Source organism: Mustela erminea, chromosome 5, assembly GCF_009829155.1.
Source record: "Mustela erminea isolate mMusErm1 chromosome 5, mMusErm1.Pri, whole genome shotgun sequence".
NCBI lineage: Eukaryota > Metazoa > Chordata > Mammalia > Carnivora > Mustelidae > Mustela > Mustela erminea.
Genome location: NC_045618.1, coordinates 10,983,661 through 11,126,123, shown reverse-complemented (window position 1 = coordinate 11,126,123; position 142,463 = coordinate 10,983,661). Strand labels below are relative to the sequence as shown.

General features: G+C 49.3%; 1 protein-coding gene, 1 long non-coding RNA gene and 1 pseudogene across 2 annotated transcripts; all 3 read left to right on the top strand.

Moving 5' to 3' along the window:
* The first annotated feature begins 48,350 nt into the window (after positions 1-48,350).
* Positions 48,351-74,922, top strand: FAM174B (family with sequence similarity 174 member B). Its single transcript, XM_032342115.1, has 3 exons — positions 48,351-48,891; positions 65,910-66,041; positions 74,371-74,922. Exons 1-3 carry the CDS (start codon positions 48,545-48,547, stop codon positions 74,372-74,374), a joined length of 483 nt encoding a protein of 160 aa, XP_032198006.1. The 5' UTR covers positions 48,351-48,544; the 3' UTR covers positions 74,375-74,922.
* On the top strand, positions 52,289-52,408 carry LOC116592098 (annotated as a pseudogene).
* A 12,743-nt stretch (positions 74,923-87,665) lies between the features above and the next one.
* On the top strand, positions 87,666-91,177 carry LOC116590397. The gene is made up of 2 exons (XR_004285581.1): positions 87,666-90,263; positions 90,539-91,177. It is a non-coding gene; the product is annotated as an uncharacterized LOC116590397 (long non-coding RNA).
* The last annotated feature ends 51,286 nt before the right edge of the window (positions 91,178-142,463 follow it).

Below are 142,463 nucleotides of genomic sequence, written 5' to 3'. Positions count from 1 at the left end.
AGATGAAGACCAAAAATAAAACAAAACAAACCAAAAAAAAACCACCCCAAAACAAAACCCAAAAAAACCCCAAAACCCTTTGTGGCTATTTAAGAAGTCACACAAGATGGCGCCAGAGAGCCAGAGAGGAGATGGGTTTGTGTCCAGGGGAAGAGAAAGGCCCAAGTGAAAAGGGCAGCCAGTGGGTGACAGAGACTATTTCTCAGAGATGGCATCTGTCGCCTCTGCACATCCTCACGGCCCGATCTGTCGTCACAAAGCCTTTTCACGAGCTTTTCGGCCCAGGTACCACCTTCTGGCTGAAATGTATGGAAGAGGCAGGTTGGCCTTGAGCGGTGGAGGGAGAAAAACAGAAAAGGCGGAAGGAGCAGAGCCGCTTCCTGTGGCTTTGGCGTGAGCTCGTGCCCCGCAGTGCCTCTGCGATGCATGGCCCTTGCCAGAGAGGGAGAGCACAAACAGGCACAAGGGAAGGCGGACGGAAAGGCAGCTTCTCCTCTCTGGGCCACCCACAGTTTTGAAGAAACTGTGGCCAGCGGGTCGGGGTTGGGGCCCTGTGGCAAAACAGGGTGCCTGGCTGGCTCGGTCAGTGGACCAGGCAACTCTTGACATGAGTTTGAGCCCCACGGTGGGTGTAGAGATTACTCAAAAGATGAATAAAAAACTTAAAAAAAAAAAAAAGAAATTGTGGCAAAATATACATGACATGACAGTCAGCATTTTAACTTTTTTTTTTTGACTTTTCCATTATGGTCAAATACATAACACTTACCATCCTCACTGTTTGAAGGGTACAGTTCTGTGAGATTAGCTGTGTGGACATTGCTGTGGGGCCAGCACCACCGTCCACTTCCGAGACTTTTCGTCTTGCAGAAATTAAAATTCTGCACCCATGTGACACGAACTCCCCCCTCCCTCAGCCCCGGCAGCTGCCCGTCTACCTTCTGTCTCCGTGAGCTTGCCTGCTTGGATGTACCCAGAGGTCTTTGAGTCTCTGCTTTCCATTCTTTGGGGTAGATGCCCGGAAGTGGCATTGTTGGATCAAACGGTAATGCTGTGTTTGCTTTTCTGAGGAGCTGCCTTAAGGTTCACCACAAGGGTTCCCAATTCTCTGCATCCTCACAACACCTGTCAATTTCTCTTCTTCTTTTTTTTTTTTTATCTTTGACGATAGCCATTCTAATGGGTGTGATGTGGTTTTGATTAGCATTTCTGAATTAGAATTAGAAATTCCGAAACGAATTAGAAATTCGTTTTAATTCATTATGTGTTCAAGCCACAGACTTTCTGCAGTCCACAGCTTGTGTGGTATGCTGTGCATGGTGGGGGAGGGCACGGATCTGGTGTGGGACAGCCTGACGGAGAGTCCCAGTGCTCTCCGCTTTCCCCTACAGGCTGTGCGATGCTGGTGAGTCACAGCCACGCTGAGCCCCAGTGTCTTTACCTGCTGGCTGGAGTTCATCATAATTCCTGCCGCGGAGGCCGGCTGGAGGAATACAGCAGGTGAGACGGGAAAAGCTCTTGGTATGCAGAAAGTGCTCAGAAACGGTGACCGTGTATACAGAAGCCCAGTGCCTGAAACCGCCAACCAGGGCTGATGTAGCTTTCCAGTCCCTTTCCTGAACACCTGCTCTCCCCAACATAGCCGACATCCCGCTCCCATGTGCCACATCTCTAGCAGAGAGGAGCCCACTTTGAACCCTTTGCCGAGTAGTTCCCAGGGTCCCTCTCTGTGCTGGAGCTCACTGAGCTGCTTCCCAAGTCTTGTTTAGAAAAAATAATGTCACTAGCATCACTGTCGGCCCTTGGGAGCCAGGGGCCTCGCCCTGCAGGCTCAGTTAGGAACAGAGCAGGACACCTGGGTGGGCTCTGAGCTCCCATCTGCCCAGCTAGCTTCTTCTGGGAGAGACTCGGCCGGGGTGTAGGAAGGTCTGCTCCTTCTGCGAGTTCGAGCCAGTGAGCTTCATGCAAAGGCAAAGTGTCGTCATTACTGAGAACATGGAAGGATGTTTGGAGGAAAGGAGGTGTCTTGTACTTCATTAAACGTGCCTGCCCTTTGCAATGTGAACAGAGCAAGAAGTATTTTGCAGTAGAGTGCAACAGGTTCTCCAATAGGTCCGGAAGCTTGGGAGAAGAGAGAGAGAGGCTGGGGCAGGACAGGGGTCGCCTTTTTTTTTTTTTTTTTTTTTAAGATTTTATTTATTTATTTGACAGACAGAGATCACAAGTAGGCAGAGAAGCAGGCAGAGAGAGAGGAGGAAGCAGGCTCCCTGCTGAGCAGAGAGCCCGATGCGGGGCTCCATCCCAGGACCCTGGGATCATGACCTGAGCGGAAGGCAGAGGCTTTAATCCACTGAGCCACCCAGGCGCCCCCAGGGATTTCCTTTATTTCCAAGGAGCTGGTGGCAACTTTGCAGGATGACTGGGTTTTGGCTCCCCACCAGGAGTTTCTGTTTGGGTGCAGGAACCAGCCTTATAGAAGAGATGGTATCTGAACAGGGCAGCTGTGGGGCTGCAGAAACAGGCACGCTCGCTGAGGAAGCTTGAGCTGGGGCGGCCAAGCTATGGGGTAGGAGCAGAGAGGCAAAGGGGAATCTGGCTCAGAAGGAAGGGCAGAGCCTAGCCTGAGCTGGTGAGATTTCCAGAGCATACCAGAAGTGCCCGAGGTGGTGACACTGCAGAGAAATAATTCTTCGGGGAAGAGTTGCAGCAGAAAGTTCCTCAGTTATCTGCTGAGTAGTGGGCCTTGGGAGACCCTTTCTGGCATGCAACAGCTATTTACAGAGCATAGCTTTTAGTTCTAAAACGCCCAGTAGTGAAGCAGTCAACCTAGACTCAAGTCGGGGTCATGGGGACTCATGCCAGGCTGGTCAGGGAGTACAGCCTGGAGGAGGTGATGTGGGAACTGGGCCTTCAGGGTTGCCTGGAAGGTCAGTAAAGCATGTGTAAAGCTTTAACAGTGAGCCGTGGTGTGGGAGAACCTCTAATGGTGAGTGGTGCCTGCAGCAGGTTTCCTGTGGTGGTTGTGTAGGTTGAAGTTCAAAAAGGAAGCAGGGCCGGGTTGTGCTAGGCCTTTTAGTCTCGTAAGCCTGGTGAGGGAGTTTGCATTTTGTCTTACGGAGAGTGGGGAGTCAACAGAGGGTGTGAGGCAGGGGGTGATGTGACAGGACATGCCTTTTTGATAAAGGACTCCATGGAGGCTGGATGGGTGGGGGCAAGTCGTGTCAGGTAGCCCTGGTGTCTTCCTCTACTCCAGGCTGTCTCTATTCCAGAAATGCGGGTCCGAGCTAAGGTGATGGGAGCAGAAAGGAGAGGAATGTAAAGTGCTTTTTGCCACTGCACAACTCCAGGGGGCACCGTTCTTGAGGGGGCCACAGGGTGACCAATACACCTTAAATTGGACAGTGCGCACCCTGTACAGCCCTCTGCACTCGGCATCCCTGAGTGAACAGAGGGAAAACTGAAGAGGATCCAGAAGATAAATGATGTTGGTTGATTGAATACGTGGGAAGGAAGAGAGGAGTCAGAGATGACTCCCAGGCTTCTGACTTCCTTGGGGGACCGGGGGATGTGGGTGCCATTCAGTGAGTCAGAGGACAGGGAAAGGGACTGGGAGAAACTGGGAAAGCAGTGGGAAGTAAGGGACTTTCCAGGGCACAAAGCCCTGGAATGCAGGGAGTTTTTCCCCCCTTGTGGCTCCTGGCTCCTAGCTGGGCACATGGTGGCCTCTCCTGACTCCCCCAAGGCCTGATCCACGCTCCCAAGGAGAGTAAGTGTTAGTTTTCGACATGGTGGGTAGCTTTGGGGTCAAGAACCAAAAGCCAGGGGAATAAATGCAGCACCAGAGCCCTCAAGGGATGCCCTGCATTGTCTCCATGGTGACCCCAAACAAACAGAGAACCCACGAGGGTATCAGGTCTTTATAAGGTCACTTGCACCATTGCCAGGACAGATGTTGAAAAGGAAAACCCAAAAAACCTGGTGGTAGAACTGCACTCAACCCCTTTCTCTTCTTTTCTTTTTTAACCCAATGCCACCAATCTCGTTTTGTGTGTAGCCAGGCATCTTGAGGTGACTCCAGGAGGAGTCCCCTTGTGAGCCGGGGTTTGGTTCCCCAGCCTGGGCGTGGGTCCCTGACTGAGGCACGGCATTCCCACCTCTTATTTTTATTCAGGAAGTTGCTCAACCCCCGACTTCTGCCGGGGTCGCCCACTTACTGCTCTGCGGAGAACATGAAAAGCATCCATGACAGAGACATTGCAGATTTTGTGGGTCATGAACTTCAAAGATGAATTTTCCTATCACATTTTATGAGTATGGGTTTTAAAGCCTCCATAATGCAGGGTTGTCCCTCTCCAGTGCCTGTGAACTTCCCCCTAAGGGGATGATTTGTGTTAATTCAGCCAGGAGAGGCCTTGGACCATACTGGATCACTTAGCGTATGGAACCGATAGACCTGATTATCTCCCCCTCCCCCCCATGGTAGGCAAAGGGGAGAGTTTGCTGTCGTCTTTGAACTTCTTAGCTCGATGATGGGATCCTCTTTGGGGAACGTGGGTGGGGATCCCAGGCAAGTGGGAGATGCTGTGGTCCCTTGCAGTATCCAAAGACCCTGGGGGTTTTAAAGGGACCTCTAAGAGGGGTAGGTGGCAAGATGAACAAAACCATAGATTGATGGGGCTTACAAAGCCTTTGGGACCGTTTGCCCCAGTTTGTTAAATTTGCAGACTGAGCACCAACGCCTGAGGTTTTACTCAAGGTTATCCAGCGGCCTCTAACACTTAAAAATAATTCTTTAATTTGCAAAACGGAAGGCTTTTTTTGGTTAAGTGGGGCAGTGAAATGAAACACAAGCCTCCATTTGTGGCCTAATAATAACCTAAAAGTTTTTTCCTGCCCTAAATTAAGAATCCTCATTAACGAAGAGGGCTTTTGTTTGCAAGAAGCCACAAAGCATGGCCCGTTTCCCCCTGCTGACAGGGACAGCAGCGATTACAGCCCTGGTCAGCCAGCGATGTTTTTGTGCCTTCTCTGTGCTTGCAGGAGATTAGAGTCACTAATGAGACACTAATGATCCTGCTCCCAGACTTAACTAGAGCTCGCTCTTGCCTTTCTTGGGAGAGGTGCAGAGACCTTTTCCCTTCCTTCCCCTAACCTGTGGTGGTGCGAGGAGCAGGTTTACAAAAGCCAGGCAGACTAAAGCCCAACCACGAGAGCGCAATGACGTCTCCGAGCAAGGCTGCACAACACAGACCGTGGGTATGCGTTTGACAGGCTTGGCAAACCTGGTTCTCCCTCCTTTGGCTGTGTGTTATTTTTCTGTTGGAGGATGCACTACCTGAAAGAGTTCTGGCCTGTCATTCTGTTCACTTGGCTTGGCCTCAGAGTAAGAGCACTCTTCCCCGCGTCCTCATGGACACTTGCTTTGGAACAGAGGCCTGGTCTTCCCTTGATGCTTGGACTGTTTTCCCTTCTCGGCAGAAACTGCTCCAGATCTGCGCAGCATATAAAATCTCTAGCTCGGTGTTTGGCGCACAGCAGGTGCCCAACTGCTTTAGTGTGGGTTGCCCCAGAGCAGATCCCGAGATGCACCATAGGGAGCTGGGGGAAATGAGACGGAGGGGGAGCAGGCAGCCAGGAAAGGGGTGTTTTGAAGCCAGCTCCCACGACAGGCAGCTGGAGCTCCGTCCTGTGGAAAAGGTGGGATGTAGTGGGGGATTATCCCTTCCGGGGGGCGAGGGAGCTGGGGTGTTTAGACTCCAGCTTGTCAGAGGTTGGCCAAGGGCTGGGGGGTGTTAGTTCCTTGAGCCCCTGCCAGTCTTCTGCGCTGGCATTGGCAGTCAGCCAGAGCCCTGACCCACGGCAGACGGGCAGGGAGTGGACGGGAGCCGTCACATCATTCATTATTCTATTAGCTATTTATCTCTCTATTTCTACCTATTATTTCCTTCCCACTTCTTTCTTATTTTTTGCCTTGCTGTTAATTTTTGTTCTACAAACTTCGACTCATTTCCAGCCACTGTTATCAGCTGAGATTCTGCTCCAAGCTCTGTATCTATCTTCCCTTAATTTGCCAGGGATGCCGTGACACCCTGGCTATGACTTTTGGTTTTCTTTAAGTTTCTTGCAGGAACGAGCTAGAATGTAGAAGTGGGTTGCTGTGGGTCTCACACATGCCCCCTGCCACCAGGATGGACGCTGGGAGTGGATCCCATTGATACTTTAAAAAATGGTCTTCTGGCTGCTCCTCCTGCACCCCGAGGATCTTCACGGTCCTCCAGCTGCCTCAGTGGCTTGGAAGAGGAAGTGAGAACACACAGCTGGGGTGTCCTCTGGACTTCCAGTATCCTAAGCCAGTTATAGAACCTTCTGGAAAACACTCTGGGACTTGCTGCCCACCTCAAGTGTGTCTTTAGGAGGTTGGTGGGCTTCAACTTGGAGAGTTGAGTCCTGCCCCACCCAGGGTGGGTGCTCAGGGGAGAGAGGGCTCTCGCAGTGGCTTTCTGTGAGCAGGCATTACCTTAGGCCTACTGAACACTCATGATCAACGTGTGAGAAGATGCTGTTCTGGAGCCCGAGAGCCACAAAATCTGGTCTGCATGGTGCTGCCTCATCGCCACCTCACAGTGCTGACTGCTGCTCCCTCCTCACATGTCTGTCCAGCCTCTGCTCAGTGATAATGGTGGTCTTAGATTGGGCTTCCTCAGAAGTGGACTCTGAGAAGGAATTTGAGTGCAGGTGGTTTATTTTTTTGGCAGCAGGGAGTCTTGGGAAGTGTGTGAGATGGAAGGAAAGTGAGTCCCTTCAGGACGCTGAAGAGCCACCATTGCCGTGGGCGCTTGGGGTGTGGTCCTCCCTGACAGTCTCTGGGAGATGGTGCCAAACACACTACAGAGTTCCCAGCACCCCCCAAAGGGCAGAGAAGCTGGGGTCTCTGTCCCCAGCTCCTGTCCCACATTGGTTGAGGGCTGTCCTACCTTCAAGGGTGAAGTGGGTTCCTCACTCTAGGCAGAGAGCCCTGGTAGTCACAGGCGAGAATTTTGGAATGCTGGCTGCCAGGCACTTGTGTCTGCCCCCGGGACCATGATGGGGGTTTGAGCTCTGCCGTGTGCCAGGTGCACTTCACGGACTCACCTGTCTGACTCTTCTCTCAAAGGAGGCAGGAAGAGAGTTAGCAGCTTGCTCAAGGTCATGAAGCTGGTGTCTCTTGCTGGTGTCCTGTCTGGCCTCTGGCTTGGGGCAGTTGGCCCTCTTTACATTGGCCTTGGGGCCATCTCTTGCAAGCTGCTTTCCTGGGGGAGCTGCAGGACTTGTCACCTTGCCTCCGATAGGCTTGTGTTAGACACAAGGCAAGGTCACTACTAAGCCCACTCTTCTGATGAGGTCTTTGCGGTTGAGGGGTTGAGGTTCTGCCCAAAGCCCATGGTTGGCAAGGCAGGGAATGTTGGGCTGTTGGGTCACTTGATTCTGTTGCATGTCTTCACTGTCTTGGGGTGTGGCCAGATAGATGCTCCATCTGCCGCCGGGTGAGTGTAAATTGGGGACATCTCGATGGTGGACAATATGGCTAATGTCTATCAAAATGACACACACACATGGCCATAGACCCAGTAATTCCACTTCTGGGAGCTTATCATGCAGAGACACCCGCCTGCGTGTGAAATGGTTTATAGATTTAGTGGGTCCCAGCAGCACTGTTTGTGCTTGTAAAAGATTGGAAATCGCCTAAATGACCACCAGTAGGAGCCTGGCCAAAGCAGGTGTGGGACATCCCCGCGATGAAATCGCAGGCAGCCGTGAGCAAATGAGGACGCGGGCTGTGTATTTGTTTGCTAGAGAAAAAACCCGAGGGGCACAACAGTGTGTGCAGTGTGCTGTAACTTGTGTCAAGAAAGTAAGTGTGTGTGTATTTGATTGTTGGTGTGTGTCTCCGTTAGGAGACCCATGATACAGGAGACCCAGCATCGATTAATTCTGGCAGGGGAACTGGGAGTCTGGAGTCAGGCAGGAATTCCCTTTTAGTACCTTTTGAATGCTAGATGGTGTGGATATTGGATACCTACTGAGAAATAAATAAAATTAAAAAAAAATCAGTGTGTTCTTTCTCTTGTATCGCATTTCACTGTGAAATCCCAGGTTCCCTATCTGTTCAATGAGGAAAGTGGTATTTGTTTTGGAGAACGAGGACTCCTGTGTCTGTTCCTATAGCACTTCCCATCACCCTTAGATATAATTTTGGGAGCGGTTGACTTGATCTGTCTCCTCTGCTCAAGGAGAAGAACCAGAAGGGCAGGAACTGGATATCTCTTGTCCACCATTCTGTCTCTGGGACCTGCATTTGGTGGGGACTAGACAAAAAGATTTTTTGGAATAATGAGTGAATGAAAGCACTCAGTTCAAGAGAGCATACTCTTTGTCTTTGTATTTGTAGTCTCAAAGTGCAAGAGGCAGCTGTGCCCAGAGGCTCTGATGGTCTAGGTTCAAATCCCAGCTCTGCCACTTACTAGCTGTGTGACCATGGGCAAGTCACTTAACCTCTGTGTGCTTCAGGTTCCGCATTAGCTAACGGAGCTATGGAAATACCAACTGCTGTGCGATTACAAAGAGTTCATACGTGTAAGCATTTAAAACAGCAGCGGGTAATTTGTAAATGTGAGATATTCTAATTTGCCACAGTTTTGACTCTTTCCTCTTTATAAATCCTCATCTCTGTGATTCTGGCAAGACCTTGTAGAATTTGGGAAGACCTTTAGATGAGTAGGAATACTTCTTTGTTTGTTCCTCCTCTCAATTCTTTCTTTCCTGCTACGTTAGAGTGGCTCATTCTCTGAGTGGTCTCTCTTAATTTTCCAGAGAAGACCATCAGGGAGCAAAGGCTCCCTAATTTAGAGGATGGTTGGCCTCCAGACTGTTCAGGGATTGTGTGTGTGGGATGGCTCTTTTGTTATTTTCTTTCTCAACACCTGAGTCGGCACACAGTCGGGGAGAAACCCCTGGGCTCCCTACTGGCCTTTCCTGTGAAACCATGGCCTTCTCGTTTCCTCCAGGGGCAGCTGGGCCGGGCTTCTGAAAGCCCAGCTCCCGATCCGTCTATCCCTCCATGGACCTGGGCTTGGGGGAGATGAAGTCAGCCCAGGATGCCCGGAGAGCTGCAGGGCGCCCAGGAAACCCTCTGCTTTCTGTTTGAGCCCATGGGAAAAGGAACACTTTGGCTGTCAGCTTGTTACTGGGGAAAATTGTGGCTTGAGTGGCCTTGATGGAGGTGCACAAAGGGACGTGGACAATTGGGGCCTGAACTGCCCAGGACCTCTCCGTGGGGAGCTGGGCCAAGCTGATCAAAGAGCAATGGGAGAGTGGCTCTGAGAACATGTTCATAGCAGCCGTCTGCATTCTAATGGGCTCCCTCGGTGCCTGGGCTGCTTCTCGTTTCTGAGTTCACCTCTTCTCCGACAGCCCGAAGGATGTAGGGATGGCCGGCTGCCCTCGCCCTCCTGAGCCCCTTTCATCCCATGGCTTGCACGGTGGCCACCGTGCTCAGAGTGTTGGGGAAAGTTCTTTTGCCACCGGGAGGCCCTGTGCTGGGGCAAGATGGCTCATTAGTGCTAGGCGTTCTCCATCCAGTCATCTGCCTGTTTGAAATGTCTCCTTGAGACGGTGCTGCTACCTTGGGTTGGCTCATTGGAACTTGAACAGGTGGTCATGACAGCCTAACTTGGAAGACTCCAGGAGCTTGCACTCCAGTGCCTGGGCTTGGAGGCTACAATTCATCTTCTTCTCAGGAGTCTCCTGAGCATACTCCTGTGCATTTCATCTTGTTTCCTGACCCGCGATAGCATCTTATCACAGTAAAATGCGCCCTCAGTGTTCACCCAACCCCCGTGGTGCTCAGCCATATGGAAATGGCAGAAACTGCAGAAACTCAGCCATATGGAAATTTCAGAAACTGAGGACAGGGACAGTAGGTTGACAGTAGCCTGAAGGGGAGAGAAGAAACCCAACCTCTTCGAGTCTCAGGTTTTAGCTCCTTATCTGCTGGATCCTGGGGTTGGGGGGGCGTGGGGAAGAGCCAGAATGTCGGATGGTGGCTGTTTCCCTTTGTTTTGAAGTTCCCTGTACTGCAGGGGTCATAAAAAAGAAAGAGAGAAAATTTCCAGAACTAGATCTTCCAGCTTTTAAAAATAGGAAACAAAACAAGCAAAAACCCCTCCCAAACCCTCCTCCCTGCTCCTGACCTCTGAATAGCAAACCAGAAGTGAAGGCCATGCACTCCTAGACTGTAGGCTGTACCTGGCTTGCTGATGTGTTATATTTGGCCCACATAGTATATATGTTAATATTAGTATTAATTTGAGTCCACATTTAAACACTGGGGGATTTCAAATAATATCTAGAAAATGAAAATCTGGAGTCCCTGACCACACTCAAGTTGCAAAACCAGATGGAGCCGTGAAGTTGTAAGGGGCTCATCAGCCTCTTACCATCCCATTCCCTGTTGCCTTGGCTGGTCTCTGACCCCTGTGGGTATCTGAGTTTGCCATTTCTGATGTAAAAGTCCTGGCAACCAGCCATCGTCACAGAATTTTTCTGGATTAAGCTTTCTGGAGCGGGGGAAGCATGGTGCTAAGTATTCTTAGATTCTTCTCCTCCAGATTTGTCTTACCCATTCAACTCTTCTTGAATGGCTTTATTAACCCTTTTTCTATATTCATGTTAAGTCTCGAAGGCGAGCTTCTACTTCAGTCTCCCTGGCCTATAGAGGTTTGCTATTTGATTTTAATTTATGAGTCTTTATGAACTTAGGACTGTTCTGATTTGAATGCTTCTGAGTAAGTGGGAAACTCAGAGTTTCAGATTTATTCTACAACCTTGGGCCATGCTGACTTAGAAATTTTTTCCAGGAACATGTCTGTTGCATCCAAGTTGTATTTATTGACTAATTATTGCCCTAACATTTCCTTATTATCTCTCACTGTCTGCAGGATCTGTAGTGATGTCCCATCTCTCATTTCTGATACTAGAATTTGTACTTTTTCTCTTTTTCAATGTTCAAATTAACTTAGTGGTTCTTAGTATAGCTATGCTTTGACAATGTCTATGTATTCTATGCCTATCTGTACCATCTTAGGTTCCCTCAATTGCCTCCTTTTTTTCTGAAGGCACGAACCACCTCCTGGACCATATTGCAGACAACACCAGGGCCAACCAGTTACCTGCCCTGAGAGTGCTGCCCCCCACATTCCTTGTGCTGCACAGCTGGGCCAACCAGCCATACACCTGAGTCTTCTGGTTCTTCTTGCCATTTTGAATTTAGAAAAACAGAAGTACCACTATAGTAATGGAATCTAGCACCTGCAAGTTTAGGGTCACCCTGTGGGGTAAACATTGACTAGTGCGAAACAGGAGACAGGTGTGAGCTTGCCAGGGCCAGAACTCGGGAAGGCGAGTGAGGCTTTGAAGGTACAAGGTAAAGAGGCACCTGCTCTCAGGGTCATCCTTGTACATCAGGTGTTTTCCTTGCTTTACCCTTTTCTCTTCCCCAGAATTGGCAGATAAACTTCCATCCTTCTTTTCTCCCACAGAGTGCTCTCTGAGGGTCAGTTTTTCCTTCTAGCACACCTGTGTCTCCATGTGTGGAGTGAATCTACCTGCCTGGTGTCCTGTTGCGTCTCTGTGGTTTGTAGTAGACAGAGGCAACACTGTAATGCTCCTCCTCTTTCCTTTGGTCCTTTCCACTTTTCCTTACTCTTAAATTCTAGGGATAATACCCCCCCCCCCCCAACAAAGTATAAATGTTTTTATCCTTGCCTCAGGCTCCATTTCTTAGAGGATATGGGTTAAGATGGTACCAAAGTCTAAAGACAAAACACTAGATGAATTTGACTTTTATTTTGAATTTTCACCTGTAATGAAATATTACAATAAAAAAGTACTTAATTCTGGTTTGTTTGTTTGTTTTTTTTTTTAGAAAAAAGTATAGGCCATTAATTGATGTTCATAGGCTGAATTTGTTATGTTTTCTTTGATTGATTTATCTATTTTTAAAAAGTTGAGTGGCCATTTAAAAATGAGGCAATTTTTACATAAAATTCCAGGTTTTTTACTTCTTTTGGGCAGGGGAAGATGTGTAGTATAGGCCACCCATCAGCTGGTTTGGGCAATGACTGCCCGCTTCAAATGGAATGGGTACGCACACACCAGCTGGATGTGGTCCCAGCACTCTGCAGTGACGAATATGTTCCTGTGCTTGGCCCCTCTCTCCTTATTAATGGAATGTGCCTACCTCCTTATGGACATTTGAGTTTAAAATCTCCAGGGTAAAGGGAAATTCAGCTAGAAGTCTTGTTGGGATAGGAATTGCTTCTCAGAAGGCTTCTATACACTGTGGCTAATGGCTGATAGATTGCTGAATCATCTGGCTCAGTTAGAAGTGTTCTTTGATCGGCGGTGGGAGTCAGATCAAATAATTTGGAACACGTGCCAAGATCCCTTTTGCATATGCTGGGAGGGCTGTCTCTAACAAAATGACAGTGTTGTTGAGAGCTCCTGAAGCAGAGAGGGGGAACTGTCAGCACCAGTAATGCTATGAAGAAATTTGGCAACAAAGCCTCTGAGAATCAGAGAATATGTGTGTGTGTGTGTGTGTGTGTCTGCGCACACGCGCGTGCATGCACACAAGTGCATATATGTATATACACGTTATATGCTAGCATATATATAATATTGTCCTACATATTATATAGTGTTTACTAGTATTACATATGCACTATATATCATGTATGGTGTCATATATGTCTGTGTGTATATAAATAGTATTGTATGAATTTCGTGGTGGCTCTTGGAGTAAGGCGCTGAGCCACTGATTCTCAGTTGGTGAGTGTAAATTGCTGGCCAAAGAAATGATTCTTGTTTCAGGATGTGCTACAGCCGCCTCATTGTCCGTCTCCTTCACTTTCTTCCTCTTCTTGGTTTTGCTCCCTGGGTTCTGGCTATCTTCCACCTCTACCCGATCTCCAAGCAACCCAGCTGGGTTGTAGAGAAGCAGCGTGTAGAAACTCATAGGTTATTATGTCCCTTCTTCCTTCTCAGTGACTGACACTACCTCCTTGGAGCTGAGTGGTACTTCAATATTTTCAAAGCGCTTACATGTCTTTCATCTCATTAGACCCCTCTAACAGACCCGTGAGGATAGAGCTGGCAGAACCTCCATTTAAGATGGACAGTGAGTCACAGCGAGACTAAGTGATCTGTCCTCTCCCATCAGCAAGGAAGGAGAAGGGCAGGGACTTGGCTCAGGCCTCCAGGGGTTCCCCACTTGACTCCCAGCCTGCCAACTGGTGACATTATCTGACTTTAATTCCTCAGCTGGACTGATGGAAGCAGTATTTTTACAAGCTGGGGGATGCAATCCAAGTGTAAAATCAATTAAATGGGGGAAACCAGTTTTTATAAGTGAAATGGAATAGAACAGTAATCGGAGCACATCGCATAGAGAGATAAGGATTGTTTAATGAGACTTTGGGTGTATGTCTGCTGCCATTTTGATTACCTGGGCTCTGGCTGTTGCTTGGTCAAGAGCAGATTCATATTCCTTTCCATGTGGATTTTGCAATCAGATGCTTCTGCTTGAGTTTCAAGGAGGTTCGATTTTAGTGACAGGTTGTTGGGACATGGCTGCTGTTGCACATCTGATAATCCAGGGCAGGAATGCACCTTACAGATGACAGGACTTCCGATATATGTATAATATTGGATTGAAACAAAACAATACAAAACATGCCGAACAACCCAAACCCAAAACCAGGAGACTGTATTCCTGCTTGGAAAGGCTAGAACCAAAAAGATCATAAACTACTACCTACTAGTACCATGATAATGTATGGTTTTAGAGAAAGAGTAACTGTAATATTCTGCTGTGAACACTGGAGAAATACATGCGTGGACTTCCGAGCAGACGGGTAGAAGACACTGTGTTGGGTAGAAGCTCAGGGCAGGAAGGGGGCAGGAGCAGATATAATTCAGGGAGTAAATGTGACTTACAGCTGGGAAGGAGGTCAGTCCTGAGAGGGCTGTCTCATGACCAGGGGAATTGGGAAGGGGTGGAGGAGTGGAGCACAGGTCAGGACACAGAGACCACGAAGGGGGGAGGGTATTAAGGAGCCGTTACTCACAGGTGTTGCCCAGAAGGCTTACAGGCAGTTTCTGTGGAATGTCTGGACCAGTGATTACTAGTGTGAATGATTGAAGTAGTCTGTTTACATTGGGTCACTGAGAAAAACCAATAAAACAGAAGCCAATCAATCAAGAATGGTGGTTAATAAATAATAAATACACTTTTAACATGGAGTGCTCTAATTGATTGCCTCTTTGCCTAACTTTTCTTGCAGATGTCCAGGGGGAGAATCACATAGTCCTAAATCATACTCAGCAGAAGGCAGAATATTCCATTAAGATTATAGTAGCTTCTGTCTGTGGTTTTTACTACGTATGCCCAAGTATTTTCCTCTGTGGGATCATAGTTCTGAAATGACAGTAGGAAGTCAATGGGAAAATGTGATGATTTACAAACACTTGTTTTACGTAAAGAATTTTCAACTGGCAACCTAAGAAGCCAGTGATGATGAAGTCGGTCACAATGGCGGTATGGCGATGGATTGCTTGTGTGAGTGAATGGAAGGCAACAGTAGAGGAAGGGACAGAATGGCTGGGACCCATAGAGAAGGAGGGGCTGAGGGTGTGGAGGCAGGGGCAGAGAGAGACAGCCTCCTACAGACCAGAGAAGGGGCATACTTTCCTAGCAACCTCAACTTTCTTCAGTCCTCCTGGTAACTTTCCAGCCTCCAGCATTGAAATCCCCTACTTGAAACCCCAGGGCTCCCCACCAAAAAACTCAATTTCTTCCTCCAGTTTGACTTATTAAACTCAGGTTCACATCAATAACACTTCAGTATTCCTATATCCATAAAATATATTAAAATATATACCTAAATATGTAAATAATTATAAATATATAAAATATGACCCCAAGCCAGCCTAGGTCTCTTACTGAGTGGCCAGACCCCAAGCCAGCCTAGGTCTCTTACTGAGTGGACAGTAGTTGCTGGCCACGAATGCACACATGGCCGGTGATACCTTCCTCTTCTGCTTTCAGTTGTATTTTCCTTCCCCTGTTGACCCTCTGGCTGGCTTCACTTCCTCTGGCTGTACCAAGGCCTCAAGATGATGATGGTAGAGCTGACCGGGAGAAGGCCATGGTCATGTTTGGACCGAGGAGAGGGTTGGGGGATGGTGGGGATGTGAGGGTTGAGTCCAAAACAGCAGCAATGCCAACTCGTACAGCGGTTATCCCAAGTCGTGGATTTTTTAATCAGAGATCTTTGATGCTTGGGTTGTGCTTCATCACGGTGTTCAAAGACAAGGTAGCTGAGCACAGAGACAGCCAGATTCATGGTCTTTGTCATGCATGCATGCTAGGTGTCCCAAATTCCCTCAGCATTCACTGTCTCTAAAGACAATGCCCTGAACAAGATTCCAAGCCTTTTTAGCTAACAGAGAGCCCCTGATGCTTAAAAAAAAATGCCTAAGTTAATTTTCATAACATCGACCTCTGGCTTTCTCATACTGAAAAGTCATTCTCTGCTGTACAATTCCTTTGGCTAAACTCAAATTTTAGCTTTTATTTTGTTTGCTTCCACCCTTTTCTGGTCAGTTTGGTTAGGTAACTCAATCACTTATGGCTGAAAGCCCTCATTTGCTTGCTCAGAAGGCTTGGAACGAGGGGAGAGAAGAATGAGTCCAGGAACCGTTTGTGACAGGTATTAGACCTCTGAGCTCTGCGATTCTGACATTGTACGCAACAATACAAATGTGGCTCAGTGGTCCAGACACAGCACAGTCTAATCCTGACCTGTCAGTGGGGGGATTAATGACTCGGGATGTCATCTGTGTCCAGTGGTAGAAGGGAAAGCTTCTTGCCTGTGCTGCTGGATGATTTTGTCCCATCAGTGCTCCTGATAATGGACACAGGGGATCTGCTCAAAATAACACTGGATTCCAGAAATAAGGAGGTGGTGAGAGGGACTCATCCAGTTCCCACCCCAGTGTGGAGACACGGACAGAAGATACCTTGAGTCCTCCTCCATCTTCCTCTCTTAAACATGAGGGATTGGCTGAGATAGGGCTGGTTCCTGCTGCTGAGCTCCAAAGGGCAGCTCCAAAGGGAGCTCCTGTGTATCTGGGGCTCCCAGGCTGCTACCTCAGAGGGTAGTGTCAGAAAAGTGACTGCCACGATAAGCTACCAGAGGAGGATTCTGTGTGGGCAGTGGCATTGGGAACTTGTAGAATTCAGGCCTACCAATAAAGGTGGGAAAAGTAATTCCAAGGATGGATGCCTGGTAGTCATATGGTGGTACTATCTCACGTTATTCTGTCTAATGTTCTATATTGAATCTCTCACAAGATTATTACAATTTTGAAAGCAGAGGTCTCTTCGAGTGAGTGACTCTTTCTGTGTTTTAGTGTGGTGATGGACACATGGAATGTGCTAGTTAGAGATGTGTGCACTGATTGGCGAGGCTTTACTCAGACTGTGAAATGTCCTTCCTTCCGATTATATCTGACCTTAGTTTTGAACTTTTGGGGCCACGCTGCAGCCAGGAACACTGCTAATGGATTGCTTTTCACTCCAACAGCTCTGTGAGATGGACCAGGAGCATTTGTCTATTATAAACCAATGCAGAATTCTGCTGTTTTTCACCTTCTGCTGCTGAGCAGTTGTCAGGCGCCACTGACTCCAAGTCACTTGCTGGGCCTCAAATTTATTGGCTGAGTCATTGGCAACCTCTGGATGATTCCCAGTAAGCCAGTCACCCAGAACAGGATTTTGAATTAAAAGTTTATATATTGCTTGGAAGGAACATGGGAGTCATGGCCATTGAGGCAGAGAGGGAGAAATGGTAGAGGTTGGCTTCTGGTGATGGGGCATGCGATAGAAATCTTTCCAGCTAGATGCAAGAGCAAAGCTCAGCACATAAATATTTCACTTTGATGCTCATCTAAGATGAAGCTGAGTTCTTGGATTCCTGGGATGAACTAGCAGGTGGTGTGCTTTTTAGTGTTGATATGTTCGATTTAGAAGATGTGGGATGGCAACTAACCCAGAATGCCACTCTGAAGCGTTATGGGTTTAGTTAGGCAGACCTGAGCCCTCCTGAAATCACCCTCGCAATGGACACTGTTGGCCCTCTAGTTTTAGGGCTTGGAACTAAGTAAATATAAATTTCTGTGGTATGCAGGAATTCCACTTAGTGGAGATTAATATTTTAAGTATTGCCTGATCTGGAAAGCCTCTGCTGAGGATACATGAAGCTGTTACCAGGGCTTAGTAGCTCAAAGAGAATTAACTTACATGACCCCTTTTATTTGTTGGCAGGACAAGGAGATGATGGGAGGTAGAGGGAACAGAGGGAAATTAATATTTATTATGTACGTCTGGTGTGCCAAGCACTGTGCCAGCAATAATGACCACATACTCATTGAATCCTTAAAAATGTGTGAAAGAACTTTCTTTGACCTCAGAGACAGAGGGTTAAGTTAATGACACCTTAGTGTTGGTCAGTGCAATGTCACTTTCCGGTTCAGTTATTTTTATACCCTTTTATCTTATCCTCTATGTCCATTCCCCAATTCTTCTAATGGCAGACATTTTAATATTTTTGACATATGTTCTTTTATTTGTATTATTTTTTGGTGTTTATATTTTACTTTATTTATTTTTTGTTTTTATTTCTAAGTTTTTATTTATTTATTTCAGAGAGAGAGAGAGTGAGAGATCATGAGCAGAGAGAGGGGCAAAGGGAGAGGGACAAGCTGACTCCCTGTTGAGTGGGGAGCCCAAGATCATGACCTGAGCTGAAGACAGATGCTTAACCTATTGAGCCACCTAGGCACCTAGTGTTTATATTTCATTTTTAAAAATATTTTATTTTTTTATTTAACAGAGGTCAGAAGTAGGCAGAGAGGCAGGCAGAGAGAGAGGAGAAAGCAGGCTCCCCGTGGAGCAAAAAGCCTGATGTGGGGCTCGATCCCAGGACCCTGGGATCATGACATGAGCCCAAGGAGGAAGCTTTAACCCACTGAGCCACCCAGGTGCCCCTGGTGTTTATATTTTAGTTTTACATTAGTGAGGTAGATAACCCGTTTCATTCTTTTTCTCACCATTATTTAAAAAACCTTTTATTGTGCAAACATTTCAAACAGTGTCAAAAGTAGAAGAGTGTGATGAACTTCACGGCACCCATCACTCAAAGTGAAGTATACAACTTGTGCACAGAGTCAGGTTCAAGTTGTGGCCAGTTTTCTCTCATTTGTACCAGCATCCCTTCCCACTGTTCACAGATATCTTTGAAGGAAGTCCCAACCTCGTACTATTACATTGTTAAATATTTTGTATGTACCTCTAACATATAATCGTTAAATTATATAATCAATATATCATACCTAAAATTAGAAATAATCACTTAATATCATCAACTATTCAGTCATTGTTCAAATTTTCCCAGTTGTCTCATAATTTTTTAAAAATCACAACAATTGTGATTGGTTGATATGTCCCTTGTCTCTTTTAATCTATGGTTCTTTTTATTTTAAAGATTTTATTTATTTATTTGTCAGAGAAAGAGAGAGAGAGGGAGCACAAGCAAGGGGAGCAGCAGGCAGAGGGGGAAGCTCAACTGACTGAGTCACACAGGTGTCCCTTAATCTATGGTTCTGTTTTCTGTCCCTAAATAATTATTTAGAAGATCAGAGTGTTTATCTTCATGAAGTTTTCCAAAGTCTGTTGACTGTATCCCTGTGGTGTTTTTTTCATATGTTCCTCTGCCCTCTGTATTTCCTGTAAATTGGTAGTGAGATCTAGAAACTTGATCAGATTCAGGATCTATTTTTTTTTTTTTGACAAGAAATACTTCATAGGTGAAGTTATGGACTTCTATCAAGAGGCACCCAGTGTCTGGCTTTCTCTGTAATGTTAGTGGTACCAGTAGGCAGTGCCTAGGTCCATGATTCCTTAGGGGTTTCAACATAATGATAACTTAATTCCATCATTCCTTCTTTATTTGTTTGCTGGACTATTTCTATAAAGAGAAACTTAGCTACCTTGAGATACAGTTTGTATAGGAAAAGCAAGACACTGCTTGATTGTTTCCTTTATCAATTTTCAAAATAATGAGCTAGTTCCCCTAAAGATAAATCAGTAAAATTAAAAAAATAAGATTATAAACTCATGTATTTAAGCATATTTGCTTATTTCGTTGTTTGCAGTTATTCACACTGATGTTCAAATTATCTCATCTTTGGCAGATGGGAGCCTCTACAAGGTTTTATTTTGTAGTCATTATTGGCACTACCTCATTAGTCTTGGATAGCTGCCGTGCTGCCTGTTATGATAAGCTATTCCTGGATCAACTTATAAATTTATTGACCCAGACCTGGAGTCAGCTATTTCTTCAAGGAGCCCTGGTTCTGATAAGTGGGAGATTATAATTAGAGTCCACAGCCCGGGTGCGAGGCACACTGTTTCTACACTTTGTCCATATTGCTGTGCATGTCCGGTCTGTTTTTTCCAAGTATTGGACAATATTCCGTAGTGTGTAATCTCTGCATGGCACAAACCCATTTCTCCACTGTTGGATGGCTGCCAACTTCCAGCTACCACTAAACAACACTACGGTGAGCATCTTTGAACTTGTCCCCTCATTGATCTGTATCAGAATCTTTTTTTTTTTAAGGCCAATGTTATGATCCCTATGTAATTGGGGAGGTCACCAAGCAATGAGGAGTGAGAAAGAAGGTGGGGAAAGAGGGAGGGTTCCCCTGTGTGCCTCTTGAGTGGAAGCTTCTCATTCTCCCATGGTCCTGGCATCATGGGATCTGGAGGAAGGACAGGGCAGGGATGGATCAGCCTTCTCCTGGCTTCTCACAGCTGCTCTCCCACCTCCCTTCAGGAGTGTCAAACTCTCAGTGCTCTAAGGCTCATGTTGCTGGAATATCTCGCAGCTCTATGGTTGTGTTGTTGTCTACGCTTCGGGGTTTCTTCTGCACATCTACTGATGAGGCCTTGGGCAGGTGACCTGAGTCTTCTCCATTCCACTTCTTGCCATCATGCTGGTCAATTTCATTATCCATATGGATGGTTCACTCTGCATGATAGCCTCTCAGCAACTTGGTTTCCTCTCTCCCAACTCTCTTCACTCTATTCCACTTCAGGGGTTTATTTTCACTGCCAGCTCAGGGGCAGAGAGAACAGGAAAGGCTTGGTAACTAGAAAGAAGGCTCTTATGGCTACAGCATGGAATATAGAGCCCACAGTGCTAGATGAGGCCCCAGAGTTAGGCATGACTCTGTCACTCAGCTTTGGAGGTTATATCACAGATTCTGGCCTCTGTCCTAAGAGAAATAAGCTACTGAAAGATTTTAAATGCAGCAGACAGGGTGTTAATGAGTTGGTCAGGGTAATGTGATCAAATTTGTCGATTGAAAAGATCCCCATGGCTACTGTTGACCTTAAAAGCAAAACAACCAGTATTTTACCAGCAAATGGGTTTATGCAGAAAAAGCAGAGGAATGCAGTTCAGGACAAGCAAGCTATTGCCAAAGCCACAGGCAAGTCTGGAGATCAAAAGAGAGGAATGTTACTTTTTATAGAAAAGGAAGAAGCTGGAGGGGCTACTTTGAATAAAAGTCCATTGGAGGAACGCAAGCGTTCCAGGTGGTGCCTCTTTCTCATTGGCTGAATTTGTCGCTGGGCAAGGAGAGATTCTTCCTTCTGCCTGCTGCCGTGGTGAAGTTGGCTTCTTCCTGCTGGGTCTGCCGTTGAGTGGTGGGGCACGAGAGCTCCCCTTTCTAGCCTCCTGACTCCATGTTATTTATTTTTAAAAAATATTTATTTATTTATTTAAAACTATTTATTTATTTATTTGAGGGGGCAGATGGGCGAGGGAGAGGTAGGGGGCAGGGAGCCTGACTCAGGGCTTCATCTCAGGACCCTGAGATGATGCCTTGAGTCAAAATCAAGAGTTGGATGCTTAACCCGAGCCATCTAGGTGCCCCTTTTTAATTATTTTTAAAATATTTTAATTCTGGCATAATTAACTAACCTGCAGTGTTATATTAATTTCAGGTGATTGGTCATTGACTCCCATGTTTAGCCCCTCTCCCTTCTCAAGAGAATGAACATTCCAAGCTTCTAATCATAGCTGGGTCTTTCCAGGGACCCCCACCCAGGTGATATCCAGGAGCCCACCCAAAGTTACCTCAGGAGAACAAAAGACACTCCAGTCCCTAGGCAATCACAAGGGTTTTAGGAGCTCTGTGCCAGGAACCAGGGGCAGAGAGCAATATGTCTCACAAGATATTTTCTCACAAGAGCATTAATGATAGAATAATGCTGAATCCCCTTTCGGTGTGGTAGGCATGCAGTAGGTACTTAATATAAGCTTTAATACCTAACAGTCCTTTGTCTACCTCACTGCCTCCATGTTTTGTGGAGATGGTGTAGGTGGGAGGGATATAGATGGTTGATATGAAAGGTAATTTCTAGAACTGTAATTCTACAGTTCCATTTGAAATGTACTGTGTTGGTTCATATACAAAAAAATTTTCCAGCTTAGGATCGCAGGGGAAAAGTGCTGAGATCGGAGAATCCTAACAGTCAGTGTAGGGGAATCAAACTCCATTTCCACAGCTGTAACCACCCGTCAGCCGCAGTGAGGAATGAGCACTCTGGGAGCGAATTGTATTTATTGCTGTTCTGTTCAGCATGATGTCACTAAGGGGGATTGCGAAATCACCCAGTTTCAAGCAGAATAGAAAATCTGTCCAAGTTGTGCAAATGTTATTTAAAATCCTTGCCGTCAGCAATGAGAAAAGTCCCTGCAGTCACATCAAAGAAAAGAATAGTTTTCAAAGATGGTTTTTATTGCTAAGTTGTTACTACAAACATGCTTTCACCCAAATAGAGCAAAAAAATATGCAGTTTTCTGAAAATCAGAGCTTTGGAAACACATCCCCAGAATATTTATAATTACTGTTAGCAATCCCTTTATCAGCATTTTGGTACACATCTTCAGGGGGGAAGACCAACGCCACAAGTACAAGGATATATCCTCAATTAGTGGAGCTACTACTCTTTCTTAATTTAATTAAAAAATCTAATTTAATAAAGAAAATTGCCTGATGGATTGTACCATTTTTAAAGGATTGACTAAAACTTAGAATTTATTTCTGTACTTATTATATCCTATTTTAAGCACTGATCTACTATATAAAATTTAAAACTTTACCTATCATAAATAACAGATAATTGCATTTTCCTCACCAAAGTATTAGTGTTAAATAAAAAAAATTAACACTTACACTGCTACTCTTTTTTTAAAATCATTGCCTTTCAGTTTAGAACACAGGAAATTCAGTTTATTCCAGGGTCTCACCCACCATCACTGATCGTGAGAGCTTATTTTAAAATAATGTGTTGATAATGAGTTTGCTGACACATACATTATGAAATCTGAATGAAAAGTCGGGGTGATCTTCCCTCTGGTGCTGCTGTTGCTAATTTACTCCATTATACTTGGTTAATATGTTCAGTGAACAACTTTGCAGTGGGTAGGGGACTGAAATCCTTTCCATCAGTTTTATAAAACTTTCATTTTTTTAAAAGATTTTATTTATTTATTTGACAGACAGAGATCACAAGTAGGCAGAGGGGCAGGCAGAGAGAGAGAGAGAGAGGGAAGCAGGCTCCCTGCGGAGCAGAGAGCCCGAGGCGGGGCTCAATCCCAGGACCCTGAGATCAGGACCCGAGCCGAAAGCAGAGGCTTTAACCCATTGAGCCACCCAGGCGCCCCTAAAACTTTCATTTTAGATGCAAATAAAAATGACCACCTCTCTACTTTAGAGATCCTATGTATTTTATTTATTTTTTATTTCTTTATTTTAAAAAAGATTTTATTTATTTGAGAGAGACAGAGCGAGCACAGAAGGGTGGAGGGGTGGAGGGAGAGGGACAAGCAGACTCCCCGCTGAGCACAGAGCCCATTGCAGGGCTCTATCCCCAGGCTCGATCCCTGGGCTCCCAGGACCCTGAGATCGTGACCTGCCCCAAGTTCGACGCTTAACTGACTGAGCCACCCAGGTGCCCCTAGATAGCCTATGTATTTTAAATGGTACAACTCCCTGTATCGATTGGAACGGCATACAAAGGAGTGGATGTCTCATGTCTTTTCGGGGGTTTAGTAAAGCAACACTCTATGCTTTCTACATTCTATGCTTTAGCTTATTTGGGGTCCTATGAACTTCCGGTTTATTATCCTGTTTGTCACAAGTCCATGAGGAAAGTTTATTGGCTGGGGAAACTGAGAAGTCAGGATGGATGAGAAAATTTGCTTAAGATTTCACCAGTACAGTAGTCAGAGACATTACTGTAAGATACTCCAACTCTGCTGCTGTTTAACACAGAATGGAGGGGCGCCTGGGTGGTTCAGTTGGTGAAGCATAATCGGCTCAGGTCATAATCTCAGGGTCCTGGGATCGAGCCCTGCATCAGGCTCCCTGCTCAACTGGGAGTCTGCTTCCCTCTCCATCTTCCCCTCCCTCTGCCCTCACTCTCTCTGTCTCCAAAAAAAAAAAAAATCTTAAAAAAAGAACACAGAATGGAGCTACTGGTCAAGGTGATAAGAAAATAAGAGAAGAAAGGATTGTAAAGGAAGAAAAAAAAACTCTTTAGGTATGATCTGAATAGCTACTTAGATAATCCAGCAGGATCAACCAGTAGAACTAATAAGTGGACTCAGCAAGATTTTACTGGATAGGAGATCACTTAAAAAATGGTATTTCTCTACACCAGTCATATCCCATTAGAAGTTTTAGTAGGAATAAGGTATCATTCACAACATTAACGAGTATCTAGGTACTAGAATATCTGAAAAACACACATGATGTTTCTGGAAAAAGAACTTAACTCTGAAGATCATAGAGGTTCACCTAGGGAGACACAGTCTGTGCTCTTGATGCCATAATTCAGTATTATAGAGATGTTGAATTTCTCTTAATTAACCTGTAAACTCAGTGCAACCCCAATAAAATTCCAGTTGGATGTTTCCATGAATTCAATAATCTATAAATATAAGCTATTGAAACTAATATAAACTATAAAAATATAAGGAAGAATAAGGGTCCACAAAAAAGCGAACAGTCTGAAAAAGAGCAAAGAATGAGGAGAAGACATGCCCATTGTATGTGGGGACAACTTCAGAGCCATAGTGATAAAGACAGTATGGAAGAACGGATAGTCCACTGGAACAGAGAGGAAAGCTCTAGACGGATTCAGCTGTATCTGGGAACTGAATCCACAGAATCAAGGGGAAAAGGATGGGCTGTCTGATAGAAGGTGTTGGGAAAACTTGCTCATTACATAAAAAGAAAATTGGTGGGTCCCACATCACATCACATACAAAGGTAGACTCCAGATGAATGAAATATATCCAGATAAAAGGTAAAATGACGGGGTGCCTGTGTGGCTCAGTGGGTTAAAGCCTCTGCCTTCAGCTCAGGTCATGATCCCAGGGTCCTGGGATCGAGCCCCGCATCGGGCTTTCTGCTCAGCAGGGAGCCTGCTTCCTCCTCTCTCTCTCTTTCTCTGCCTGCCTCTCTGCCTACTTGGGATCTCTGTCTGTCAAATAAATAAATAAAATCTTAGAAAAAAAAAGGTAAAATGACAGTTTAAAAAATATTTTATTTATTTATTTGAGAGAGAGAGCAAGCATGATTTGGGGGCAGAGTCAGAGAGAGAAGGAGAAGCAGACTCCTTGCTAAGCAGGGAGCCTGCTGTAGGGCTTGATCCCAGGATCCTGGGGTCATGACCTGAGCCAAAGGCAGACACTTAACCAACTTAGCCACCTAGGTGTCCCATAAAATAACAAAGTTAATAGAAATTGATGTTGGAGAATATTTTTGTGACTTAGGGATTGAGAAGGACCTTTTAATTCAAACTTTCCAGCTTAAAACACAGCTGATCATAGCAGAATAAAAGACATCACTGTATAGTTAATAGGTATTAGGACAGAGGGAGATATTTGCAATGCCTAAGGGTGACAAGGAATTAATATCTAAAATATCCAAGGAATTCCCACAAAACAATAAGAAAAGTATAGGAATTCTATAGAAAAATGGGCAAAGGATCCAAATGGGCAATTTATAGAAGTGAAAGTTAAAAACAGCAACTAGGAAAAGATGCTCCCAATCATTAGTTATAAGAGAAATGTAAACTAAAATGAGAGAGAGCTGAAAGTGGGAGAAAGGGGAACCCTCTTACATGGTGCATGAGAATGCAAACTGCTGGTGGGAAAACAACCCAGGAACTGCACTACTAAGTATTTATCCAAAGGATACAAACAAAACGATCCAAAGGGGCACCTGCCCCCCAGTGTTCATAGCAGCAATGTCCACAATAGCCAAACTATGGAAAAAGCCCAGATGTCCATCGACAGATGTGAAACACACACACACGCACACACACACACACACACACACACACACACACACACACACGGGTATGCACAGACACATGCACACACACAATGGAATATTACTCAGCCATCTAAGGGAGTGAAATCTTGCCATTTGCATCGATGTGGATGGAACTAGAGGGTATTATGCTAAGTGAAATAAGTCAGTCAGAGAAAGGCAAATATCATACGATTTCACCCATATATGGAATTTAAGAAACAAGAGAGACAGACATAGGGGAAGGAAAGGAAAAATAAGATGAAAACAGAGAGGGAGACAAACCATAAGAGATGCTGAACTCTAGGAAACAAAGAGAGGGTTGCCGGAGGGGAGGTGGGTGGTGGGATTGGGTCACTGGGGGATGGGCATTAAGGAGGGCCCTTGATGGAATGAACACAGATTTATCGCATAAACAGTGAATGATCCCATGAACATTACTACTCGTACTAAAACTTATTTCTTGTTTGTTTGAAACTCGAATTTAACTGGATGTTCTGTATTTTATTTGGCAGTCCAAAGTTTACAAAAAGAAACTTATTGAGGGATTCACATAAAAAAGGCATTGGCATGGTTAAGAGCGGTGGAGGTGTGTGTAAGTAGGGAAAGGGATAAAAAGAAAAAGCAAAACAAGAAAGGGTTTTTGCAGTAATCCATGATGATAGTGCATCCTAACAGAGGGGTGTGATTAATTCAACACCAACACCTGAGGTCCAACTTCTTTAAAAAGTTGCACAAGAAACTAGGGGGCGTTCCTCTAGCTATGGGCTTGTATCTCTGAGACCAGAGGGAGAAGGTTCTTAACGCAGAGGAGTAGAGAACTACTCTGGAAAGGAGAAGCGTATGCGTATAATTTCTGAGATGAGGAAGGTCCCACAAAGCAATCAATTAATCAGTTAAAGAATGCTTAGAATTTAAAAGAGCCAGAGAGACTGGCCAGAGGAAATGAAACCAAAGTTTCTTTTCTTTCTTTCTTTTTTTTTTTTTTTTTTGTGCAAGATTTAATGAAACCAAAGTTTCTTGATTTTTTTCTGTGTGTCAGACCCTGGGAGACATTATTCCATTTGATGCTCCTACTAGCGCCGCACAAGGTGCCAGTGATTGCCCTGGTTTTATAGATGAGAAAGTTGAGTTTGGGAGTGTCTTATTTAGTTAGGGTTGATTTTAGTTACATGTACCTGTAGCTTGGACCCATAGGGCATTTTGTATTTCACTAGCAAGAATTCTAGAAGTAGGTGGTCACAAGATTGTTCAGAGGCCCAGCAGTATCATAGAAGACACTATCTCTGTCTTTCCAGTACTGTCCTCACTGTAAGGCCTTGTGTCCCACACTAGTTTCCTGTTACAGCTTCATGTGTCCATTCTCACCCAAGAGCCTGCAAAGCCAGAAGGCAGAGAAGGGATCAAAACCTTTTTTTCTCACAAGCCTGTCTCTTATCGTGGAGAGAGAAAAGTCTTTCTCAGAAATCCTCAGAGACCTTTCCAAAACCAGCCCACAGGCCCACATTTAAACCCATCGCTGGCTGTGATTGTTTTAGGAATGGGCTTATGACCAAAGTTTATCTAATGAGATCCAGTTTGGGGACTTATATAAGAGCTCTTGGAGACTAAAGAATTCCTCTTTCCAGTATGGTTGCTGAGAGTTTGGGGGTAGGGCTTTGGCCCGCCATCTTGCCAGCATGAGGGGGAATGCCTCCAGTGTGGAGAAAAGCAGAGGTAGAGACAGAGTGGGATCTCAGTGGTGACACATTTTGACCTCCTGGATCCACAAGTGCCTGATGCTTTATTTCCCCCTGGATTTTCCTGTTGTTTGAGCTAAAATCCTTTTGTGCTTGGGCCTGAGTGAGGGAACAGCTATGGGAACTCTCTACTGGAAGGTGCTGACTGTTGCTCTGAGCACCAAGGATGAAGACCAAGGATATAAAAACAGGACTTGGTGTTCTTATAAAAGGAAGCTTACTGCAAAATTAACCCCATGCTAATGTAATCATAATTATTATAATATAAGAGTACTAGAATTGGATGTCTATTATTAGGTTTCTTCAGAGAAGTAGAATAAAGAGGACTTACATATATATCTCCTGCTGAATAGGGTGAAAGGCAGATTTGTTGTAAGGAATTGGCTCATGAGATTGTGGTGGCTGTAAAGTCTGAAATTTGCAGAGAGGGCAAGCTGGAAGGCTGGAAATTGAGGCAGGAGGAGATGTTGCAATCTTGAGTGCAAGGCAGAATTTTTGTGTTACAGCCTGGAGGTAGAATTCCTTTTTCTTTGGGGGCACCTCATTCTGTGCTTAAAGTCTTGAGCTGATTGGATGAGGCCTACATGATGAAGGGTAATCTACTTTACTCAAAATCTACTGATTTAAATGTTAATTACATCTAATACCTTCCTGGCATCATCTGCACTGATGTATGACAGAACAACTGGGCACCAGAGCCTAGCTGAGTTGATGCATAAAATAAACCTTCATGATATAGACTGTTCTAGGCTGAATTGTCTCCCTGCCCCCTGACCTCCCAATTCCTATGTTGAAGTCCTAACCTCCCATACCTCATTGTCTCCAATCATACTTGGAACTAATGTCTTTAAAGAGGTAATTAAATTAAAATGAGGTCTTTAAGGAGGGTCATCATCCAATATGATGGTGGTCTTATAAGAGCATTTGGACTTGACATGTGCACTCACAGAGAAGGACCACGCGGTGAACGCACAGTTAAGGGGAGAGGCCTCAGGAGAAACCAAACATGCTGACACCTTGATCTTGAACCTCCAGCCTCCAGACTGAGAGACTATAAATTCTGTTGTTTAAGCCACTGCTCCATGGTACTGGGTTACGGCAGTGCTGGTGAATGAATATAATAGCTTATAGAATGGGACAGAACTGATCTTTTATGTAGGATTTCTGGGAACAGCCAGGTAAAGGTGGGAAGAACAGGAAATGGGATTTGGGTATTGCAGACCCACTGGGTCCTGTCAGGAGTCCAGGTGGCAGGAACTCTCTGCCAGGGAGGAGGGCTCACATTGTGGGGGTTCTGTCAACCCTGGCTGAATGGGAAATCCCTTATTACCCAACCACCAGGTGCTGGGAACCTGGGCTCAGAAAAATCTGGGATTTCTGGGCTTAGGGCTGGGGCAGCCTCTGGCTCTTCAGAATAGTAGGTGTTGCCTCTCTTCCTTGAGAGAGTAGGAGCAAGGTGCTTCTCCCCATCCCAAGGCTGACCTTATTTGGGGAGGGACCCAGTAAATAGTGCTCTCCCTGCCCATGTTTCCTGGGAGAACTTGAAGTCAGTGAATCAGTTTCATACGGGTGAACAAGCATGGCAGGTGTGTGTATTTGATCAGTCATTTACATCTTAAAATGCAAATCTGGTTTGCTTAGTTACAAGTAGCTGAAAGGGGTCACCAGGGTGGCTCAGTCGGTGAAGCGTCTGGCTCTTGATTTTGGCTCGGGTCATGATCTCAGGGTGTGAGATGTAGTTTTGCATTGGGCTCCACGCTCTGTGTGGAGTCTGCTTGAGATTCTCTCTTTCTCTATCTATCCCTCTTCCCACTCATGCCCTCTCTCAAAAAAATATATAAATGAATCTTAAAAAAAAAAAACACACCAAAAAAACAAGTGGCTGAAAAGTACACAGGAAAGAAGGGCCTCACTTCCATTGGCCTTGTGATGGGACAAGTCCAAACCTTCCCTATTCCTGAAGGGGGCTTGTGGTCTCCCACTCTGTGCAGCAATTACAGGGCCAGCCCTGGGCTCCATCACTCCCCACCTTCAGTCTGACCACTCTCCTCCCATTCCCCAAGATTTCCCATCTCCCTTTGTGCGTCCTGTGGCTAAATACTCAGAAATCTAGAGAAGTTTCAGGACGACCTCATTTGGATGAAAGGAGGTTATGAGCTGAGGTTAAAAACCAAAAAAACATTCTTCTTCCTGGCAGGCCCAGAGCCCCCCGGAGATTGGTGGGAGCCCTACTGGCAGCATGGAAAGTTCCTGAGCACCCCTCGGGAAGGGGGTTCTTTGTGCATCCCAGATATTACTCATCTCATTCAATCTACACACCACCTTACAACAATAGCATTCTTCTCTCTGTTTTACATGAAGGAACCTGAGCCTCAGAGTGGTTGTGTTCCACGTTGGACAATGTCTGGATCAGAATTCTCACCCAGGGCCCTAGAGTTGCTGTCACACGAAGTGAGAGAATCACAGAGCCACTGAAAGGTGGAGTTAGAAGGATGGTAGACCTTAGGGAGATGGGGAAACTGAGGTTTGATGGAGTGGGGTGGGCTGGGGTGAGGGTGGGAGGGAAGGGTATGGGTGGTGGTGAAATGACTTGGCCATTAAGTGACAAAGTAACTTCCATTAAGTGACAAAGCAGTCCGGGTGCCCAGGGAGCTGTCCTGCACTGCAAATTGCTGTCTCAGACCTCTGCTTGACTGGGCCAGGACCTGACCATGCCCCAGATAATTCCAATCTATAGCCAGGACAGGTGTCAAAACCAGAAGACTAAAGATTGTTGAGGACTGACAACAAAGACTAGAATTATTTTTGTCAACTCTTAATTAGGCATAAAATAAAACCAGATATAAACTGTTTCTGTTTATAGCTCTTAGGCACCTATAAAACCAAAAAATATGTAAATTAAAAGCAAAAGAAAAAGCTTAGGCACAACATCTAAATAAACAGCATTATTTTGATGGGATAAGGCTCTACGAAAAACAAATCACGGTTGCTGCTTAATAATAGAAAGATGCAGCCTTGGGTCTAGTTTTGTAATCTGTTTCTGTATTTTCGCTTTAATAGTACCAATGCAAAGACTCTTGTCTCATAAAAGTAAGTTACAGATGGTATCAACCAAATTGAGGCTGTATTTGCTGATGCTGGACCATCAGATACTATATAACCACCCATGAGGCCATGAGCAATTCCCAGTTGCTGATTTTAATGAGGTGTTGCTTGGTCAATCTATAGATCCCTCACATTCACTAAAAGGTATGGCCAGCCTTAATAAAATCTACTTTAATTTTTTAAAATTTACTTCACAGACAAAGATCACAAGTAGGCAGAGAGGCAGGCAGAGAGAGAGAGAGAGAGGGAGAGAGAGAAGCAGGCTCCCTGCTGAGCAGAGAGCCTGATGTGGGGCTCGATCCCAGGACCCTGAGATCATGACCTGAGCTGAAGGCAGAGGCTTAACCCACTGAGCCACCCAGGTGCCCCTTAAAATCTACTTTAAATGGGATTTTTCTGCCTATTGTTTTTGGAATGGGAAAAAGAAATCCCAACTGTATGTTTAGTGCTAATTAGTTGCTATAGACAGTAACAAACACAAACTGCTCATGTTTCTACAGCTGGTTCTACACTAGGGCTACTTGCTAGTCCCTTCTACTGCCTGGTGTCTCAGTTTCCCACCTTGGTCCCCCTGTTGGGACTACTTCCAAATCTGTCTGTGTGCACTGCCTTTGTGTTCCCCCCAAAACCCCCAGGCATTCAGTTCTTGCAGGAGGTCTCTTATAAAGGGGCAACCAGAGAATGTACGTTAGTTACATTTTATATTATCTATAGATGGATAAAGCAAACAAAACTCTTCTCATGCAGAACTGGCTGGTCCCTGACAAGACATCTGTGGAGCCCAGTTTGAGAAACACCAGCTAGAAAATAAAACCATCTGTACCCTCAGGGTAGACACAGATAAAGCGACCTCTTTTTCACTTCTCTAAATTCCTGAGAGATTGAGAGGTGGTGCGGGGCTTTAAGAACTAGGGTACCAGCCTGGGCTGGGTAACAGGAAAAGTGATTGTCTGCTCCCTTCAGGTCAGCCCAGAATTCTCCAGGTCTTGCCCTGAGGACAACAGAGGGGGACAAAGGGAATGGGAGAACTTTTGACTGCAGACCACAGCTGTGTTAGGGATAACTATTTGGAAAGACCTAGCACTGCAATTAAGTTTGAAAGAGTGATGAACTCAGTGCCCTAAGGCAGAGGATCTCCGACCTGGCTGCCTATTAGATTCTCCAGGGGGGCCCTCCAGAGGGGCTGATGTGTGGAGTCATCACTGGAGATTTGAATTAACTGGTCAAGGGTTGGGCATCAGTCTCCATAAAAGTTCCCTAGGGGGTTCTAATGTGCAGCCCAGGTGGCTGACCTCTGTTTTAAGGGCTGCTTTTTCCATGTTATAATTACATTTAAGGCCACCTGTATTAATTTATTTAATGGGGACTAGGGAAGGGGAAGGGGTCAACCTTTGTTGAATGCACTGTGTTAACTCTTCACGTGATAATAAATAGAATAATAGAGCAGCTAGGTTTTCCTGAAAGCTGTGTGTGTGCCAGGAGCTATGCTAACCGCTTTATATCCATTTCATCTTTTCAGCTTCTCTATGAAATGGATCTTATCTTCATGGTACAAACGAGCAAATGAGGCTTAGTGAGACCAAGGAAGTTGCCCTAAATCATCCAGGGACAAACAAATAAGTACATAAGTAGAAGTAATAACTTGCCCAAGGTCATGCAGAAAAGGGGACAGGATTTGAGCTACGGCCGGTGGCTCTTCTGCTGTTCCAGTTGACTGTTATCTCAGTGAACACATTCAGCAAATATTTATTGAATATGAACCATATAACGTGCCTGACACTGGGTTAGATGCTGGGGATAAGGAGATAAACAAGACAAAATTTGTGCTCTGCAGTCTTATCAGAAAGACAGCTAATTCCCAAACAAGGTGACTGATGCTGGGAGAGTGGCCAAAGGCCTCTGCTGGCCCAGGACACTCTGGTTTCAGCACTGGAAGTCCTGCATTCCTGGCAACTCGTCGGTCCTGGGCGGACTAGGACAGCTGGTCCCCGTAGCTGTCATAGAGGGATGTAAATGGGCTGTAGTGAGTTTGCATGGGATTGTGGGGGGTGTGGATGAGAGATCAGGAAAAGCTTTACAAGAGTTTGTGTCTTCTTTGTAGCATGATTAGGAGGGGAGCATAGCAGAGAAGAGCATCCTGGTAGGACCAGGGAACGGCTGAAGCAATAGCTTGGGGGGGAAGGGACAGCAAGCAGATTAGTAGAGATTTGGGTGCATCGGGTTGAGGGTAGATGAAACTGGAGGTGGGGAAGCTGAGGCCAGACTAAGGAATTTGGGCTTCAGAGGCGGAGATCATCTACCAGGTTACTCAGAAAAGGGAGAATTATGCTCAATTTCACATTTGTAAGGATCACTCTGGTTCCGAGAGTAGAATGGGGATTCACCAGAGGGGAGGAGTCTGGAGTGTGAGGGGCCCGTTGGGAGGACGTTCCGACACAGGTGGGATCCAGAGACAGGAAAGATGAGGACAGCAGTCGTATCTAAACGCCTACCGATGCCTCGGCGTGGACCAGGCACTGCGAGGAACTCTTTACATGTGTTCCCTCGTTTAGCCCTGACAGCGAGCTCTTGTCATCTGCTATTTTTATGCCCATATAATAGATCAGGAAGTTCAGACTCAGGTTAAGTTAATTGAGTATAAAAAGTCACACAAAGAATAAAGGCAGAACCCAGGTTGAAACTCTTGCCTTCTGACTTTAAATAGGTAAGTTAAAAAAAAATATATATATATTTTTAAAGGATTTTTTTTTTATTCATTTGACAGAGAGAGCACAAGCAGGGGAAATGGCAGGCAGAGGGAGAGGGCAAAGTAGACTCCCTCCTGAGCAGGGAGCCAGATGTGGGGCTCGATCCTTCCAGGACCCTGGAATCCTGAACCAAGCAGAAGGCAGAGGCTTAACCAACTTGAGCCACTCAGGCATCCCTAGACAGGTCTGCTTAACGATGATGTTCCCGGACAGAAACAAAGTCTGTGCGTATTTGCTCATTCAGTTGAGTGACATTTACTGAGCCCTCACTATGTGCCAGGGCTGGCTGGCGGGATATAGCTATATATAAACAAAACAGACACAATTCCTGATTTAATGGATATTGCACTCACGTGTGTGCACGCGTGTGTTAGGGAGGCAGGTAAACAGATGACTGAGCGGCTTTGGACGTCATTTTGAAGGAGAAGAGAAAGGCCGTGGCGATGTGGCAGTGACGAGGGGGAAGAGCCTGGGAGACCCCCAGGTTTCAGGCTCCAGGGAATCTGCAGAGACAGGGAGCTCAGGGACAGGTGTGGGGGGAAGGGGAGAGTCCAGTTTTGGACATGTTTGAGGTCTTTGGATTCAGAAGTTCTTAAGAGCAGTCATAGGGCAAATTGAGAGAGTCGTTAATCGTGGGGCCATGGTTGAGGACTCAGGGAGACGGCGGAGAGTGGGAGGAGGTCTGGGGTGGAACTGCAGTCAGGGGAGCCGGCTCCAGAGAGGGAGAGGAAGGTCACAGGGAAGATGGGAAAACTGGAGAGAAAGAGGTCCAGCCCCCCCCGGGAGGGGGACAGATTTCCAAGATAGGAAGCTCCAGTATCTTCATGTGCCACCTAGAGGTTCAGGAAAGGAGCAGAAAGAGATATGGAAGAGAAAGGAGGGAGTCATCCAGAATTCAGGGATTTATTTTATTTTATTTTTATTTTTGGAAGCAGGGGTCTCTAGCAGGGGACTGACGATCCTGGAGAAAGTGGAGGCAGTTGGGGGAACAAAGCTTTTGAGGACATGGGGGAGACTGGATCCAGAGCTAAGGAGGAGGGGCCTTGAATGGGAGGGCACAGCCCTGAGACCCAGGGGGAGCCAGGAAAGGTGGGTAGGGATGCAGAGTAGCGTTTCCTGGGAAGCATGTGGCAAGGTGGTTTTGGAGATAGAAGGGTCCAGGGTGGGGCTAGGAGGCATCCACAGAAGACTGAAGGTTTGGCATTCGCCGCCGTGTGGGGGATGGGAGGGATTTCACCGGGGACCATCGCAAAACGTATCATTTCCCTCTCCCAGTCTTTCAAAGAACTCTGCCTGGGAATTAAAACATGAACTTTTGCAAACATGAAACCTAATTCAGGTCTTCACTGTGAAGTCACTGATGCCAGTTGTGGGAATCACAGCAGGGCAGGCATGGAGGGGCGTCTCTGGGGAAATGGAGGGTGACCCCCCATTTGCAGACCCTGAAACACACAGAGACAATGGCTGGTTTGTTTCATCAAGCACGTCTGCCCCACAGTGGCTATTTATTTTACAAACAGCCACCCGGAGGGTGAGCTGCCCTTCTCCTCACCCTCTGCTTTGCTGCAGAAAGAAATCTGTAGCTGGTTTTGTTCTGCCCAGCTGGTCTTCGCCTCTCAAAATCTTCATTTTGAGAAGAAAATGCACGAATGTGACCTTGATGTGTATGAGACAAATACCGTACTGCGAGAGGAGCTGGGGACAGATGGTCCAGCCCCGGCTTGGAGGTTGGGGCCCTCCCCACATCATGTACCTCAAGACTCTGTCCTACTGAAGTCCCATATAAAGTTTCTCGGTGGGTGGCACTTCCTGGGGCCGCTCGATGGGCCGGGAGGGCTCCCTCAGCCAATATTCTGTCATCACTGGTGTTGGCGGGCTCTCCTAGGGGACACTCGAGAAACTTCGATAGAACTATTTCTCTCTGGCAGGGGACCACTGTTTCCACGGTTTGACAATACTAACCAGATGTTGGCCGGCAAAGGCCAGGCCTGCCCCAGGGAGAGAAGGCCCGCACACACTTGTGTCCAACCTGGGCAAGTTAGATGGCCTCGCTAGGCCTCTGTTCTCTAATCTTTGAAATGGAATAACCCTGTGAGCCCCACTTACCTTCCGGTGTTGTGAGAATGAATATTTATAGAACTTCGCAAAATTTTGAGTTTTCTTTTTTTTTTTTTAAAAGATTTTATTTATTTATCTGAGAGAGAGAGCACAGGGAGGAGAGGGAGAGGCAGGCTCTCTGCTGAGCAGGGAGCCCAATGCAGGGCTTGATCATGAGGCTTGAGGAGCCCAGATCATGACCTGAGCCGAAGGCAGATGCCTAACCAACTGAGCCACCCAGGTGCCCCTAAAGTTTGGTGAATAATATTAAGGTGAATAATAGTAAAGTCCGTTGGCGTATATATTTTAGGAACTGATGAAATCATAAGCAAAGCAGAGCTTCAAATGTAATGATGTTAATTTTGCCTGAGTCTCTTACACTCTCGTTTGCCATTCTTGGAGATCTGCTCGTTTAAGTAAACAGCCCTCACACCTGATTATTAACAGAACATTTTAAAAAATACTACAACACATTTTTTTTTTTTACACATGTCATGATAGCTCAGACTGCTGTGTGGGAAAATTGGACACAAAATAACCATTGGTTCATTAATTTATTTCCATAATATTTATTTATTTATATACATATATGTTTTTAAAAGATTTTATTTATTTATTTGACGGAGATCACAAGCAGGCAGAGTAGCAGGCAGAGAGAGAGGAAGGGAAGCAGCCTCCCTGCTGAGCAGAGAGCCCGATGCGAGGCTCGATCTCAGGACCCTGAGATCATGACCTGAGCCAAAGGCAGAAGCTTTAACCCACTGAACCAACCCAGGCGCCCCTCCATAATATTTAATATATCCAGGTTCTCTGGTTTTCTTAACAAAAGTGGGGTCAAAACATACATGTTTTATAATCTGCTTTTAGCATATTTATTATTTAATGTATCAGGAACATATTTCAGGATAAAAGATTCTTCTATAGCTTCACCTCAGGCTTCCGGCTGGCCCAGTCAGTTGAGCATGCAACTCTTAATCTCTGGGTTGTGAGTTTGAGCCCCACATTGGGGGTATAGATTACTGAAAATATAAAAATCTTTAAAATTATTACATATTAGGGGCGCCTGGCTGGCTCAGTTGCTTAAGGGTCAGACTCTTGATTTTGGCTCAGGTCATGATCTCAGGTCATGAGATGGAGTCCCACGTCGGGTTCCACACTGGGAGCGGAGCCTGCTTAAGATTCTCTCTCTCCCTTGCACTCTGTCCTCCCCTCCTGCTCATGCACCAGGCTTTCTCTAGCTCTTAAAAAAACCAAAGCAATTGTTACATAGTATTCTACTGTCTGGGTATACTATTATTTGTCTTAGCAACCTGCTGCTGTCAGATATTTATGAGGTTTCTGTCTGTTCACAATCACTAACAACATTTCCCTGGATGTTTGGGTTGCTAAATGTCTGTGCTCGTTCTTATTTCCTTATCACAAATTCCAAGAGGTCAAATGATGTAACGTGTGAATGTTTTACCTGGGGTCGGATTAGAAATGATGGCTTTGGTAGGTGTCTCCCAGCTCAGCTGCTTTTTGTGGCATTGGGTTTTAGTCCTACCTAGCTGTGTAGATTAAAGTTGATCAAATGGGCATGTACCATGGTCGGCCGCTCAGTGGTTTCCACTCCTGTGTCCAGGTGAGGTATCATCTTGACCTTGTTGTACAACATAGCATGGTGGATTAGTTCTCGACAGAGAACTTAACTTACCTTTTTTGAACAGGTAATAAACTCACACGGGTTGGTATTCCAAACTCATGGAAGGGTATAGTCACCATTTTCTCCCCGCCCCTGTCCCAGTAATCCAGAGTCCCTCGGTGTAGGTAGGGTGACAAGGTGGTTCTGCTTTGCCTGGGGCTTTCTGGTTTAGGACTGAGAGTCCCTAGCAAGCTGGTTGGTCGTCCTATGTCACAGGCAGCCAGCATCATGAGTCTTTGTGTGTTCTTCTGGAGATAATAGGGCAAGAGTGATCTTAGTATTTTATTCTATTTTAAAAAATTTATTCATTTGAGGGAGAGAGAGTGAGAGAGAGGGCGGGGGGAGAGGGAGAAAGAATCCGAAGCAGACTCCGCACTGAGCACAGAGCCTGATGTGGGGCTCGATCCCACAACCCCAAGATCATGACCTGAGCTAAAACCAAGAGTCAGACGCTTAACCGACAGCCACACAGGCATCCTGCATTTGTATTTTGAAGATCATCACAGATGACAAAAGAAAGACCTTGTAAAAAATGATCACATGACTTCCAGGGGAAGGGAGGACCCATTACAACCTAGAGGCCCAAATCTTACTGTCTCGCAGTTGTTTCTAAGTGGTTTTCCAGCTCTGGAATTGCTGTTCTGCAAAAAAATCTCCCTGTGCGCCTTGGGAAAAAGACTCACGTAAACATAACTGTCTGTGGCCCCATTTTCCATAGCTGTGGTTGACCTAGACTCCATTATCCTTTTGTTTATAATTTTGTTTTTTTTTGTGGAGTTAAAAAAAGCATGTGTGTACTAGGGGTTTGGGTTTTTATAAATATGCCATTTGCCAAGTTATCTTTTAGATTTCCCTCTGTGAATGTAACTGATTCGGGAAAGCCCACATTCAGAGAAAGCGTAACACTGTCCTTATCAAGTGTGAACTGAGAAAGGCATCGGAAGGCCTTTTCCAGGCTAAAAATAGACCCAGAACTCGGTGTATTTTAGCTTCAGGACTTTTCACAAACTGTCTGGCAAACTAGCACATGATTATTTTATGAATAAGGCACCAACGTTCCTTTTAAATGTTCTAGCTTCAGGCTGTTTTACTTTTCATGCAAAAAAAAAAAAGATGAATTATTTATCAAAATAGGCATGAATATCATGCAATGATACTCTCATTTCTAGCGGGGAGTCCAACGAGCTGCAGCTGGTGCTGTGTCAGCTTCCCAGGAGAGGGGGTGGGCAGCAAGAGAAGGACGGGGCTGCAGCCCTCGGGAGGGACGTCCCACGTTCTGTGGGGCGATGGTCAGGTCTCCCCCGTCACGCACGTTCTCTCCTCTCCTTCCCTCTCTCCCTCTTCTGTCCCTTCTCCCTGCTTCCCTCCCTCTCTTCTTCCTTCCCTTCCTTCTGTCCTAACTTCCTTCTTTCCTCTTTGACCTCCTCCCGCCCTCCCTCTGTCACTCTGGCAAACTTCAGAAAGCAGAGGGTGGAGCCCCTTTCTGAACTTGAACGTGGCCAGAAGCTGTTTTCTGGAGCTGTTTGTATTCACGCCATCTACCTGACTAAGCCTCAGTCTCTCCATCAGGGACGGGAGGCCATCACCGTAGCTCCTCCCTAGGCCTGTGGCTGGGATGAGATGAGACAACTGGCAAGTGCCCGACACCGAGGACGCAGTGATGACAGTGCTAGCTGTTACCAAAGGCTTCCCGCAGGGGACCACGCGGAGTGAGGTGGGCACGTGGCTGCGGAGGACAGGAGCAGCGCGGAAGCTGAGCGTGCAGAGGTTGGGTCAGGTGACCAACTTCCCTTGCTTTGTCTGGGACTCACTGGACTTAATTTTTTAAAATTTTAATTCCTTCCTTCCTTTCCTCCCTATCTCCCTCCCTTTTTTCCTTCTTTCACTCTTTCTTTCTTTCTCCTTCCTTCTGTGAGAGAGAGAAGCAGGGGAAGGGCAGAGGGAGAGGAAGGGAGAGAATCGAGCAGATTCCATGCCCAGCACGGAGCCCAATGAGGGGCTCGGTCTCAGCCCCTTGAGCCCTCTTGAGCCAAAATCAAGAGTCGGATACTCAACGGACTGAGCCACCCAGGCACCCCTAGATTGACTTTAAAATGCAAAGTCCTGCGTGCTGGGAGCCCTCTCAGAGGCAGGCGCATGGGAGAGCCGCTTGCCCTCCTGAGTTAGGTTGGGTGCCCACTTTTATTCTCCTGTCTTCTCTCCTGGGGACTGTGACCAGGCCAGAGCTGCAGCACACATGCGTTATCTGTTCTCCTGGTGACCTGCCCTCCCAGTTTCGAGGACACTAGCTGACTTGCCCTACAGAAGGGAAGGGGAGTGCCACCTTATGGCCACTTGGTGGTGGGGTACTGTGACAGGGTGGCTGTGAAGCCAGTCCCCTCCCCCCCGGCCCCCAGCGGGGTTACTGCAAACTTCCAGTCCACCCAGGAGAAGGGGGAGGAACTGAGGCGAGGGTGTCACAGCGAGAGAAGTACGATTCCTTTGATTACATGGTTGACAGAAACGTGTATACAAGAGCCCATTGTCAAATATGATTGGAACATGACATCTACATGACATCTACATCTACACGACATCTACATGACATCTAGCTTTCCAGGAGCATGTTTGATACCAGTGACTGAGGCCTGTGCAGAAGGCATTTCGAACAGGGTTCTAGAAGCTTCTCCCACTAAGCCAGCATTGCTCTCTTTAGACATTCAGATATTCACGGTGCCAGGGAGGCTCACGGGACATTTCTAAACGAGTAGCAGACAACCTGAAGAGAGTGTCAGCTGTGATTAGGAGTGGGACAGCCTGAGGGTGGGGGTCGGGCTCTGCCCCTTGGTGCCAGCTGGCGTGGCTTCAGTGTCCAGACCTCTCAGGGCTTTGCGCCCCAGGGAGACCGCAGACCACAGAGGGGGAGGACTGAAAGAGACTGTGTGAGACGAGTCTGGAACACAGTGGGCGCTCAATAAATATTAGTTTCCTGTCCAAGCTTCTCTAGCCACGATTGTCTAGTATGCTTGAAGCCCATTATCCTCTCTCCCTGACCCCTTTCTCTTAGGTCTGGAAACTTTATTCACTAGTGATTAGATTAGTGGCCAATAGGTCTTGTCTGCAAATCAGAAAGGCTTTCATTGAGGCCAAAGGCCACGAGTCACAGGCTTCCTCCCTCCCTGCAGTGCCCAGCTCCTTGCAGGAGCACGCATGCGGAGTCGGTGGCTGTGGAAAGAAGCCTTCCAGATGACATGAGCTCTGCCGACAGAATGGGGAGAAATGGAAAACTGGCTGAGCCGGCGTGGGTGGCTCCTCTGGGTTTCTGGTGAATTGCCTTGGGCCTCCTGCAGTCTTTTGCTGTGCGCGCCCTTTGGGAAGACAGCTGGCCAGCTGCTGCTCCAAAGGGGAGCAGACCTCTCTCCCCAAGGCCTGCAGGGGACCCCTCCCCAGGCCAGACCTTCCTCCCACTGCCCAGACACACGGGTTCCTCTCAAGTCCCTAAATTGAGAAACTGAGCTGAGCCCCAGCTTCACCATCTACAAAACAGGACAACGGATGCTTATTTACCCCGGGGGTTGGGAAAGTGAGGAGTGGTTATGCATGTAAAGCTCAATGAACAGTGGCCATCATCTTGAACTACTTTCCCCTTGTTAAGTCTTTCCTTAAAAATTATTTTCAGGGGTGCCTGGGTGGCTCAGTAGGTTGAAGCCTCTGCTTTCGGCTCAGGTCGTGATCTCGGGGTCCTGGGATTGAGCCCTGCATCGGGCTCTCTGCTCAGCGGTGAGCTTGCTTCCTCCTCTCTCTCTGCCTGCCTCTCTGCCTACTTGTGATCTCTATCAAATAAATAAATAAAATCTTTAAAAAAAATTATTTTTACTAAAGAGCCTTGGTGGGTGGGGTGTGAGGTAGAGCTGGTAGGGGCTCAGCTGCGAGGTTCCGGAGCCCGATTTTCACATTTTCCTTACCCACGCTCTGAGGTTCCATCTCTTGTCACCTGTGTAAGCAGTTTCCCAAAGTTACATGGAAAAGAAGGATTGTCGTTACCAGTTTTAGGCAACAAATGAGTTAAAATACATACTATGTATTTTATATGTGATAAGTAATCTACATTTACATATGTATATATGTACATATATTATATATACACATACATATTCATAATGATATCTTACTACATGTAAAAGAACAAAATTAATACGTATTTTTTTTAGAGACCAGAATATTCTGATAAGGAGAAGAAGAAAACAGAAATGCCCCATGAGCACACACGTAGGGGTCGTTACTGTTAATATGTTGGGATATTTTCCTTCCAGTCTTTTTTCTCTCCTGCTCTTAGAAGAAGAAGTTAGCCATTCGCAGCCAGAGAGCAGAGACTGTCTGGCTTCTGAAGGGCTAGGTGACTTGCCTGAGACCCACTTGCTCTGGGCTGACAGGTAAAAAGGGGAGACATGTTCAAAGGTTGTTTCTGCTCTGAATTCAAAGGTGGTAGACACGTTTACTAATTAAGGTAACTAGTTGTTACTTCCCAGCTCCTGCCCCTGGAGGTGTCCCCAGGAGGGAATCAGAAACTCTCCCCTTTGGCCTTCGGTGTGCCTTGAAGGTTGGGAAAAAAATTTACAGTTAAATATTTTCTACCACGTCAATGTTCCTTCTTCATTGCTGTAATATTAATAATTAACATTTCTCAGATACTATGCTAAACATGAATACTTTAGTCCTTGCAATACGCTCATGAGGTAGGTTTTCTTATTATCCCTGTAGTACAGGTAGCAAACGGAGGCATGGCAGTTTTAAGCAAGGTCACACAGCTAGTAAACGGTGTACTGGAATAAAATGACTTCTCTTGGGTTGATATGAATAAATAAATAAGTATAGGCATGCATATATATATATTATATGTACATAAAAGTCTCTATCATCTATCTTTGATCTGAATATATTTTTTTAAGATTTTATTTATTCGAGAGAGAAAGAATGTGAGCGTATGAGCAGAGAGCCTGATGCGGGACTCGATCCCAGGACCCTGGGGTCATGACCTGAGCCAAAGATAGATGCTTAACAAACTGAGCCACCCAGGCGCCCCTGATCTGAGTGGTTTCTGAAGAATTTCCACGTCCTAAGGGAGCACTTGTCATTTTTGGCTGCCCTGCAACCAGATGTCCTTATTTTGGAGGGAGGGCGCCCCCAGCGTTTGTGAGTCATGGTGGGAGAGGACCCCACCTCTCCCGTGGAAGCTGAAGGGGGTGAGGCTATGCCCTCTCCAGCTCCGGGCACAGCTAGAACAATGATGTGCGGCTTAGGTAAATCAGTCAGATGTTCCAGCCCACGGCTTGGAACGTCCAAGACAGTGATACAACTCGAGGGCAGTTTCGAAGTTACTTTTGCAGCAGTGGTAATGGCAGTGGCATCTCCGGTCCAGGGACAAAGGAGACAGCAGTTGCGGTGGGGCTGGCAGAGCGTCTGGTGCTGGGTAGCTTGCTACCTGGATCCTTCCTGGGGTCTGACTTTGACTTCTGCATTAGCAGCCCCGCCGGACTCACTTCTCTCTTTCCTGCCCAGTTGGAATTAGAGTCGCAGCCTCTGCAGCATCCACTTCGTCCCTTGCTCCTTTCTTAAGAACCTTCCCTCTTCTTTAATTTTTCTTGGGGGGCTCGCCCCATCCTTAGCTCCAAGGGACCTCTTGTCCAGCCAGTGCACGGCATTCCCCCGGTGGGTGCTAAGTCAGGATGGACTAGTCAGACTGAGAGGATGGTTTGTATGGCATGGGTGCAAGAAGGTTTTCTCATTCTTCTTTCTTGTCTGCTGGATGTGGACAAGTGAAATGCCACCTGGATCGCCATTGGAGCGATCTTGTGACCAGAAGATCCCCTTCCTGGGGTTGAAGCTGAAGCTGTGGGCAGCAGAGCAGGTGGGATAGGAAGATCCAGGGTCCTTGAGGTCATGCAGCTGCTGAATCCATGAACCCTGGAGCATCCCCTCCTGGGACTTCCTTTATGTGAGAGAAGAGACTTCCTTTTCATTTAAATCAGTTCACACGGAGTTTTCTGTTTCACCCAGCGGAAAGTATCCTAACTCGTTTGGTGCGGCTGCTTTTTTTTTCCAGATGTGATTCCCTAGCTTAGCCTTTCTCAAACAACTTCTTAGTGTAATAATGTTTTGGTTTCTTCTTGATTTCCAGCCTTAATAAAATTGAAGGACCTCAAAGAGCTTTTGTTATGTAGGTTATACTTACTGATATTTACTGCATTGGAAATAAAAAAAATTGTTTTAAATTTATTTGATGTTAAGTAGTCTTACCCCCCAAGGTGGGGCTCAAACTCATGACTCTGAGATCAAGAGTCATCTGCTCTACTGACTGAGCCAGCCGGGTGCTGCATTAGAACTTTAAAATGGAGAGAACTGGGGTGTCTGGGTGGCTTAGTCAGTGAAGCATCTGATCTTGACTTTGGCTCAGGTCATGATCTCAGTGTCATGATATCGAGCCCCGCGCCGGGCTGTGGGCTCATCCAGGAGTCGGCTTGATATTTTCTCCCTCTCCCTCTGTCCCTCCCCTCCTAAAATAAGTGAATCTTACAAAAATTAAATGAAGAAGACTTAAAAATACTTATTAATTCATTTAAAAACAAAATTACAAATACATTAACATGTTAATGTCAGTAACATTGTTATGAAAAATAACTTTTTTTCATATGGCATAGTTTAACTTTTTATTTGCAAATCTCTTTAATGTCTGTCTTAATAGAAGATAGCTGGATTTTCATATTTGCTTTTGCTTTCAATATGTTGCAATTTGTTGTTTTGGTTGAAGAATCTGAAGAAAATCCAGCCTCACTCAGATATGTGGACAGAAAAGGGTGGAGAATTTTAACAGCCTTTTCATTGAGTAGGGACATTCTTTGATACTACAGCAAAACTTGCAACTAGTAGTTTATTTTTTTGAGAGACAGAGAGAGAACAAGTGAGCAGGGGGAAGGGGCAGAGGGAGAGGGAGAGACTTTTAAACAGGCTCCATGCTGAGCGTGGAGCCCAACATGGGGCTGATCTCATGACCTTAAGATCAGGACCTAAGCCCAGCCTGAGTCAGATGCTTAACTGACTGAGTCACCCAGGCAACCGACAACTAGTAGCTTCTTCAGCTGCAACTGTGAAATCTAAAACCATGACAATGAACTTCACTTTGTTTCATCCAAATTCATTTGTTTACCTTGCACTTTGAATGGATTTGTTACCCCAACATGATTTTGTAACATCGCACATTGGCCATTTATTTATTTACTTATTTAATTTTTTTAAAAAGATTTTTAAATTTATTTGACACAGAGAGACACAACGAGAGAGGGAACATAAGCAGTGGGAGAGGGAGAGGGAGAAGCTGGCTTCCCGCTGAGCAGGGAGCCTGACGTGGGGCTCGATCCCAGGACCCTGTGATCATGGCCTGAGCCGCAGGCAGACGCTTAACAGGACTGAGCCACCCAAGCGCCCCTTACACATTGGCCATTTAGAAAAACTGGTGTGTTGATTTATGCAGATCTTCTAAAGGCTGACATATTTCATTATGTAATACCTAAATCAGAAAGCTAATCAGAAAAGTCTTGAAGGATTGGGAAGCAGTCTAGCTCGCTGCAGAAGGCATCCTAATTGATAAGCTTTCTTGGAATTCAAATTTTCACTGGAAGGTTTGAATTTTATTGTTGGCTATAATACTGTCGGTTGTTATCCCTGAAGTGACAGGTTCATCTTATTCCTTTTTGAGAAAATACCTGCCCGAGATCGGGTCTGAAGTTTGTCAAGCCCTCTGTTGATTGAAAATGGTATTCTGTGAAAAAAAAAAAAAAAAAGTGACTTTTTCAGTTTGCAACTCTCAGAACTGCACGTGTGCTTTTTCTTAAGATAATCATCATGATTCAGTGTGAAGTGATTTATGCATACTTCCCATTTCCCCACATGGAATATTAAAATGTTCTGTCCTCAAGGGTCAAGATTTAATACCATCATGGCTATATCAAGGATATTCTAAAATGAAACTGACTATTTTTTTTTTTAAGTGCTTGGGCAGGTGGTGAAGAATGCAATTACTGTGAGTATAGTTTGTCATGGTACACGATGAGACACCATCAGTTTTCTCTGAAGCATTTATTTTGATTTCAGTTAGATGACACAGTGGTATAGGAAGTTCAGGTGTACAATACAGTGTGTCAGCACTTCCCTGCATCACCTTTGCTCATCACCACAAGTGCCCTCCTTCATCCCCATCATCCGTTCTACCCCTCCCCACCCCTCTCCCTCTGGTCACCATCAGTTTGTTCTCTAGAGTTAAGGGTCTCTTGACTTGTTTCTCTCTCTTTCTCTTCCCTTTGTTTTGTTTCTTCAATTTCACATGAGTGAAGTCACATAGTATTTGTATTTCTTGCCTGGCTTATTTTGGTTAGCACAATACACCCTAGCTCCACCCATGTCCCTGAAAATGGCAAGATTTCACTCTTCTTTATGGCCAAATAATATTCCATTATCTATCTACCTATAAATACCATATTATTTTTATCCATTCATCAGTTGATGGACACTTGGATTGCTTCCGTGTCTTGGCTATTATAGATAATGCTGCTGTAAGTATTGGGGTGCATGTATCCCTTTGAATTAGTGTTTCTGTATTCTTTGGGTAAATATGCAACAGAATGACTGTTGGAATATAAGATGGTTCTATTGTTAACTTTCTAAGGGACTTCCACACTGTTTTCCACGGGCTGCACCTGTTTGATTCCCACCAACGGTGCCCGAGGGTTCCTTTTTCTCCACATCCTCACCGACACCTGTCATTTCTCGTGTTGTTGATTTTAGGCATTCTGACAGGTGTGAGGTGATCTTTTTTGTAGTTTTGATCTGCATTTCCCTGATAAGTGATGATGAGCATCTTTTCATGTGTCTGTTGGCCATCTGGATGTCCTCTTTGGAGAAAAAAGATGTCCTCAGTTTCCATCATCATTGCTTTGCACTATTAGTGCAAATGTTCACTCAGTGAAAAAGTCAAATAACATTTCAGTATTATAATGGCATTAGTTTTCATTTCAAAAATTCCTTGGAAGGGTCTCAGAGACACCAGAAGTCCATAGACCACACTTCTAGAACTTCTGTAGCTTACAGTTGATTCAAGAAGCAACCCGGCATGCTTCCAATAGACTCCCTTTCTCTGAAATCAGCCAGACTTGGTTTCTGTTGATGTCACAAGTATTCCATGTTAAAAGCGTCACTGTTTATGGATAGTTCAATCTAAATGTGTAAGGAACTCTAATTTAGGGCAATTTATAAATAAGTCCTTCATTATGATTGCACAGCAAATAATCAGGAAGAATGAAAGATTCTAAAGTTTCACTCTACTAAAAAAACCTAACGTTTGTGCTTTTTTGCATTCTTGGTGTTGAGTCAGTGTTGAATTATCAAGTCTACGTAGGCCCAGGAATTGTGGCAGAAGAAGGATAAGGGTATTAATACTCTCTCCTTTCATATAAGTGTTTCAAATGACCTTATTAAGCTAAGTATTATTGTTCTTATTTTAGACATTAAGAAGAACTAGGATTTAATGGTTAAGTACCTTGCCCAAGGCCACTCAGTGGTCAAACCTCTCATCCCGGCTGAGAGACTCCAAAGCCCAGAACCTCTTTGCTCTACCACACAGGAATTTCTGATAAGGATGCAAATATGAGCCTGTGACGTCTGAGGTTTATGCCTTGGAAGGCAGTGTTGCAAAGTCATGGGTGTACGAGGTAGTTCTTTAGGGAACTTCTTTTATAAGTTCTATCGTGGTGATATGATAATACTGGCTTTCTACCAAAGCAACATTTCTGACATACCATAAAGTGACATTTTAGAGTCAGAAGAGACTCTGTCCAAATTTATCACCACTGGGGCATGCCGGAATACTCAACACACATTTTAAAATACCATTCCCTGGGTGATAACCTGATTATTGTTCATCCCACTGAATCAAAATGAATCACATACAGTGGCAGGCATCTTCTTGGATGGCCTGAATAGTCTCTGCTTCCTCATATTCATACCCTTGTGTATGTAATCCTCCACCCATCCCCCTCCCCTGAGTGTGGACAAGATCTGTAACTTGCCTCTAACCAATAGAATATAGCAGAGGTGTTGGGATGTCACTTCTATGATAAGTTTCTTAAGATAGTGACTTCTGTCCCGCTAGTGGACTCTCTGTATGTTTCCATGCTTGTACATTTTAACGAAGAAAGCTGCCATATTGGAAGGGTCTCTGTGGTAGGGAACTGAGGGCAGCCTCTGGCCATCAGTCAGTGTGGAACTGAGGCTGTCAGTCCAACAGCCTGTGAAGAGTTGAATCTGGCCAACAACCATGACTGAACTTGGAAGCAGGTCCTTCCCCAGTTGAACCTTCAGACAAGCCTCCAGCACCTGCTAACACCTGAGTATACACGTGTGAGAGATCCTAAAACAGCAGACTCAGCTAAGCTATGCCTGATTCCTGACCCACACAAACTGGGAGATAATATATGTGTGCGGTTTTGAGGTAATTTATTAGGCAGCAACAGCGAACGGTTACACGGTTAGTCTTTATCTGTCTCTTTCTCTAGCACCATCAGGAGAGAGCTGTTTAAGGTCAGTGAGTTCTTGTCATGTGTTCAACCTATTCAACCACCACTGGAGAGTTTCCTGCCAGGATATTCTTCAAAGTGAAAGGAGGAGGGTCCTCAGGGTAGTTCCTAATGCTCCAGGAAAGCCCTCTGTGCTCTCCATCAGTTCCCACCTTTGGGCCTCCCACTGGAACTCTCCACAATTGTGTTTCTCCACTTAAGCATCATTTAGCTTACAAACCAGAGGCAGCAAGTCAATTACTTCTGGAGTCTGCAAGTTCAGCCTGGGAGGGAGTTTATTAATCCCTCCATTGACTCGTTCTATGGCAAAGATATGAATGCAGAAACGCACTTCCCAATCCAGTTCATAAGCAGAGGTGCAAAATGTCTGGAAATTGACCTCATGAGATAAAGAGCTCCTTTGAGAGAAAGAGGGGAATTGGGGAGATGCTAAAATAGAATGCAATGCATAGGCACGAGGCAGACTCTTTACTCTGGAGGCTTGTTTCCTCATCTGTAAAGTGGGGGATGACCTCCAGGTCCTATAGACTTTGGTTCTTAGTCTGTCATAATCTGGGTTGCTGTGGGCTGGCTCTCTGGGTCCTAAAAAGAATGTTTCAGAGAGAATGAAGACGTACCTGTCTCCTAAAGGGGTTTTAGGATTAAACGAAATAAAGAAAACGTCAACCCCAAAGCACAGAGCTTGCACAATAGTGAGCCTGACCGTGACTGCTTCCACGCAGGGATTCCAGGCCCCGGTGGGGGGAGGGGGGTTGGGGCAGCCGGGGAGCGGGGCACTGCCCGCACCCGGGCCGGGTGGCCTGCCCCGCCCACGTGGGGCCGCGGCCCGTCGAATGACTCCGTGCAACGTGTTGGTGGCAGCGGCGGCGGCTGCGGCTCTTCCGGGCGCCGCAGCTTCCTGCCGAGCACCGCGCAGCCGCCTCCGCTGCGGAAGCCCCGGGTGCAGGCCTCGGCGCCGGTGCGGGACCCGGGCTCAGCCGCGCGCGCCCCGCGGGGCCCCGGCCGCCCGACCGCACGATGCGCGCCGCGCCGCCGCCCGCGCCGCTCCTGCCGCTGCTGCTGCTGCTCGCGCTCCTGGCCGCGCCCGCCGCCCGCGCCCGCACAGCCGAGTCCGCCCCGGCGCCACCGCCCGAGCCCGAGCGCCGACCGCGGCCGTCGCCCGGCCCGGGGCCCGGGAACGCCACCCGGACGGGGTCCGGGGCGCCGGCGGGCGGTGGCGGCGGCGGCTCCAACAGCAGCGGCGACGCCCTGGTGACCCGCATCTCCAGCCTGCTCCGCGACCTGCCCACCCTGAAGGCGGCCGTGATAGTGGCTTGCGCCTTCACCGCGCTGCTCATCGCCTGCCTGCTGCTGCGCGTCTTCAGGTGGGTCCGGCCGCCCCCGTCCTTGCCCCGCCAGCCTGCTGTCGCCGCGCGCCCGCCACACCTGTGCGCACAGACGCTGCGGGCCCTGCCCTGCAGGAGCGCGCTCTGTCCGGTTTCTCCCCGGACACGGTTCAGAAATGCTCGCCTCCTTCAGCGGCGGCTGTCACGGATACTGGCTGCCTTTGAACTCTTGGCGAATGTTTAACGCTAAAAGGAGCACTAAGGATTCTGATAATTTCGCATTTGTTTTTTACACGGAATTAATTTTTGTACCCATTCCACAGATGGGGGAAAAGTCTCCAGAGAGGCAGTGTGGTTTGTTCAAGTAGACTCAGTGGTGGCGGTAGAATTTGAACCCAGGTCCCGTCTGCCTTTAACCTTACCCACCGTTATCCTTCCCTCCTTTGCTTCCCCGGCTCCGTAATGCCCCACCTGCCTTTTCCCTTTTCCTTCATTGTGCTACCCAAAAAAGCAGTGTCTAGGGCTCAGGGATGTGCCCAGGACATGTGCTGGAGGTGTGCTTTTCACCGGGGATTGGAGCTGGACTCTAGGGTGCATGGCGACCTTGGTGGTCTCAGGGACTTTCTGTTGGGGCATGTAAATGTCTCTCTTATGCTCCTGTTGACAGAGCTTATCCCAGTGAGGACTCACAGGGCCATGAGGGGTCCTGAAGAGGCTTTTATCGGCTGCTCAAGTTCAGGTAGAAAGTGTCTGGGAAATGAGGAAGGGGGTTGTGGGTCCCTGGAGTAGAGATGGAAAAAGCTACCTGGAATGCAAGGAGGTCATTTCCCTCAAATGCCTGGAAAATCCTGTTTTTGCAGGAAATGAACCAAATAAATGTGTCCTGTTGCTCAGGCAGGCCGCTGGGAAATCTGGGTGTGTGTGTCCGTTATTCACTGCCCACCGGCCCGTTCCAAGTGTACACAGTGTGCTTTACTGTTTGATCAGCTGTTGGAGGTTTGGGGCCAGGGTCTGGCTCTCCCTGGGGGTGCATTTTCAGCACAGGAGCGGAAACTGGACCTGGAAATGCAGGGTCGGGAGTTATCTGTTGAGGTTTGCTGTTGCCGTGTGACTCTGAGTCAAGGTGTTTCCTTGTGGCTCTGTAGGATTAAATGCCAGAGATCCTGAGAAAATGGAGTAGAGGGGGGCATGTTTTAACATCCACCTCCCCCATCCTCTGCCCTGGCACAGCCCACATTGTTCTTCACCATGCTGATGCCCTTGATGTACTGGGGCATTGACTTCCTGCCCCCCCCATCCTTTCCACTGCCCTCACTCCTCTGCTTCCAAAGTTCAGTGGTTCCCTGTGTAGCTCTTACCTGGGTGTGGCATTCAAGGCTCTTACAAACTGGTCCCAGCCCATTTGGTGGCCATCAGCCAGCCATTCTGAGCCTCCTCTCTGTCACTTGCTTGTTTCCTTATGCTCCATGGTGTTGGTCTGTGCTTTCCCAGCCCTGGGCCAGTTTCTGCTGCATACCTGCTGTGACGGCCCCAAGGCCCAGCTCCCAGGCTTCCTCCTCTGTGTGGTTTTCTGGACATCCGAGTGAGGCCCTCACTTCCTTTTCTGGCCCACCACAGCCCTAGCCTTGCCCATCTTCTGTACAACCCTTCTCACGCCATGTTGGGTGGCTGGGTTTAGTGCCAAGCTCCTATACTCAGTGCACAGGCCTGGCAGCAGGGATGTTCAGTCCCTCCTAGGGTCTCAATGTCCCCCGCCGGCCTGGCATTCAATGGAGGCACCTTCGTCCTTTACTGACTTCCCGATGTTCAGCTGGAGTGAGCCTTGATGCCTAGAGCAGCTCTGAGCATGGAGGTTTGAAACATTTTGCTCAAAATAGGCCCCCAAGCCTACAAGGCAGTGTACTTTTTAAGAAGGCATTTGAACTATTTTGCTGGTCTGCTCCTTATTACCCAGGGGTGGGGAAGAAAAGCAAGCAGCATGGGGCCAGATGTGAGCTGCGTGTTGGGGCGGGAGGAGAGCGGATACTCAGGCCTCGTTGGACGGTTTGCGCAGTGTCGGAAGAAGGTTCTGGTTTCATAGAAGCTGGTCATGTGTGTGATCTGCTGCTTCTTCCAGGGCCGGTGTCCTCGCTGGGGTGAGTTTGCAGGTGGGCCGTGGCCACCCTGGTCTCTGAGGCAGACGGGAACTTAAAGCATTTGACAGCTGGGAAGGGCTTGATGGTACGCAGTCCCCATGGGCTCCTTTGCAGAGGAGAAAGTTACATTCCAGGGAGCAGAGTGAGTTACCCACCAGATTCTCCAACATGCTGTAAATCCGTGGCTGAGGCGGGCGGGTGGCCCATCTTGCTGGTGGTCTGTACCGTGGCCTTTCCCCCCTCCACAGTCCTCAGAAGGCTCAGCCCATCAGGCCTCCCAACCACCTGCTGCTCTGGCTGGGTGTCCTGCTTCTGTGTAGTCACTGAGTCCTGGCCATTCCACCCTGTGCCCACGTCCCTCCCCCATGGAAGGCCCCCTCACCTGCCGGAGCTTCTGTTCGGCTGACTCCCTACTAAGTCTTAGCAATGTCCTTCATGTCCACTGCTGTTCCTGCTGCCAGTCTCGTCCCTGCCCCTGTCCATCCTCTGTCTCTGGTCTTGTCCTTCCTCTGCCCACCTGTGTCCCCATGCACAAGCTCATCAGTGTGCGGATGATGCTGGCTCTTCCTAAAGGGGCCCAGCCCCCCTCTTGAACCCGTGTGTCAGCTTCTGCCTATTGCTCCCTCCTCGCTGGGGTTCCGGGGGTTCTCCAGGTCCTGGGGGCCTGGGACCTGCATGCTCTGCCCCAGTCTGACCCTCTGCCTGGAGTCCCCTCTGCCATCATGACCCCACGGCTGCCTCCTTGCTCTCTGCTCTCCTCTGCTCCCTCTGAGAAGCCTCCCCAGCCGGGGCCCTCCAGGGCTCCCAGAGCACACTGGGACTTTCAAGTTCCTGCATGGGCTCGAGACAGGAGACAGTCACTGAACGTGTCCCTCTGCTTTTCAGCCCAGGGGGCTCCCAAGAGCAGAGCTGGACCTTGGTCATGTGTGTCTCTCTAGCACCGGTTAGCCTCCAAGCCCATGCTGGCATCTAATGAAGATATTTTTTAACAAAGGAGTATGGAATGCCTAAGTATTTTATGCTACTGATATTCCTCAAAAAGCCCTCTGTGACTCGATACACGGCTGTTGCCGGAAGCCTGCGAAGTAGGAATTCATTTGGATGGTGACCCTCCGTGGTGACCCTTAGCAACAAAGACCAGGGAGAAAGAACTTAGGTTACTGCTTATAAAGCAGCAACCCTAGCCCAATTGTCTATTTTCCCTAGAGCCACCTCGCCAGACAACAGAAAAAAGTATGGATCCAAGGAAACTGTTAAAACTAAAAACACACACACACACACAAAAACACTAAAAACATGGAAACTTTGTGCAGTGGCAGCATCGTAGCCAATGAGGGTTATCCAAGGGTGATCATTGCTAATTGAAAGCTAAAAACAATGAATACATGCAGTTGTGAAAAATATGCGTACCTTTAATGAAGCAATTCCATCCCCAAGGTACACACATTTTTCACTGGGATATATCTTCCTTCTTCCAGTTTTATTAATTAGAAGAGGAAGCAAAGGGGTGTGGGCAGCAAAGTTCAGAGCAGTTCTGTTTGGTAGTGAAAATATTTAAATAACCTAAGTATCTAACAATTGGGTCTTGGTTAATACTTTATGGGAAGTATGGAATACTGTTTAACTGTTAAAATGATGACCCTGGGGGCGCCTGGGTGGCTCAGTCCGTTGGATGTCTGCCTCTTGATCTCAGCTCAGGTCTTGATCTCAGGTTGGGAATTCAAGCCCTGCACTGGGCTCCATGCTCAGCGTGGAGTCGGCTTAAAAAAAAAATTAGATCAATGACGATATTGATCTAATACTGTATATTATTGAGTGGAATGGGTTACACAGCAGCATGCTTGGTATGATTTCATTTAAATAACAAATTATACATATAACGAATATGCAAAGAAATCCATGCCTGTATGCTGTGTGCATGGGTGAGGGTGGTTATTTTTCAGATGATGTTTTTACATGATCTGAATTTCTTGACAGTGGACTCGACTGCTCTCCCTGTCTGTACAGTCAGCCCCTGGCTGTGTCTTTGGCTCTGTCTTCCTAAGGACCTGAGAGTCTGGGGCATACATCTACAAATGGGAATTTTGGATCCCAGAGCGACTCATACTTGAGTTTGTACCAGTTCATCCTCCCGCTTGTAGTGCCTGAGGATCCCTCCCTCACAGATGGGGGATCCTTAGTACCACCTGACTTTCTCACTGTTTCGGGCAGATCGGTGTAATTTGGTCACTCATTGTTTTTTTCTTTTTTTTTTTTTTTTTGGGCATTTTCCCAGTTTCTGCTGAGATGGAGCATCCCCCCCACCCAATACTTACTAATCAAGTAGATCCCTCCATCTGCAGAATCACTGATACCTTTTTCGTGTATCTGAATCATTAAGGAACACTGTTTTGGGACTGGAGACAAATCTGGGAGGAGGGAAAGGCGGCTTGCGCGCCGGCACCGTCCAGGTGCTCATGCGCATATGCGCGCGTGCACGTGTTCGTGCGTGTGCATGTGCGCGGGCGCTCATGCGATTCTGGGCGCGTTCCCGCACAGCTAACAGTGGGGCTGTTCCCCCGGGTCTGTTACCTGGTATGTTTCTGAAAGCTGGAAGGGAATCGACGCTGTGTCTAGGAAGCAGAAAACTGCGACTCCTCCAATTTTTTGCTGTTCAGAACTATCTGGTGGGTTGTGTGGCATCAGAGACTCTGAGGTTTCACCTTGCTCTTCGGGCTCTGGGAGAGTGACCTCACTCTCCAGGGTCCTCTGAACAGGGTGGAGACCAGGCAGGGAACCCATCCCCTCCACCATGACACTCCTTCCGCCTTGGATTCTCCACTGCGGAGTCCACATTTCTCAGGTCTCTGCTGGCTGCTTTCTCAGCCACTTCTTATTTCAAAAGCTTGTACAGTCCTCTTATGTGGAAGGAGGGTTGGTGCTTCCTGGGGCATGGGGAGGAAGATGAGCTCTAGGTGGTCTGACACTGCGCAGCCGTCACACTTGCATCCACGGCAGAGGTGCACACCCCGGTGACTTGAGGACGTTGGGACCCCAGCAGCTCAGTTACCTTCCTAAGCCAGCTCTTGGCAGAGGAACACATACTTTCCTGCTTATCCTGGATTCCCCAAATTTCCCATCGTCTGTGTGTTTACATTTATAATAAGAACAAATGTTACTTAAGAGAAAACATAGAAGCTTGATACTTTCGGGATTTGGGGAGACTTACCGTTCTGATGTGGTTTTTAGTTATTGCTCGTTAGTAGGAGAATATTATTGTAATAAACCAGAGCCTTAAGCAGAGCGAGGTTAGCAAGGGAAGTCCCTTTTTATGAGTTTGAGAGAGACTGGGGAGCTTGTTAGTGTCAGGTCATTTTTTCATGGTCTGACCAAGGTTTTGAATTGGGGGAAAAGGTATGGAAGTGAAACATATTTATCCTAATTTTTAATTTTTTAGTGGATTTTCTGTTTTGTTTTTTTTCTTTCTTTTTTTTTTTTTCTTTTTCGGTTTCATTGAGTTAAAGCAGGCATAGAGCACAGTGCATGTGGAGGGCAGACAGCTTCATGGTTCGACTTACCTTTGTTGTGAAATGATGAGCACCATAAGTTTAGCGAACTTGTCACCTCACAGACATACCCAACAGAAAAAGGGAAAAAAAATTTTTTTTTCTTTATGATGAGAACTTTTGGGATCTACTGGTTTAAGCAGCTCCTGGGTACACCGTCCAGCAGTGTTCGCTGTGGTCCTCATGTTTATGACACACTCCCCATATGTCTTTGTCTTACAAGGGCAGGTTTGTACCTTTTGGCCACTTTGATACGGTCAACCCCCCGCCAGCCTTTAATTTTATATATGACATTGAAGAAAGAGTGTTAAATAAATCTAAGACAGTAAAAACGCAGATTTTTTTTTTTTTTAACGAGGGTAGAGTTTATGTTTCATTCTGTTTTCCATAAAGTTAAAAAAACAGTCACAGCACATGGGAAACATAAGTTCCCTCAAGTTGTTCTCCTCCAGGGAGGAGTTTTGCTCCCTTGGGGTCATTTGGCAAGTGCCTGGATATTTAATTTTTTAAAAAAAGATTTTATTCTTATTAGAGAGGGAGAGCGAGAACAAGTGGGGATGGGGAGGGGCAGAGGGAGAGGGAGAAGCAGGCTCCCCGCTGAGCAGGGAGCCCCATGTGGGGTTCGATCCCAGGACCCTGGGATCATGACCTGAGTGGAAGGCAGATGCCACCCAGGCACCCCCGGAGATATTTTTGATTGTCATGCCTTGAGGAGAGGGATGCTGTTGGCATCCAGAATTTAGAGCCCAAGGATGCTGTGGCCCACCCTACAGTACAGGGACAGCCCCTTAACAGAGAACAGTGAGCCCGAGACGTCAGGAGTGCTGGTGCCTCCTGGGAGCCTGGGCTGCAAGGCTGTTGGTCATCCTAAGTGAGCAGTTTACTGAGCCTTTCTGGGCCTTCAGTGTCCAGCACTAATTGCTGTATACACCACCTGTGGGGGTGTTTAGGATGACATGGAGTCAACTGAGCCCCTGGTTCCCCTTTAAACAGCTAAGCATCTTACTGTATTTCAAAATATGGTTCTGAAAACAGATGTAATTTATACCCAACGTTTTGGCCTTGCTTTTGCCTGTAAATGAGCATATAGCCATATGGCCAAAATAATCAGGCAGGTGCATCTGCTTCTGGGCTGCTCTCAAAGGTAATTGGTGACTTTTTAACCTATGTGAGCCTCCCTGGACACACAGGACACCGAGTGGAGGAGGTGCCTCATGGCTGCACTTATTAATGTGCCCGGGAGGACCCAGCACACCGGCCACTGATTTCTTCTATCAGATTGGGAAGGGAGAAAAATGCTTCTTTAATTGAACCCTGAGCCCTCTGCCTTAGATGGCTTTACCTGTAAACTCTCATGCCTGTGAATGCCTCGGTTTTGGGGGCTTTACAAACGCAGATCCTTCTTGGCACACAGGGGTGGGGGTCCCCAGTGTTAGTGTCTACACAGCATGCTCCCAGACTTAAGCAGAGAAGGCTTCAGGGGTTGTGCTGGTATTTTAGTCTTATGGCTGATGCTTTGGTTCTAACTCTTTGCAGAGGGAATTTCTGGGACTGTGAATTTAGACGCATGTTGTCATGGTTTCACTTAAAAAAAATGTGTGCTTAATCTAAGGGTGATCTGCCAGGAACCCAGATTTGGTATTTATTTTCCCAGAGGGTGCAGGAGGGGAGGAAATCCATGCTCTCTGGCAAGTTTGGAGCAGAGGAGAGGCCATGGCACGGAGAGCTCCCCGGACCTCCCTCCCTCTACGCCATTGTACAGATGAAGAAACTGAGGCCCAGGACAAGGGAGGGTTTATTGAGGTCATCCAGTGAGTTTGTAGGAAAAGCAGAACTTAAGCACAGTTGTCTTTAAAAAAAAAAAAAAAGATTTTTATTTATTTATTATTTGACAGAGAGACAGCAAGAGAGGAAGCATAAGCAGGGGGAGTGGGAGAGGGAGAAGCAGGCCCCCTGCCATTAGGGAGACAGACCCACGTGAGGCTCAATCCCAGGACCCTGGAATCATGACTGAGCCACCCAGGCGCCCCAAGCACAGGTGTTCTGATGCTCAGCTCGGTCCTTTCTGGGCCTCCAAGTGGGCTGGGTTTTGGTCTGTTCCCGCTGGGTCTCCCCAGCAGAGGTCAAGGACCCATGAGAAAACATGGTTGACAGGATCAAGCTTTCTTCCCAGTGTATATTCTGAGACCCACTGTGAGCCTAGGGGGAACTGTGCTGTGGGGAACACACACCAGAGCCTGTTCAATCTGGGAGACGGGATAGTGCCCTTGGATGACTCTACTGGGTAGAGAAGAAAGACTCAGCTGGGGAATGATGGATCAAAAGGAACACTTGCACACAAAAGCGTAAATTGCAAAAGGATGGCCCGGGGGCTTTGGTGGGGGACAGAACAGTCTGGCAAGGAAAATGGGGAGGACCAAATGGCCGAGCAGGGTTTGCCGTGGGGAGGGTTGGAGCAAGGGATCGCTTGGAAATCGTGATGATGATAACAGCAGCCACTGATAGTAATTAAGCCTTTATTGTGCGCCATGCGCTGTACTAAACGATTTCTGTGTGTTTCCTCATTCCTATGATCGGTGTGCTGCCGGAGTCCCCACTTTACAGATGAGTAAATCAAGGCACGTGCAGCCGGGGAAAGGCCGGAGTCTGACTTCGGAGCCAGCATTCCCCTTCCTTCCGTTGTCGCAGGTGGATTTCGGAAGACACGGGTCTAGCTGGAGGACACGGGGGGTTGTGATGGGTCAGAGGAGTGGAGGAGGGAATCACAGTGCTGCTTAGGACCGCCGGCCCTGCTAGGGGCTTGATATGTGTTTGCTGAGTGAGTGGGTGAGTCATGATGGGGCTATCGTGGGGACTCAGGATGGTTGTGGAGACCTGTGGAAGGTGCTGGAAGGACTGGAGGCCTGAGTGGATGAAGAGGAGGAGAGAGCTGGGGGCACTGAAGGGCCTGGAGAAGGGCGGCAGAGAGACGGGAGCAGTCAGCCAGGGGAGAATGGGAGGAAGAAGGTGGTGTCCAGTGAAACTTGCTCACAGAAACTCCAGCCACACATCTGGACATCTGGGCTTGGGGTGGAGAGGTTGGGAGCCTCTGAGGGAAGTGACTGTCCCTGAGTTGGGGATGTTGGCAGTGAGCAGTGACATTCCCAGGCCTCCTCTATCATGTGGCAGGGACAGGTGGATGCCGAAAAGGCTATTCATGACATGTGTCCCAAGGCACGGTGACCTCAGAGGTTCTAAGCTATAGTAGGGTCCGATGGGTCCATCAGAAGTGTCCCTCTTGGTCATCTTGCCCCTGCCCTTGAACCAACAGAGCAGCCCCTGGAGGCCGCCTCCCTTGCCTTATGCCCCGCTTGCCTCACCCGGCGCGTCATAGGAAAATGAGGAGGACCCAGCCCTTGGCAAACACAGCTCTGGAGCTGGAGGAACGGGTCTTGGTGTATTTGCCATTGCCATACTGTGCGCCACTCCTCCGACAGGTTAAAGCCGGGGTGTGCTTATGTTGTCTCGGAAGAGTGAAAGTCAGATCTGACCCTCAGGGATTGACAGAGGGGGAGAGAAACAAGTGTGGGGAGAAGGTGCAGGCCAGAAGCTGCAGCATGCACGGGAGCCCTAAGGCTTGTAACTGAGCTCCCGGGGGTTATGCGTATTCAGATGAAGTGAGCGCCCCCAGGGTACGGTGTGCCCGTTGTGTGCTGGATGTGGGCATTGGGCTCGGTCAGAGATGATGGCACTCTCTTAACCCCACGGGGAGAGTGCCCAAGAAGGGGGGGACGCAGCCAGGTTGTCCAGTAGTGACCAGTACCCTCCATCAGATGAGCTGCTGGCGAGCAGGTGTGAGGAAGTGTACTGGTTGAACATGTCCATCACTCCGTCCGTCTGGGCTCCTGCATTTTGGTTGGGTCGTTTGCTGTCCCTCAGGCTAAGCATCACATTCATAGCCACGGCCAGGAGACGTGGTCGTCCCTGGATGCGTGTTTTGTTTTGTGTTGCTCGGATGTGCTCAGTGTTTTTAACAACGGAGAGGGTCGAGAACACTTAAAAATCGAAGTCTCCGCATCGAAAATGTAGGTCTGCTTTTCTGGACGGATGGGGCTATCTGGAGACCCACGGGCTGGCATCTGCCTCGGGCGGGGCGGCGAGCACTGGTCCTCGTGTCTCTGGCTGGGAGACAGAGCATTGGTCACCATCTGCCATCCTGTTTGTTCTTATGTTTCTGTCATCCCAGACCTGCTTCTCTGGTTTCCACTGCCTGGGCCGGGGGCTCAGGGGCATTGGAGTTTAATACCTGGTGCCTTGAGTCACGGTGCTTGACTGGGAGCTGGGTGCTGGGATGACGGAGGAGCCCCACATGGTGGGGAGGGTGTGGCACGAGGACAGGGGTGAGGTGTGGAGGGGCTTCCGGTGCTTCTGGAAGGCTCTCGCTGTGCTCAGGAGGGCTGGACGGGAGCTGCGTTGGAGTGGGGTCCCTGGAGACCTTGAAGCTCATGCTGCACGGGAGGAAAAGCTGTGTCTCCAGGAGCCCGTTGGGAGCAGCGCGAGGTCAGATTCATAAGGTTGTTTCCCTCTTTCGGGGGCTTGTTTGAACTGCTGTGAAAGGAAGGTGTTGGGTGGAGCCTGCAGCAGGACCCGAGGCAGGGCAGGAAGGAAGGCTGTCCTGGTGGGAGGCAGTGGTGGCCTCGCTGCTCGAGCTCGGGCTTAAGTCCAAGTCGTTGCCCATTCTCCAGAGTCCGCCCCGTCGTCCCTGCCTCTCCCGTTCCTGCTCCCCTGCAGAAACACGGGGAGGTGGGTTTTGGGATTGACTTCCTTCTTTCTCCAAGTTTACTTAGTTTTCTAGGGAAGGCTCACTTACGTTTTATGCTCTGAGAACGCAGGTGCAGCAGGTTCAAGGTCAGAGTGAGAAGGGCCTCTGACCCCAGAGCAGAAGCCCCACCAGGCATTGAGGCTGCCAGGCGTCTCAGCCACCTGCTGGCAGCTGCTTGATTTGGTCATTTGCTTTATGAATTTTTCTAAATGTCAAAGGTGATGATAAATAATTAAAATGAAAACAACAACAACAACAACAACAAAAACCCCAAAAAAGCCAAGTAGTGTGGTTTTGGCAGCATGCGGGTCCTTGAGCTATGGAACTACTTTATTTTTTTATTATTTTACTTTTTTACAAATAGACACATATTTTTAATTTTTATTTATTTTTTAAAGACTATTTGACAGAGACAGAGAGCAGGAGCGCATAAGCAGAGGGAGTGGGAGACGCAGACTCCCCACAGAGCAGGGAGCCGGATGCACGGCTCGATTCCAGGACCCCAGGATCATGACCTGAGCCGAAGGCAGATGCTTCACCGATGAGCCACCCAGGCGCCCCCTAAGGAACTACTTTAAAGGGATTAAAAATGAAATCAGCTCAGCTGGGGAGAAAGTCCGGCTGCTTCCCAAAGACACCGGATGCCTGCGGGGGCGACAGGGCTGGCTCCGGGCCGGGCAGAGGGGCCCCTGGGCCAGCTCCAGGAAAGAGCCGGCCTGACACGCGCCTGCTGCATTTAAAAATGTTATCTTAATTACTGACTTCGAATCTTACTTCCTTGTTTGTTCGTTTTAAAAATAGGTTGTATATTCACATGGTTCGGAATTCCTGAGGAACCAAAGGGTATGCTGAGAATAATATTGCCTCTTGTCCCCCTGGCCACTGCGCCTCCTTTTCTGGGTGCTGTCGGCTTCCTGTGACTCTGTGCAGAGATTTTAACAGTGCAGAAATGAACATAACGTATGCACATACACATTTAAATATATACATAGCTTTCCCTATTTTTATTTTATTTTATTTTTTTATTTTTATTTTTATTTTTTTTTAAGATTTTATTTATTTATTTGACAGAGAGAAATCACAAGTAGGCAGAGAGGCAGGCAGAGAGAGAGAGAGAGAGAGAGGAGGAAGCAGGCTCCCTGCCGAGCAGAGAGCCCTATGCGGGACTCGATCCCAGGACCCTGAGATCATGACCCGAGCTGAAGGCAGCGGCTTAACCACTGAGCCACCCAGGCGCCCTATTTTATTTTTTTTAAAGATTTTATTTACCTATCTGACAGAGATCACAAGCAGGTGGAGAGGCAGGCAGAGAGAGGAGGAGGAAGCAGGCTCCCCGCTAAGCAGAGAGCCTGATGTGGGGCTCGATCCCAGGACCCTGGGATCATGACGTGAGCCGAAGGCAGAGGCCCTAACCCACCGAGCCATCCAGGCACCCCAGCTTTCCCTCTTTTTAATATCAACTTTGTAAGATAGAATTCCCATGTCATACAATTCACCCATTTAAAGTGTCTGATTCATGGTTTTTAGTGTTTGTGGAGTTGTGCACAATCACTTCATTCCATTTTATTTTATTTTATTATTTAGAAATTTTTTTAAAAAAGATTTTTACTTATTTGACAGAGGGAGAGAGCACACAAGCAGGGGGAGCAGCATGCAAAGGGAGAAGCAGGTTCCTCACTGAGCAAGGAACCCAACCCGGAACTCGATCCCAGGACCCCGGGATCTTGACCTGAGCTGAAGGTAGCTGCTTAACTGACTGAGCCACTCGGGCATCCCCTCCCCAGTCAATTTTAGAAGGTTTTCATCACCTCAGAAAGAAACTCGAAGCCCATCAGCAGAACCCCATTTCCCTCCCGACCCCCAGGCTTGGGTAAACACTCAGTTGGGATCCATTTCCCTTCCTACTCCTCTTTTCCAGAATTTTCCTGGCTCTTCTTTTTACCCTTTAAAAAATTTTTCCTTCTCTGAGCTTTGGGATCAGCTTGTCTAGCTTCCCCCCCACAAAATCTGCCAGTATTTTATTGGATTTAATTAAACTGGTAGATTCATTTGGGAGCCTTGACATCCGTATGGAGGTTGAAGCTTTCTTGTCAGAAGCAGGGAGTGCCTTCTTTTCGTTGACACAGTCTTCCGTTGGTTGCTTTTGGTGGTGGCAGGAGACAGCTGGCCACCAGGAGCTGTCGCAGTTGGACTTCTAGCTGCCTGAGAGTGCCCACTCTGCGGGTGTGGGGACACCGGGTGTCCCAGCCGAGTCTCCTGCTCTCTTGTTGGAGGTTCTGGAATGTGCTGGACCTAGATTTGCGGGTCAGGTCACTCAGTGCTTCTGGCTTTCGTTTCTTTGACTCCGTGACGCCTTGCTGGCTGGAGGCTCCAGTAAGACCATGGGTGTGATGCCTGGCACTGAGCGTTCCCATCGTGGTGGCTGCCATCACCGTCACCCCAGTGGAGCAATGATGTAAGAGGGCCACACGGCTTTGAGAGTCACATGTAGATGGTGCCCCATGGTGGGGGCAGTGCCCATGAACGGAGACTGCAGGAGAAGAAAGGGGGACACCTGACTTGGGTATCCTGGGAAGGCTCATTGGGGAAATGGGAAAGCTGTGGCCCCATGGGGTGGTTGGGGCAGGGAGGCACCCTGGGGATCCGTCACTGGCACCCCAACTGCACCAGGCAAGTGGTAGAAATGGATATGCCTAGAGGCACGTAATGAAGGAATTGCAGAGCTGAGGTCCAAACCCCATGTCTGGACGTCTGGACGCCACCTCAGTTTGTGGATCTGAGCGCTGCACCCCCCGACCCTTAAGGGTTTGTTTGGTTGTGTTCCTTTTGGTGGGGGAGGCGTAGGGCGGAAGGCTCCCGCCCCTCCCCCCGTTCCCCCCGCAAAGCTGGCCTGCTTAGCTCCATAGCTCTGCTCCTGTCCCTTGTGTTTGCACGGGCGGGCGGAGCTCATTGGGAAACCCGCTTCTGACCAGCTGCTGAAAGGGCCTTTGAGTAAACAAATCCTCTGGCTTTAGGATTACATTTCAGAGTACAAGAATCTTGAACGTCTCCTCTGTCCTGTTAGAAATGTGTGTTTTGGCTCCCGTGGAAGGATCCTTTGTCTTTCAGAACTTCTCTGGTCTTGCCTGTTCCCGTGAAGCACAATGCAAACTTTTACTTAAAACCCGCATTTGCCGTCCCTTCGTTGAGGCCACCTGCTTTAAAGGGACCTTGTTCCAGGAAGGAGAAACCATGTCAGGGGCCATGCTGGGGGCCAGGCTTCTTTCATTCCTGAATCTCCTTCTTTAGACGGAAGCTCTGTGCCCACAGTTTTGGGGAGCTGCTCTCCTGCCCAGTCCCCTGCCCCACTTCACCCCACTTGCAGCCCTGCATATGTCTGGGTTATGAACTCGGGTCTGACTCTACACCTGGGCTCCTAGAACCGTAGATTCGCCTTCTCAACTACGGAGAAGCTGCGTGTCCTCTGTGTAAATAGCTTCGTTGGCACCAGCAAGAGCTCAAACTGTTAAGAACTAGTATTAATTTAAAAAGACAGGTTAGAGTGTCCACACGCAGAGAGGAGAGAGCAGGACTGGGCGAAGTGATTTAGACTAGAGAGATGTCCATTTTCTGTTCTCTGGGGCAGGGCGGCCCTGTTCCCCAGCCCCAGGACCGTTCGCGTCTGCAGGAAAGGCTCGTGGGCTGTTCAGAGGTTCCCCCACTGCCGAGCTGTACGCGGCTGCAGAAGGAGGGGTCGCCTTCTTCTCTGCTGAGGACGGCGCCTTGTCCCATGTCAGGCAGTGATCGCTCACCCTCCTGCCCGCCTGGGAGGGCGCTCGTCCGGGGAGGCCCTGCCGAGGAGTCTGAGTCTCTTTACCTTCTCTCAGGTCCCCGTTTCCCTGTTAACACGTCCGACAGTGCACAGGGACATGGCTCCTGTTTGGGAAGTTTTTGTGTCTCAGAGAGTCGGTCATTTGAAATGTAATTTCTTAGCTCATTAGGTCAAAACTGATATTTAAAGCATGTAGGAGACCTTGCTAATGGCCTTTCCCACTAGTCAGGGTTCTCTAGTGAAACAGGACCAAGAAGATAGAAAGATAGATGGAGACACACACACACACACACACACACACACACACACGGAATGTATGTCGATATATAACCCATGAATTATGTTATTACTACATTAATTAAATTAATCATTTCCCTTTAATACAATCGATAGATTAAAACATATTTTTTGAGTAATTGGCTCATGAGATGATGAAGTCTGACAGGTTCCAGGATCTGCCGGGTGAATGTGCAGAGTAGAGGCCCAAGAGCTTACGATGGCGTAAGTTCCCATCCCAAGGCTGGCAGGCCTGAGACCCAAGAACAGCTAATGTTTCGGTTTAAGTCTGAAGGTAGGGAAGAAACAAAGAACAACGTCCCAGCTCAAAGGCAGTCGGGCAGGAGGAAGTCTCTTACTTGTGGGAGGATCCGTCTTTATTTTCTGGGCAGGACTTCAGCTGATTGGACGAGGCCCACCACACCGAGGAGGGCAGTCTGCTTTACTTAGTCTGCCAATTTGAATGTTAGTCTCATCCAGAATTACCCTCACAGACAGACCCAGAAATAACGTTGATGAAATGTCTAGACACCCCATGGCCCAGTCAAGTTGACATATTATTACATACATACAATTGACCGTCATACCTCTGATGTAATCTTGGGGTATAAAATTCTTTTCTGAGATCATGTGGTTGGAATGGTTAGCATCAAAGCAAGTAGGCACGACATTCTAGAGGCTGGCGGTGTCTCCCAGCTTCTCCCTTGGGTAACTGTTTAGGGGACTTATTTTAAATTAAACAGGTTAATTTTCTCTGTCAATACTCTAAACAATGAGGAAGAAGGAAGGTGATTTTATGGGTAATAATGATCCACTCCCATGAAGGAGAGCTAAATTCAGAGCCTCCAGAACTTTCTTCCAGGGCTGTACTCCAGGGCCAATGACTAACCTGGGTTTTAAGTTCCAAGGGCACGACAAGGTTTTCAAATCAGATTTTGCATTTTCTAGGCTTCACGATACCTGAGAAACAGTTACCAGCAGCCCTGCAACTCCTTAGCCTGAAACCATTTCGGGGTGTCTTTTTGGGCGTCCACATGGGGCTTCCTCAAGCCCTCAGGTCACGGGACGGTCCTTTTCTACCAGAGAACCCTGAGGAACAGGTGTTATGGATTACTGAAGGTGCTTTGTGCCGAAGATACAGATACACATGCAGATAAATATATGTATTTTCTCGTGTAAATGACACTTTTCATGCTTTTGGTAGAGCACACTAGGTAAGACAACAACAATTTGCTATAGTAGAGAAATTACGAGAAACCTGAAAGTGAGCCGCTCCTTTCATCATTGTACAAACTGACTGAAGAGTTTCTGTGCGCTGGGGACCGAGAGATCCTGTGTGTGTCTCGGACGTGGTCCCCACCTGGGAGCAGCTTACCGTCTGCAGGAGCATAAGATCCTTCAGGGCCCATTGATGATTTTTTTGTGGGGGGCGTTGAGGGGCTTGGTTTCTCATAGTATCAGCTCTACTCAAAAAGGAGGAGGGACAGCATAGACTACGAGGCATCTGGGAAAACGTTCAAGATCGTGGAGAAATAAATGCAAAGAGCGTCGGTAGTCACGATAATGGTATTATTCCCAGCGGCGTCATAAACTTTCAGCCAGGCCCAGATGAATATTGTATCCTTCGTGCAGTGTGACTAATGCTGGAGACTGAAGGCCTTGTCTTAGCACTTTCCCTGTGGCCCACAGTGACCCTTTACCATCCCGGAGGTAGACGCTTAGTGTTATAACTCACTGTCCTCATAAATCCTCATGGTGGAAACAGTATCGACTTGTTTTTACAAGTCCTTGTCGTCTGAGAGAGGCTGTGGCACTTCTCTTTATTATTATCACTAACAGTAATTTCTGCTGAGAGCCTCCCGTGTGTAGGTTCCTTATACACACTGTCTCATTTAATCCTCTCTTGCCTGGGAGGGACAAATACGGTCCTTAGACTGTTGTATTTAGGAGGACGTGAAGACTTTGGGATCGCTGGCTTGCCTGTGATCACACAGGTTGAGGGTGCCCGAGCCCTACCCCAATCCAAGTTGGTGGCCCATGGGTGCTGCTCTCGATGCCACCTGTGCTGGGAGCAGTGATGTGCAGATACAGTGGGGGCAGGTTGGGGGTGAGGGAGCAAGGGGGCGAGGGGACAGGTGTGTCACACCCGTGCAGATGCTGCGCTGGATCCTGTCTTCCGTGAGCGTTTCGATCTTCTGCTTATCGCAGATGTTCTTTGCATTCGTTTTACCCTTTAAAAAAAATACTGCACTGGGGTCTCATTTATCTCGATGACGGGGCTTTGCAGTGCTCAGGGCAGGCACGATTCTCCCCCTTTTGTGGCTGAGGACCTAGAGGGCTAGCGTTGTCAGGAGTCCGTAGAGGCCCCATGGCTGAAAGGGACGGGGTGGGGATGTTCGCCGGGGCTTCTGGGAGCCGGGCGGGAGGTGGCAGCGTGACTTACCTGTGGGGGTCCTAGCGTTCTCAGCAACGTGCCTGTCTTCTTCCAGGTCGGGAAAGAGGTTGAAGAAGACCCGCAAGTATGACATCATCACTACTCCCGCCGAGCGCGTGGAGATGGCCCCGCTGAACGAGGAGGACGACGAGGACGAGGACTCCACAGTATTCGACATCAAATACAGGTATGGGGTGGGGACACAGCTCCCTCCGGGGCTCTCGGGGGTCGGGGTGGCAGGGCGGTTCACCTTGGAAAACAACGTGAGGCCAGGTGTGGCGTCCACGTGTCCTTGTTCTTTGGTGGCGTGTCTTGACTTCGGGACGTTCTGCTTACGGAGGGAACTGCTTGGATCCCTTCCGAGAACGCACGGCCCCCAGAAAGCCAGCACAGAGAGGACTCTGGAGCAGCGGTTACTCCCACATTCCCCCGATGCGGGCGCAGGAGAAGTGTGGTCTGCCTGAAGGGCTGAATGTCAAGACAGCGGGATTGTCCCGCACTGCCGGGGCGGGGGCCGGGGGGGCCGGGTCCGAGCAGCCGCAGACGCCGCACAGGGTGCACACAAAAGGACATTTCTCTTTCAGCCTCACCGACACTCCTGACTGAGAGCATGGGGTGGGGTGGGGGTCACTCCTTGGGTGGAATTTGCCGATGAGCTCGAGAGGCCGGGGTGTGACCTGAAGGCGGCCCCGTTGGAAACTCAGAAGGCCTTTGTGACTTCAGGGCTTTAGTCTGGTTTTTGGATCCTTTTGGAGGGTCCTTCGGATCACTGTAAGGCTGTGGGGAGCGTAGTTTAGAGATGAGGACTCAAAGCCCCAGAGAAGAGAAAGCTGTTTGCCCAAAGTTCCAGTTATTACCAGCAAAAGGGAACCACAGGTCTGGGCTGGACCCTACCCCGAGCCCTCCCTGCCAGAGTTCTCCAGAGTGACAGAACCAACAGAAAGATTTATTTTCAAGGTCTAAGTCTGATGGTCTAAGAACCAGGAGAGTCAGTGGTGTACGTCCCAGTCCAGGTGTAGGAGAAGACCAGCGTCCCAGCTTGAAAAGTCAGTGAGGAGAGTGAATTCCCTCCTACCCCACCCCCATCAGAGAGGGCAATCGGCTTCACTCGGCCTCCTGCTAAAATTGTCACCCTCCCCCAGAAACGCCTTCCCAGACACACCCAGGGCAGCGTTTGACCAAATATCTGGGCACGCTGTGACTCGGTCAAGGTGACGCGTAAGCTTCTCCATCCTTGAGAAGGCAAGTCTCCCCCGCCTCTCCTGACTAGTTCTTTATCAGCACAACCCTGGCCATTCTTGGCCTGTCTGTATAAATCATTTGTCAGAATCAACAAAACCAAGTTTGGGGTTTTGACTCCGTGTATCAGCTTAAGGGGAATCAACCTCTTTATGAGAACCCTTCCAATCTATGAATGTGGGTCGACTTTCCATTTATTTAGCTATTTAAAAACATGTCTTTCAGTACTTTCAAAAATTTCCTCCATAGATGTTCTGTAAATTTTTGTTATATTCCCAGATATATTAGATATATCCCCCAATATGTATACACTTTACACTTGCGTCTGCAAGTGTAAATTTATATGTGTATATTTTTAACCTAAAAATACTGTTTTAGCATCATGTCTGAAAAAATGGCTGCGTGATCATGTTTATACACATATTACTATTAGAGTTTGTTAATGAATCACACTTCAATCTTATTAAGAACATGTAAGTGTTAAAACATAGATTGCTTATTGTAGATAGCTGAGCAAACCATTAGCTATAATTTGCATGTTAGGTAGGTAGCCCCCTTGGAGTAGAATCAGAACAATCGGTGATATTCATCCATATGACGGCATAACACACACACGAGAAAGTGATTGTGCTGGTTTTATTGCTTAGCCATTTTATGTCTCACATCAAATGCACAGAAATAAAACATAATGTGAAGAAAACTATGTCCTCATTTTGAGTCACCATGAAAAGTGTCTGCTGCGTCCTACAGGCTGGGGAGGGTTATACCATGGGGAGCCCTCGAGAATCTTACGTGGGTCAATGTACTGTTTTGATTCCGAGACACTAAATAAAATCCCATCCGTATTTAGTGACTGAACCCACAGACCTCACGAGACAGGAAAAGACTGTACCAGAGAAATACTACAGTCAGCCTGTCCAGATGTCCTATCTTTAGACTTGTACTTTGGCGTGAGGTGGAGAAGGGGCCCTTTCGGGGTACGCGGATACGCGTGGTATTGTGGTCCGAAGACTGCTGGGTTACCATAGTGTCTGGTGTTGTTGGAAAGAAGGTACATATTGAAACCACCGTCAGATTAAGAAAACTCCACAGCTCGTCTTAGTTCTTCAGACACTGGAGCAGGCGCCTTTCCTGGGCAGACAGTTTGTGCTGTATGGACGCTGGTACTCTGGTAGACATTTTCAGCTACACTGTGTAAGGCGGCGGAAGCTGTCTCACCATCATTCGGTCTCCAGTACAAATTTATTTCTTAACTGGAAGTTTGTACCTTTGGGCCGTCTTCACCCAAGTCCCCCACCCCCAGCTCTCTGCCTTGGGTGGCTACCAATCTGACCTTTTTCTGTGAGTTTTGTTTTGTTTTGTTTTTGAGATTCCACACATGAGTAAGGTCATGTGGTACTTAGTCTCTCACTGTCCGGCTTATTTCACTTAGTGTAATGGCCTCAGGGTCCATCCCTATTGTTGAAAACGTCAGGATTTCCTTCTGTTTTATGCCCAATAATATTCCATTGTGTGTGTATACCACATTTTCTTGCTCTGTTCATCTGCCGACGGACACTTTGGTGGTTGCCACATCTTGGCCACGGTCGAGCCATAATGCCGTGGTGAAGGCAGGGAGGCGGTGATCTCTTTTTTTGTTTCTAGAAGCAAATGATTACGTTGAACCACCTGTCAGAGTTCCCCAGGTGAGTGGGCGCTCCTCCTCCGTCTCGCACAGCGGTAGCACGGAGCCCCTCAATGCACGGTAGTTTTTATTTTTATTTATTTGTTTATTTATTGTAAAGATTTTATTTATCCATTTGAGAGAGGGAGCATGAGCAGGGGCAGAGGCAGAGGGAGAAGCAGATGCCCCACCGAGCAGGGAGCCCAACGCGGGGCTCCATCTCAGGACCCCAGGATCATGACCCGAGCGGAAGACAGATGCTTAACCGGCTGAGCCACCCAGGGACCCCGCATGGTAGTTTTTCATACAGGCATTGCCTTAAGCCCCTCAGGCACGCTGATGTCTCCAGAGGTTTTAGCAGCAGTGCAGACAGCGATGGGCTCAACAGCTGAGAACTGTTCGCGAACCAGGAAGGGCGGTGGGAGACGAACTTGGCGACGTGTCCCTTTCCAGGGCTGAGGGAAGGCAGGAGAGCTGCTCCCCGTGCAGAGAAGGCAGAGGGGCCTGGGGGCTCTGCCTCCCTTCCTTAAGCTTCCTTTGGGTGTGTTTCCAGTGTCTTCCATGGAGTATTTTAGAAAATCGAGTATTTAGCTCTTATTTTCAGCGTACTTTTCTGGTATCAGCCTTTCGGCTGCCCGCCACAGGCTTTCCTTACCGCCGGGCGCCCCCGGCCTCCCTGTCCAACTTCAAGGAGCTCCTGGCAGACTTTTCCGTTGTTTGTGGGTTGAAAGGCTATCAGGATGTGAATGAATTTGGAGTCGGGTCACGAGATACAAGATTGCTCCAGTCCTCAGGCCCAAAGGCGACGGACTATTTAGGAAGATGGAACAACAGCTCTCTTGAGTACAAGTGTAATATATGCTGTGGACAGTACAGCTAAGAGAAAGGAAAAATAAAATTGCCTGTAATCTCACTGCTTAACGGCAACCACTAGAGTGTGTATGAGTACAAATCTGTGAATATTCTTTTCTTTCTTGCTTTTTTTTTCTCAATAGAAGTAGGACTGTGTAACACATGCTGTTTTAGAATAGTTTTCCACCTGAACGACGCAGTACGAACTTTGTAGGTCAACAAGTTTGAAAGAACGAGAGTCTTAAGACCCGTTTTATGTTCGGTTTAGTGTTTTGGGGAACTTCCTTGTCCACACCTGACAATCCGCTCCTGGGCACTTGTCTTTCCTCTTTAGACGTCGCTCAGCTAAATATCGGGGTTCCCTCTGGGGAACGATGCGGCTGAATTGGGACCTTGGGTTGCGTTTTGAGTGAACGCAGAGAGGAAAGCTGTGTTCTGGGCGCCAGGGCAGTGAGGCGAGGCGGTAACTCGCTCGGTTCCTACTGTCGCGGGGGCATTTCTTTGATAACACGTTGTGACTTAGAGCCTGGACGCATCAGCCAGGCAGGAGATGGGGGGAAGGTGGGCAGGGGGAGGCGTCTGTGCAGAGTCCCCTTTTTAGGGCTCTGATGCAGCTGAGGTGCTCTAATCCGTGAGAGAAGACCTCCGCGCTTTAGGGCCCAGTGTGCTGGGGGCTGGGGAGGGGGGAGGACGACAGAGTCTATAGAAATGAATTTCTAGCTCTGTCCTTAAAAAGGCTAATTAGAGAAAAGCAATGATGGCTTCGCAGATTACAGGGAACCCCGGGGTCTCGGAACAATTCCGTATTTCACAAAGCTTTTTGAGTCCCGGGTGTTTGTGCTTTGAGCTCGGCTGGCCCAGTGTGTGGCTGTGGCTGGTGCTTGGGTCTCTTTGCACACCCACTTTATTACGGGAGACTTCCGTGATCCCCTCTAGGCGTTTCCCCCAACATGAGGCCCGTGTCCGTCCGTGGGCAGTACCGGGGGCTGTCACACCTGCAGCCTGAAGGTAGGCTGCTGGGAGCCCGGGAGCCACGGTGCTCCTCCCCACCGTGCGTCCCGGCCCTGTCCCTCTGACTCTCAGGTTCAGACAGGGTGTGGCCTGTGTCACTCATTCTAGAAATGCCTGCCTCCCACCCTCTCCGGGGTAGAGCTTCCTGTGGGACTCTCATGAGAGATGCCTGGCCTCTTGTCTTTGGAACAAGGGCATTGGGTGGCTGTTTGCAGCAGGAGGTGAGGAAACAGATTGACACGCTTGTCCTAGATGTGGCTCCGGGGCCCAGAGTCCCCAGGGACACCCTGTGGCGGCTGCTGAGTGCACTGGGCACAGCGACTTCTGAGAGGCTGGGCTCAGACGGCCCTTCTGCCTGTCCCTTGCTTCCTTGTCTTCTGGAACGAAGGTTCTAGAGTGAGGAATGAAGCTGTTAGGAGCACCAACCCATGGACGGCTGTGGAGGTGATGGGTATTATGAGCTTCTGAGGCCCGGAAGGAATTGTTGACCTGCAGGGCCCCTCTCGCTGGAGATGCTCGAGTAGCCCATGTGCCCCTGAAACAGCAGCAGGTTCCTCCCCGGAGCCCTGGAGATGAAGCTCTGCCCACCCTCCTCCTTACAGGGTGCTGAGCTTGTGTGTGTGAAATGGCACGTGAAATAGGCATGTCGTGAGACCTTTTTATTTCCCTGAGAAGCATGGGCCATGCAGGGTCCATTCTTGGCAAGGTATCGTGCACCTTAAAACTCTCTGAGTTTCATGTCCCTGAGGGGAGAACCTACACAGACGGGAATTTGCGTGGGAATGAAAATTTGCCACTGAGTGAATGCGACTTACTCAGTTTCCCACCTACACACACACACACACACACACAGAGTTTATAGAGCTACAGAAGAATCAGGCAAAAAGGAAAGAAAACCCAAAAAACAAAACCCAGCACACATAATCATAGCAGCGCTTTTGTAAAAGCTAGCCGTGGTATCCCGTGCGTCCTTTGCGTTCCGCGCCCTGGGATGAAGGCCGCAGGAGTGCCAGCGGTGGCCATCCTCACGTCCGTCTGTCTCACGCGCACTCCCAGGCGGGGCCTCGCTTCCTCCCTCCCTCGGCTTCTGTGTTCTTTATTCCTGGGGCCCGCACGCCCTTTTCCCCAGGCATCCTTCACCACTGCACGGAGAGGTCAGCTGCCAGGGCGCTGGACAGGCGCGGAGACAGGTGCTTCTCTGGCTTTGTGCTGACAGACAAAGCATGGGGCCGCGACAGGGTGGGACACGACCCTCTTCTTCCCTGCGATGGTTATGACTCAGTGTCGCTGGACAGGACATTTGGAGATTTGAAAGGAATAAGCACGGAGCGCGGCGCCTAAATGTGTCGCCTCCTCTCAGGGAACTTCCAGCGCGGGAGACGGGGAAGGCTCAGCATGGAGACAGTTTCAGGTTTATCTTCATGACAACAGGAGTGTCCTTAGCAGTTTGGCTATTCTGGGGGCGTGGGGTGGGGTTGGGAGAACGAGGCTCGAGAGTCCTTTCAGAAATCGCTGCCCAGGCTCCGCTCTGTGGCCAGCTCTCACCGAGGGTGGAAGGCTGAGCCTGGCCCGCCTCCCGGAGCTCGTGCGGAGACGGGGAGACCCCCAGGAGCACGGACACTTACCCGGCAGCCTGAGAACCGCAGGGGAGGAAAGTGGGGTGCTGTGGACAGCCAGGAGAGGTGCCTCTCCTGGGCAGGAAGCTCTTCCCAAAGGAGGTGAAGCCCATGACTGGTTTGAAAGGAAGCGCCCCAAAGCCGGTAAAGGGGCGGGGAGGGGGAGGGCGTTGTAGGGGGAGTTGATGGCTTGTGCGAGTTTGAGTGATTAGAGGGAGAACCAAGTGGGCTGTGGCTGTGAGCCTCTGCCCACCCCCCAGAGCCCTTCTGAGGAGAACCCCAAAGCTGCATGAGCTTGGGGAGGCAGCAAGAGGAAACAAGGAGACCTAGGGTTCATGTCCGTGGTCCCCTGAAACTTCCTGAGTCGTAGTGTCACCAGAGGGTCTGAAGCCAGCCCCACTGCTCAGACTTGCCATGGGGCTCCCCTCCTCTAGAGAGGCGGAAGGAGCTGGTGCCCCCTGGGGGTGACTGCACGAGCCCAGATTGTGCGGAAGCTCTGTTTTCCCTGTTCTGGCAGCTGCCCTGCAGGTTTAGCTCTTCTCTGGAGGAACCGAGGAATTGTGCAGAGCATGGGGATGCATGGGGGTCCGCTGAGTCCGCCCTGTTCCACGCCACCCTTTGTGTTTATTCTGTAGAAGCACAGGGGTGTGCACAGCTGCCCAGGAGGATGGGCGCCATTGGGGTCCCGGCGGAGGACCCTGGGACGTGTTCCTGTAGCATCGCCAAGTGGTGTTGCCACCAGATCAGCAACGTCAACATGCCCGTTCTTGGTTTGGTCTTTGAGAGCTTTGAAAGCTTCCTGTCCCCAGGTCCCCTAGTCGCCGTCCTCAACATGGAGCCTGCGGTGGATGCAGCTGGACCGGTGGGGGGTTGGGGAGGGCAGGCCAGGTCTGAACACTTGAGGTCTAGCAGTCTGCATCTGTAGAGTGGGGGGAGTGCCCGGGCTCCGTGGATGTCAGTCGGCAGGGGTGAGCCCCCCACTCCCCAGCCCGGGGGAAGGGACACAAGGGAAAGCTACCCCACACAGGACACACAGCGGGGGTGGTTGTCTTTCTCGTCCTCTAGTCTTTTGAGGAGGACACCCTAGCGGCCAGTAGGAGGATGCCCCTATCTATTTGGGTTTTTTCCTTGAAAGGAATTTGTATTTGGATGTCATTTCAAACTTTAAAAAAAGTGGCAAAAACAAAAATAGTATACTCTTCCCCCAGATTTTCCTGGTTTAACATTTTGTCTCATTTGCCTGATGGCCCTGTGTTTGTGCCTACGGGTTGTTTTTTTGTTTTTGTTTTTGTTTTCTGAACTCTTTGAGGGTAAGCTACATATATCATGTCCCTTTCCAGCAAATACTGTGGTGTATATTTCCTAAAAGTAGAATGTTCGTGTCTTTTAGAAAGTAGTTGCCCAATAATGATAATATTTGTATTTGGGGATCATGTAACATTTTGAAAAGAAGTTCATTATTTTATGACTCTGTTAAATCCCCACTGTTTTTGCACGTGTGATTTTGTGATGCCCGTGATCAAAGATGAAGAGAGGGCAGTGGTGGCTCTGACCTCGCAGATTTTCTCTCCTTTCCTGAGTCTCTTTGGATGATGTCTTGAATGGATTTAGTTTTCAAACTTTCTTGCACTCACTGCACAAATGTTCCTTGTACCCCCTACGTAGCCCGGTAGCATGTGCTTGGTGCTGGGGATTTAAAGATGAGTGAGCACAGACAAGGGTTTTGCCTTCAAGGAGCTCCCAGACTAAGCAAGAGCCAGACGTGAATCAGATAATGACATAAACCAGGGATCTGCAGATTCTGGTCCGTGGGTCAAATCTGGCTGTCGGCTTGCTTTTGTATGGCCAAGAATGATTTTCACATTTTTAGTGGTTGCCCTGGTGTGGGAAGCAGGGATACAAGTAGGCCAAAATTTTGAAGCTGTGTACTAGGGAGTCTGCCTGGGGACCTGGGATCCTGAGATCCTGAGATCCTGAGATCCTGGGACCTGAAAGGAAAGGAGGAGTTACTTTCCAGACAGTATGTTCAAAGGTCCTGTGGTTGGCGAATGTGGCCTGCAGGATGGAGGCTGTTAGGATCAGAATCGATGCAGGGTTCTGCTGAGGGCACTGACTGGTTCTTCCTTTTCTTTCAGGTAAAATCTGTTTGCAGCATGTTGGCATCCTGTGGAACAGTCAGCTGCGGCCTGGGGTGTGAAGGATCTGGGAACTGTCTCTTCTGAGGTGTTGAGACCGAAACAAACATTGTTGATGAAACTCTGGCACCGCTGCGTGTGTCCAGCGTCAGTTCAGAATGTCACCACAGGAGAGTCGCCTCTACCACCCTCTGGACGCCCCTTTAAAATGTCACCCTTTCCTCCTCAAGAGGGCTTTTGCCTTGCTAAGGGGCAGGCGTAGAAACATTTTGACTTTAAAAAAATAATTTTAAGGTAACTGTTGACAAAAGTAAAGAGTAAAGATCAGAAGTTAACAGGAACCCAAAAACACAAAAGCCTGAAGGATATTCAGCTTATAATCTCTGACATTCTGCTCTCCTGGATCTACAACATTCTAGACGTCTGCCCTTTTGGTGGTCTTTTGGGCTTGGTCAGATTCTGGCCTGCTTTTGGTGATGGCTGTGCGAAAATTCAGAGTTGAAATGTTGAGAGCTAGGCAGCCCTAGCAGAAGTACAACTGGTGTTTCTGGCTCCTTTTCTTCCGTTTTTTGTTTGTTTTTTAAAGGGGTTCAGCGGAATCAGGCATACCTAATTCGCAAAGAATTTTGAGTATCGGGAAAAACCTGCCCATATGCGTGTATACAGGTGTGCGTGTGTGCGTGTGTGTGTGTGTGTGTGCACGTAGAATCATTTCTCCTTTTCTGGCGGTGGTGGGGGAAGACACAGTACAAGGCAGCCTTCGGTTAGGAACGTCCTCTGTGTGTTTCTCTGCCCTGTTCTACACTGTTGCTCTTGGAAATGGAATTTTAAAAAAATCACTGTGCTGATTCAGATGAATGGGGATCGGATTGGCTCGAAAAGGCACAGCATCCGGGATGGGTTTGGGGTCCGGGCCAGATGGAGTGGGAAGCCTGCGGGACCCAGCAGGTTGCCTCAGCAGGGGACCTGCCGAAGATGTGGGTTGGGAGTTGTGCGGGGCAGGGGGTGGGACATTGCAGTGGGGTGGGGGTGGCTTGTTTCTGAGCTTGCGTGCCCAGATGTCTGCTGGCTTCCAGAAGCGGGACTGACTTCTTGGGCTGGGGGTGGAGATGATCTGCTACAATCAGGCAGCTTCTGCTAAACCTGTTGGCAGTGACCTTCAAGCCCTGGGGCTCTGTTCTTTCTGGAGATGGGTTTTGCTTTTCTTTTCTTTCTTTTTTCTTTCTTTCTTTTTTAATCCCCTTTTTTCTGACGTTCTGCACGGTTTCTGCGTTTGCCTGCAGATACCTGCACTGTGGGCTTTGGATGAAAACTCCACAGCCTTTTCTGACTCATCTGTTCTCAGACTGGTCAGTTTCCTAGAAGGGCAATCAGTGGTGCAGGGCCGGCAGGGTCCCCGGGTGCCTAAGGCCCTGCCTGTTGGGAAGACATGCTGGCCTCTGCCGGAAAGCGGGGTGTTCCCTTGGGAGACGGCTCTGAGAGGGGTGCAGTGCCGAGCTGGCCTGTATGAGCCCCTGTCCCTCTGCTCCCTCCTGGCTCACAGGTTGGGTCATTTTTCCTTCTGCCCTCCTCTGCCCTGTTTGCCCGAGGGGCAGGCCTGCTTTACCTCTCCCCTCCACAGGGTGCTCATGGGCCAGAGCAGTGACTCAGCGGGACCGGCCGCCTAGGGGCTGGGTGCCCCCCGAACCTTGGAACAGGAATTCTGTGTGGAAAAGCCAGGTGCTTCCTCCTTACACAGCAGCATCCGACGCACCTGCCGTGTGCTTTCCTCTGGGCCCGGCAGATGTGGCTGCCACCAAGAGTGACCTTCCAAATCCCGGGGATTCAGCCCACGGGCTCTTAAATCAAACCCTTTGGGCATGACCCATGTGTGCCTGGGTTGGGTTGTCCTGAGGAGGCACCAGCAAGGCGCCTTTCCGTGGTCAGGGGTGCGGGTGCACGGCTGGGAGGAGTGCCGGCGTGGGGGCCCGGGGGCAGGGCTTGGCCCTGGTGGTTCAGAGGACAGTTTAGGAACGCGGTGGGGCTGGCAGAGAGGGGGGCAAGGAATGGATGTTTCCCTAGGCTTGTGTGGGTGCACCTGGCCGTTTCCTGGAGGCTGCCGCTTGGGCCAGGAAGTACAGAGCCTTCATCATGCTTGGAACATCTTGGGGTGTCTCCAGAGGAGAGAGAACCAGTGGTGTCCTAAAGCTGCCTTCTTGTTGCCTCCTACCTCCCTGGCTTGGCTTCAGCTTGTGAGGAGCAGGAGCGGGCGGAATAGGGAGCTGGGTCGGCTCGCCAGCTGGGGAGGGAATGCCAGGAAGGAAAGCTCGTTTGCTTCCATCCTGACGTCCTGTCCTTGGAAGTTACCCAGGAGGCATGCTCTGCCTTCCTCTTCCCAGAGCAGCAGCACCGGCTCACTTCTCCCGCAGCTGGGATTGTCAGGGTTGGGGTGGCGGAGGGAGGAAGCCAGCCCCCAAGGGAAGGTCCCATCAGCTAGGGTCTCCTGTGGGGCAGGGTCCTTCAGACACCCAGGGAGGGGCCTGCCTGGTGGGGGAGAAGCAGCATGTTCCGGAGTCAGCGGGGGTCCGCAGGGGTTGGCCCATACTGCACCTTGCCTTTTATTTGGGGGGGGGGATGTCTTTGGGGATCAACCCCCACTATGCCCCCGCAGCACAGAGAAAACCTGTCTTTCCTGGTGTAGGACCAGGTAGGACCTAGGAGAGCTTGAAGGGGAAGGCGATTCATGGCATCAAAGCCCTTCCCGCTGCTGCGGCCCACACAGGGCGGGGGTGGGGGACAGGCTCCTGTGTTGATGCACAAGGGCTTTTCATAAGGAATGGGTCACTGTCCCTGAAAGTATTGCCTTCCCTCTGTGCCCCCTTCAGTGGGAGTGCGGTGTTTGGATGCCATTTAAGTGGAAGCAGAGGGAGATGACCCAGGGGAACAAGGTCCGAGAGATGGGATGGCAGTGGCCCAGGCCTGCCGCTGAGACGCTGGGACGGGGGCAAACACTCCAGCTGATTAGAGAGGCGCCCTTGCCTGGAGAGGGAAGAGAAGGGAGGGGAGGGGAGGGGAGGGGAAGGGGTTGCTAGAAAATAGGAGGGAAGGAGAGAAGAGGGCAAGGGCGGGGTAGGGGAGGACTCAGAGGGGAGAAGGGGAGGGACGAGGTCTCAGCGGTGTGAGGACTCCATGCTGCCTCCCTACAGGGTCCCCTGCAGCCCCCTGCCCCCCGATTCCCAGAGCACAGTTTGCAGGACCTGGTGTTGCTTGCATCGTTCACCATTAACGGTCTCCTGGGTCTTCTGAGGGTATTGGGGTTAGGTCTTGTCTTCGACTATTAAGTGGTTTCATCCTTTGAGGACGAGGGGCGAATGGGCTCCGGGGTCGGGGAGGGGTCTGCTGCAACCTGCCAGTGTAGAGAAAGGGTCTGCCCCAGCAAGTCTCCCGGATGGCCCCCACGGAGACAGGTGGGCGCCAGGGCTGGCCTTGGTCCTGGCAGTGCCGGCGTCTTGAAACGTTCTCGTGGTTTGTATTTATGAATGGAACCCAGAACATGCGGACTTGAGTGCACACAGCACACAGCCTGTGAAAAGGCTTTATTTTGCATTATTTATTTATTTTTTTTGAGGGGGGTGGAGGGGCAGAGAGAGAGAGAGAGAATCTTAAGCCCAGTGGGGAGCCTGATGCAGGTCCTGATCTCACGACCCTGAGATCATGACCTGAGCCGAAATCAAGAGTCGGACATTTAACCGACTGAGCCACACAGGCACGCCTATTTGCATTGTTTTTGGGAACCAGACGGAATGTTCCTGAGGTGGTTAGGAGCCACACCCTGGATCGCTGCTTGACTCTTTGGTCCACCAAGCATCTGGGTGTGCGTCTCCTTGGAACGTGCCCTCAGAATGTGCTGAGGCCAGAGAGACTGTGTGTGGGGTTGGCTAATCAGCGAGCTCAGTTCTCCTGGGGAGGGGTTTTCCAGGAGTTACGTTGGCATGATGGGAACACAGGGGAGCTCCAGCGTGTTGGCAAAGCAGGGAGCCCAGAGCCTGGGCTGGAACATCGGACCGTGAACCTGTGCTGTCCTGGGAGCTGCAGGCAGGTAGAAGTGTGGGGACTTTGCCTCCGTATCTGTGGGAAAACCAGCCGGGGTGCCAAGCCCCGCGGGAAGGAGAATCTGGGGGCAGCCAGACCCACGTGGGATTCCTGGCCTGGCTGCCGACAAGCTGTGTGAGGCTGGCCCCACTCCTCCCACGGCCGGATGGGAGCAAGCCGACATCTTCGATTATTGTGATAATCGCTGCATGGGCCTGGCACAGAGGCACTTGGGAAATTGTCACCGCTGCACCCCCATGACTGGGGAGGCTTCAGTCCCTCCTGGGGGCCGAGAGTGTTTGCATCCAGGCTCTGTTTCGGCCCCTTGGGAGAGCCCTTTCTGTGGGCGGCAGTCCTGGAGGCGCCTCGGGGTTCTGCTGTCATTTCCACGGGCCCTGGGCTCAACTGGATGTCCCCATCCAGAGCCGCACCTCTTCCCTGACTCCCCATAGGAAGACTGTGGGCCCCGCCCTTTCACAGCTGCGAGTCCCACCAACTACGTGGGGAGGCTGGTGATGGTCTTCTTGCTCTCCTCGGAGGCATGGGACCGGGATGGTTTTGTCGCTGTGCAGGGTCAGCTGGTTGAAAGGGGCTGGTCTTGGGTCTCGAGAATCCTGCCCTCTCCAACACTTCCCCCTGAAGGAAGGAGGCAGGGGGCGTCTCTTCGGAGACCATAGCAGCTTACTCGAGGGATGGCATAAGACATCTGAGCTCTGGGTCAAGGACAGTGAAGGTCATGTGTCCCGGGGGGCCCCATTCTGACTGTGGCCTCCTCAAGGGATCCATGCCCTTCCCTCTCCAGATCTCACGCTAGAATTCTCTGCCTCAGTGTCCCTGGCTTCCGGGACATCCTGCCAAGGGCCACTTGCATGCCCACGCCATGGCCAAAGAGTAGCCAGGGGTGCCTGGGATGGGGGTGTGCGGGCTGGGGTGTCCACAGGCAGGTGTGGGGCCCCTTGCAGTGCAGACCAGGTGGGGACAACAAGGAGCAGGGGGACAGGCTGCTGGCAGGGGCCTTGGCTGGAAGCCTAACCTGGGCTCAACTCAAGCCGCAGTCGAGGAATTTTGGCTGTGCGTTGGGGAAAATAGTGCGTTTGGCTCCCATTCTCCGTCTGATCTCTTCAGAACCACTCCAGGGAGCTTCTGTTACCATTTCTGCTCTACAAGCTATGAAAACAGGCTACGGTAATGGACTGGCCCAGGTCTGAAGCCCCGGGTGCTGTGCCCAGTGCTGCATCGCTGCCCGGTGCTGGGTCTCAGTCCGAGCTCAGGAAGCCGGGTCCTGCCCGGTCCACCCCCTCCCCCTCCCCCACAGCCTGGAGCTCTGCTGGGAGCTACCTCGTGTCAGAGGCACAGAGAGGGTGCTCTCCGGAGGCTGCTCTCCTTCCCAGGACAAGGCGTCTGGGCAACAGGTGCTTGGTGCTTGGGAGAGTGGGGTCCACAGATGTAGCCCCTGGGCAGAGAGGAGGGGGTGGGGTGGGGGCAGGAGGCTGCAGAAGGGCCTTTCTTTACCTTTCTTTATCCAGCTCCTCCTCTGGGATGACAAGATTTATTTCTTAAAAGCAGAAAGAGTAGTGTTGGTGAAGCCAAGTCAGACCTGTGTAGGGTGTGTTTCTCCTTTATGTCTCCTTCTTCCCATCCTTGCTTGGATCTTCCAGAGGGGCTAACCTCAGGGTGAACCGAGCCTGCTGTCCCAAGGGATCCCACACCCTCAGCATTCCTGCCTCTTCCTTAGATGGGAGGGTCCTGCCCAGATTGGCTGGGCACCCCGATTGCCGCTACTCACTTCCATGTCTTTTTATGAGCGTTTGGGAACTTGTGGGATCCTGTGTCCCAGTACTGGCTCTGGAAGATACGACCACCACTGAGACATCCCCTAGTTCGGTCTCTTCTAGATTCACCTAGAACAGGCCTTGGAAGTTACGAGAAAACATTTCAGACTGATCTGAATGGAATTTTGGATAAAAAGCGGATTATAAAAGGGATCTTTTTTAATTGGTGAAATTTTAGAAGACCGATAACTATAAAGAAGATAAAACAAGTTCCCCAGAGAATAATAACCCTCAACATTTTGGTCTGTTTCCTTCTGAACTCACCCCTCCCTCCCCTTCCCCATCCCTCCCTCCCCTTCCCCATCCCTTCCCCCGTCCCTCCTTCCTTCCCTCACCTATCCACTCGTCATTTGCAGACATTTACTGAATGCCCACTCAGGCCAGGCCCTGTGTTAGCTGAGCGCTTCCAGAAAGACCGGGCAGGGATGACGGAGGAGAAAGGGCCGGGACAGGCACTGTGGGTTAGGGTGGGGGTTCAGAAGCCCTGACCAGGGAGGGGCCAGCCCTGCTGGGATGACGAGTGATTTCTGGCTTTCTGTGGGGGTGACTTTCACAAGTCTTCTCTACCAAAGTGGGTCACAGTGCTGACTTTTTCACTTAATACTATGAGCATTTCCAGTGTTACTATTATGAGCATTTCTGACATCCATAAATATTTAAAGCCATTCTTTGAATGAGGGGCTTAGAATTGTATTTTGTAGGATTGCCACCGAGGGACCCGGTCTCTAACCTATATTGGCAGAAGCTACAGAGGACGGGGGCCCCGTGGCCAAGGGCAGGGAGTGAGGTCTCGGGGTGTGGCGTGGCCCCCGAGGACAGCTCCGATAACAGTCTCCTTGCCTCCCCTCTTCCCTCCCCTTTGTGCCCTCTCATTGTTTCAGTGTGGCGCCCAGAGGAGGGCGACGCCTGTGTGAGGGCAGAGCTGGGCCCGTCACGGTCCGTCACTACCTCTGCGTGGCCAGCGTTGGGCCGTGTGCTGACCTGTCAGACCCTCTGCTGTCCTTCCCCTGGCACGGAGCTGCTTAGTGACCCCCTGTGCAACACGGACCTGAGCCCGTAAAGGGCCGCGGCTGCCCAGGGAGGGCTCAGTGGGCAGAATGAGCTCCTGGAGCTCCACACCCCTCTGACCCATCCCCGGAGCGATGGCCCCGCTGAGAGCCCTCAGTGCTTCTGATGTGCAGACGGGGTTCAGAACCGCCGAGCCCTCCGCTTGGCTCGGAAACAGCCATCATGTGAGGTTTGGACTCAGTCTTACTGGTTCTCCTGTTGTCCCCACACCATGGGACTCGAGACGCCCCCTCTGTGATATGCTGAGCTCTGCAGCCAAGTTTCCTGTTTAAAGCTCTTGCATCTCGGCTCTGCATCCGTGGGACTAGGTTCCTAGGGCCTGGAAAGGTCCAACCCGAAGTCTGTACCAGAGGCGTGAGCACTGCCTACAGGACGACACGGGGGATTGGTCACGTGGGTATTCAGGCCGGAGGGACTCTGGGGGGGTCACTGTGTCCAGTGTCCTCGTGCTACACTTCAGGAAATGGGGGCTCACAGAATTTATGGGAATTCCAACTGTTTCCTCCACAGGAGGGTAAGTTCCCTGTGGGCCCCGACCACCTGCGCGCAGAGCCCAAAGCAAGACTCAGCAGGTGGCCGCTGGCCTCCTCTTTCTCCAGGTCTTCCTTGCACACTTGTGCCTCGTGGTTTTCCTGCCCCATCCAGGGGAGGGTGCTGGCAGGGGGGCGGCCAAGTGGGCATAGTCCAGACCGGGAAGGGTGGGGTGACGGTGCTCGGGGCAGAGAGTGGATTTGGACCCATCTATAAAAAACCCCAGATTCACAACGTGGAGCTCCCAAAGGAAAGTACCAGAAGGTGTTTCCTAAAAGCAGCTCAGCGACCAAGGGACCCAGGAGTCTGAAAGCCTGGAACTTCACCCCGAGGGGGGCCAGGAAGCACTGTGGAGAGCAGTGCCCCCGCCTCACAGGCTGCAGCAATGCTCGGCGGCCTGTTTCCCTGTCTGGAGGCCCTGCCAGCACAGGAGACAGTGCCAGGGTGGGGTGTTCTGTGTGGGGTGCTGGAGCCCCTGGAGCCGGGAGGTGACAGCCGGGCCCTGGGCTGACAACAGCTAGCCTCACAGGCTGCACAGGAGGCCCACTTGGGAGACCACAGTGGGGTCCGTTGAGGCCAAGGCCACACGGCATTGAAGATGCAGGAGCCCAGGTCGGCTCGGCAGGCCTGGGGCCCAAGGCTCTGCATTTCCAGCAAGCTCCCCTGAGAGGCCAGTGATGCTGGCACAGGGAGACATGTTCTGAGGAGCCACGGTTTCAGTTGCTTTCTTCCTGTACCCCGCCTCATGGTCACTCCAAGGTCACCCCTTTCTAAGGTCACCAAGGTCACCCCTGACCCCCGCCCCCCCAACCGTCCCCAGATACCATGAAGCCTGCTGTGTTAGAATCACACGAGGTCCTGGCCAGAGGGTCCCACGTGCCGACCCCACAGACCATCCCAGAGACCCCAGGCCCGAAGGCCAGAGTGGGCTGTCCCCAGTGCCCTGGAGGAGCGCAGTCAGCAGGGACTGAGTGGGGTGACCGTTTCCTTCCCGTGCCCAGGAGGGCCACCTTGTCTGGAGGAACAGATTGTCCGGGATGGCCGGTGAAAAGAAAAGAAAAGGCTTAAAAAAAAAATACTCGTTTCCTTTTTTTTCTCAGCAACCCATGAGTGAAAAAAACCTCTCCCAGTCAGGAGCCTGCGGCCCCTGGGGGCCACTGGACACCGCAGTCGGGATCGTCAAAGAGGCGATCTCGCCTCGGCGTCTCAGCACGGGCCTAGTACCTTCTGAGCGTGACGCAGGCGGGTCTTGAGCAAAGTGGGCCATAGCTGGGACCTGCAGTCGTCGCCCGGGCGAGGACAGATCACCTTTTCAAAAAAAAAGGTGTGAGAGTTCAGTTTGCAGGGAGAGAGATGGGATGCGGCGTCCCTTCCCACGGTCCAGGGAAGTGGTGGGCATGGAGAGGAAGAATAGAGCAAAGTATCTGGACGCTGGCTGAGCAGTGGCGCCGAGTAGCACAAGGAAGACATAGTTGCAGAGGAGAGAAAGAGAAAGGGCTCCGGAAACTTCAGCCGCGATCCATAAAAAGCTACGACTTCAAACTTTGCAAGTAGAGGTAAAGGATCATGAAACTGGCACCAGAGGGTGGTAACCTTGTCGTTGGGGAGATTTTCAACGTTTTCAGCTTGGCAGGGAATTTCAGACATCTGTAACCGCCCCTCCCCCGGCCACCCGCCGCCACGCTGCCCCAGATACAGATACATGCAGGGCTTCCCTTGCTCGTGAGCAAAAGAGAAAAGGCAACTGGGCAGCTGGGGAGTGAGTGGGGTTGGGAGGACAGCAGGGTGCTGGGCCCCTCGCCTGATCCCCAGCAGAAGGGAGCGACTGAGCGGGTCAGGGGAGGCTGCCTCGCTCACCCGTTAGTGCTGTAGGCTGGCACGTGTGCGTGGCGCCCCGTGGGCATTTTGGGGTGCCGCGCACCTCCATCCAGAGAGACATGGATGCCTTTCCTGGGGCAAGGCCAGACGGCACGAAGCCTCTGTGCACTTGAGAAGACAGAGGATGAGAAGGAGAGGGGTTCGCATTTGAGAAAAGCAGCGCGAGTCAAGAAGGTCTCCCTACCCCCCACCCTCCCGGCTGGCTCACCCAGCACGTCCCTCCTGGTGCTCCCCGAGCCCCACTTGCCTCTCCCCAGGGTCCCCTGAGCTTCCAGACCTCTCCCAGGCGTCAAGGTCAATGCTGTCCACACCATCTTTGATTCAATGTCTGCTCTCTTCCCCCATCTCCCCTCCCTGCCTCCAACCAGCTGCTCGCTGTGGGTTCTTGTCACTTCCTTGCCTCCCCTGCCCTTGTCAGCCTTGTTCCCCACCCTCCTACCTTCCAGACTGAGCTCCTGCAGAGTCTCTTAACTGCTCTCTGGGCTGACCCAGAGTGCTTCTGTGGTCAATAAACCTTCACTGGCTCCCCATTGCCAACAGATTAAAAGTCCAAACTCTTTAACTTAGCTTAGGAGGCGATCCGAGGCCTGCTCTGCCTTCTACCGCCCACCCCCCAAGCCTTCAAGTCTTCCCACAGCCCTTGTCCTCAACGGTTCCTGGACACCCACGTGCCCCCTTCTGGTCAAGGTGTGTGCCAGTGCCAGCCCCACTCTTATGTAGTGCTGTGGCCCACTGACGCGTGGCTCTATCTCCTGAGAGCTTTGTTCTCTGAGGTGGCCGGGCCCCGGTGAGATTTGAGATCTGGGGAGCTCAGACACAGCGCTACCGCTGTGGGCTTGCTTTGGTGGCCCCCGGGGGGCTTGTGACTGTGGGGTCATCTTTGCCTCCTGCTTTCTGCCTTCTGTACATCTGTGCTCTCTTAACCAGATCATCCTGGGTGTCAGGTGCTGTCAAAACTCAATCACATAGAAGACTTGGGGACACTGTTTCCATGTTGTGGAGGACCTGAAGATGTTCCCGAGGGGCTGGACTTTGTGTACCGCAAACACATGCACACACTTTTACAAGGGTGCCTTGGACATTCCTGCCCATAAGCATTCTTTCTGCCTCCCTGCCACTGGGAAGCCATGGGCTCTCACCCTCTTCCCTGTGCTCTCTAGCTCTGGGGACCTCCCCTGCGGCCACAAGCACTGATCAATCCCTCCTCCATCCCCACCCCCTGCAAATAGCCTGCCTTTTCTCTAGGAGGGGCCCTTGTCGAGGCACCTGAAACATCATCAGAGCAGCGGCTGGCCCCACCTTCCCCGGCTTCCCCTCGGACCCCGAATGGTCGGTTCTCTTGGTGCGCAGCCCAGGGTCTGGCACGTGGACAGCGAGGCCGTGGCCGTTTTTGATAGTGACAATGACGGTAGTATGAGAACACTGCTGGTAAATGGATTTGGGAGTGTTTTTGACCCGGAAACAAGCCGACCAGAACTTGAAGAGTTCTCTAAAAGCCCTGGTGAACCAGGCACCTGAGACGTCTCTTACAAAAGGAGGAGACAAAAGAAGAGGAAAATGAAGGGCGGTAAGGAGAAGGACCCCCAGTGTTCCTGAAGGAGGGAGCGGTCCATCGCTGGAGCAAACGCAGCGTGTCTCGCTGCCCGGAGTCTCTGGGCTTCATAGGAAATGCTGTGATTTCATTCATTCACTCGGAAAAAAAAAAAAGCCGCTGAGCCCTACTCTGTGCCAGGCACTGTTCTAGGAACTGGGAACACCCTCAGGGACAAAACAGAGTTGGCTCGGGTGTCCTTGGGATCTGGACTAAGCAAAGGACAGGCATCAAGCGAATAAGAGTCCCCCGTGGCGGTGAGAGCTCTAAGGGATGAAGGCGGTGGTCTGCCCCGAATGGGATCGGCAGGGGCAGGACCAGGGAGGAGACCCAGGAGGGGGGCTCAGGAGAAATGGCCCAGAGGTGACATGTGTCCTGAGTCCATCAGTGGGATGACTTTCTTATCAAAGAGCCTGGAGCCCATTTCCGGGAGTCAGGCACCCTCCCCGGGCAGGGACTCCCGATTCCTAAGCTATCCTTATGACTCCTTGCCAAGACAACTACCGGAGAAGACAGTCATGGGGTTTTGTGGTTTTCATGTTTTAAGTTTTTAAATTCCTCTCGTTGAGAAGAGGCCTCCAGCGTGCACACAGCTGATTTCACAGAGAACCTGCATCTGTGGTCCAGCTTCATCCCAGAAAAGGGCACACTGAGGGCTCATTGTAGGGGGAGGGGAGGGGTCAGGTTTGTTTCCACCCCGTGGGACAGATGCTCCAGGGTCCTGGTGAAGTGACCTCCATGTCCTTTTAGGGAGCTGGCCTGCCAGAGTTGACTGGTGATGGGGGGACTTCCGGGATGGCTCTTTCTTTATAGGAACAATTTGAGGCCCAGGATGATGTTACTTTCTTCCAGAGAAGACTTTCCTCTGCTGCTGCCTAACACCCGCTGGCAGGACAGAGCGGGGCCCACCGTCGTGCCAGCTCGTGAGCTGAGGTCGCCCGGTCAGCCAGGGGACGGGGAGTCAAGTTGCTAAGGCCACAGAGGTCTGGCTCAGCTCTGGGTTTCCTTAGCTCTGCAGGTGTAACCCTTTGGGATCAGTGTAAAGGAGGTGGTGGTCGGGGGCGGGGGGCTCATCCGGGCCCCAGGCTGCGCTGCGGGGTGGGTGCCAGGCTGTGACTTTTGTCCCTGAGCCTATTTGGAAGCCCTGCTCCGCTCCGTTTCTAAGCATCACCCTCAAGGCAAAAGCAGCTTTGAGAGCTGGGTTTACTGTTCTGGGTTCTCTTCTCTGTGGCTCTGCTCAATCATTCACTATTTTGTCATCTCTTTGATGCCTTTAAAAAGAGTCTTCTTTCTATAATATCTGCTCTTTTTGTTTTGTTTTTTAGTAATTGTTTTCTGGGGATAGTTTCAGAGGCCAAGGGGGCCATTTCCAGAAACTGAGGTCTTACTTTTCTAGGTTTCTCCTGGCCATGGGCTTCTTCCCTTCAGTTCCAGAGATGGCCCCCCGAGCCCCTCAGAGCCTGGGGAGGGACGGGAAAGGGCAGAGGAGGGCTGGCTGGGCCCTGGGACGGGGGCCCAACCTGGGGCATCTGGGCCTTCAGAGTAGGGAGAGCTCAGAGCAACAGCCTCGAGTCCAAACCCTCCAGGAGGGAGGGCTTAGAGGCTCTGGTATCTGGGCCACCCAAGAGAGCCCCCAGAACCGGCCTCCTCACTCCCCAGCTGGCAAGTCCGTATTTCTCCAAGGGGATTTGGGGACAGAGGCAGCCCACGCAGAGAGAGGAGGAGTCAGGAGTGCTGGAGGCGCCTGTGGACCTTAGAGGATCAGGGAAGAGGGATCAAATATAAAGATATAAAGATATAAAGAGCCGGCTTATTTCTAGGGGACTTCTATCTAGGCCTGGAGGTAGGGTATTCTGGGTTTTTTCTGAACGTAGGCATTGGTATAGAAAAGGAGGCCCAAATGGAAATCAAATTACATTTCTTCAAATTCACCTCTCAATTCTTTTCTCATGGACTTACGTATTTTTCATATACAAAAGGATATATACGTGTGCTGTGCCTTCTGACTGGGGCCTCTGCCTTATTTTGTGGGTGCCTGTACCAGTGACCCCTCCCCCCAGATTTGGCACAGGACGCGTCTATGTAGACTTCTCTTTTCCTAAATATCTAATAAGGAAGAAGAGAGTCCGTCCATCGGGGATGCTGAGGCTAGAGGGTCTCGCCCACAGCTGGGGGCCTGGGAGGCTGAGGGTGAACCCAGGGAGCCATGGGGACAAAAGTGGAGTACGGATTTTTTTTGTTTGTTTGTTTCCCCCTGTTTGGAGGGAAATAAATGCTCTCCAAGCTGCTAGGTAAGTCATCTCTGCAAACCCCTACACCTCCTGCAAACCCCTACACCTCCTGCAAACCCCTACACCTCCTTTGCAGGCACGGCCGCGTTATATCCAGAGGTCCCTGCCATCCCTTGGGCATGGGTGGGTTTCCTGAGGACCATACTCTGATTTACCCCTTCTCTCCTGGACCTTCGTGTAACTTCAAGCTTCTCATCATTATAATTAATGCTGTGGGATACATTCTTCGGCAGGTGTGGTCACGTCTGCCTTCGCTCATCACTTCTAACCAAAGTTTCCTAGAAGCTGGACAACGGAGGGCAAAGATTCTTGGTACATATCATCATGGCTTTTGCTTTTTCTAGAGAGTTCCTGCCACTCTGCATCCAAGAAGCCACATACGATGATATGATTCCTGCCCACGTGCTCCCCCATTAGTGTGCCTTGTCGCAATTCCGCACTTAGCAGTCCTAAGGTAAATTCTAGACGTGTCCTGGAGACAGCCCAGGAGGGGAGGAGAAGTCCGAGGTGATGGAGGGGCCTGCAGACTCAGAGGATCAGAGAGGAGGGGGCAGATACTAGGGAGGTGTGCTTGCAGGACATGCTCCTGTTCCCTGGGACAGAAGCCTTTCTCTCTTTTTTTCTAATGATTACCCTTGGCCTTGGGAGTTTATCAGGTTTGGGTACCCAGGAAGCCAGGCGTCTGAGCTTGCAGAGGCTGGGTGGAGGTCCTCTGTCTTCCTCTCACCTTCCTGGGGCCTCTAGGGGGAAGTGTGCCCTTTGGTGGTAAGCCAGCTGGTCTTTTTGGTATCCACCTTGGGAGGCTTAACTGGCATGGACGCTCTTCGACATCATAATTCCACACGTCTACTTTCAGTTGATAAGGGACCCATCTTGATCGATTCATTCATTCATTCATTTCACAAATATTTACTGAGCACCTACTATGTGCCAAGTCCAATGTTGGGCACTGGGGGGCGCACTAGCCTACCAAAAAAGCCCCGCTTGTGTCGATTTCCTCTTCGTAGGAAGGGTCCTGCTTGAGGATGCATTTAAAGGAATCCTTCAGTCTCCTAAATCATCAAGAGTAGGATTTCCCTCTCCTTGTGCTGGAACCTCCTTCCTCCCGATACCTCCACCCCTAGCCCAGGTCCCCAGGTTTACTTGTTCCTGGGTGAGCCCCGTTCCCTCTGGGACTCATGTGTGCCAGGCCAGAGGCACGAATTTCTTTAGCTTCTATCACTAGCCTTTCCGGGCCAGGCAGCGCCCTCTGTGGGGTAGGGCAGAGCTCCGTGTGGCACCAGCAGACCTTCATCAGGGGAGGATTTCCGGGCTGGGGAGTGGGCTGCGAGCACTGGTCAGACGGCTTGCCTCGTGGGCCGCGTTGCCCGAGGCTCAGACGTTCGCTGAGAGAGCTACGACAGCATTTAGCTGGACTGCCAGGACCCGAGGTCGCGGCCGGGGCTGGGGTTTCGAGGGCTATCGTCAGAAGAAGACGTCGGAAGAAGACGTCGGAAGAACACTGGAGCCAGTCACTGCATCTTCTGGATACTTTCATTTGCATTTCCTTTCCATAACGTGGGTTAAGAAATGGGACGTCTGACATATTTGTAGGGTTGCAGTTTAGCACTTCTCCAAACGGGTAAGTGACGGAGCGCCCTGAAGACATGCCTGTCACCAGGGCCCAAGGCTGCCTTGCAGGATGGGGGGGGGGTGCTGGGGGGAGGGCGGGAGGGGCCGTGTGGCCCAGCCCAGGAGGGACCCGGCCTGCAGCTTGCGGGCCACATTACCAGCCCTGCTCCAGGCCACAGTTCTACAGAAGGCTGAAGCACTGCCTTGTGGTGTTTCTGCCAGTTTCTGGAAAGGGCCTTCTCCCTGTCCCCTGGCCTCAGACTTCTGCTCGAATTCCTGCTGTCCGTGTCAACAAGTGGGAGACACAGCCCCGTCCCCAATTTCCCCAGAGAAGCCAACCCCCCCGCCCCACCCCCACGTATTTCCTGGTCTCCTCTGTAGATACGGCTGCTTCAATGAGGGGGTCGCCCTGAGCTGCAGAACAGGCTCCAGGAATGTCACCAGAGCCCCCTCCCCCACACCATCATGACTTCCCCTAGCCCACTCCTGTAGCGGGGGAGAGGACAGTCTTCCCAGCTAGGTATCCCCAGGCATGTCCCAGCCCTTACCCGGCACTCAGGAAAGTAAAAGGCTTCCCCTTCCCATTCACCAAGCCCCACTCCCCTGAGGAGGTCATAAAAATGATGATTAGGAACGTGGGGGCGGGGGAGGGTAACGGTGTCCAGGGAGGCTCTGCTAGAATCCCTTTCCCAGGACGCAATACACCTGTTCCTTGTCACCTGCTAGAGCTGGCCGTGAGCCAAGCCCGTCGGCAGCCGTTCTCTCTGAACCGATATGGAGAGATAGGTCTGATGACGTCAGGGCTGGGGCACTGTCCTCTCCCCCACAGAAGACAGTCCCCAGGGTAGGGAGGAGTCCCCTCAGGGCTGGGGAAGGTCCTGTGCCCCAGAGTTAGGGGTGGATGGGCAAGGCAAGGCAGGTTTCCTGCCTTCTTTCAGACAAGATGTCCTCTTCTAGGGAAGAGGGCCATCGGCGCATCTCCAGGGACACGCTTCTCCATATGCCACCATGAATAAAGCGGTTAGTGAGGGTCTCCCCCAGGGCAAGCCCATTTTGGGACATTTTAACGGGGAACCGGGGAGAAGGCATATATCAGGTTCTACCTTACAACATGCCAACACACACTTCACGCGTGCTTTAAAATGTAAGCTCTCAATGCATCCTGGAGAACCAGGAAGACGTCTTAGCAGCTGCCTGAGCCCAGTCTCTGTCCCCAGCCCAGGAAAATTCTATGGGGGGAGGAAAAGTCTGTTTCCTTCTTCCAGAATCCCTTGGATTTTTTCTCTTTTTTACAGCACACTTGCATGATGTCAGTCTTCTCCAGGGCCTGGAGAAAGAGCCTGTCAGGGGAGAACCGGTTGGGTTGCTGTATTTGATTGCCTTTTTTTGGAGCCCAGTAAAGGGTACCATTGTTTCTAGGCAGTCACCTGAAACATACATATGGTACTCTGGTAACCCCAATGTCAAGGACTTGTGGGAGGCTGGTCTCCTGAAGCCCTGCTCGGGCCCCAGCACCCCAAGCTCAGCAGACTTCTGTAAATGGCTTTTAGTCAGAATCAAACAAGGTGTGCCCAGAGCCAAGAAGCAGCTGGTTCAAACTGAAAGAAAGGGCACAGCCCTACAATAAACTGTTGATACTTATCTATTATACGGCGAGGTCACTGGGGTAAGAACTGGCCCGCTTCTTCCATTTTGTATCCAGTTCCCTTTCTAGGCGTTGCCTTTACCTGGGAGACTCTCCAAGGAGGTATTTGTTGAATTGAAAAACAATCCCAAGTTCAACACCTCCTTACACCCAACCTCCAAATCTACCTTCAAATTCAAGTGGAGATGTACAAAGCTGTGGTTGACACCTCCGATATATTTTAGAGCGAGTTTATGAATGTGTAACCCTTCATTTTAAATCACCACCAAAAAAGGATAAACAAAAAAAATAAATTACCACCTCATTTTCTCTTTCCTTAGGTTATCAATACCTAAATAATACTCAGTAACTGAGTTTTATTAGCTATTCCTGAGTCACTTCTTTGACTTTGATAAAGGAAAGTATTTGATAAAGGAAAACTCAGGTCGTCTTTGAGATTATGTTAGGGTAGGCCAGACTGCTGTAACAAACAGACCCGAAATGCAATGGCTCAAGGGCAAGAGACATTTATTTCTTTCTCCCATGAGAGTCCAGAGCACATGTCCCGGAGAGTTGGAGATGCAGAAGTTCTGCTCTCTGGACTCCTGTAGGACCCAGGCTGAGAGTGGCTCTGCCATATTCTACAAGTGGCTTCCAAGGTTGCTCTTCTGATCACCATTCCAGCTCATGGGATGTGGGAAAGCACAGAGCTTTTGGGGGCTACTTGCAGTGACGCACCCCTTCTGCTCACATTGGAAAGAGCGTGGCCACACAACTGTGCCTAACCGGGCATGCTGGGAAGTAAGGCAGCAGCTGGTCAACCAGACCCCTAGCAACCTTGGAAACAGGAAGAATTTGGGAGGGAGTAGAGAGACTTCTCAATTTCGGATCTGGAAGAGCTAACTTAGGTATCTTCTTGTCTGATGGCCAACCCAGTACAAGCACTGACTCCCCCCTCCCCCTACTCACAGGGCCTCCATGCCCCCGTTATGCATGGAAACTGACTTTCTGATCTAGGTCCAGGAGGGACGCTATGCATCAGTCTGTAGGACGGAAACAGGAAGGGTCTCTTCTTCCAGACACATTCTTTGTTATTTGACAAAAAGAATGACACAGAGGAGGGAGAAGCTACTTGCATGGGGAGCCCACCCTTTGTGGCCCTGGGGCACTGGGATAGTGCCATCCCCACGCGTGCGTCATCCTAGGGCTCACAGATATGTGCTGCGTCGGTGAGGATGTGTCAGGATCCCTGACCACTGCAGTGATTTACTTGTAGCTGTTGCTTCCGGCTGGCTACGGTCACATTTCTAGGAGATCTTCTTTTTGTGGTTCTGAAGAAAAGCCCCCATCAACCCACAGGTGACTTTGGAAGAGTTCCCCCCACCCATCCCAACAACCTCCCTCACCAACAATCTTTCCCTTTGGCCTGGCCGCCCTCTCTTCCCCTCGCCACCCCCCCCCCCCATACCTTCCCATGAGCTATTCTCAGGCAAACCCTCAGTTCTGGCCTTGTGGGGTCTCTCATCATTCTTGGACTTGCATATTGCTGCCTTACCGTGCTTCTGCTAAGATCCGGATCCCCCCACTCCGATCCCCTGTGCAGGGCTCCCCAGTTCCCCTGCCCAGCTCCCACCTTCTAGATGCCTCTCTTGGCCTCTTGCAGGCCCTCATACATGGCTGGATTGCTGTCTTCCCAGGGGCCCTGTAAGCTCCCTGAGTGTTTGCAATCTGTCCTGTCTTCTTGTCTCCTTGGGCTTGCATGCGGTATAGTGTGTATTCTTTAGGTGTTTGTAGATGATGGAGTATGTTAGAATTTGGGGGACCCTACACTGACTCGAGCTGGAGCCACAGATGAAAGTGACTCTTGGATGTCAGGAACTGACGACAGCCTTCCAGTGGGCCGGCCCCTGGTGGCTAAGAGCAGAAGGGGAGAGCACGACAGAGGAAAGGGCTCCGTGGCAGTGGGCCCAGCTCTGCAGGGTCAGAGCCTGGTGTGCTGCGCCCTGGGGCCTGGGGCTGGCAGTCTGAGGGATGTTGCTGGAGACTGGCCATCTCGTTACTGGAAACACTCAGCTCCGTGGGTAGGACCACAGCTTCCCAAAGAGACGGGCAGGCAAGGCAAGGCAAGGATGGTGAGAATGGACCGCGGCCCTTGGTGGGAGGGTTTTGGGCCACTTTGCTCACCTTCTCTGCTTTGTTCTCCTGGGGAGCCTTTCAGATGATGCTTCTGTGCCCTTGAGAGTGGAGAGGGGTGCAGGGAGAGGGAGTCCCTCACCTCTTGTGTCCCTAGTGCAAGGGCTTCCACTGAGCTCACCCTTGCCCTTCTCCAGCTAAACTCCACTCATTTAGGCACAGGGGACAAGCGTGGCCCAATTTGAGACTTGGGGCCCGGGAGCCCAGGATTCCCTGAGGGACATCCCGTGGGGTAAATAGTCTTTCCTCAGCAGGGAGGAGGAGGGGTACCTGGCATTGGGAATGGGAACCGTCTGGAAAACACAGGTGCCCGTGCCATGCAGATTGACCCCTGACCTGCATATGGGACATCAGGCCCCGACACAGTTGCCCTGAGAGAGTCCCTTCTCCTCCCAGAGGCATCCTTCCCCACCCAGGCCCCCCTCCCTGGCCCGCTGCCCCCCAACATGACAGAAAGTTCTGCAGGGGTGAATGCCAGTGAACACGAGATTTTGGAATGACATCCACAGAATGTGTGCTGCTGAGACAACCCATTTCCCAGATTTTATCATCAAAATTTCCAGCATCTGAACCCCTTCACCCGACAGCTCTGCTGGGGATCCCAGGTGCTTACTATGACCTAGCACAGAGGAACCGAGATGTATGGGAAGCCCGTCACCAAACCCAGTGCTGACGCTTCCTCCCCAGCACCGAAGGGGAGGCTGTCAGGGCGCCCGTGGGTCCGTCTCCTAGGGCAGTGCTCCTTCCACTGCCGGCTGCCTCCCAACAGCGAGTCAGGAAATAGTTCTGGGGGTCTTGAACAATACCAAAGTGGTAGTAGCAAGTATCAAAGTAGGGTAAGTATTGTTTTGTGAAACTTAGGGTTCGTTCTGGAGTACACCAACGGATGTTATGGGTACCCAAGTAATGGGAGCTTCTTTTTATTTATTTATTAATTATTATTATTATTTTAAAAAATTTTTATTTCTATTTCTTTTCAACGTAACTGTATTCATTGTTTTGCACCTCACCCAGTGCTCCATGCAATCCGTGCCCTCTCTAATACCCACCACCTGGTTCCCCCAACCTCCCACCCCCCGCCCCTTCAAAACCCTCAGATTGTTTTTCAGAGTCCACAGTCTCTCATGGTTTACCTCCCCTTCCAATTTACCCCAACTCCCTTCTCCTCTCTAACTCCCCTTGTCCTCCATCTATTTGTTATGCTCCACAAATAAGTGAAACCATATGATAATTGACTCTCTGCTTGACTTATTTCACTCAGCATAATCTCTTCCAGTCCCGTCCATGTTGCTACAAAAGTTGGGTATTCATCCTTTCTGATGGAGGCATAATACTCCATAGTGTATATGGACGACATCTTCCTTATCCATTCGTCTGTTGAAGGGCATCTTGGGTCTTTCCACAGCTTGGCGACTGTGGCCATTGCTGCTATAAACATTGGGGTACAGATGGCCCTTCTTTTCACTACATCTGTATCTTCTTTTCACTACATCTGTATCTGTATTACTACCAGTAATGCAATGGCAGGGTCATAGGGAAGTTCTATTTTTAATTTCTTGAGGAATCTCCACACTGTTCTCCAAAGTGGCTGCACCGACTTGCATTCCCACCAACAGTGTAAGAGGGTTCCCCTTTCTCCACATCCTCTCCAACACATGTTGTTTCTTGTCTTGCTAATTCTGGCCATTCTAACTGGTGTAAGGTGATGTCTCAATGTGGTTTTAATTTGAATCTCCCTGATTGCTAGTGATGATGGACATTTTTTCATGTGTCTGATAGCTAATGGGAGCTTCTTACAGTGGTCCTGGTTTGCAAAATATCAGAACCGCCTCCTAGAGTGTCCCAGCGGACCCCGACTAGCCCTGGAGTCTTGCAGAGTGAGCGCCAAGCCTGGAATGGGGTGTGGAGAAGGTCCCAGAGAAAGGGGTGAGCCTTTCCCCAGCATCCTGGACCAGGTGTAGCATGCCCTCTATGTCTCCTCAGCCCTGAGCTTTCTGGACCCAAGGGACTGCCCTGAGCCCTGTGCCCTCTCCCATCCTGGAGCAGGTCCTGTCACATATACCTGGGTAAGAGGGGCTGCCTTATGGGGATTTGATTAGAAGGGATTCAGCGGTTAGCTGTGAAAAGGCCAATGACAGGTCCAGGCCTTTTCTTCATTTCTGGAATCCCTGTGGCGTTTTGAGACCCACGGACTGGGAGAAGAGGGGCCTACTGTAGCTCGGAAGGAAGAGGAAGAGGGGGTTGGCCTACCTGCCTCCTGCCTCCCCTGCCCTCACGCCTCTCTCTCCTTCCTCCCTCTGCAGGGACGGGCAGATTGGAACGGACAGCCTTTGGGGAGCTGGGGGCCTCCTCCTGGTAGATCAGACCCACAGACGCCCAGGTAGACCCTATGGAGGCCGGAGGAGTCCATGTCTAATAGCGACAGGGGTGGCTTGCCCTGAGATACGGGAGTCAAAAAGTGAAAAGCAAAGTGGTTCTAGGGGGCTCTGTGGGATTGTGAACAGGTCGAGAAAGAGTCAGGAGGGACACCTCCCCAGCCAGGAGTGCCTCTGGGCAAAGACATTTTAGCAGGAATCAAGGTTCTGTTGTTATTTTAACAAACTGAAGCATCTTTAAAAGATCAATAGACCTTAAAAAATGTAAATAAAAGATCAGTAGATCTCATGTGCCCAAATGACAACTACTTTTTCTCCTTTTCTTTTTCTTGGTTTGCTCACTTTTGAGCGAGAAGAGGTAGCCACAGACCCAGTGTTGGTGAGGAGACAGAGTGGGGAAGTGTCCTAGTCCTCCTTCCTCTCAGATTTCCTCCCTGGTCTTTACCAAGGAGGCCTGAGAAGCCCGGGTCCCTGCCTTGCTGGGCCATGTGAGGGAGAGGGAGGTGTGCTTGAACCAGAGAAAGCTCCCGAAAGGGCAGCCCCACAGGTGTGCGTCTATATGGACTCTGTATTATGCCTTCGAGATGGCCCTTCTTAGGGCTTCTCTCCACAGCCCGGAGTGTGACGACCCGTCATATCCTTAACTGACTACTCAGAGTCCGGTCCTGGGGAATGTGTGACCACCGCAGAAACTACACGGACAGCAAGAATCTTTCCGAAACATCTCCTTTTAAAAACTGAAATGCAGATGAAGCAAAAGAGAAGAAATAACTTCTTCGAGGGAAGCCTTCGGTTGGAAGCCTTCGGTTGGGGACCGTGCGACAGTCCCGTTTCTGTTTCCCCAGACTTGGGGGGGGGTGGCCCGTGGCTGCCGAGGCTCCCCGAACTCAGCCCATGGTGGCCGAGCCCCCAACTATACCCAGCTGCTTATAACTCTGGGGACTTTCTCTAGGTTTAATCTGGGGACTCCGAGGAACAGGAGGGACAAGGCAGCATTAGTCTGTGGCAAGGCCAAAGAACTTTCCAAAGTTTTCTCTCAACTGCCTTAGCAGCTGAAGAATCTTTGTCCAGACTTTAACTTCTCAAGATTTTCTGTTGCTTTTCTCATAGACCTTCGTTCCCATGGCTGGTTCAGATCATGCCTTGCACACGACCGGTTCCTCCCTCTGGCTTATGGCCCCTCCAGTCCTCTGAACATCAGCCTTTCCATCAAGCTGAGCCAGGGGCCCTCTTGCCCTGCCCTGTCCCTCACAGTGGTTTCTGGTCACGAGGACGCTGGGCTCCGGGTCTCTCGCCCCCTTCTGTTCTGGCCTACGTTTCAGTCTTGTTTTTTAAAGCAACAATTTCTGATTATGAAGTAATCTCTTCTTTCTGGAGAAAATGCAAAATGCACAGAAAAGGTTGAGGAGGAAAAACAAACATTCAAAACTCCACCCTAGGGCGCCTGGGTGGCTCAGTGGGTTAAGCCTCTGCCTTCAGCCTGGGTCATCATCTCAGGGTCCTGGGATCGAGCCCCGCATCGGGCTCTCTGCTCAGCAGGGAGCCTGCTTCCTCCTCTCTCTCTCTCTGCCTGCCTCTCTGCCTACTTGTAATTTCACTCTCTCTGTATCAAATAAATAAATAAAATCTTTAAAAGAAAAATTCCATCCTGGGACACGTGCATCCTGTTACAACTCACAGGCATTTCTGTCTGTCTTTTTTCTGAGCGTCCTATTATATGAGACAGTTCATTACACTGACATCATGCTGTCGATGTCGACTCTTACTTCAGCCAGTTAAGGTGATAACACAAGGATTCTCCCATCAGGGCTCTTCCCAAACCTGATATTTATTGACCATACAATATCCTATTGAAAGAGGGAGCACCTTAATTCCATTGTTTATAGTCTCCAAAAAAGTTATGCTAATTTACACACTGGCAGCTTAGAAGAGTGCCCACGTCACTTTCTGTGTCACTCTGGTGTCTGAGAAGCGGGCACCCAGATGGATTTGGATGTGGGGAATGCTAGTGTGAATGGGAGAGTGGGAAGAGGGCAGGGCCCACAGAAGACCTTCCGGTGGACATTTGAGAAGGCAAGAGAGAAAAGGACTGGGTAGGAGGGTCTCAGACTCATGGGAGGATTCTAAGAAAGTTCTGAGCAGAGCTAGGGAACCCCCAAACCAAAGTTTCTTCCAGGAATGAGCTGGTAGGAGGACCCTCATCTCTCTCAAGCTTTGGTTGGGGCGCTCCATGGTCAGGAGGGGGCGGGCAGCTGGAGCTGTCAATCAATTTTCTGCTTCCCAGGCAGGCTCCCCTCTCCCCCATCCCTACCCACCCCCCTTCACCGGCTCAACTGTGAATGTAATTAAAAACATCATTATTAACAACAAAAGTGTTCTCATTTTACTAACGTGCCTTTTTCTGATTAACCTTGAAATCAAACCATTCATCATGAACCAAGTTACACACTTCCATTTCTCCTAAAAACTGTATTTTGCCTGTGATGGCTTTCCTTATTGATGTATCAAAGCATTTGCTATAGGAAGCTTTTTAGCTCTTTGTTCATTTCCTTCAAACATTTTTAACCAATTTATTATTTTCCTTCATGTTTTGTGCAGGTTGTTTCTGGTGTGTGTTTAAACCACTCATTCTTCTATTGGTGGTCATCCCTTTCACTTCGTGATCAGAAAGCTTTTGCTCATCAAAGCTTTAGTTAAATATACAGCAATATTTCCTTCTAGATATTTTTGAATTCCTTTTTTTTTAAACATCTGACCCACTGGGATTTTTTGGAGTGTATGTTATGAGGTAGGGATCAAATCTGATTCCTTCTCCTTCCCAAAGAGCCATATTTTCCAATTTTCCTTTTAGATAATTCAACAGTTAGCCATTACTTTCTGGCATTTCCTTTTTCAGGTTTAAGTTTTTAAAAAACATATACTAGGTTTCAGGACTGTGTGCTTTTACTTCTTCAACTGGTCTGCAGAGTCTTGGATCAGCAACAGACTATTTTAATTACTGTATCAACAATAATATAGTTAGCGATCTCTTAGGGAAATTACCTCCTTGAGATTCTTTAAACAACTGTTAGAGCTGTTCTCATCTTTTTTTCCCTTCCAAATCAGCTTTAGAATCTTTCATCAAGTTAAAAAAAATAAAAACACTGGGATTTAGTTAGGCTTGCATTTCACCTAAAAATTACTTTGGCGAGGATTAATAGCATTAATATATTGAATGTTGCCATCCAAGGTTATGTTTTCCCATTAACTTTTCTCTTTTATCAATCTCTATTAAAAGGTTTGTGTTTTTAAAATAGGTCTTTGACATTCCTCATTAGTGCTGTTTCTCAATTTTTTTCAATCCTCTCATGAACGCAGTCCCACTACCGTCCCCCACGCCCTGACCTAGGTCTTCTGCTTATTGTTGAAATATAGGAAAGCTAATAGATTCGGGAAATTTCGGTATGTTTTATTTTGTAATTTACCACACTTCCTTGATGTCTTATTGATACCAAGAATGTTCCCATTGATGCTCTTACAGTATCTTGATGCATAATTATATTATAGTCTGCAGATAACACAGTTTCCTCCTTTCTCACAGGTATGTGGCTGTTGCAGAGTCTGAAAACAAGTTGATGTGTGGCCCTGTTGCTTTGAGGGTTGGATTTCAAAGTTATGGGATTAAATTTATTTTGAAATGTCAAATAACTTGAAAAGATAGCATGTGATTTTAGGGAGGGGCTTAACAAAATGCTTGAACAGTGTTCTGGAGTGCCCAATGGACAGCATGGGCTGTATTTCAGGATAGTCCCCTACCGTGCCCAACTGATGCTCCTGCTGAACACTACAAGTATGGTTACTACAGGATGCTCATCAGGTGCTTTGACAGGCAGTGAGGATTGAGATCTTCTAGGAAAGCTGAGAATCCCAACAAGGCCACGGGTAGCAAAAGCACACATAGGCCAGCAGAACCAGTGTTCCCTGTCGCCACCTTCCCCCCCAACAAGCCAACCAGCCCAAAGCAACTCCCAAACTAACCCTTCTGAAATTTTTCAAAGTCCTAATCGTTGTGCCTTTCCATTAGCTGTTGTAGAAGATGTTTTCCAACTGTTGGTTCATGAACTCTGCGAGGCGCAGGGGCAGAATTAATGGAAACAAATCGCCAACTTAAAAAACCTCTAACTTAAGTATTTTTGAACAACGCCCCTTTAAGGCAAAGTGTGGGTGCTCTGTACATGTCTTGGTTGCACCTGTGGGGCAGCTTGGGGAGACTGTCTGAGCGTGTTCGGGCCTAACGTTCTTGGGTGGCCTGGCTTTCTCTGCCACCTGCCATGACCCTTTCTGGCCACCAGTCTGTCTCAGCTCTTCCCTTTTGTGCTTCACTGTTTGCTTTAGGCCCATGATGGACTTGTTAGTTAAAAACAGAAGCCAAGTGTATCCCGATGCTGAATTGCAAGTCAAACTTGGAGATAATTCTACAGGTGAGGTGCAGGATAACCCTTTCCCTGTCCCCAAGGGGCATTCAGCTCCTCAAAATCCCTCCAACTGAACTGCATTTTTGAGGTACTCTTTCTTGCACCAAGAGGTCTCTGATACCTCAAAAACCACTGCTCAAAAGGAAAACAAGCATGCATTTCAGGAGGCAGGAAGAAAAGCCTTCCTTTGCCGCAGTGTGCTGAATGTGCAAATGTGGACTATGCATGACTGTTCTTTATCATTTAGAAACAAAACAAAAATTATGAGAGTAAATTCACACATTAAAAAAAAAAATTACATCCTTCTGCAGCTTTGATCTTTTTTTCCAGTCTGCGACATGTAGTTAAATTTCAATTTACATCTTCACTTTTGATTCTTCCAAACCAAACGCAATACATAGTTAAATATATTTGTTGACGGTGCTTTCTCTTCCAGCCAGAATCATCCTGAGAACAGGTGTAACCAGATGCCCCCTTAGCCTATAAACAAACACATTTCTGAAATTACTCTAAGATGCTCAATTAACTTGGAGCAAAGTGGTTTCCCGTGTCTTCAAGAAATAGGTTTTCCAAAACAAAAACAAAACAAAAAGAAACACATGTTTTCGAAAATGTCACCCCAATAAATAAAAGTGTTGCCGTGAGGAATGGGGGTATCAGTCAAGGTGTGGGGGGCAGAATCTGTAACAGCGGATGGAAGGGAGGGCCAGGCCCAGTTGCCTATGAAGGTATTTCTAATCATGGCAATGAAGCTATGTTAACCTGTGTAGAGAAGAGCCCCGTGAGCTTTTCTACAAGCCCCCGTGGGGGGGGGGGCTTGTATCTGGTTCACCTTAAAGTGGGCCCAAGTCACTCACAAATCTGGGACATCCAACTATATCCTATGTACCCACATGGGAAATTCTTATCTGATCAAAGGCAGTTTCGTTATGCCTTGTTGTGGTAGGAAGGACAGATTTCCTGCATGCCTCAATACAGGGGTCTGAATTGGTCTCCTGCAGCAGAGTCTCAAAGCATTTCTTATCAGTGGAGCCAAAAGTCACCATGGCTGCAGCCTCACGCCGCTCCCGAGAGATATCTCCTTGGGATGGTAATCAGCCAATTTGTCTGCAGCCCACTGCACTTAAATCCTTGTTTCTTGCGAATGACAGGAGCCACAGAACTATGTACCGGGGCTTAATCAAGAAAGAAATGATGTTGAAACTTAAAAAAAAAAAAATCCAAAAAATAAAGCACGAAGGGGATGGCTTACTGTAAAAACGTTGAAATAATCAGACCCTGTATGCCGTGCCTGAGCGCTGGGGTCCACTAGTCAGCCTGCTCCCGTCCTCTTCCCCTCCCCCACCACAACGCCCCTCCCCCGATCCCAGGGACGGATGGATGCTGGTTCTCCATCAAGGGCTGATATTATCTGAGATTTTGTTTTTCTTCTTTAGAGTAAGGAGAAGTTTGTAATAATAATTTGATGAGATGTGGTTTCCGACCAGGAAGATTTTTATTTTTTCCTTGGCTGCCGGGTGGCTCGCGACCATCCTGATGAAGCCGGCCCCAAAGAGTTTCCTTAGAGGGGCTGGGACCATCGCCAGATGGGCAGTGAGGTCACAGACCCCTCCCTTACAGGTTTATTCAACAAAGCGACGCATCTCTGCCACACAACAGCTCGCGGCCAGCACCGTTCCCCATATTTCGGTGTCTAATCGTCCCAGTTAGGTATCTCCAAAGTTTAACAAAGCGTGCGTTGAGATGCCAGCCCGAGGTGTTGCGACTCTGGTGCCGGCCCCTGAGGAGAAACAAGGTTAGTTCTTGTTCTTCAGATGTATCCTGTGTGCAGCGTTGAACACCAGCCTTGCTCTTATTTATGAATAAGGGCGATTTTCTGCTTAGATTAATAATCTGTTTCCAGAAGAACCGCCCATGGGGAAGTATTCTCTTTGCCAACTCTATAAACGGGGAGGGCCATTGCCTATGCTCAAAAAAAAAAAAAAACGTTTTAAGATTTGGGTATTGTGCTTAACTCCTTAGTGGAATCCACAGAGTCAATGACCATTAGAGACCATCCCCACGCCCCCAGCCCCCCGTCCCCTGCCCCCCCGCCCCCAAGCACACAGTACGGATCGCAAGGAGGGTAAATGTAGCTGGCTTCAGTTTTCTTTTTTCATCGAGAGAAGCTAATCCCTCCCCTTCTAAAAACCCACTTGAAAATCCCTCTTAGTTCTGTAGAAGCAGTGCGAGCCAGCACTTGTTTTTTTTCTTCATGCATGTATTAGACCGTTCACAGAACCTTCCTTGACTTGCCCTCAATCTCCCTAAGGCAAAGCTAATTAGGTGAGGAGGTGAATCCTCTTGCACAGGAGCTGGGACCTTCTGGGAAAAATCCAACCCCTGATTCCGGATAGTCCAAGCCTGAAGTCCTCTGGGATGGGCGCTGGTGGACCAAACTCAGGCGTAAAATACTGCACCTTGAGAAAAGACTGCTGCCAGGCTCAGTATAAGTAGGGCTCAAGGAGGGGGTGAGTTGAGGGAAAGGATGGGATTCTAGCTCAGTGCGTGGGGTCGGAAGCAACTCTCGACCCCAACCACTCAGGCCCCCTGGACGTGCTTTGGAAATAGCAACCGAGTGCGCGTGTGGGTGCACGTGTCCCTGCTCGAAGGTGGGGACACCCTCGATTGAATCTAGCAACAAAGGAGGCGGGGCCACCTTCTCTGGCTGAAGTCTGCAGCCTGCTCAGGGACTGACCAGGGCCATCGTCACTGCTGGGCCAGCTCAAGCCTGGGGACACTCCACAGGGTCATCGTTCAACGGTGACCCCATGCGGCCGTCAGCCCCAACAGTGAGAGAGAATTGGTCCCTTTCCCCTTTTCTGTCCAATGAGGTGATTTTCCAGGGGGTTGAGCAGGGAGGGAAGACTAGGGGGGTGAGCCAGCTAGCGTCCAGGCAGCCTACCAAGATTTCGCTGAGAGTTGACTGGGGGCAAACGCCCATTTAGATCCGCCCCGGGGGAGTGTTGCCCTCCTGCTGGAAATTCACCTGTGATTAGGTGTGCAGCTGCAGGCTGTAAACTGGGACACCAGGGTGGAACTTAAGTCTTTGGAGGGATTTCTGAGCACCCTCTACTTGGAGACAAAAAAGACCCAGGCGTCTTGGAGGAAAAGACCCAAGCCAGCAGGAATGAGGCTCAGAACCATCCTAGCCTTTTTGGAAACAAATGGTAGAGATGTGGAACAGAGAAGGGCCACAAATAAGCTAGCCCAACAGTCAAGCCGCTCAGCCTTCAATGTGCAAGGACGTCAGTTGTTCTTTGTCACGTGATTGCCGAGTCCGTCTGTCCAGCCTGGGGCCCGTGGGCATAGGCCTCCGGAAGCCCCAGTAACCATTCAAACCCCAAGGGCTGCTTCCAGCTGGAATCAACACGGGAGGTCTTTGGAGGAGAAGAGCCCTTTTGACTCACATTTTTGAAGTAAGTTGGGAGGAAACCATCAGCATCAGGCTAGTAAAGTGTTGGGAAGTCCGGTTCAGCTGGGACAAGAGAGAACTAGAGGTTTCTAGAGGCCTGTTCTCCACTTTAACTTTCTCTATGCTCATAGCACCGGGGCATTTCCTCCCAGCTGTCGGCGTTGTAGGTACGAACTTGGGTCCTTACTTGATTAAGGTCTGTCTCTAGATTACTGCTTTCCTGCGGGCAGAGATCCTGTCTGCTGGTCACTTTTTATCTTTATGAAGACACAGGAGGTTGAAGTGTCCACATCAACTTTTGGGAGACGTAACCACCTGCCGGTATCCAAGCACTGGGTTGGGAGGTGATGTCTGGGGCTGTTGGGGGCCAACTTTGTTTTGGGTTGGGGGGCTGCTTAGGCTGGGGGACTTGTGCTTCAAAGTTACCTGCGGAAGGGACCTCCCCACCCCAGTTTCAGACTTTCATACTTCTAGACCTTCCTGATCATGTTTGACTGGGGTAGGTAGATAGAAAGGTGGGGCTTCCCAGGCCCCAGGAGAAGTGAGGCCAGCGTGCGGAGCAGTTGTCATGCCTTAAAAATGTCACCCGAACAGACATTTGGCGGGGTTGGCGTCTGGTTGAGAGGAAAGCTGACTAAAGACAAGGGCAAAGAATAGAGGTGAAAATGGCGCTCCCTTGGGGAGGTCCCAGGGTGGTCTGGGGACGGTTCCTGCCACCATCTCTCAGCCATCCCGCAGCTTCCCCAGTGCTAAGAGCCCCATTGCCCATCCTCCAAGGCCCCCCGTCTCATCCAGATGTGGGAGCCCATCGGGACACGGGCCTGGGACGAGGTGCCAGGAAGGGAGAATCTGTGTACATCAGCCAAATTTGTGAAAGTTCCTTAATATCAAAGATCCTAATCACCAGCAAACCAAAAAAAAAGCAAAGTGCCAAAGCACCAAGTAGAGGATAAAAGAAGGGTGTCAGGGCTGAGCCACCCCCCCCCCCCGCCCCGCCCCCAGCTGCTGGATTCGGAAGGCCATTATTCCACACTGACTGGGGACAAGGTAGGGCTTTGGGCCTGGCTGGGGCCCACCAGAAACATCGTTCAGATTGTTTCTCCTCCTGAGCCGCGAGTGTCTGGAGGAGGGGCTCTGCTCTCTGGTCCTTTGGCGTCCCCGTCCCCGAGGCCGGCACCCTGTACCCACCCAATGCATCTGACCAATGTGTCGGGGATGGAAATGCCTTCGGAGAGGGAGTCCTTCTAGTGCTGTCACCTGGTTTCTTCTATTCAGGCCAACGTTCAGTACAATCATGATATGACCCTTGGGCCACAGTGCTAGGCCACAGTGCGTGGAACTCCTGTCTCTGTCCTCGACACGGAGGAGGTGGGAAAATTGAGTTGTTGGCTGAAGAAAAATCTGATGGGTTTCAGAAAACCACGGGCTGCTGGTGCTCAAAGGCCATTTCCAGTCCCCCAAGTTCAAAGACCTCATTTTACATCAGAAGCAATTGTGGCCTGGGGTTAAGCGGGGGGCCTTTCCTTGGCTCTCTGTACAGGCCATTCTGAGTCTGGGCTCAGTGTGCCTTCACACCGGGTGGAGCCTGCAGGGGCAGATCCCTGTGACTAGTCGGTCACAGCCTATAGTGGCTTCCATGGCTTGGGGCCAAAGAAGGTTTCACCTCTGAGGGCCCAGGTGTAAAGGACCTGGAGATCCAGAATCAGCAGGAGCAGCTCATTTTTGGTAGCATGAGGGCTGTCAATAAGACCAAAGTACAGAGGGGAAGACACAGGAGGGCTTACTCCAGAACACTTTACCCTCCAGAGAGCAAGCCTTGCACTGGGGAGGGAAAAACCCCCAGAGGTCAGGTTGCCCTTCTCGCGGATCATCTCCTGGAGCAACCCGTTCCTGCTTCCACCCTTGTGACTGCCTCCAAGTCTGTCTCCCCACCTGCCCACCCCAGGGTACCAGGGACGCCATTCCAGAGGCACAGGCTGAGGACTTCGGGAAGACTGAACAGTATCAGAGAGGAGACAGAGAGAAGCAGGGGCCTCCTGTGGCCATCGGGTGTGAACAGAAATGGCAGTGCCGCGAAAACAGCCGGACGTGGGCTTCGAGACAAGTGGCCCTGCTGTCTGGGCAAAGGCAGACTGGGCCGCGTGCGTGACAGACAGTAGAAGCAAAGGGATGGTCCAGTTTAAAAGGGTCGTCCTCGCTGCCCGCGTCGTACCCTTCTCCACGGGGTCAAGAACAAAGGCCTGAATCACAGGAGGCCAAAGTGGCCGGGTTCTTGGCCACTCCGCTGAGAGAGAAGAGAGAGAAGTGGCATGATTGCTCCCCAAGGACGAGTCAGTTCAGGGGCCCTGGGTCTCCAGGCAGTGCACCCGCCAGCCTGTGTGCACCACCAGGCCCTGTCATGTGGGCGGCACAGCCACCCCCCGCCCCGCTCCCCCCACCTGCTCCGGTCGGCTGGTGGGCGGGGCAGCGGCCACAAGTGTCAGCGGAGAGACGCCGGGATTGCTTAGGGCAGGGTGGCCCAGGTCCCAGGAAAACGTTCTTTGTTGCCTGACTAGATGCAGGTGTGTATGTGGGGTGGGGGTGGGGGTGGGAAGATTCCAGAGGGAGGAAGTAAGGACGTGATCTGCCTTCAGATGTAGCGTTTCCATAGAACCCCACTGCCGGTGAACGCTTCGGACCGTGCTCCCCCTGGAATGGCCGATTCCCCCTCGTGTTACGTCCTCGTCGGACCCCAGCCCAGTCAACAAAATCAGGTCAGCGGCGACTCCCCACGCCTTCACAGTGTCGTCCACCGACTCAGGCCCGCGGCCTCCGGCGGTTCCCCGTCCTGGCCGTCAGGGGCTCATGCTGCTGGCTTCCCGCAGGCCTCCCGCTCTCCGGGCTCAACCCTTCCAGTCCTTTCCATGCACCACTGACAAGCGACTCTCCCCTGCCGCCACTCCGCGCCCTCCCTGCCAGGCTTGCAAAACCGTCCACAGCTTCCCATTGCCCACAGATTAAAGTCCAAACTCTCTAACTGGGCGTGAGCGACCGTTCGGCGCCCCTGCCTCCCCCCAGCCCCCTCCTCTCTTGCTCTGTCCTGCTCCTCCTGCCGCCACCCTCCATCCCCGTCCAGTTGTTGCCCCCATTGCTCCTGAGCGCTCGGTGGGCCCCCCTCCCCTCCCCTAAGCATCAAAGTCCACTCAGGTTTCCGCCGAACCCCGCCCCAACAGTCACCCCGACTTCTTCAGGAATCTCAGGAATGGATTCGTTTCCTCCCGCTGCCTTCTATGGAGGCCCTCGTGTGTCCGTCCCTCTCTCTCTAAAGACACTGTAAATTCCTTGAGGGCATGGATTGCCTGTTAAAGGTTGTGAGGCCTCAGCCTTGAGCGACAGGTTTGAAGACGGTGCCTGCTGGCAGTCCTGGCTCGTGGGCTCCGATTTCCCGAGCCCCAGGACTGGGTCTGGGGTGTTGCAGAAAGCCTTTAGAGAGGGGCGTCTGGTGGCCCAGGGTGACCTTTAGAGAGGGGTGTCTGGAAGAAGCCCAGGCTGACAGGAAAGGAACAGGGAGAAAGGAAGGGGGGTGGGGAGAAAGAGTCTGGAGGTGACTCCTTGTGTTCTTTAGGACAAAAGGGGACCTCTCTGTACCCGTCAGCAGGGAATGCCAACACTGCCCCAGCCCCAGAGCGGCCTGAGCGGAAGTCACTGTCAGAGAAGCGGGAGGGGCTGGGAAATGGTATCAGGGCACAGCAGATACTATCGTTTTCAGGGGACTGGACGCCTCAGCCTGACACGGAACGACCTCCACCGTCCAGCGAGGAATGGGGAAAAAGAGTAGGGGTGTGATGCAGATGATGGTCAGCAGCGGGGGCTCCCCCTCCGCCCGCCCGGGGGCCCGCAGCGATGGGGGCAGGCCAAACACGGCAAATCTCTCCTGTCAAAACTAAAAGATGCTATTGATTCCCGACGTCTCAGCTTTTTCAAGCTGGAACAGAACGCCGTTCACAGAGGTCCTCAAACGCCAGCCGTTTGGGGTGTGGGTGACAAGCCGCCCTCCTCTGGACTCTCGGGGTCAGGGATGGCCTCGGTTACGGCAGCACTTAATAAGATGCAAAAGAGGGGTTGGGAACTGATGCGGGTCCTCTGCCTGGCGGAAGGGGGGTTCCTGGGGATGGAGGGGCGCCTTCCCTTCCTCCTCCTCGCACCCACCCCTCCCTGTCCACTCCCCACTCCCCTCCCACCAGAGCTGTGGGCGCGCCACTAAGTCATAAACATCGGAAAGAGAGGCCGGTGGAGAGAGGTTCAGGGAAGACAGCCATGGAGAGGGATGCGGGCCACAGGCTCCCACGCCCAGCCTGGCCTCCCGGAGACTTTGCTGGTTGTCCAGCTCCCTACGCTACATCTCCCAGTCCTCCCCGGGGGCTGAAGTCCGTGCTGGTGGCTGTCGGATCAGTCCAGATCTGGAACTTTCCTTGATATCCCTCGAGAATAAAAGGTTGTCAGTGTGCGAGCTGAATAAGACACGTCCCCATCGGACGCTGCAGTGTATCCCAGACCCCGGGTCGCAGACCATTAGTGGGTTGTGAAATCAACTTAGTGGTTTTCAGCCAGCCCTTTAAAACAAGAGATTAAAAACCAAATCTTCAGTGCCTCGCTTACGGAAGAGGTTCAGTGGGGTTTTCTTTTTTTTTTTTCCCCCAATGGTAGGTACATCTCTCCATCCTAGATCTATATCTATACTGTGTCTCTGTACTGGGTGGAGATGAAAAATGAATTTATTTCCATGGTTTTGGGGTAAAAAAAAATGGAAGAACATTGGCCTAGACTAGGATGTCACTGCTGGGCCCAGTAGTAGACCTTGAGTTAGTGCAGAGAGAGGTCAAGCCCAAGGCTCAGGGCCCATTTTGGCCTCATGGACCCGACAGCCTGGGATTAGGTGACCTCCTTGTGGGGCCCCGCCTCCCCTTGGATGAGCAGGATTGGGACGAGAAGCCTCCCTTAGAGGTCTCGAAGTGTATTCTCAAGTTGTCCAAATGCCATGTGTCTCCGTCACTGAGGCATTCGCGGTAGCTTCTGAGATGTATGGACCAGGAAAAAAGAGCCTGGGAGAGCCGGGAAGAGCTCCAGGAGGGGTGAGGCAGAGTGGGAAAAGAGGAGAGCTTGTGGGCAAGTGTCCGCAGCCCTCCGGGTCCTGCTGCTTTTTTGAGTTACAAGGATGGGCAGGGTCACGCACATGTCTGCGCTAAAAGCCTGAAACCCGAGATCTGCCGGAAGAGTTGGGAGGTGCCGGGGCTGGAGACCTCTGTCCTGGCAGGTCAATCTCGAAGGCCCCCTCGGGAGACCATTCACCAAAGCACGTGGGTCTGGGGAGGGAACACCTACCCCCCTCCGCCCCCGTGTCCCCTGGCCCCTCACTGAAAGCCATCACCTCTGCTAGCAGCAAGCTGCATTGCAGAAAGAGAAAAGTATGTAAGACTGTGATTATCCACGGTGGGGGGAATGCCTCGCACATTAACTAAGGGTTGCAGACTGGCATCCAGGACGTGGAGAACTGAGGAGAAAGAATTTGAATGTGTGTGTGTGTGTGTGTGTGTGTGTGAGCATGTGTGGTGCTCTTGTGTGGTTGCTGGTGGTGACGGCGTGAGGGCTAGGGGTAAGGAAGCCCAGGCTGGGGTGTCCCTGAATCAGGGTAGTGGTGGGGAAGCTAAGCAAAAAGAGAGCAGGTTTTACCGACAGAAAAATTCTGAAGTATGTAGTACGCCGCCCTGAATATATACTACATGCCTGATTTGGTTGGGATAATTTTACCAACGGCTGCAGAATTATTTGAGCTTGGGACTCGCTGTGGAGACGAGGAGGAGGGTGAGTCAAAGGTGCCCGTCCCCAGGATGTGGGCGGCGCGCAAGAATGACTAAAATTGGGATTCCAGTGTGACACGAGAGCTCTGGCTTTTGAAGCTTAGAAACATGTGTGTGTGCTCCTCTTTGCTTCCTTCAAAACCCTTCTACTCCCCCACTGAGAGAGAACCTTCCCTCATTTTCCCCCCTCCTCCTTTGTTCCCTCATGCGCCCCTCCCTGCCTCCCAGGGCTGCCCCGGTCCCGGGCTTCCCATTCACCATGGAGAGGGCAGAGAAATTCTCTGCACCACGAGGAGGTGCGGGCTTGGGTGTCCTGTCTAGTCTAGGCTACTTCCCTCTCTGGGGCCTGAACCGATGGCGATTTCTGTTTTCTCCTATTTGGGAGTAACAAGGAAGGATCCCCCCCTCCCCACCCGCCTTGGATCCATTCCTGAGCTCATGAGAGGCAGCAGAAGCTGTCTGGGAGGCATTTAGCGCGTTAATGTCGTTTCCCTCATTCCCAGGGACACCCTGAGGTGGCAGTGACTGCTCAGAAGCGGCCGTGTCCCACAACTATTTCCACAAGCACTTCGGAGTGCTCGGGCCGGTGAGCGCTGTGCCCGCGATGGGGGCGTGGGGGATCCGAGGATGACCGAGGCCAGAGCCTCTGCTCTCGAGACGGCTCCAAGCTCGCCTGGGGAAGCGTGGAAACAGAGTCATGGAATGGAAAGACAATGCCAACTGGGATGAGGTCAAGAGTTCAAACAACTGGAATGGGATTTCACGGCTACTGTCGCCTTAACATGGGGTGTGCTTTGCAGCTTGAACCTCTGTGTGAGTGGGGGACACTTTCTGAGAACCCTTGGGAGCATCCTTCCGCGTCTTCAATGTTCCCTGCATGCCCTCCAGTCAACGGAATTATTCCTTACGGGCAAAGGAGGTGGCTGGAGAAAGGAAATTCACTCAGAAACCACGTGGGTAACACATGGCCTTTTACCAAATATATTGTGGAAGGATCGGAGTCTCTCCCTCTGGTAGTAGGGAGAGAGTACTGAAGGACTCAACCGGGATTCTTCATCAATGCTTTGCGTCTCCGGGTCCCAATCTCTGTGCCGAGCTCTGGAGCCCCAGGGCACTGCATCAAGCCCTCCAGTGCATTGTAGACCATGTTAAAACTTGCAAGGTGAACATGGGGACATTGGCCAGATGCCACACCGTGGAGTTGTTTGGACCTAACAACCTACTAAGGGAACCATCGGCAGGGGGACATTGCAGGGTATCGCTGAGACACTAAGGGTGCCTCAAACCAAGAACATTCAGCCGCCCTTTATGAGTGCAGTGGGGCTTCAGCTTGGAGACAGTCTGACGGGACACAGGACACCATGCCCGCGTACAGACACCTCTTCGGCGTATCCCCTGCTCTGTTGGATCATGACCAGCTCTTCAAACTTGCTGATTCGTTTCTGTAAAATGGTGGTATGTTCGGCATGTTCAGCCCCCACCAGGAGCTGAGACTGCTGCCTGTCGGGCTGAGAAAGAGCCCATTAGCACAGCGGCTAACAATGTCAAATGGACATGACCGAGGTGGGCAGCGTCTGCCTCTAAGTCAACTGATGGCAGGGCCGGTGCCTGCTTCCCTGCGGCAGGTGCCAGCGGGCTCTCTCTGCTCACTCCTTCCTCCCACCCATCCACCTTCCCCTGCAGGCCCTGAAGTGGCCTGTCCTGTCCCCCTCCTGGGACTGTGCCTTCTGCCTTCCTGGGCCTTCACTTGACCGTTGCCTTCAACTGCCGTTGGAACTCTCGCTGGCTAAAATTCTCAGCAGTTGGTGTCCTGGTTCTGCAGCCCACAGATCAGACTCCCAGGTCCGAAGGAGGCGGTCCACACCTCTGTGTGGGCACCCAGAGGCAAGAAGGCTCAGAAATGCCCAGTGAGGTCGTCATGGGTCAGTTATGAACGTGATTCTCGGCATGAGGTCTGGGCCAGCCGAGCCTGCACACAACGCCGACTTGTCACTGCCTGCTGCTTTCCGCCGGGGCTCTCTCTGCTGCGGCTGAAGAAAAACTTGATGTAGCAGGCCCAGCGGAGGCCAGCAGAGGAGGCTCGTGGCCAGGGGGACTTTGGGCCCCTCGTATGGCCCCTCTCCTGCACCCCTTCCCCCGTAGTCTCTTGCATCTTTCTAGGCAGGCGACCTGTCAAATATATCCAGGCCCGTGATGGGGCAGGGCTGTACGGGGGTTTACGTGCTGACTTAATAACCTCTTCCCCTTCTCAAGGCTGCAGAGGAGCCAGTATCTCTGGGGTTGAGGTGTCCCCTTCTCCCCAGCCCCCCAGCCTGGGGGCCCTGCTTCTAGTTCTCCCTGTAACTCAGCAAGCATGAGTGGGGAGCTGGGGTGGGGGCTGAGCAAGGGCAGCTCTCGTCTTGGACACTTGGACGTCGCAGAGTTGCTGCCCACCCTGTGTGTCCGTATCAAGAGGGCATTTTGGAGATGGACACAGGCTTGGTTTTTTTCCATTTTTTGAGTACTTGGAATATTTGAAAAAAGAAGAAGAAATAAAATGCCAAAAATTGGCACAAACAATTGTAGGGGGTATACTCTATTTAAATACCCAATAAAAACTGCTTTTGAAACACTCAAAAACCATAATGGTTAGGTAGACCGTCATTTTTGGAGTGAAGGTCCTTTGTGAGTGAGACTCAGAGCACGGGGCACCTTTGGCGCTCGGCTCCCCTTGACCTCCGTGTTAGGCATGGGTGCCTTTGGTGAGGGGTAGGGACCTCCTGCTGGATGGCCCCACTCTCCTGGGGGACAAAGGCTTTCAGACCAATGCTGTGCCCCTGGGCAGGGGAGTAGAGCCCTCAGGCTGGCCTGGCCTGGGCAGGGAGGGTCTCCTTGCTGGGCTGGGATGAATATCAAAGGGACATACCTGAGCCATGCCTGGGACACTGTGTCCCCTTCTCCTGGGATCCTCCTGTTGGACACTCATCACTGGGGTTCTGGGTCATCTCTGTTATAACATGGGCAAAGGCACTTTTATGAATGGTTTCTCCTTGGGCCTGTGGTGCTTTCAGAGCTGAGAGAGATCTCCACCACGGGCAGGAGGTTTCCGCTGGTTTCCTTCTGTGATGATAGCAGCCCCGCACAGTTCGCCCCATGCCAGGCCTACATCGGCCAGGCCTTGTGCTGCAAACACAATGATTATTCATACTGGCTGTCCCAGACGGGGCTGCCCATTGATTTGGGAGAAAAGCACAAGTGGGAGGGTCACGTCCACATAAGCAAAAGGAGTGCTTTGCTCTGATGATGACAGAACCAGAGGAGGGGTGTCTATCTAGGGCCGGGGCTCCGGAGAAGGTTCTGGAACAGAGGGAGCCTGAGCTGGGTCCTGATGAAGAAAGGCCACATAGCCAGGCTGGGAGTGGGCTGTGAGCAAATCCAAGGGATAGAGGGACACCCAGCTTGGGCCAAGGCACAGAGGTGTGACAGAGCACGGACGGAGAAAGTGGGGACCCTGAGTATCGAGGAAACAAGTGGGAGGTGGGTGTGGAAAGGGCATGAGGGGGCAAGAAGTCTCATTCCAGAAATTGATGAGCAGTAGGAAAGCGAGGGGGTCCGGCGGGTGTTTTGGATGAAACTCTTTGGCTGCCGGGTGCACGGACAGATCTCAGGGAGGGCAGGAGGCTGGCTTTGGCCGTGGACAGGGCGACAGATGAAGCCCTAAGTGAGGGGCAGGGGGAAGGGGAGGGCTTGGCAGGAGGAGACTGGCAAGTATATGTGTAGGGGTGGCCCCGGGGAGAAGACGAAGGAAGGAACAGAGTCAGGAGGTGGGGGTGACTGTGACAAGGTGCCTTGGGGTCTCGGGGCTGGAAGGGAATGTGGGGGGCATCAGGCCTTCAGAGGCAGCTGGGAGGGGGAGCGGAGCACGGGAGAGGGGAGAGCCCCGGGACAGATGTGTCAGGGACGGGCAACGGGGGGGGGCAGCCGGGGACAGGGGGCTGGGATCGCAGTGGGGGGGTCAGGAACAAGAGATTCATGGAGAATCCAGGGGGCAATGCTGAGCCGGCTTGTCCCTCCTGGGCCCTCTCCATGTTCTGTGCCACCAGCCAGTGCGCAGCCAGTGCGGGGAGCTCTGGGGGGCAGTGACCTGAGCCTTCGAGGGCTGCCATCTCCCTACAGTGCCAGCCTCACACTGTGCCCGGTACTCAATAGCCACTAAATTAACACTTAGTCCGCGGAACACAAACACAGCCCAGAGACCCATGAGAGGGGCGCCGTGGGAGCACATCCAGTGGATTTGGCTGTGGAGGGGGGAGGGCATTTGCCGGAGGGTCGGTGCAGGGAGAGCTGGGAGCAGAAGCCAGATTTCAGCAGAGCCCAGGAAGGACGGAGGAGGCCGTTTTTGGGCAGAGTTGGGTCAGGTGTGGGGGAGGGTTAGGAAACAGAAGACAGCAAGTCTCTATTCTTTCTAGCAGTTCGGCCGTGACAGGAAGAAGAGAGTGGGAGGCTCGTGGTTGAAGCATTCTTCAAAAATTTAAACTAACTTTCGATGCTTCTGCTGTCCCTCCAAACACTGCACATTCCTTGTAGAAAGGCCAGGAAACCCGTATAAGGAAGCAAAAAAATCAAAATCAAAATCAAAATCACCCGTAGTTCCATCCACTGGCGATGGATACTGTTAAACCTTGGAGTTATTTTCAGACTTTTGTTGTGGGTTTTTTTTTTTTTTTTTTTAGTAGAAATGGTTTCAGGCAGCACTTTCTGATTTTACAACACACTGTTTCTCGAACACATGCCTCTGTCCGAGCTACTTCCCTTCCAAAGCATCCTTTAACATTTTATCTACCGGGACGCCTGGGTGTCTCAGTCGCTTAAGCCTTTGTCTTCGGCTCAGGTCACCATTCCAGGGTCCTGGGATCGAGCCCGCATTGGGCTCCTTGCTCGGCAGGGAGCCTGCTTCTCTCTCTGCCTCTGCCTGCCCCTCTGCCTGCTTGTGCACTTCCACGCACACACTCTCTCTCTCTCTCACAAATAAGTAAAATCTTAAAAAACATTTTTTTTTTTGTGTTAATCTACCTATCTGCCTAATGGTCCAAACGGTTCAAAATCTGACGGACTCAAGAGACAGACATAAGACAGATACAGGGAAAAGCGGCCTTTTACTGCTTGCTCCCTAACCACTCCGTTCACTCTGGGAGGCAAGGGCCCTAACCTTAGCACACCCAGTATGGTGACCACACAGTATGTAGTGCATGCAAGTTCTGAAACTCACTTAAATCGATGTCCGTTGGCAGTCCGGCCGCAGGGCACGAGAGCGTTTCTCTCTCCACCTGACCCTCCACCTGTGTTATTAACACTCACTTTCTTCACCTGCGCCGACACGGTGTGGGACGTGGGCACGCTAGAGCCTCCAACTGTTACTGGGAGCTGCATTTTAGGAGAAACAAATAGCACCATGGGGACCGTCGGGGCCAGGTGTCTTGAGAGGGCGGTCCCGAGCTTGGGAAGGGCTGACCTGGCTGGAGGACAGAGAAGGCCTAGTGGAGGCACAAGGTGGCTGTATCGTCTGTGACCACCAAGCCCGGGGACGCGGCCCTTCTTCATTTTCAGAAACCCTGACCACGAGGAGAGGAGGACCTGGAGAGAACTGGAAGCACCTGTAGGGGAGGTCCGGGGACATCTGGTGCATGGGCTGGGCTTCTGTTTGGTTGTTCTCCTCCTTTTGAGACGCAAAACTGGGGGTTCCTTACTGACAGCATCTGGGTACACAGGGAACAGCATAGTGGTGCAGGGTAGGCGGGGTGAGGGCTAAATGCTCCTGAGTGAGCAAAACCCACCTCTCCCTAGACTTTGCCCCTGACCTAGGCCTTGGGGTGGAACTGTGTGTCCTTGTGCCCTCAGATGCAGTGCTACATGATTCCTGATTGGGGAAAGGAGGTGACATGCACACAACTATAGTGAACACCGAGGAGGCCTGCCACTCCCGCGTTCACCCATTCCCAGACTCGCGAAGATGGCCCTGGAGCCTGGATGCTGGTGGGGCTGGATTTCCTTCTGCATTCACCCTTCCTTAGAGACTCTCTAGAAGGTCCTTGCTTCTACCATGCCGTCCCTGAGGCATCCCTTCAGCCTTTTTTTTTTTTTTTTTGCACGCTGCCGATGCCAAGCCATTCTCCCAGACTGTTTATGTCCACCTCCGCGCCGATGATTCGGTTTACAGTACGTCGTTACTCGTCTCTGGGATAGGATTGCTGGCGGATGCCTGGCCTGGCGTCCAGCTTGGCTCCCAAGTTTCTGAGGCCACATTTAATTCCGCCCCCCGCCCCACACCTTCAAGGACTGTGAGCTTCCTTGAACTTCACAGCCCAGAGAGCAGGCGGAGGCTGAAATGGGGAGTCCCCATGAATTTGGAGTCGAATCTGGCTGCTGCATCAACGTACCAACTTGCTTGTTCCCTGGTTATTCTCACGGATAATCCTTTTTCAAACGCTACTTTTTTTTTCCATGGCCCTGTTTTTTTTTTTTTTTTTTTTTATTTGTCTCAGGCACCATTTCCAGAGCCCTCCCCCAGCTCGATTCTATAATTGGTCTCCGCATCAAGGGCTCCAAGGCTGCTGTCACCAATTAGCACGAACCAGGCAGCTTAAAACAACAGAAATGTATTGTCTCACCGTTCTGGAAGTCAGAAGTCAGAAATCAGGGTGTCAGCGGCGGGCGGGGGCGGGGGGTGGGGGTCGGTTCCTTCCGGAGGCTCTGAGGGAGAGTCGGCCCCGTGCCTTGCTTCTGGTAGCTGCCGGTCACCCTTGGCTTTCCTTGGCCTGTGGATACATCACTCCAGTCTCTGCCTCTTATCTTTTTATACGGTGTTTTCCTCTCTGAGTCTTTAAGTGTCCTCTTCCTCCTCTGAGAAGGACAAAAGTCACCGGATTGAGGGCCCATCCCTATCCCGTATGATCTCATCTTAACTCATTAGGTTTTTAAAGACCCTATTTCCAAATAAAGTCCCATTCTGAGGTTGTGGGCAGCCACGGATTTTTGAAGGTCACTAGTCAGCGCGCCCTAGTCTATCCGTCTAGACCCTTCCATCCACCGGTCCATTCCGGAGCCATTTTTCTCAACCTGCGCTTAGCAGAACTCCTAACCCGCCCTCCGGAACTTTCGGTGACTTCCCACTGCCAACAGAGTAAAGTCCTATCTCCTTAGCTCAGCTTTCGAGGTCGCCCCCTAGTCTGGTCCCAGCGATCTTGCTCACGTCCCTTTTCCTCCACTCCCCTGCACACACTCTGCGGTCCCTCTTGAGCACGTGCTGGGAGGGCTCTCACCTGCTGAGGCCCCTGTCCCTTTCCTAGGGGCTCTCCTCCTCAAGCATCCTTTTTCCTCTGAGGAGAACATGGCGAGGCAGCCGAGGTCATGGGCTGCAGACTGGCAGACCACCCCTCCTCAGCGTGGAACCATGCCACTCTGACGGAGCGGCACATCTACCCAAAGATGAGTCTGTGTCGTATGCTTCGTTGAGTCCTTGGATTTGAAAAGGATGTATTGAGCCTTGTGGATTCTTGTCAGATGACTGTGGCAGCCGCTGCTGTGAGCACGCGAGGGGTTTAGACCCCAAGTGACTGGGATGCTTATGGTCCAATGCATGAACTCCATGCCGCAGCCCCGTGAAGGCTGATGCGGATAAAGAGCTCTGTGCTGAGACGCAGTGGAGGGAAAGAGAACCAAAGGCAGTGATCTTTCAAAGGAAGAGGGTACAGGCAGAAGGACTGCAGGAGAAGCGGATCCTTGGGGCTGGGTGCCAAGGGCCACTGGGCTCAGTGGAAAGAGCGGCAGCGATAGCCAGAGAGTCCCTCCCTCCAGCCGACCTGATGGACGGTTGGTGGGCGAGATGGCCTTGGGGGGGTGGTGGGTAGAGCTGGGGAGGGAGGTAAAAAGGAGGCCTAGAGTCAATGACTAGGCTAGCTTCTAACTACTTTCGATGTCAGATTTCCCAGATGCTCTGAAAACTTGAAAGTAACAAGGAAGTTTTCACTCCAAAGTTGGATACTAGTGTCTTTCTCCGGCCTCTCCTACGTGGCAGTGAGGAACCCCTGGCCCCTGGCTCTTCAAACTCTCTTCCGAAGCACCGGTCTCCGTGGAGAGACACGAGGAACGTACCTCACCTGGATGCAGGTTTCCTCTAAACTCTGTTGCCTCCTGGGCTCCGTCTCTTCCTTCTGTTTATGCCTCAGCCCCGTCACAGCCACATAGGCATTGTCCCTGGGGATCAGGAAGTGGCCGACCCCAAAAAGATTGTAGAGGAGGTTAAAGAATCGGAGAGTTCTGGGCAGGTGCTCCAGGTGTGGGCAGCAGGCTGAGCCCTCTGACCTGTGACAACCTGCGTTTCAGGCACCAAGATGTTTCTCACGTCAAAATCTTTGAAGTCACCCGGGGCCCTTTCTTGCTGAGTTTGGGCAATACTCTTTCATGTTGCAGGGTTAGAAAATGAGGCTAAAGAAAGTACGCGAGGAAGAATGCCAGCCCCTGGAAGCGTTTATGGCCCCCTTGGAAGGGCTGTCCTCTGCTCCTTGCTTGGTTGACTCCTAACTCTGAATGCACGATTTCACCTGGCTGGGTTGGAAAAATAGCTATCTTATTGTAAAAGCAGTGAACCCTCGACTCCATTAAACAATTATAGTTTCCTAGACATCTCATCTAAAAAGGTTGCCAGTTTTGTTCCTGACAAATTGTCAATTGGGCCATTTTGGCAGCCAACCTTCTGCGGAGAGGATGGATTTAGTCAAATTTCCTTGGTCAGTGAAGCATCCTGCGCGACATATTTGTTTCCAGGTCCCAAAGGCGATTTTTGCCTGGGTTCGAACAAAACAAAAAAAACCCCAACCAAACAAAAAGGAACGGCCTGAGTTTGAGTTATTCCTGTCCATATACCAAAAGAATATCCATGAGTTTGAGATGATTTGAGGGTCAGGAAGAGGGGGAGAGAGGAGACCAGAGGCAAAGGATGCATTGTTCGTGATTCAGCTGTTAGGCACTGGTTTTATTTTGCTGCTCTCTGATACTGGAATTTGCCATCCTCCTCTGACAAAAGTACAAAGAACCTCTGACACAATGTAAAACCCGAAAAGAACTTTCAGGGGCTTAGTGTCCTGACTGCGACTCAGAATTATTCACTAGATTAAAAAAAAAAATGCACATGCCCAGGCAGGTTGAAGCAGGTTGAATGTGGTCCATTACTATCGCTCTCTTGCCAATAGCTGTTTCCATCCAACGGGGGCTGGGCTGATCCAACTCTAAGCCTTACTTCTGAAACACCCAAGGAATCGAGGTAGTTGCTTCTGTGTTTCTTTTTCCAACTAGACAGTGAATTCCTTGAGGGAAAGGATGATGTCCGTTTGGCTTGGCATCCGCAGGGACCAGCTCAGCAACTGGCACATAAAAACACTCTGATAGAAAAAAAAAAGAAATTTTTTTTTTTAAAAATTAAATGGTTTAAAAACAGCAAGGTCCTCTATAAATTATACTCCTCTATTTTTCTTCAGAGCATATAGATGTTTGACGGGACAGGGGCACCAGGACTGCCATTCTGACGCCCAAGTAGTGTGGGTACCTGGGTTCCAGGACTTAGAGACAGAGGAGACAGAACTTTTGGTGAAAAGTGTAAAGCCCATGGGAAATTATGGCATGGATTTAGGGACGGAGGGTGAATTAGCTTCCTATAGCTGCTGTAACAATGACACCAAGAGATTACAACACAGACTTACCGTCTTAACTCTTCTGGGAGTCAGAAGCTCAAAATGGGTCCGCCTGGGCTGGAGTCTAGGTGTTGGCAAGTCTGTGTTCCTTTGGGAGGCTCTGGAGGAGAATAGTTTTCTTGCTTTTTCCCATTTCTAGAGGCTGCTTACATACTTGGGCTCATGGTCCCTTCCTCCATCTTCAAAGCCAGCATCTTCAAATCTCTGACTCTGACCCTGACCCTCCTGCCTCCTTCTTGACTTATGACCCTTGAGATCACACAAGCCTCAGCTTGGATAATCAAGGATAACTTCCCCATCTCGAGGTTACCTGATTAGCAGCCTAAATTCCATCTCCAACTTTAATTCCCTCTTTCCATGTAACATAACATATTCACAGGTTCTGGGGAGTGAGGCAGGAGGGCTCCTGGGGGAGGCATTATTCTACCACTGAAGGACAGTGGGGGTCATAGAGTCCCATGTCCTTGTGCTACACTTGAGGAAACTCGAGCTCACAGAGTTGCTGTGAATTCCAACTGTTTCCTCCACAGGGGGGTAAGCTCCCTCTGCAGCCGGGCTACCTGCACACAGAGCCGGAGGCAAGACTCAGCAGGGGGCCACTGACCTCCTCTTCCTCCAGGTCTTCCTTCTACACCTGTGCCTCGTCGCTTTCCTGCCCCGTCCAGGGGAGGGCACTGAGGTGTGTGTGTGGGGAAGGGGCATGGCATGGCACACCTGACCGCCCCCCACCCCCTGCCATGTCCAGACTGAATGGAGAGTGGTCATTTGATGGAGTTAGAGAAGGGACTGGACCCATCCATAAGAGCCCTGTCATTTTGGCAGAAGTGTGAACTCTTAGAAGTACAGCGGCCAGGTGCCTATGCCTAACTGGGGAACTCGAATTCGGGGGCTGGGGGCCCCAAGAGTCTGAAATCCTGGAATTTCCTTCCTAGGAAGTCCACAAAAGGGGAGCAAGAGGGGGATCCCAGACTGGCTGGTTTACAACTGACAGCGCCCGGAGACCCAGGGCTGGCTTCTGGCAATAGAGGGTTCCTGCTGCCGAGTGTCCTTTGAGGAGACGCTAGGGATTCTGGCGTGCCTTCTCAAGTTTAAGGCAGTTGGGGGTCCAGAAGGCCCAAGAGCAGGTCTCCTGTCAAGGTCAGGGCCAGAGGAGAAGACACAGGAGGACTTACTGCATGAGACATATTTACTTGGAGAGAGCAAGTCATGATCTCTCTTCGGGCGCAGATAACCAGGGGAGGAAGCCAGGTGTCATTCCCAAAGCCCCCTCCTTCTTGCTGGCCAGCCCCCTGAAACCAACAAGAACCTGGCCTCTGGCCTGGGACATGAGGGCTCAGGGACCTTGCTTGGAAAGTGGATTCCTCAGAACTCTGGGATGCAGCCAGCCTTGGGAGGAAGGTGGGGTGCTGAGGGGGGACGGAACCACTGAGGAAGGCAGGCCGGGCCTCTGGAGGAGGCTGATGTGGCTCTGGGAGGTGCGCGGGGGCCACGGTGTGTGGCTGGGGAAGTGACCTCGGTGTGGAACTACAGAGCTCCTCTCTGTCCCCAGCGGTTGGCAGGCGGAGAAAAGAACCCCGACTCCCAGAGGCGGCAGCAAAGAGAGAAGCAAGGTGTCTGCCACCCAGGAGAGAGCCCAAGTCTGGTGTCCAAGCACCTGGGCATGTTTCAATGACCACGAGCAAGCTTTTTTTTTTGCCATTGAGAGAAAGTCTCTAGCTCAGGATTCTGGACCCCAAACTCAGGGTTCTCTGAAAGAGACAGAGCTCAGAGTCCGAAGGGGCAGAGGGAGCTTTTAGGAAAACCGGTGCGGACGGACCCAGGAATGGCGCGCGGACGTGGGCGAGGGATTTGGTCAAGACTGAGCGTGGTTGTCCCCGTGACTGTGGTCGTCGAGGACGACGGAGCGTGGGGGAGCAGGGTGCGCTTCTGAGGAGACACGGTCTCAAGGAAGAGTGAGGAGGGGGGTAGGCATCGGCCTGAGGGACATTTCTCTTGTGGCTGGGCATGCCTCGGTGACCGAGGGTGCTCACCGGGCAGTGAGGACGGAAAACCCGTCAGCCCCGAGGGAGGAGAGAGGCCTGATACACTTCGTCTACACCCGCGGCTGTAGACAAGAAGGTGGGACGCCTGCCTTTCCCAAGGAAGAGTCAGTTGGGGAGCACAACCGCTGCCCCTAGGGCAGCAGCCCCCCGTTCCCAGACCTGCCTGTGCCTTCCACGGGCTGCACAACCAGGGCTCCCAGAGGCGAGCCCCCCCGGCCCCCCCTTAGCAGAAACAAGCCTAAAGCAGGGGCAGACTGCCACCCTGCCGCCACGCTGGACCGGATGTCAGTTGTAGTCGCTTGGGGCGCCAAAGCCCTCTGAGTCTCTCCCTCTCAGAGAACCGGGCGCTCCTGCCGGCAGCTCCTGGGACAGGAAGGCAGAGAGCTGAGATCCTCCTGTGGGAAGTCGGTGCTCCTCCGCCTAAAAGTGTGCAAGGACCCTCCGTGGCCCTTCCTTTTTCTCTGGGGACTCCTGATAGCTTCTGACACGGACAGACTGGAATGAGAGAACCAGTAGGAATGGCAGAAGAAGCAAACTCTGGCTGAAACAAGGGCACGGAGCGCGGCCTCTAAGACGCTCTTCCTGATGGGTGAGAGCCACAGCGCCCCGGAGAGTCCCCCCAGGGAAGCTCATGGCCTCTAGACCCAGGGCGGCCCCCTGGGGACTGAGGAGTTGCTGTGTCTTCAGCCAGGTGTGTGTTTCTCAGAGGGACCCCGGAAGCCACGACGCTGTCACTGCCTCTGCGTAGAGACTGGCTCTTGAGCAGAGAATCCCACAGGCTCTGTCTGGCACAAGGAGAAGCCTCAAAGAGAGAGGATGGAGTCAGCCATTTCTGGGGGGGCTGGGGCGGGCCTGGCTGAGGGATCCCCGCGGTCAGCACGGCGCTGCCAATCTACTGGTCTCCTATGAGCTGAGAACTTCCGAGACCCTGAATTCGTTGCTAGAATTTCTGTCCCCGGACCACGAATTCAATATCCTGTTTCCTCACCCCGTTAGGCCCAGGAGTTTGATAATGGCCCTGAGGGACTGTGTCTGAGAATGTGGTCTGCCACGACCAGCATCCCGATTTAAAAATTCTCTCATGGATCCGGCTGGCTATCGTTTCTGATGAGCTCGAGCAGGGTTTGTCGAGGTCTGTAAATCTGTGGCCGCCAGGATGACCTGTAACCGCCGCACGCTTACCGACTCACTTGGGAAGCCTCTGTTGTTGGATCTGGGGGTTTTCAATTCAGAGCAGCCTGTCACACAGACTCTGAGCCCCGCTGCTTGGGTTTGGGTCCCTACTTTGCTTCTGTGACCTCCGCCAAGTGCCTTAATCTTTCCGTCCCTCAGTTTCCTCATCTGTAAAATGGGACTTAATCAAAGGTTTGCTGTGGCGATCGAATGAGTTAATAGATGTAAAATATGTAGAACAGTGCTTGGCAGGGACTAAGGAGTCAAATGTCAACTACTATTATCATCCCTAATTTTATTTCTGTTCTTAGAAACTATTCCCTTTGTGTGGATTCTGCCTCCTTTTTTTTCTTTTTTTCTTTTTTAAAATTTGCTCCTTCCTTTTTCCTCACCTGACAGCATGCCCGGGAAATAACACAGTTTGTTTTGGGACAGATGATTCTGGAAAGATGTCAGGGACAATACATGGAAAATGGAAATCTTCAGTATCTTTTAATCTATATTCCACATTAAGCCCTGCGTTCTTTACAACCGGTTGAGCTTGGTAAACGGCTGATAAATAATTTCAGTATATTGACCAAATCATTTTTGGTTGTTTGTAGGTCCAGAGTCTGGGAAAATGTTATTGGAAAGCTAGCACGGAGAGCTCACAGTTTTCCTGCCTCCACTGTTCTGGTAGTCTCTGGGGCTGGGGAGCTGGAATAAAAAACATGATGGGGATGTTAAAGCTGCGATAGATTATACTCGGTTTCTTTCAAAATTCTTTTCACCTCCTCCCTGGCAGAGAGGACCGCCGGCTTTCCTACCAAGAGTGAAGACGGGAGCCACATCTGAGGCCTGTGCCCGTGGCCTGATGGTGGCGAACCTCTTCCCTGATTATCTCTTCCAATTGATGGGATATGGGGTCTGTAAAAACAGGTCAACAGTATGAAAAGTGGCACGTTGGCCTTCATGATAAACAGAACCAAACGTAACCTATTCTGCAGTTTAAAATCCCCACGAACAAAAGCCATCCCTTGTTTTTCTCAGGGCAAATTTCTTGGCATTTACCCACCTTAAATGTTTTACTGTGATTCCAGGTGGTTTGTTGTCATAACAAGCAAAGAAGCTCTCATTTATGTAGAGATTTTGATGTATTTGCACCTAACAACTCACCAGATCTGACCCCCGAGAGAGGCGGGGTGTAGGTGTGGGGCAGAGGTCCTTGTGTTGCTGTCGTCAGGTAGAACCTGTTAGACACCCTCAGCCAAGCCCCCCGGCTCCCCAACTCCCCAAAACCCTGCAATGCTGAGTGCTCCTTTGAATGGAGAGGGTGTCAGAGGTGCAGAGAGACAAATCTTGAGCCTCTGATGGCTGGAGGCGGGGAGGACCTTGGGGTCCCGTGCAAAAATGGGCCAGGACCCCAGTCTGGCCTGGGGTGTCTGTTCCTGAGTTAATGGCACGGGGAATCCCCAACTGCAGCTGACCCAGTCGATCCGCTCCGTGGTGGGAAAAGTAGGCTCTGCTTCTCCAGCGTCCCAGATGGGAGGTCGGGGGGCAGCGGGGACACGGGACAGCAGGTGAAGCAGTGGAGACTAAAAGACTTTATTTTCAAGGAGACTAGAGTGGAATCAGAAGACAGTCCCAGCCAGAGGATAGTAAACGCGATATTGTTTTGGGGTGCTTATTATCTACCTGGTGCTGGCTACCTGGTGCCCTCCCTGGGCCTGGGTTTCTCAAGTCGCAAACCCAGGGGCACAGGGAAAGCTTCCTATAACTCAGTGCGTACCCAGAGTTCTCATTTCAACTGATGGTAGAAACTGCATTCATTCTAATTCAGCTCCCTGGGTTTTCTGAGCACGCCTGGAGTGCAGCAGCTTTATTCCTTCCCAGCCCATCCCCCTTGGCCCCAGGGATTTGCTGCTCAGACCCCAGAGCCTTCACAGCCATGAGGGGCTGGGGAATGGCCAGGCCGAGAGGGGCGGTGGTCTTGGGGGTCTATTCCCTTGGGTCTCAGCCTTGCTAAGTCTGGGGTGTCTGTGGGTCCTCTCCCTGACACTTCTGCCTGTGACCATCCTGGCTTCCCAATCCTAAGCCCCCAGGAGATGGCAGGTTCTCTGAGTCTGTTTCAGCTCTGGGAGTGTATCACATTGGGCCGGTGGCGGTGGGGAGGGCCCACGTTCTCTGTCCTGGACACTTGCCTAGGTCCCTGTGAGCCCGCATGGGTCTTGGGGGCACTCTGCAAAGTCTAGCGGTGGTCTTGCTTTGCTCTCAGCGTGGGCTCTGGCTTTGCCCAGGCAGAGCTTCCCCCTCCACGGTGTAGACGTGGGAGAGGCGAGAATAGGGATGCTTCTAGCAAGGCTTCCTCCAAACCCGTTTTTAGCATGGGACTCGAACTGTTCCAGTCCTCTCTCCAAAGACTGTGTTTGGTTTCTATTTGCATCTTGTCCCTTTAAGTGGCCTCTGCCCTCGGGAGGAGGAGGGGCAGTTGGGGTGCATGGACAGTGCAGTAGAGTCGTGTGTGTCGCGTCTCCTCGCCCCATGTGTTTGCCCCGGGCTGGTTCTATGACCAGCGCAGTGGAGGCACACACAGACGGAGGTGGTCTGTCCCCTCGCACAAGCTGGTAAATGACCGAGGTGGGCGCAGAGCTAGGACATTCCCACTCCGGCTCCTGGGCTGTCCCAATACCCCACGCCCGGATCTCTAAATGAATGCATTCATGGGGTTGTTCTATTTTAGGGCCAACATTGCAGTGTCTTGAGCTTTTCCTTACTCGTCAGTGCTCCTTTAAAAGGAATGATTTTTAACAACTAGAAGTATGCACTTCTTAATCTCTCTTGCCCACTGCCCTCCACCTGTAATCACCAGTCTGTATTAAGAGTCTGGTTTTTTGTTTTGTTTTTTAGATTCCACATATACGTGAAATCATATGGTATTTGTCTTTCTCTGACGTATTTCACTTAGCATAACACCCCCTGGGTCAAACCATGTCATTGTAGATGGCCAAGTATTCATTTGGACGTCTATACCACATCACCTTTATCCGTTTATCTGTGGATAAACACTTGGGCTGCTTCTGTGTCTTGGCTGTTGTAAATAATACTGCAATGAACATAGAGGTGCATATATTGTTTTGAATTAATGTTTTCATTTCCTTTGGATAAATTCCCCAAAATGGAATTGCTGGATCTTCTGGTCGTTCTATCTTCAATTTTTTGAAGAACCTCCGTATTGTTTTTCATAGTGACGCCAGTCTACATCCCCACCAACAGCGCGGGAGGGCTCCTTTTCCCCCACATCCTCACTCACACTTGTTATTTCTTGTCTTTTTAATTCTAGTCTTTCCTACAAGAGGGTGATAACTCACTGTGGTTTTGATTTGCATTTCCTTGCTGATGAGTGATGTTGAATGTTTTTTCAAGTGTCTGTTGGCCATCTGGATGTCGTCTTTGGGAAAAATGTCTACTCGGGTCCTCTGCCCACTCTGTAGCCAAATTGTCTGTTTTTGATGTTGAATTTTGTAAGTTCTTTTTATATTGTGGATACTAACTCCTTATCAGATTTATCAGTTGTAAATAACCTCTTCATTTGCTAGGTAGCCTTTTTATTTTGTTGATGGTTTCCTTTGCCGTATAAAAACATTTTATTTTGGTGTGTAAAAGTAAGTTTAGTGATCGAGTTAAAAAAAAAATCAATTCTCCACAGAGTTTCTTAGGAATTTTAAAAACATACCTCAAAGGATCCAGAAGTCCCAGAAATCCTCTGTGTGCACCCTCTGGTTAGACCTATCTTTCTTGGAGAAACTGCATTCAAGTTAATAAATGATTTTCTACCCATCCTGTGGTGTTGTGACTTAGTTACTAATTGTTATAGTATTGTTTCCTACACTTCAAATGTATTTCTATTAGCTTAATAGGTTTCTATGGGCTGGACTTGGGACCCTAACACAACCAATTGCATTAATGTTTTGGAAAAATGTATTTTGAGTTCCTCATCCAATGTATAGATATCTTTTAAGAACTCAATCCAGTTTTTGGAGGAAAGCTTCTTTTGTTCTGGTATTAAATAACTGAAGAATTGTTTCTTTGGCACACAACTTAAAAATATATTTTTATTAGTCTTTTAAAAAAAATTATCAGAGAGCGAGAGCAAGAGAGTGAGTGAGCATAAGCAAGGGGGGTGGCAGGCAGAGGGAGAAGCAGACTCCTTGCTGAGCAGGGAGCCAGAAGTGGGACTCGATCCCAGGGTCCTGGAATCATGACCGGAGCTGCAGGCAGAAGCTTAACTGACTGAACCACCCTGACATCCCATATTTTTATTAGTCCTAAGTTTAGCTTCTGTAATAGTTGTACCATTGAAAAATGCAGGTATGAAGTCGAAAGGTCGGGATGGATTATAATAACGGGTAAAGAGAAATGAATACCTTTTCTCCTCCTCAGCCCAGGAAAGAGAGGCCAGCATTGGGTTTCTTTATTTCCTTTTTCTAAGTTTTTTCTTTAGTAGTAATGATTTGTATTGCATGTTGTTGGAAGGCCAAAGGGCTTAGGTGAAACTGAGCCCCTTAGTGGCAGGTAGGGAAAGTCCACCTTGGGTCAGTGATCACGTCAAGCTGCAGGCGCCTCTAAGACCCTTGAGGGATTACGGCTGGTGGCTGCGGGATCCGGGAAGGCAAGGTTTCAAAAAAGGGTTGATGGAAATGGCACGATCCAGTGACTGTGGGTGTTTTCCTCCAAGATGGGGAAACGAGTGGTGTTACATGGCAAGACAAGCACCCCACTGGTTGGGGACCTGTGTTTGGTCACATATCTGGACAATCCCCCGCTACTGGAGAATTTCACTGATTTCTCCAATATTCCTGGGGGCACCGAATGTACATGATGGGTGAAGGTCACTAAGTTCTTCCTTCCCCGTATCCCAAATTGGATGTAGTAGGCATTCGCAGTGTGTTACCCTGATGCCCTGGGACACCTCTGACTGTCTCTGTGCAACCTTCCCATCCCTCCTGTGGCTTTGGTGTGCTAGGAGTTTCTATTCCCCCTCCCAGCCCAGAGTCTGACCTGACCCCCTACGTTTTTTGTTTTTTGTTTTTTTTAAAAACACCAACCAGAGGTTTAACAGAAATACAACCAGCACAGGAAAACTCAGAACTACCTAAACCCAAGCCACAATGCCAAGCAGTCAAGGCAAAGGCAGAATTCCTGACCCTTTGACTTAGCCAGCCCCCATGTAAAAACCAATGAAGCTGGTCAAGAGGGAAGTACTTAACAGAGATCTTCCTTAGGGAGCAGTGGGAGCTGTTGTGTCTCCAAATCAGGCGAGAAAGTCGCGCTGTTTAAGTTACTATTGCTGTGTCCAAAACTAAAGTGGCTTTAGAATAACAAGAGTCATTTATTTTGCTCATAAGTCTGCAATATGGGCAGGGCTCAATGGGAATAGCTTGTCTCTGTTCCGTGTGTCAGCTCCGGTGGCTCTACCGGGACCAGGAGTTTTAATTTCAAGATGACTGATTCACATGGCTGGCAAGTCGGTGGTGGCTTTTGGTTCTTCTCTGCGTGGATCTCTCCGTGGAGCAGAGCGGGCTTCCTTGTAGCACCTCACCTAGTGCCCTGAAGTGCGTGCCCCCCAGACCCAGAAAGTGGAAACTGACATTTTCTTAAGACCTGAGCTGGGGAACTGGCACAGCATCACTTCTGCTCTCTTTTATTGGTCAAACAGTCGCAAGAGTCCAGATCCAGGTGGAGGGGCCAAAGACCCCACCTCTCAGTAAGTATTAACACATTTTGCCGCCATGTTTTCAAACTTGCACAAGCATCTTCCGTTAAGCTGTGGTGGCTGACAACCCGAGTCGTCTTTGTCGCTCTCATTTCCCTCACCCTTCAGGTTTAATGTACTACCAAGACCTGTTTTTTTTTTCCTTTTTTTCAGTTTTTTTAAATTGTGGTAAAATCACATAAAATTCAGCATTTCAGTAATTTTAAAGTATACAATTCAGTGGCATTTGCCACACGTACAACTGTTACTTGTAAATCATCACCAATATCCCTCCATTCCCTGCTGCCCCTGCCCATGGCAAGGGCTCATCTGCTTTCTACCTCTATGGATTTGCCGATTTTGAATATTTCGTATGAGTGAATTATACGCTATATGGCCTTTGGGTCTAGCTTTCTCCACTTAGTGTGTGTGTTTCAAGGTTTATCCATATTGTAATACATAACAATATTCATTTCTTTTTACGGCCGAGTGGTAGTCTGTCATGTGGATACACCATATTTTGTTTATCCATTTACCAGGTAATGGACATTTACATTGTTTCCACCTTTTGGCTATTGTGAGTAGTGCTGCTTGAATATTTCTAAGTTTTTGTTTAAACATGTGATTTCAATTCCTTTAGGTATATATCCAGGAGTGGAGTATCTGGGTCAAATGGTAATTCTATGTTTAACTTGTTGAGGAACCCCTACACTTTTTTCTGTATTGGCTTCACCATCTCAAATCACCACAGGCCATTCATGAGGGCTTCCGATTTCTCCACATCCTCACCAACACTTGCTAGTTTCTCTAGTTAAAGTGTGGGGTGGTTCCTTGTGATTTTGGTTTGTCTTTTCCTAATGACTAATGATATAGAGCCTCTTTTCATGAGTTTGTTGGTCATTTGTATGTCTTCATAGGAGAAACGCCTATTCAAGTGCTTTGGCCATTCTTTAATGGGGTTATCTTTTTGTTGTTGACCTGTAATTGTGACATATTCTAAAACTAGACATTTACCAGATACATGATTAAAAATATTTTTCTCCCAGTCTGTCGGTTGTCTTTTTACTCTCTTGACAGTGTTGTTTGGTACATTAAAGTCTTAAATTTTGATAAAGTCTGATTTATTTTTTCTTTTATTGGTGCTTCTGCTGTCATATCTAAGAACCTCTTGCCAAATTTAAGGTCATGAAGATTTACCAGTGTTTTCTTCTAAGCGTTTTATTTTTAGCTCTTATATTTAGGTCTTTGGTCCTTTTTGAGTTCATTTTTGTATATGATGTGAGGTAAAGGTCTAACTTCATTCTTTCACGTGTGGCTATCCGGTTGTCTAGCTAACACCATTTGTTAGAAGGTTGATTATTTCTTCCTTAATTGGTGTTGGTATTCTAGCCCCTTCTTCCCCTCTCCTGCTTGGGGTGGATGCTGCATTCCATTTCAGATGATGAGGCCGGGGCCAAACCCCTAGGATGGCTGTGTCGTGTGCTGGAAGGAGCCCACCATGTCCCTGAGGGTTGTGCAGAGCGGAGGGGCTCTCCTAGTCCAGAACTGATGCCCGTACTTACTGGCTGGGGGATGGAGGGTGAATTGCTTCATCTTTTTGAATCTTAGTCTCCTTATCTGTGAAGTGGGTTTTAAAACTCGTTGCTCCACAGGCTTACTATGAAGATAAAAAATGAAATGATTTATATACAAATGCATGCAAACAAAAGGGGCTCAATAAACATTGTGAATTTGCCTTTAATGAAAACTCCAAACCTTTACACTCCTGCAGAGAAGATGTACAGCCGGTATTTACTTTCACCAAGGGAATAATAACGCCTTAGATTTGCAGTTTACAAAGCACTTTGACATTCATTATCATATTTAATCCATGCAACACCTCTGTGAGGAAGGAGGCAGCTCTGCATGACCGTTCTCTTTTTTATATTAAAGAAGGAAGAGCCCCAGAAAAGGAATGACTTGCAGAACAAAGCTTACCTAACTAGGTAATCAACAAGTGACAGAATCAGGACTAGAATCCTGTCCCTGTCCCTTCCACCAGAGGGATGTAAAGTTATGTCCAGTTGAACGTCCTTACTGGGGAACCTTGTTATGTTTTGTATTTAAATTATTAAAAAATGTCCTGGGATAACTATCAGGCCTCAGACAACAGATTATATGAAGGGCAAGTTTGCAAATTGTTCCCCAAGGGAACCTGTTGCACAATGGGTTTCAGGGCAGCTGGAGGGCTTCTTGAGACATGAAAATAATGGATAAGTCCACAGATAATTAGGAAGAAATCAGGAATGTGCCCTTGGAGTCTGTTGTGCCCGGTATAAAGATGTTCATGTGGCTGCAATCTTTTTTTTTTTTTTTTTTTTTTCCTGGTTGGGAACTCAAGGGAAGTAGAGAAACCAGAGTGTTGTAATTTGCAGCCAGAAAGGAAACTTTGGGTCTCTCACTGCCGGTATGAGCCCGGCGGTGCCTGTTCTTCAGACAGCAGAGAGAACCTGGCACCTGAGCTAAGCCGACCAAAGCAGACCAAAGGGCCAATGCCCTAGGGTTGGGCCCTGGAGGCGAGATGCTCGCCAATTAGTTCCGCAGGGCAGACTCTGATTAGACTGTGACCAATCTGCGGTTAAGAATTGGAGGGGAGGGGCACCTGGGTGGCTCAGTGGGTTAAAGCCTCTGCCTTCGGCTCAGGTCATGATCCCAGGGTCCTGGGATCGAGCCCTGCATCGGGCTCTCTGCTCAGCGGGGAGCCTGCTTCCTCCTCTCTCTCTGCCTGCCTATCTGCCTACTTGTGGTCTCTGTCAAATAAATAAAATCTTAAAAAAAAAAAAAAGAATTGGAGGGGAGAGGGTTTTAGATAGCCCCTTCTTACTAAAAGATCCAGACGCTGTAGAAAGAGAAGAGAATGCACGGTTGTGGCAGAGGCTGGGGCTCTGATCAACCGGAAGGCTGTGTTGGGGACAGCTTCTTGCTCCTTGCAAGGTGAGTGGAGCTGGCTGGAGAACAGACTGCCCGAGGCAGCCGCACCACTGGGCAGAGGGAGCCGTTGCTTAGGAACATCGTCCTGGTTGGCCACTGGCTACGTTTCTCTACTCCACACCCTCCCCCACCTTACTCAGTGACTCCTACATACTGTCTCCACCCTCCTCAGATTTCTGACTCAGTCTCCCCCTCATCCCCCACCGCCTCGCCTGCAACATTTGTCCCTATTCCCACTGGAAGCATTAACTTACTGCCTAGGTCGCCAAGGATGAAGTTGCTCAATGGTAAATCCCAGTCCCTCGGCAGGACTTCGAGTGTCAGACCTGCAAAGCCACCTTTCCTCTACTCCTGTCTGCTGTAAGGGGATGCCCTGTCTCTCGTCTAATCCGAGAAGTTCTTAATATAGGTAAATTAATCCTTCTTTTACAGAGTCATATAGGTTTATAGAATCAATTTTTTAAAGATTTTATTTATTTGATACTGCAAGAAAGAGAGAGAGAGAGCACACAAGCAGGCAGAGAGGCAGGGAGATGAGAGGAGGAAGCAGGCTCCCCGCTGAGCAGGGAGCCCAATGCGGGGCTCGATCCCAGGACCCTCGGATCACAACCTGAGCTGAAGGCAGATGCTTAACAACTGAGCCACCCAGCTGCCCCATAGAATCAAATCTTTTCTAGCAACCCTACAGTCTCTTCTAGATATCCAGGCTGCCCTCTATTTTAGCTTAAGCAAAGACTACTCTCCCTCCTCGTAGTGTTACTCCAAGTCCTATGTGAAATGTTAGGTGACAGGCTCACCTCCTCCCCTGACTGACCAACTGAAAGCAATTCTTTTATACAGAACTACCGGGACTAAAGAATTTGAACTTGTTTGTTATGATCCCAGGGCATGGCTGCATTCACTACGGCATCAGCTAAATTATAGAAAAACTGTGATTGTGCCAAGTTCTCCAAATTCTATTGAGGACATTGATTATCATTAGAAGGATGCTTTCTACCAGGCATCCTGGCCGGGTGCTGTTCTTTAGGAATATTTTCTTTAAAACATTTTATTTGACAGAGATCACAAGTAGGCAGAGAGGCAAGCAGAGAGGTTGGGGAGGGGGAGCAGGCCCCCCACTGAGCAGAGAGCCCGATGCAGGGCTCTATCCCAGGACCCTGAGATCATGACCTGAGCCGAAAAAAAGGTCTTTAACCCACTGAGCCACCCAGGCGCCCCCTTTAGGAATATTTTTAAGGAGACATAATGTGCTGAAGACACTGAGGAGTCATATACTTGGAATGATCTAACTAATGGCTCCACAGGGTAATTAGCTACACGGTGCTGGGTCGGCTTCTAAGAGCCCAATTTTTGCAGGGGGATAATAACCAAGGAACCACACAGCGGAATCCTCGTATGTGGTAAATCTTCGTGAAGTCAAGGTGGCTCGTCTCTGGGTATTGTCACGACTGTCACATCGCTGTTACATCCCAAGAAATTTTACATTTCCCTGTCCAAGCACACACAGGTGCACTTTCTTCATTGATGTCTTGTCTGCAAGGAGCACAATGATTAGTGAGGATGACAGAATTCCTGGCCTATATATTTATTTACATTTTCTTGAAAGAGTTTATTTATTTATTTGAGTCAGAGAGAGAAAATATGAAAAGGAGAGAGAGAGAGAATCTGAAGCAGACTCTGCATGGAGCACAGAGTCCAACGTGGGGCTTGATCCCACCACCTTGAGATCATGACCCGAGTTGAAACCAAGAGTCGGACGCGTAATCGACTGAGCAACCCAGGTGCCCCAATTTGGGGCCTATTTCTATAAGAGTAATGACTTTAAATGTTTTTGTCTATTAGGGAGTTTGATCTGGAGTTTTAATACTAAGAAAAAGCCATGAATAGCTCTGAAAGAGGGGGGTAAGGAAGGGGGCTGGGCCAGTTTACATGATCAGGTTGAGTCACGGTCATTACATAAATATGGTTGCAGCAATTCTGTGCTGGACGTTCATTAATATGAGTCTAAAAGCTATTTGTTGGTTAGACTATTCTTGAGCAAAATTATCTTTAGGAGGATTGATTGCATGTATGGCTATTATTTGGGGTTTTCTAGGAGTTGGCCACACCGGCAGGAGAGCTGTATTACAGAGGTAAGGTGATTTTACCTTCAGTAAAGTCTAGACAAAGGAAATCATTATCAGGAATAACAGCGACAGGATGGCCAAGTCAGAAGCATATGGTGTTAGAACAGCAGTGAGGAAAAGTACGATCAAAAGGGTTATAGAGAAGAGTAATAAAGGAAAGGACACCACAGAGAAAACCCTTGTTCCAATCACCGTGCGTGGAAACGGACCCCTTCGTGTGGTCATCAGGTTGTTCTGAATCTCTTGAGATAGAAGCCAACTTCTATCTCTTCTATGGGCTGCTTCCTTCTGGAAACTTTCTTATGGGGGAAATCTCAATTTAAGATATTTAGGAGATACAGCTTTCTGATTTTTGTCAGATGGGTGGTGTTACGTTGATTGAATAACATGTAGCTAAGGAAGATTCCTTGTTTGACAGATGCAGCAGTAAGCTAAGAGCACTTCATGAGGTCTTTTCCAATGGGATTCAAGGGCATCTTTCTCTGATGTCTTTTCAAGCGCCCTAGAGGACCTTGTTTTAAGTCAGAGAAGAGCTGATTGGACTGAGCATAGTGAGTTAGTCCCTTCTAATATCTAGCTTGATGAGCTCATAAAAGATTGAAATCAAGTATGAAACTAAGATATTCTTAGTCACATGGGTTTTCCAGTTACCCTTTTACCAGGAGGTCGTCTATGAGTTCCTGAAGAACAAGAACTCAGGACTGTAAGACCAGAAGGTGGTTAGCTACTTTCAGTTTTAATATTTCATTTGTTCTCTCTGTATTCCCAGAGGATTGGAGGCAGTAAGAACAACAGAGATTTTGAGAAAAGAGCAAAGCTTTGCATAATTTACAACTAACTATTCCAGTAAAATGTATTCCTCTATCTCTGAATGGGTAAGTAGAAAGGTCCCAAGTGGGTCTCACAAAACAATAGTATTTTGGCCACAGTGGAAACTAACTATGTATCAGAGGAATAATTTAACCTACCCACAAAAGAAACATACTATTACAATTACATATACATAACATACAGGGAAGGCAATTGTATAAAATCCATTTGGAGATTGTCTAAATATCTTAGGACATAGCTTGGGTCCATAATCCACCTTTACAGCATTCTCCAAATCATGTTGGTTACAGATGAACTGGATATTCTAGAAAAGTTTCTCAAAAAAAGTTTGTTTAATATTGTAGTCCGCTTATTCCTATGGCAATGGGTTGTTTCATGGTATATTTTAGAAAGTATGACTTGGAGGTTAGCTGGTTCAGCCATCCTGGTCTCATCAGATCTTCTCCTCATGTATCTCACTGTCCAGTAATTCCCAGTGCCTATCTGCAGAGTTGGTAGTCAAATTTTGTGTGTCTTTTATGGAACTCCTGAATGACTATATGGATATTTATTTTTTTTTTCTGTAGGAGATTCTTGCATAAGCATGATTATCAGAGCAGCTTGTTTAGCATGATGATCTACTAAAGCATTTCTTCTAATTTCTATAGTATCTCATTTAATTCTTATAAGGACGATTTCCTTAGGTAGCATTAAGATGTCAGTAATTTATGTATTTGCTGTCCATTGTTTGTGTAGGAGTGTTTGAGAAGGTTAAGAAATCTCCTTGCTTCCATGTCATTTTAAAATCATTAACTATTCCGAAAACATGTCAGCTATCTGTGAATATATTTACCTTTTTTTTTTTTTTTTTAGCAAAATAGTGAATTTAGCTATGCCCTTGAAAAAGCTGTAATTTTGATTACCTACACTGATTTGACTTTTAACAGGCAAGGTCGCTGTTGAAGGGATTTTTCAAGGAAATGTGTGATAGCTTTCACACAAGCAGCACCTGGCATTATCTCTTTTTATTTTTTATTGTGGTTAAAAATATGTAACATAAAATATACCGTTCTAATCAGCTTAATTGTACAGTTAAATGCATTGCCTTCACATTGTACACCTGTCACTACCATCCATCTCTAGAACTTCCTTATCTTCTCCAACTGAAACTCTACCCATTAAACTCTCCACTCCCTCCTTCCCTCTGTCCTGGAAATCACCGTTCTTCCTCCTGCCTCTATGGGTTTGACGACTCTGGGAATGTCATGTAAGTGCAGTCACACAATATTTGTCCTTTCATGTCTGGCTTATTTCACTTAGCATAACATCTCAAAGTTCAACCATGTTGTAGCTGGTGTTGGAATTCCTTTCCGTGTTACGGCTGAATAATAGCTCATTGAGTGTGTATACCACACTTGGTTTATCCATTCATCTACCAATGGACACTTGGATTGCTTCCACTTTTTTTTTTTTTAATTGTAAACCATGCTGCTGTGAGCATGGGTATACACCTTTTCCTTTTCAAGCTAAGACCAATCAACAAACAACGTTAAGTTAGAATTTGGTGTGCGATGCCTACGATATGTATTCTGGGCACGGACAAGTCTTCAACAGCAGACGCATGATTATAATATTCTCCTTTGTGGGGTAAGGATAATAAAGTTGCCAGGTGGAGTTGTCAGAATAGTGTATGGTACTATGAGAAGGGAGAAAGTAACAACATTTTTTTATTAATAGACTAGAAGAAAAACGTTGGCATTTTCAATCAGCCATAGGGATTATTCTACATGTAGTCCCATCAGGTTTAAAGACAGTCCAACTGCAGGATCTGAAGTGTTTTGTTTAATTTAGCTGAGGGTACACAATTGCTCCGAGGAAAGTAGGAAAATCTCCAGCTACCAGACCAAGGGACCAGATATAATAGGCAATGGGTCTTTGATGTGCAGAATGTTTTTGAGTTAATACCCCTGGAGCATGGCCTAACCTTTCAAGCACAAACAAAAGATAAGGCTTATGATAATTTGGGAGATTTAGTTTAGATGGCTGTCAAAGGGATATATGAAATCACGGAAGGCCTTGTTATTTTTTTTTTTTGCTGTTCCGTGGGAGGGTATGTGATATTTGATTCTGTCAATCATATAGAGGCTTGATATTCCAAAAAAACTTTGAGCCCATTCTCCACAATACTCAGTGAATGCCAGACATTTTCTTGTTTTTTTAGTGGTTGGGTCTTGGGTAATTTTACATAACCTATAATCTCTCCTCAGATAATGCCTTTCCTAAGGTTAATAGGCCATGGTCTAGACAATGAACAGTTTTTTTTTTTCCTTCAGAATTGGAAATTTTCCCTCAAAGCTTTAAGTCCTGTTTTTTGTAGCTCTGTGAGTAGAAGTACAGAGCTGGGTCTAGAATCTTCAAGATTACTGGAATGTAAGAAGTAGTCATCTACATATTGGATCCAAATGGACCCACAAAGAAGCAGTGTATCTTTGAGATCTTTTAAGTCTTGAGAAAAGTAGGATGGAGCTTTGGTGAATCCCTAGGGCATAACTATCCAGGAGAATTGTTGCAGATACATACCAGATATCTTCATCAACGGGGATACTAAAGAACATTGAACAAAAAAACTATTACAGTATAGGACTTGCCTTCAGGTGGGACCAAGGAGGGTGTGGTATTTGAGTAAGACATTGCTGGGAAGCAAGCTTTTTTTTTTTTTTTTTTTTTAAAGATTTCATTTATTTATTTGACAGAGAGAGATCACAAGTAGGCAGAGAGGCAGGCAGAGAGAGAGAGAGAGGAGGAAGCAGGCTCCCCGCTGAGCAGAGAGCCCGATGCGGGACTCGATCCCAAGACCCCGAGATCATGACCTGAGCCGAAGGCAGCAGCTTAACCCACTGAGCCACCCAGGCGCCCCAAGCAAGGTTTTTTTTAACTGCTTACAGGCCTTAGACAAATCTGTATAAGCTCAACTGTTAGGCTTTCAAACAGGTGAAACAGGTATTACAGGGACCAGCACAAGGAATAATTAACCCCCTTTTTTTTTTTTTTTTTACAATTCAGCTGGTTGTAATTGGCCTAAGACTTGCTTTGCATTGAGTGTTAGTAGGGTATTTAGAAGTTTCTGTAAAGGTTTAGAAGAATCAATGTGGACTGTTGTGGCTCTGTTCCAAGGAATTTGCTTGTATTTGCTGAGTCTTTGACCTTCAGAGATTCTGAGACCCTGGCTGATTCTTCAGTAGTTTCTTGAATCATATCCAGTGTAGGTCTTTCGATATGAATATCAGTATAATTTCTGGGCCTTCCAAATTCGTCCCTCTGGAGTACATTTTCGTTGGCAGTGCCACTCGCTAACTTGTTCCCTATATTACATTTGCAGGAGTTGTGTCCCAGAGAAGAAAGGAATGTTCTCCTGCTAATGGTGCCAGTGTAGCAGTTTCGGATAGGGACATGGAAAGGAGCTTACAGTTGTGAGTAATTCCAGCTGTTGGAGTGGTTTTGGTGCTCGGAGGGATCTGCCGGTTTGTGATAGTGTCCTATGGAGTGGTACCCATATCAATAAAAAAGATGAATTGTTGTCCGAAGGTTGTGGGTTATTGTTAAGCTGTCCGTATTTATAAACCGTTTGCCTTGGGAGTTTGGATGAAGGGCAGGGAATCAACTGGGCTCTAATCTTCCTCCCAGCTTCAGCACCCCTAGAGCTGACTTTGGACCGTTGTTTTCTGTTTCTTAACCAACATATGGCATGAGTTTTTCCAATGGCCCTTCTGGCTACCGTATCCACAGGTGTCCTTACTCATAGACTCTTGGAATTCTCAGAGAATAAAAAAGCTCTTCCTTTTGTTTTTATTTCAGGGACCAGTTGTTTAATTGGGACATCCAGAAGTTTGTTTTCATTCCTATCTTGTTTATTTTCTAGGGCTTTTTGAAAATGTTAAGCCACATGTTGGAGATCTCCTAAATTGGCAATTTCCCAGTCCAATTTATTTTTCTAAGTTTCCTATTTCGGATGTGAGCCTATTTACCAAAAGAGAGGGCAAGGCTCCTTTTGCTTCAGCGGCGAGGTGTATCTCAGAATGTTGTTCAAAAGATTCCTGAAGTCTAGTTTTTAGGTCTCCTATTGAGACATATTTATTTTATTTACAACTTTGAAGTTTCATCTAATCTTCTCTCAAGGGAAAGATTCCAATAACGGCCATATGTATTTCATTTCCTATTTTTTTTTTTTTTTGTCCTCTCAAGACCAATATCTGAAATATCTGAATTGTGCACAGTTGGCTCCTTTAAATCCCCTCTTAGCCTTTCCTATCCCGGTGCCTTTAACCATTTCCCCCACCTGAGAGGTTTATAATTAAGTGGACTAGTTGGTACAGATCCAGCAGTCCGAGATAGTAAATAACTGACAAAATCCATAATTCTACAGATTACTTTTGTCTGTCTTCCTGAGGTTTTGGAATCCTTCATTACAATCCTTAACTTAAATCTAACTTCTAGATCAGCATGCTACCCTAGCGATTTTGAAGGGAGATTGGGATATGTGGTCCTTTTCTGAGAACAAAGTCTAAGAAGAGATAGTTCATTTAAGAGTTCAGGAGAAGGAGCAGAAGGACTTGCAGAGAGGTAGAGCTGGGTGTCTGTGCGTAAATGTAATCTGGAGTAGAGAGAAAAAAGTGCAAGGAGAGGAGGTTTCAGAAAGTTTAAGTGAAAGTGAGTTCTTTTTTTTTAAAATAAATTAATTAATTTATTTTCAGAAAAACAGTATTCATTATTTTTTCACCACACCCAGTGCTCCATGCAATCCGTGCCCTCCATAATACCCACCACCCAGTACCCCAACCTCCCACCCCCCCGCCACTTCAAACCCCTCAGATCGTTTTTCAGAGTCCATAGTCTCTCTTGGTTCAGCTCCCCTTCCAATTTCCCTCAACTCCCTTCTCCTCTCTAACTCCCCATGTCCTCCATGTTATTTGCTATGCTCCACAAATAAGTGAAACCATGTGATAATTGACTCTCTCTGCTTGACTTATTTCACTCAGCATAATCTCTTCCAGTCCCATCCATGTTGCTACAAAAGTTGGGTATTCGTCCTTTCTGATGGGGGCATAATACTCCATAGTGTATATGGACCACATCTTCCTTATCCATCCGTCCGTTGAAGGGCATCTTGGTTCTTTCCACAGTTTGGCGACCGTGGCCATTGCTGCTATAAACATTGGGGTACAGATGGCCCTTCTTTTCACAACATCTGTATCTTTGGGGTAAATACCCAGGAGTGCAATTTCAGGGCCATAGGGAAGTTCTATTTTTAATTTCTTGAGGAATCTCCACACTGTTCTCCAAAGAGGCTGCACCTTGCTGACTTCTGCCAGAGTCTTTCAGAAAGGTTATCTTGAAGTCAGTGTTTCATTTCCAGGTCTCACCCAACCACTGAATATCTGTCTTTTCTAGGGCTCCTGTTCAATGCATTATTATTATTATTTTTTTTAAAGATTTTATTTATTTATTTGACACAGAGAGATCACAAGTAGTCAGAGAGGCAGGCAGAGAGAGAGAGGGAAGCAGGCTCCCTGCTGAGCAGAGAGCCCGATGCGGGACTCGATCCCAGGACCCTGAGATCATGACCTGAGCCGAAGGCAGCGGCTTAACCCACTGAGCCACCCAGGCGCCCCTCAATGCATTATTTTTAACCTACTGTAAGTTTCATATAGTTGAGTTGGGGAGAGAATGTGGTGTTGAGGCCGCCTCTCCCCTGCTCCTACCAGTGCTGGCGGGAAAAAGAGTGAGTTGAATCTCAGGTGGGGACAGTGGTGGGTGGGTGAGGGCTGGAGGGAGGGAAGTAGCAGGGAAGGGGTTCTGCCCACCCTGGCCATGGTGTCTACTTAGGTGCTCGACCAGCTGTATGAGTATAAATGTCTTGATGAGTAAAGTGCGCAAAGGCAAAAGAAATTTTAACTAAAGACTCAAATGTTCAAGGGTTTTATTGTCCTGTTACCACTTGTGGACATGTCCATGGTCAATCCTAGGACCTTATGGAACTTTTTAAATGGGTGGAAAATCAACAAACCAGCTATTCATTTTTGGGGGTTGAGGAGAAATGCTCAGAAAAGCAGCACCGGCCGTCACTCTCTTTCCTATTCTGTTCTAGCAGGGTCACCTGTAATAGATTTTTCAGATATTAAGAAATGAAGTGTGAGTCAGGGGTGATAAATTTTCCTAAAACGAAGAAGATCTCTTAAAAGAATTAATGATCTCACCCACTGATGTGGGAATGTAACAAAGTTCAAATCTATCAACTCTGGTCATTCAGTAATTGAGTGAATATCTCCTCTCTCTCGAGGATCTGTCCCATGGTTAGGAAGCATTTTCTTGGAGAACAAAGAGTAGGGTAAATTTCCTAGCATGAGAAACTCCTCCATTTTTAAAGCTTCCACAGTTGCCTGCTTCTAAAGCTTCCACAAAGCAACAGCAGGAGATCCTCACCAGGATGAAGCATAGGCAGGTGAGGAGGTCCCCACACAGCCCCAGCCATGTACGGCTCTCCAGTGGGATAACCCGACGAAGCCCAAAACTTCCCCAGGCCAAGGCCCCAATCCAGATCAGTCTAACTAGACTCTTTGGGATGGGGTCTGGACATCAGTTTTCCTTTTAATTTTGGTTAATAAACAGTGCTCCGATTCTTGCCACTCAAAACATGGTTTTCAGACCCGCAATATCAACATTACTTGGGCGCTTGTTAGAAATGCAAATTCTCAGACTTCAGTTTAGACCTGCTGAAGCAGAAATTAGAAACTCTACAGGTAGGTCCCAGCAACCTGTGGTTTTCAAAATTTTATTTTTCTCTTGCGGTGAAATCGACATAGTATTGATCACTTTAACCATTTGTAAGTGTACCACTCAATGGCATTAAACATATTCACAATGGTGTGTATTCATCACCGCGGTTTATACCCCAAACTGTCTCGTCCCCTCCTTTCTTTCCCATTGCCCCCCACTCACCCCCACAGCCCCTGGGGTCCTCTGTTCTACTTTCTGACTCCATGAATTTGCCTGTTCTAGCTACCTCCTATGCATGGACTCATGTGATTTTTTTTTTCCCTACTATGTCTTCCTTGTTATCAAGCATAATGTTCTCAATGCCCATCCATGTTGTATTTTAGCATATATCAAAATTTCACTCCATTTTATGGCTGAGTACTTAGCAGCCCTTATTTGGACAAGCACTCCAGGCGATGCTTACTGAGGTTTGAGGACCACTGACTTAGAGCAGTGCTTCTCAAATTTTACTGTACATCAGGATCTCTTGGGGGATCTTATTAGAATGCAGGTTCTGATTCATTACTATGATTCATTATTAGCTGATTCATTAGTATGCCTCCAAGATTCTGCATTTCTAACAAGCGCTGAGTGGATAGGGTTGAGACCCACCCTCTGGAGCTATCACAGCTGTGCCCCGTTCACCCTGAAATGACAGGGTGCAGGTCAGTCTCATTACTGTGTAGAGCAAGAAGGAGACTCTGTCTGTTTCTTCTCAAGGACAAGAAGACAGGGACCTTGAAACCCTGTTGTTCTCTGATTTGGCCTTTCTGGGCTGGGAGATGGTCATGGGTCTTGCTGGGCACTGGGTTGGGAAGGGCTGGAATCTGGGGACTTTTTGGGGGGAGCCCCAGTTACTACATTATAAATGACAACCTGGTCAATGTTTAGTCACTGCCTTGAGATTTGGGGCCTGGCAGGGCTGGGAGGGAGGGGTGAGGTGAGGCTGGCCGAGTCTTGGGAGTGAGACAGGATATCGGAGTAGGGGTGGGCACCAGCAGTCCTTGGGGAACCTGGCTGGGGTAGGCCAGTGGCACTCCAGTCACATCAGGGGCCCCTGCACCTGGCAGGAGGGTCACACTCTGTCTTCCTTCTTGATTGCTGACATCTGACATGGTGCAGTGGGGGCAGGGATAGAGGGAAGAAGGATGGGCCTCTAGGCCCACGGTTTGCATCGAAATGCTGCCAGATTTGTATTTCCAAAGCACCAGTAATCACCTCTGAATGAATTCAGCTACAAAATATCCTCAACCAAGGACTGTTCAACCTAAGGATAGTCAGTCCCACAGAGGAAGAAATCACCCAATACGCCCACAAGCTGTTCTAGTCTGACTCCTTGGATAACCCAAGCTGTCACCTGGGTGTAATCTTGAGCTAGGGAACAAAGATGGGTGGGAACATTCTTTTGGAATCTTCGTTGTTAGGAGAGCTGCTGCTACACGGGAGAGAAAGGAGTGGACTGTACGATAAGGAAATCATTATTCATTCATGTGACGGAATACTTTGAAGCCATTGGAAATGTAGGAAAGGATTTTCAATGATATTGCAGATATGGTCATGATTAAAATGGGAAAGAAGGCTCAAATACATGTATACATACATGTGTGTGTATTCTATGTAAAAACCTTAAACAATACATATATATAAAGAAAAAAGATACACTGAGCGTCACAATGGTCATCACTGGGTGGTAGGAAGCAGTGGCTTTTAATTGCCTTATTTATCGTGTTTGTATTTTCTACATTTTCATGAGTATATTCCACTTAGTAACAAAAAGGGTATTAAAACTATACAGTTAGGAAAATGATAAAAATTCAAAAGAGACAGATTTTTACCTCCTCTTAATCTTAGCAACAGAGTGTTTTAGTGCTGGCTAATATTTTAAATATCCCA

Excerpts from the sequence above, each read along its gene's own strand:
- FAM174B (XM_032342115.1), top strand. The coding sequence starts at position 48,545 with ATGCGCGCCGCGCCGCCGCCCGCGCCGCTCCTGCCGCTGCTGCTGCTG. Across the intron at positions 48,892-65,909 it reads CTGCTGCTGCGCGTCTTCAG|GTCGGGAAAGAGGTTGAAGA; the intron begins GTGGGTCCGGCC and ends GTCTTCTTCCAG.